The 121,896-nt window shown below is 35.5% G+C and overlaps 8 protein-coding genes across 12 annotated transcripts; 4 read left to right on the plus strand and 4 right to left on the minus strand.

Moving 5' to 3' along the window:
• Positions 1-25,280: 25,280 nt before the first annotated feature.
• Positions 25,281-27,094, minus strand: LOC132623059 (major pollen allergen Lig v 1-like). The gene is made up of 2 exons (XM_060337760.1): positions 26,778-27,094; positions 25,281-25,919 (listed from the first exon to the last, which is right to left on the minus strand). The coding sequence occupies exons 1-2, from the start codon at positions 26,968-26,970 to the stop codon at positions 25,561-25,563; spliced, it is 552 nt and encodes a 183-aa protein (XP_060193743.1). The 5' UTR covers positions 26,971-27,094; the 3' UTR covers positions 25,281-25,560.
• Positions 27,095-33,618: 6,524 nt separating this feature from the next.
• On the minus strand, positions 33,619-35,464 carry LOC132623198 (pollen allergen Sal k 5.0101-like). Its single transcript, XM_060337928.1, has 2 exons — positions 35,179-35,464; positions 33,619-34,309 (listed from the first exon to the last, which is right to left on the minus strand). Exons 1-2 carry the CDS (start codon positions 35,348-35,350, stop codon positions 33,954-33,956), a joined length of 528 nt encoding a protein of 175 aa, XP_060193911.1. The 5' UTR covers positions 35,351-35,464; the 3' UTR covers positions 33,619-33,953.
• A 38,528-nt stretch (positions 35,465-73,992) lies between these two features.
• LOC132621535 (lipid droplet phospholipase 1-like) lies at positions 73,993-83,630 on the plus strand. 2 transcript variants are annotated; one of them, XM_060335850.1, is made up of 12 exons: positions 74,368-74,505; positions 74,706-74,826; positions 77,250-77,394; positions 78,423-78,490; positions 78,646-78,716; positions 80,553-80,816; positions 80,904-81,067; positions 81,164-81,219; positions 81,347-81,399; positions 82,817-82,985; positions 83,077-83,174; positions 83,247-83,630. In XM_060335850.1, the coding sequence occupies exons 3-12, from the start codon at positions 77,294-77,296 to the stop codon at positions 83,364-83,366; spliced, it is 1,164 nt and encodes a 387-aa protein (XP_060191833.1). In that variant the 5' UTR covers positions 74,368-74,505; positions 74,706-74,826; positions 77,250-77,293; the 3' UTR covers positions 83,367-83,630. The 2 variants fall into 2 exon arrangements, with proteins under 2 accessions (XP_060191832.1, XP_060191833.1); XM_060335849.1 differs by lacking the exon at positions 74,706-74,826 and having other exon boundaries at positions 73,993-74,505.
• A 250-nt stretch (positions 83,631-83,880) lies between these two features.
• LOC132621537 (heavy metal-associated isoprenylated plant protein 28-like) lies at positions 83,881-86,484 on the minus strand. The gene is made up of 3 exons (XM_060335851.1): positions 86,318-86,484; positions 84,999-85,074; positions 83,881-84,477 (listed from the first exon to the last, which is right to left on the minus strand). Exons 1-3 carry the CDS (start codon positions 86,321-86,323, stop codon positions 84,128-84,130), a joined length of 432 nt encoding a protein of 143 aa, XP_060191834.1. The 5' UTR covers positions 86,324-86,484; the 3' UTR covers positions 83,881-84,127.
• A 10,783-nt stretch (positions 86,485-97,267) lies between these two features.
• Positions 97,268-101,279, minus strand: LOC132623321 (probable inactive dual specificity protein phosphatase-like At4g18593). Of its 4 annotated transcripts, none has more exons than XM_060338056.1 (4): positions 101,075-101,279; positions 98,801-99,044; positions 98,531-98,714; positions 97,268-98,108 (listed from the first exon to the last, which is right to left on the minus strand). In XM_060338056.1, exons 2-3 carry the CDS (start codon positions 99,024-99,026, stop codon positions 98,560-98,562), a joined length of 381 nt encoding a protein of 126 aa, XP_060194039.1. In that variant the 5' UTR covers positions 99,027-99,044; positions 101,075-101,279; the 3' UTR covers positions 97,268-98,108; positions 98,531-98,559. The 4 variants fall into 4 exon arrangements, with proteins under 4 accessions (XP_060194039.1, XP_060194040.1, XP_060194041.1 ...); XM_060338057.1 differs by having other exon boundaries at positions 97,268-97,598; positions 101,075-101,278; XM_060338058.1 differs by having other exon boundaries at positions 97,268-97,605; positions 101,075-101,278.
• Positions 97,440-97,850, plus strand: LOC132624534 (uncharacterized). Its single transcript, XM_060339299.1, has one exon. It carries the CDS (start codon positions 97,440-97,442, stop codon positions 97,848-97,850), a length of 411 nt encoding a protein of 136 aa, XP_060195282.1.
• Positions 101,280-110,577: 9,298 nt separating the features above from the next.
• Positions 110,578-113,928, plus strand: LOC132624967 (senescence-specific cysteine protease SAG39-like). The gene is made up of 3 exons (XM_060339726.1): positions 110,578-111,149; positions 112,486-112,752; positions 113,421-113,928. Exons 1-3 carry the CDS (start codon positions 110,690-110,692, stop codon positions 113,744-113,746), a joined length of 1,053 nt encoding a protein of 350 aa, XP_060195709.1. The 5' UTR covers positions 110,578-110,689; the 3' UTR covers positions 113,747-113,928.
• Positions 113,929-116,392: 2,464 nt separating this feature from the next.
• On the plus strand, positions 116,393-119,615 carry LOC132622199 (transcription factor bHLH30-like). Its single transcript, XM_060336758.1, has 2 exons — positions 116,393-117,394; positions 118,909-119,615. Exons 1-2 carry the CDS (start codon positions 117,140-117,142, stop codon positions 119,371-119,373), a joined length of 720 nt encoding a protein of 239 aa, XP_060192741.1. The 5' UTR covers positions 116,393-117,139; the 3' UTR covers positions 119,374-119,615.
• Positions 119,616-121,896: the final 2,281 nt, after the last annotated feature.

The following is a 121,896-nucleotide window of genomic DNA, read 5'->3' on the forward strand; positions in this document are numbered from 1 at the left end:
GATTATATTTACTCCAAAATTAGCTAATTAAGACTTAAAAGAGGTCTTTTTTAAGAAATAGCTCAATGAGATCAAATGGCACGAACCTTATAAACAAATTAGTAAAATGTACATTTTTGAAAATACTTGGACAAGAAATGCAAAATTTATATAAAAACAAGCACGGGGAAGTACAATTCACTCTACGGTGGAAATTTTTTCCATTTTTAAGGTACCAAATAATTGTTTCAAAAAAATTGTTGATCACAATTCTTGAAAAGCTTAAGGAATGAGGAACTTGAAACCGGAGAGAATATTTCTTCTTTATTATTCATAAAATTTTGATTAGTGGTGGAGTTATTTTCGATCCAACAGTGACATGAGCCTAGGTATATATTCCCAACTTTCAATATGCATTTAAATTTCTCGGGAGCTAGGGGGTCGGGTAGGCTTAGGCCTAGATCTCTAATTAAGGTCTCAGTTAGACGATGAAATTGCGTTTACTAACCACTTTACGGTCTTATATTTGGAAAATAATTATTGTTACGAAGTTTCAAATTCACAGTGTGAAATTAAGAAATCTCATGAGACTATCCTGAAATTTCACACAAAAAAAAAAAAGGGAGTGGGGGTGGTGGGGGAGTGGGGTGAACAATGACGGTGACTATTTCTTAATTACAAAAGCTATAAATGCCTATTTGTGAATTTTACCGGATGTAGATTCATATTCGTGGAACAGAATTGATATATGTACATGTCTAGGATTCAATCCAACCAAAAAATTATAATTAATGGCAAGGAATTAAGTAAAGCTATGTAAGGTACACAATTGCATTCACATTTAAATTATCATACTTTTTTCAAATTGTCATGGTAATTGTTTTTTCTTTCTCTTTGGTTCTTGGATTTTTTTCCTTGTATAATCCAGCGTTTTAAGAGGCGAGGGCGAGAGGCGAGGCGTTTTAGGCAGCAGGGGGCAAAGCGTAAGCCCCGAGACATGGGATTTAGAGACACGGGACGTAAGTCCCATGGATCTAGGGGGCGTATGTCTCATATATCTTCAATTTTATAATTTTATTACTAAAAAATAAGCAAATGTAAAATTTTCGTTAAAATTCTGCAATAAATTCAAATAAATCACCACTAATATAAAATAATTATTATAATTATTATTTGAGAAAGATGACAACATAAAAAATTATAATAGCCTAGATAATCTTTGAAATGAAATCTTCATTCACTTCATCATCAATCTCCAGATCCATTAGTCCTTTTCACCCTCAATTAATATTTGCACTGACTTTTATTTATATATTCTAAGAAGGAGAAGGACGAAAAGTGTAAGAGCATGCAATGACAAAAAATGGATGAAGTTGTTTCACGAACATAGTGTTATGAAATCTCTATCATATAAATTTCAGACATAATTATCTAAAAACCTATTAATGACAGTGTTATTTTCTAGGAGTTGCTTTCTTTATTTATAATATTAAGAAAAATCACTACAACATGATAACATAAAGTATAAATATCATTACACCGATAATAAAAAACATAATCTAAAATAAACATACTTTTTAAAACAATAAACATTAAATTTAACGCCTGAGACTTACGCCCCCAAATTATAAGGCGTATGCCCTATGAAAATACGCCTTTCATTTACCCCGAAGCGTTTTTGATACGCCCCGCCTCTAGACTTGTTCTGGGACTCGCCTCGAAAACGCTTCTAAAAACACTGGTATAATCTATAGAAATCCTTTGGTCACATCACACAGGTGTAGAGTTAAAGTTCCACGAACACTATTACAGTATTTCTTTCACCTTTCCTCGCTATTCATATATTCATTTCCAACCCCTTCAAGACAATTAAAGATATTCCCTTTATGCATATTATCATACACTCGTTCTATTTCTAATTCCTGTAATAATTTTCCTTTAGTAAGGTCTACTTTGATCAACATCGGTTCAGAGGTCAAAAATAAATTACTACAAAGTTGACTATATATGGGGTAAACTTAATAGATGGTCGCATAACTTTCATTTTTTCCCACTAAAGTTATTTAATTGTTTTCTAATACAAAAATCACAGAATCACACATACTGAAAAATTCAACTTTGGATGGGTAATTCTTTTTTGCTCTTTCTTTTTTAATTTTATTTCAATCTAATAAGTACATACCTGATTTAAAACTACATGTAGATGAGTTTTATATTTAGGAAGAAAACAAAACAACAGCAGTTGAAAACCACAAGTACACTTCTAGAATAAAGAAACATGGAAATTCCAAGCCCCCATATACCTTATTCTTGTTTTTTGCCTAATGCCTGTAATGTTCTATAGCATATTTCGTTATTTCAACCTAAAAGTACTTCTTTTGCGTGTGTATAGAATTAGAATTAGATGCCAAATGATGCCTTGATGAGTTTTATTCACATCAAATACAATTTCCCTGTAAGAAAATAAAGAATTTTAGTGGAAAAGGGACAGGAAAAAATATGGAACCTACCATTTTGAAGGGATACTTTATTTATACTTGTAATTTTGGTAGTGACTTTCATTTGGTTATTGTTTTACTGTTGTGTTTCGTGGTGAGGAACTTTTTATTTTACCTAAATTAGTAAATCCAGTAGTTATTTTTTAAATTCAATGGAAGATGAAAAGAGCTTTAGTTCCTCCTATTTAAACTATTATTCTTTGTGTTTCCCTTCAAAATCGAACTTATGTCTAACGGGACATTAAGTTCTTTAAGGGCGCTCAAATAATTTGTAGATATTATGATGCGTAATTTATGCCCGCGAGACATAAGTTCGATTTTAAGTACAAAAATTAAAAAACCAGCCAATTTAAACGACAAAAATTAAAGAACAGCACAAAATAGGGGGAAAGTGTAAATGACCCGCCTTTAATCGAAGTACACTACTATTGGTCAAAATTCACAAAACGCAAAGAATAAAAACTTCCCTGGTTGAAATTCGGAAACAAATAGGTGAGATGGCTTTTTGGACTGCCGATAAATATTTAGCCACTCTTTAAAATGTGATTGAGAATTGTATATGGGGAATATTTACAAATGACTATAACATAGCTACACTTTTGTTAATTACATTTTGTAGCTACAATAACAAGTATTCAAATTCCGCGGTATTCTAATTCGGCTATATTTCGCTATATTCAATACAATTGTATTCAATTCGGATGTATTCATTCGTAGCTACTTTTACATTGTATTCAACTTATTGTATTTAAATTCGGTTGTATTCAAATAACAAAAGTGCAAACAAATATAGGGATATTCAACTGTATTTAATTGTATACAAAAAAATCTCTTTCGAAATATAGGCGAAAAATACATAAAAGAAACACCGAATTTTACACTAAAAAAAATAACGAATACACTCAAATACATTTAGATATGAGACACAAGAAATAAGACACACTCAGATTTGTGATACAACAAAATAAAATTTGCCAAATTGCTGTCCCGATCAGATGTGGGCCTTACCGTCCAGATCTATGATATATGTATATGATTCATATTTTCTGCATACCGCCTAATCTGTTTCAGCTATTTTTTTTTCTTCTTCATTCTATCAACTGACGACGAGTATAAATCTAACAGTGCAAACCATTCTTTGTCTTCTTAACTGCAACGTCCCTTTTGTATTTCTCTTACCACTTTCTCCTCCTCCTATAGAGGAAAATTAAGAACTCTGTGTGTTGATATTTTTTGCCTCTATTTTCAGATAATAAATTAGGGCAGTGTGTGGCGGCGGCGGTTAGAACTCGCCGGAGAAGATGGAGAGGAAGACAGAAAGGTGGAAAAGAGGAGATGGGCGAGAGAGAAAGTGAGGGAAGAGAGAAGAGAGCGTTAGAGAGCAGAGAGGAGGAGAGAGTTATTGTATTAATTATCTTGTCTAATTGAAATACAACATTTGGCTATCGAATGTAATTAAAGTAAAATATAATTACTAAATGTAAATACCACTTATATGTTCTCTACCCCAAATAAGTTCCCCATTATATATCCACTTCTTAAGGCGAATATAAAATGTAGACAAGATATTTCTAGCTGAAATGTGGAGAAAAATTTAGCATTTGATATATGTCGAAGTTCGAAATTTTGGCAAGAGAAACTCTATTATAATTTGTTGGAGTTCGAACTCAAGAACCGAATCATTCAGACCCAGCTATAAAATTATGAATACAATCAGTCATTCATCTCATCGAACTCAAGGACAATCCTTGCATTCTTAGTTGTATAATCATGAACTTGAGTACTCTTTCTCTGGGTTAGAACTTTGACTAGTGTTGTGCTGAAGTTTTAACACAGGGAGAGTATCCTTGAGTTCTCAATTGTAAAACCATGAATTCAAGAACAAAATTCTTGAGTTCTTAGTTGTTGAACCACGAACTCAAGAAAGAGTCTTTGAGTTCAAATTTCCATGAATGATTTACGGAGTTCAATTTTTTACAAGTTCAAATTAACTCCGGGAATAAATCATCGGGTTCAGGCTTTTCAAAAATTTAAGGTGAAATTTGTTAGAGTTTCAAACCCCATAAGTAATTCATGAATTTCAAACCTTTATAAATTCAAACTTCAAGAGTAATTCATGGAGTTCAAGCAACAGTGTAAGGGAAGAAGCGAAGAAGAAGAAGAAGAGCGATTTTTGTTTTTAGTTTAGGGGTATATATTTTTATCCAACTCATTATAAAGTGGCTAAATATGTAATTACTTTTGAAATGATGGCTAATCCCTCATCACGGATTCGAAAAGTAGCTATTTACCCTTTTTATCATCATGAAATGAGTTTGACTCATCATTTGGTTGAAATCTTCATTAATATTGTCTTTATTATTTTCTTTGAATCTTTGTTTAACTATTATTTCGTGATGTTTTCACATTAGAAAAGCTTTAGTTTCGACATGCTAGCTTAAGGGCATAAAATTCATATCAAAAGGTATTTTTGTCTTTTTAATATGTACTGCAACGTGTCATCAACCCAAAAACTCAACACACCACCGTATCGTTCTTGGATGCTTTCTCGATGAGCTTGAGTCCCAATTTGTGCTATTACCGAGATATTCTTTGCTATGCCTTTATCACATGAAGTTCTGATTTTGTAGAGGATGTTGCGATTCTCCTTATTAAGTCTCCATATTTTGTTTTTTTTTTCTTATTTTTGCCCTTAATTTCTCAATTGTTATTTATAATTTCTCTATTTTGGTTTCAAATTTTTCTTTGGTGTATTGTTTATCTTTATCCTCTTTTATCTCCTTTGTTCAGTTTTATTCGCCCTTTCTGTGTTGAGATAACGAGAGAGTCAAGTACCCAAATAGGCTTTTGCTTCAATTGTAAGTGACATGATATATATGATGGCACCTGAGAACAAAAGTCATATGTTTATCAATATCACGGGCCCACCAACTATCAATCACTTTTTATCATATTATTATAAAAGTAGGAAGATCTTAAGTGAAAATTTAGATTACGAAAATGCCCATAATAAATTGAATGACATTTTTATGCCTTAATAAAAAACTACATCTTTAATATTTGTACAAAATGTAAATTTACACTTCAAAAATTAAACATCAGCTTTAAATATACACTTTAAAGTTGCCATTACAAGACTATATAACGTTCATAGAATCATCGTATGTATTAAATTTAGGCATTTGTTTTTATTAATTACAGACCTTTGATTAACCTTTCTCGAGCTCTCCATTACGAGGTATGTGATCCCTCAGCGTTTCTTCCTCCTACTTTGTTGAACGTTACGCGATTTTTGAATGATCCTTTCCACTTTTTGGAAGGGGAGGCATTCCGCCTGGTGGCCTTTGGGACAACGCCCTGTCAATTCTCCCCTCGAAAATCAAACAGGTCGTACCTAGAGGCGTCAGTTGTTAGCATGAAGTCCCGCTCTTTCTCGCCCAGGTATGCCCTAACCATTCGTTTATGAACTCTTTTAGATGCCCTCTTCGCATCAGGTTTTCCACCTCGTAATGCAGGTGCCTACAATCTTTAGTCAAGTGTCCCAGAATGGCATAATATTTGCACCATAGCTACATGTCGCGCCTATTGGGGTTAGAGCGTGTTGCCATCGGGAATCTTGCTTCTTTCAATTTTCTTATTATCATAACCAGCTGATCCACCTCCATGTTAAATTTGTACGATGCCACGCTCGGTGGGTTCGGGTCGTTCAACGGCGTCCTTGGCGGTGCCATCCTAGCTTTCCTAGGCTGGCTTCGGTCATGTCGTAGCCTATGCACTCCTACGTTACCCCATGAAGAAAGCTCTCGAGGTTTGTTGCCTGTAGTAAGGAGCGTTCCTAGGTTTCTTCCGCAACTTGCTCCTTATTTGCATTCGGGCGCTGGTTCTGAGGTTATCCTTTGCCTTTATTTTGGCAGAATATTTGTTGTTTACGTCTCTCCCAGACTTGGCTGGGAATTCCCTCTGGTTCTCTTTCAAATTTCTTGACACATCCGAACCACTAGTGTTCAACCCATCCGTGAATGATGCTGCGAAAGTGGTTGCATGCTCTTCCAAATCTGTGGTTCCAACATATTTGAGTATGTCCGGCATTTCGATCCTCCTTTGAATAAGTGCATAGGATCATTCCGTATTTCCTTGCTCTTGCCTCTTTCAGAACGGGAGGGACCCCGGGTGCTTTGATAACCTCCGGGTCACTCGGAAGTCGACCGACCGGCGCTTTCCCAATCAAGGAATCCAAAAGCCTCCCCATGCATTTAGTCATTGCGCCATTTGACGCTAGGAACGCAACCAATGTTATTTCCGATAGGGGGTCCTCTACTTTGCACATTTCTTTTACCCTGATGTGAGGGCGTCTTTTCCTCTTCCCAAAGTAACGTTCTCGAGGGAGCACTTCCTCACTTCCCGGCGATTGGTTAGGATGGTCTTCCCTGCTCGGGATCTCGTCGCGGACTTCCACCAAGGGCAGCGCTGCCTTGTTTCCTTCCCCTTGATTATCCAGTCCCGGGCTATTTTAGCCGCCAAGGTTTTGTCAGTCTACGTACCGCGAGAATCGCGGGTTTCTCATTTTGGTGAAAGTGCTGCTCCTGGATATGCTATTAGTTAATTCAGAGCATGGTCACATCTACTCAGAACAACTCCAAATGTGAACGAACTTCAAGAGTTTCATCTATGAATCAGGACGATATCACAGTTGTCTATCCCACAGAGAGTGCCAAACTATTTTATGATGAAATCGAGTTTAACTGAAAAATCAGTTAGAGATTTGTATTTCTAGGGTTTGAAGACAAGTAGGCCGAATCCAATCCCCAGAACTCTTTGTGAGAGCCCGGCCCGGAGTAGTTTAGATCATGGTATAACTTAACACATAACAAAGATAATATGATAAAATTCAAGTAACTAAAATGATAAGAAAGTGATGATTTCGTTAGTATTCCTTAGAGAAAACAATAATAATGGTGTTACAAAATGGTGAGAGCCAGAATATGAATGGGTCCGAGCTCTCTCTTTTGCTTCCATCCTAAGCTTCCTTATATAAGCCAAAGAGAGACTTTTCTAGCCCTAAAGTTCGGGGATGTGACATGACTGTAGCCCCACGTGTGCCTCTGCTATGACATACTGATCTAGGTTGATGGACATGACCCGAGTAGGTGAGAGTGGAAGCTAGCTTTGTAGATACCCCGGACTCTCCGAGCTTTCGATCGTGAGGACTAGCCCAGATGCACTTTTTGCCCGATACACATTTATCTCTCTAAGGATGTATGGTTATATTGCAGGGCTATTTTAAGCCTATGTAACAGTCCAAGAAATTTAGAATGAATCACTGAAATTATTGGAAGATGACAACTGAAACCTGTAATAATCTATTCTCCACAATCATTCTAGATAATGCCTCCACAATAACTATGATAATTACGCAAGAATGCAACGCCGTCAATATTAAACTCAAAATAGCTAGCCTCTCTGAGAAAGGTGCCAACTTAATTACCTGAGGTGTAGTATGTAGTTTTGATGTAGGTTATGGTTATGAGTGAGACATATTCATATATAAGAAGAAAATGATGTTGGGAAGAAACAAGCAAATACCAAATTGCACGACGAGGTAACAACGGGAGAAATACCCAAGTGAAAACATTCCACACTATTTGAACCAAGAGAAGACAATAAACAGTAGCACAAATGGAAATTCGGACTACAACTATGCCAACAACAAAATAGCAAAGCAAGCAAAAGTAAATCGAATGCAAGAGACACCAAATTTACATGGTAAAACCCCTTCAAGGTGAAGAGGAAACATCCACAGGACCTCCGGCCGACAAAATCTCCACTATAATCAACAAGAGTTACAATAATGTTCTCCAAATGGCTACAACAACAAAGCCAAACACGGAACAACAATACATAAAAGATAGCACCAAAACTAGTGAAAAAATGAGAGAAATCACCCCCAAAAATGAGCTATTGTTCATACTAGAAAATTGGAGCTAAAGACCACAAAATCCGATCTCCACCATTGAAATCGAAGAACTAATGTTGGGAACCCCCAGTTCAAATTTGAGAATGATCCAATGGTTGACGAATTGGGAAAATCTGTTTGAAGCGAACTACTGTAGCAGGAAATTTCTGGACGAAAATCTGCTCTTCTCTCTCAATTTTCTCTGTATATGGTTGCTATGAATTCACTCTTGTGTTATGAATAAGACCTAAGTGATCCTATATATTGAGGATTTTTAGGGCAAAAGTGGCCTGGTCCAAATTGAATTGGGTTTTATTAATCCAATTCCACATTGGAAGGGAAAATCCAAAAACCTAACAATTCTCCCCCTCCCGACTATGTGGAGGAAACCGCCATCCCGACGATCAAGAAACACTCTTCAAACTTCCCTCTTAGCAAAGCTTTAGTCAACATATCCGAACAATTATCATCGGTGTGGTTCTTCTCAAGTTCAAGCAACTTAGAATCCAACACATCTCTAATCCAATGGTATCTCGCATCAATACCTAACATGAAATGTAGAGTTCTTGTTGACACGCAATTTTGTCCCACCTTTTCTTCAATTAATTTATCTGCGTTTCTTGATCATTAATAAATTTGGACGAGTTATTTACTTAACAAAACACTATGTTAATACTTTCAAATATTTATTACGCGGTTATTTATTTTAATAGGAAATTGTATTATATATTCGAAAGTGGTTAATCCTAGTCCAAATTATTAAGATGAAGATATCCACATAAATTAATTAAGGGGAGGAAAAGGGCCTAAAATTCGGATAATGGCCAGCCAAATTAATGGCCCAAACACCCATATTTTACACCCACAACAACCCTCTAACAGCCTACCCGACCAGCCCATACCCGGTCCACTAATTCTACCCGACCCGGCCCATCTTCGTTATTCATCTAACACCTAAACGAACCCTAAGCAAAAAAGAAACGCCGCATATCTCTTTCTCTTCAGCCTCCCGATCCTCTCTCTCGTCCTCTCTCCTTGACGCCGCACTCCTCTTCTCTCTCCTTCACTCTTTTTCTCCCTTTCCATTTTCGCATAGCTGCTCCATCCCCTTTCAACCATGGCGGACTTGTTACGCCATTATCGTGCAACACCCTCACCTCTTCCCTCTTCTAAACAAGAACATTTTAGCTTTAGCCATAGTCAGATTTGTTGTTCCATTTTTGGTATAATCCGCGTTGACAGCTCTTATTCCCTTTTCTTTTATTTTCGGTCAACACAACAATCCAAAAACATTCAATGACCTCTGAAAAATCACGAGGGGGGATTCGATTTTGAACGGATCTTTCAGCCTTTGGTTTGGAGCCAAAATCGGGGTTCAAAATAGAAACCCTAGAATTTCTAGGATATAAAAAGGCCTTAAACATTCAGCTGAAGGGAGGAGGTTTGGTCAGCCGTAAAAAGAAAAACCCCCCTTTGAAAGATATACATTTTTCAATCACTAAATTTCGGGATTCCTCTCTAAAAGATATTAACATTTTACACCTTTATACTACTGGGTATTTCTTCGAAGTATCAAGTTGCTCATTCTTTTGCCCTGCTTGTTGCTTTGGATTCGAGTGCAGATCCAAGACCCCGCACCCAGGTTCGCTGCACTCGAAAAAGGTGAACAACTCCTCCCAGTTGGTTTAATTTCAGTCTGGTAATTTGATAAGTGTTTACGTGTTCGTATGTATTTGTTATCTCAGTTGGTTTAATCTCAACTTAATAGCCTAGCAGCATTATGCATGCTCCCGTTTAGTTAATTTAGTTTCGAATTAGTGGTTAAAATATTTAGAGGTTCAGGTCTCATTTTGGCTTAGTTTCCGGTTTGGAAGTTGACAGAATCTATCTCTTTGTGTCTTAATTTTAGTTTAGTTTTGTTAGTGTTTGGATGTTCGTACGAGTTCATGTGTGGATGATTATGATGGTAGTGTGACATAGTCATGTTTGTTTGGGCTTGTTTAGATTAATTTCGTCATCTGCTGGCTCTCGCTTAAGGTGATTTTGGTGTTTAAAATCAGTGTACTCTTCAGTCGAAATCATGTTAATTCAACTCATGTGGCTTGACATCTAGTTGTGGTTCACCTAACTGTGTTTAGATTACTTAGATGAATCTTTTTCTCTAAAAACTGGGACTAGCATCAGTCGATTGTTGAAGTTGCATTAAATTGCTGAAGGTTTAATTTAGTCCTGTTTGTTTGTGTTTAAATATCCGGTGAAGTATTAGTTTGTCATCGTGACCTGAGCATGAGATTAAGGTGTCAGTTTATATGTTGGTTTGGTCTGTATAATAACGCAGGGAATCTGTGTTAGTGCGCATTGTTAGTTTCCGACTCCTCACGGCGTAGCAGCCTCTAAAAATTGATCATGATAGTTCTCTTCCATGTCCGTTAAACTTGTTGAAGGAATCTCGTACATATAACTGCTCCTTATTAGTTTCTAGAATATGAATATCGTGTATATCATTCGTGTTCTGTCTCTTAAGTTGCTTCCGCGAACTTCCTAAACGTGTCATGACATGATAGAATTAGGTTCATCGAAGTTTACATGTCTGTTTTGGCTGAGATGCAAACTGTGTATACTAAGGATACACCAAATAGGCCAGGTGCATACAAAGCCCTGTATACCCGTGGTATATATGAATTTTTATATCCAGCGTATATATGGTGTATCTTTCGATCATAATCAGAATGCTCCTACCCCTGTCTAATTTAGTCATATCGTGTCGTGTTTTATTCTCCTGTTATTAATTTAGTTTTTGTCCTATAATTTATGATATTGGATTTCATGCTCCTTTGGTTGACCGGTTGTCCTCTTTCGGTGAAAACATGTCTTCTTTTAAAACTGCTTCTGTGGCAGCAGGCCCAACTTTAGTTTCCTTGTTTCGCGAAACCTCGGCTTTATGTGAAGCCCGTATGTGATGCGTCTGCTTGGTTGTTTGTCCTGTATGATTTGAATTATTTCGAATGGGAATATAAGAGGCTGAGCGGCTGCACTTATTTAAATCTCTTTTCTTACTGTTAGCTTGGAAAATGCTAATATATCAACTATAAGCAGTTCACTGATTTAAGTGGTTAACAGATTGCTTCTATGTTCCCTATGAATATGTATATATGGAATATACTAGATATACATAGTACGTATATGAGTATTAATTTGTCCTTCTTTTGAGTTTACATTACGTATGTTTAGTTTTATTCATCGATCATGTACTAATCCTTTTCTTTCGTTTTTATGCATGACCTTCGCATATGAGTCCGAGGGACTCATCAATCTTCCGCATTCGGTGTTGGGCTAAAGCCTAACGAAATTTCCCTCTCGAGTCATCCCAATCCGAAGCCTGCAGGAAAAGAAAAAATGCTGTCGGGCCGAGGCCCAAATGGCAGAATATATGGCCGCATAATTAATGGGCCAAACCCATATGTTTCCGTTACTCTTATCTTTATATAACTGTTTGCTTGCCTAACATTGATTTTATGCTGTCTTTCTTAGGTTAGATGAACTCTAATGAATTAATAGGTTTAGTTTAGTGTAATGAATAGTTAATTTAAAAGAGAGCTAACAATGAATTCATAGGTTTCATTCCCTTTTTTTTATGTTAAATTATTTATAGTATCTATACTATTTATTTTTATTAGAATAATTGATTTTTAAAATAGCATGACTACATATTTTGAGAATCAAGATTCACTCTTACTATCTTAGAAATTTAAAACGTTACTAATTTTACACTAACGTTAACTTATTTTCGAGAAATAAAAAGGCAAACTAGTTCCCATGGATAACTGTTCCACTTTAATGCCTTTCCAACATTTGAATCACGTATTTGTTGAAACAACCTTTACATAGTTTATATTGAACTAGTACTTTTTCTATAACATAGTTTATATTGAACTAATACTTTTTCTATAAAACCCTTTAAAAAGTTTATTAATATTAATCTTACAAACGACTGTTCTAATTCATTAATCGACATAATTTATTTTCTCCAAATACATATAAACGTTATACATCCCATTTCTTTTAGTTTATTATAACTAAACTCTTTTATGTATATTGTTATTTCCTACAAGTCCTATTTAAAATAGCATTCTTATACATCTATCCATAACTTTAGCAATACTTATAAAGATATTTTCTTAAATATTATAAAATATTACATCTACATTCTCAGCCTAATTAAATTTGAGTTCGGTCGGTTAACCATTAATGGAATTTAGAGGATGCCTCATACCTTCCCTCTAGGTTATTTGAACCCGTACCTAGAATCATTTGGTTTCGTAGACTTTAAAACAAAATCAACTTTAGATAATTACTTTAATTAACTTTAGGTGCCCTAATTCACCAGAAATAATTAGGTGGCGACTCCTAACTTTAAATAACCCCGGAATTACCGGAATGTTATAAACTATTTTGACTCCGGTTAAAATAGGGTATAACAATTCTTATGTTACACATAAATACAAGAGAGGATGCCCCGGCCAACCTCAAGTTGTACTGGTTTTTTCTATATTACACATAAATACAAAATCAGAAAGGATCAATTAAGTTGAATAAATTCTAAATCAGAAAGTTACCTTTGGTCTTCCCTTTGGCCTTGAGCTTGATGGTGCATTGTTTCTGGCCCTTGTGTTTGAACCTGCCATTGTTGATGACTCAACTCTTTTACCCATTGGGCATCCTCTCTTGTTGTGTCCTCTTGTATGGCAGTTACTACATGTCATTGCCATCCTATTTTTAAGCAGATTTACAGATTTTCTTGTCTCATGTGCCTCTTTCCTTCTTACTTTTGCTGGCCTTCTTGGCATTGTCTTATACTCTGGTAGTGCGACAGTTGGATTACTTGAGATAGGACACATTTCCATATTAGTTAATGGTTCTAAAACAGTGGCATATGTTCTCATGTAAGTCTCTTTATTGTAGCAGCTATGCATGTAATCAAGGGGGTCATCCTGCTTGTGACTTATTGCAGTTAAGGCATGAGCACATGGAATGCCCTTTAGTTGCCAAGCCCTACAACTACAATACCTTCTACCAAGATCCACTGTATGTATGTACCAAAAGTCCTTCTCTCACTTCAAACCCAGCTACACCATTAAAATCTATGTTACACTTCATAGACCTAACAATGTTCTCCTCTAGGACCTTCATTGACATTGGAGAATAATTGCTTCTCCAAGTATTGACAAACTCCCTCAAATTACCAATCCTAGTCATCATCTTAACTCTAATCTCTTCAAGCATAGTAATGATTGTCTTGTGCCTAGCAGCCAAGATAGTAAACATGAGTATGCATACATTTACATTAAACTAAATTAAAAAAAGCACCAAGTACACATACCTAGCAGCCAAGATCCAAGAATTAAAACACTCTGACATGTTGTTGTCCACAGAATCAACTTTAACTTTAGTGTTGAAGTACACCTTACAGCAATACTCTATATTGAAGTACATCAGCTTATCCATCATCTCTTCTGGTCCTAGTTTCTTCATCTAGGCAATATTTTTTCTCAATTGAGACTCATGTGTGCTCTTTGCAATCTTCCAAAATTGTTGCCTTCTTTGAAGTCCTCTCCAATTTTTACAAAAGTTAGCCAATATATGCCTAGCACATTTTCTATGTTCAGCAGCAGGTAACAGGTCCTGAATTGCTACAAACAAGCCCTGAAACAAAGATAAGTTAGTAAGATTAAGAGAAATAAGTGAATATGAATAATAATTGAGAAAATTATAGAGTACACTTACCTTTTGCATATCCGTAATCAATGTTAAATCTGCACCATCTCCAATTGCAAAGTCTTCTCTTAAACACATGATAAACCAAGTTCATGTATGCTTGTTCTCATACTCAACTACTGCCCATGCAAGAGGCAGCATTTGATTATTCCCATCTCTACACACAGCAACCAACAGCTGTCCTTTGCAAACTCCTTTCAAGAAACAACCATGTAAACCTATGCACTTCCTACAGGCCAAAAATGCCTTCTTTAGTGCATCAAAACACATGTAAAAACTCTGGAAAACTGGCTGTCCAGTTGCATCAGGTTCACCCAATTTCACAACACAAGTGCTCCCAGGATTAGTCCTTAACAATTCATCCTTATAGTCAAGTATTCTTCCAAATTCCACAATATGATCACCCATGATCTCTTTCAAATTTTTTGCCCTTGCTCTCCTAACAGTAGTCTTTCCAACATGAACATTAATTTTTTTCCTAATGAGTTCTTGCAACTTGAAAACTCTTATGTTTGGCTGCTCAGTGATTTTCTTTCTATACACCTCAGCTATGCACTTTGCATTACACATGTAATTTCTAGTGCTCTTGTAGCAAGTGTGCTTTGGGTTGTAAGTTTTTATTCAGAAATCATGTGTGGCGTTGTCAAGCTTGGCATATAGCAGCCATGGACAACCATTCTTGCACAAAACCCTAACCCTTTTTGGCTCATTCACCCACTTGTCCACTTGCACCCTCCTTTGAACAACATATCTTGTCACTGCCCTTCTAAACTCATCCACATCCTTAAAGACCATTCCTAACTGCCACACAACCTTTTTTGCAGTGGGATCATGAATGATTTTAGTTTTGTTTCTTGTCCTACTTCTTGATAGCTTTCTTGGAGCATTTACACTACTAGATTCAAAATCTTCTTCCTCATCCCAATACTCATCCTCATCTAATTCAAAACTATCATCATCGAAACTAGGATAATAAGGCTCATCACCTCCTAACCTACCTTCAAGACTTATTTTTCCTATTTCAGTTTCATCAAAACCTAGATCTGTACCAGCTTCACTTGCTCGTACATCATGAGTATCATTTCTTCTGTTTTCCCTTCTTTGTTGTCTCTTAAAAGTCCTTCTTTCAGCCCTCAATTCCCTAACCTCCTCATGTTCATCACTTCCAGGTTCCTCCACATCATCCCCAACTAATCCTTCTAAATATTCCTCACTATCAGCAGTTGAGTAATCAGATCCCTCCTCATCTACAAAATCAGAACTAAGTGGACCTAGATCCTGCTCATCTTCATCTTCAGTAGCAACAGGTTTTTTAGAACAAGATGGTTTGGAAAAAGAGGGAGCATTTTGACCAGCTTGAGTAGAGGTAGGTACTGTATTTTGATGAGATTGAGTAGAGGGATGTGATATATTTTCAGCAGTTTGAGAAGCAAACACAAAAGGGGTATTAGGACCACTTACTGTCTCCTCACCAACCCTATCACCAAGACCTATTTCATCATCCCCTTTATTAAAAGATGAACCAGTTTCCTCTCAATCCTCATGAGAAACAATATCTAATAAAGAGGGGACCACAATTGGTTCATTCACCATGTGGTGCACATAAATATCAATAATATCACCATCTTCCAAATCACTACACATGTCTAAAATCTTCCTATCACTCACAACATCTACGAAAATGCCACTCCTAGGAGGCTTAATACTAAAAGTGCAAGTTGGAGTGTATCCCAATTCTTTTATGTAATCTCTCAACTCGAAATATGACATCATATCCACATCTACATTCAAAAATTCAGTAATTTGACCACCAACATATTTTGGGACCGCACCACTTAAATCTAATTGCCCACCATGATACCATCTTAAAGTGACCAATGTAAATGCCATGTTATACCTAAACGCAAAGACAACAAACAGAAAAAAAAAGACATTTAACATATATTACATAACAAGGGTTAAAAAATGTAAGATATGCACAGTAGAACCCTAATCTAGGCTCAATGATGAAACTTGATGCACAAACGAACCCTAAAATTAGGTTTAAAGACTAACAAGTATACAAAACATACTAGCATACAAGATTTCATCAGTTTTCTTCTACAAAAATCACATTTTTATCGATTCTTCGTAAAAAATCACATCTTAAAAAACCCTAGCCTACATTTTTTCAAAAAAAAAAAAACAATAAATTACCTTCAGCAGTTAGAAGAAGACCACGCACTATGATCCTTCACAGCCGAAGACCTCGAAGAACTAGGTTTACAAGACAACTAGATCGGGATTGGGGTTGAAATCGCCTGAATATTTGGGTTAATTTGATTTTTGACCCTAATAGGAATTAATATCATAACTTTTAAATGGGTATGGGTATGGGTTTGGGTCGGGTGGGTGAAGGATTTAAAAGAAAAATTGACGTGGAATTTAAATTAAAATGGGGCCCAGCGCGTGTAATCAAACACATCGACAAAACTAGTTAAGTTTTCCAGCTCAGCTTTTAGGAGGGTATATATTATGGTTGAAATATGTCCAGGGGGGTGGTAGGACCCCCGCAAAGGTTGAGTGTTCAGTTGGGATTTCGCCCAAACGTTGGGGGCTCATTTGGCTATTTTCTGTATATGGCTGCTATGAATTCGCTCTTGTATTATGAAAATAAGACCTAAGTTGATCTCATATATAGAGGATTTTAGGGCAAAAGTGTCCTGGTCCAAATTGAATTGAGTTTTATTAATCCAATTCCAAATATGAAGGGAAAACCCAAAAACCCAACAAATAATTCATTCCAATCTAATGTATTGTATTTTGTAAGAAACAGAAAAATCAACAAGATAATTGTTATACCCCATTTTAAACGGGTCAAATCGGAGTACAACATATTGGTGATTCCCAAATTATTTAACTTAAGGAGTCGCCACCTAATTATTTAAGGGTGAATTAGGACACTTAATTATTAACTAAGGTAAAGCTAAACTAAACCTCCGTTAATGGTCTGCTTAATTAATGTGATTCTAGGTAAGGATTCTTGGTTATCCTAAAGGGAAGGGGTTAGGCATCCTTTAAGATTCGCTTACTACGATTAGCCGGTCAAACTTAGGTTTAATCAAAGAAAGGGGTCAAAAAAATGTGTTACTAAAAGAGTTTGAAGAAAATAAAATATCTATTATAATTAAGTGCGGATTAGTTTTTCAAATACAATAATGCATAAAATTTGCTTAATTACAAAATCTCAAACGAAGTGGATGTAAAGCCATTGCAGATTAAAAAGAAGTCAAATTAATTTTTAAAACTTGGGTTTTTTAATGTATCAAAAGAGCATGAAGGCATTTATTTCTAGTTGGAGAAGATCATCCAATATTTAACTAAAATATCTCACCACACTAGCTTATCAAAGACATGTTATATCATTTAGAAGATAACGAGTTATTTGGTTTAGGAGTAAATCACGTATTTTTTTTTTATATATGCAATGCTACCCGTGAAGTAAAAATCTACAAATACATACTTAAATTTTCAGAATGTTGAAAAAAAAACATGGTAAATACGAAAAAAAAGGGTCAAATGTACACCTATGCTATTGATTTCCCTTTTTATCGACTACCCTTTCTAAATTAATACTAGCACTGATTCTATTCTTCTATCAAGATAATCAAAGCAAAACAAAAATCAACAAGTTATCAACACAACAGAAAGAGGTCAACGAGAAATAAAGCTAAAAATAGGAATAACCCCCTCGCTCTCATTTCAATATCCGGATAGGAGAGAACGAGAGCAATGACTAATGAGGGATAGAAGCGTTACTCAAATGTATAGCAGAAAGGCGGAATATGCTTGACGGGATGAAATGCAAATTTCCTTGATTCAGTAAAGATATCGAGTCTCGTTTGAGACTCCTCGCAACTCCGGATGTCATGCAAAAGAAGAAAAGAAAAAGAAAAGAATTAGAGAGACAACATAATTTTATAATATGTATAACATTTTATGAAAAGATAACCAACATAACAGAGCATTTTCGATATTCAAGACAAACAAATGACTTGTGTATACTTTATGTATATTTGAGTATACTTCGTATATATACGTTCATAAGGATGCTTAGAGGGTTAATATTGGAAAGATTTTGCCCCCGTCTTCCCGATGTTGCACAAGTTCCAAGGGATTTCCAGGAATCCCAGGCATGGCTAACACCGGGGAGGGTTCAAGCTTAATCCATAATGACCCACTAATCTCCCCATAAATGTATTAGCTAAGGTATATTGGTCGTATACATACATATACATAATCAAACACAATATACTTGCAATGCACAAACATATACGAATTTAAACAAGCACAAGATCATCACATCATTCATACAGATCTAAACCCTTTATCCATTCACTATTTTTTAATACGATTCAAGACACCAGCAGCAGCTAACAAATATACCAGCAGTGAATCAGCAAACTCGACAGCAAAAATAATGGCCTCTTTTTCTTATTTCATGTCACGACCCGACTAGGGCCGCGACGAGCACCCGGCGCTACCCCACCTGGGCACCCCTTTAACCTACTTTCACATAACGTCTAGGTGAGTCATAAATCAAATCATGCATTCTAGTCATCAATCATACTAGTCCCATTTGGGCTACAACATTTCCTATATAACATCATAGGCATCTATGCCACATCAAATGTACATGGGCCGACGTGGCTGACAAAATAATATACAAAATACGGGCCAACAAGTCCAGACATATCTAACCATATACACGTGACTACGAGCCTCTAAGAAGAGTATAACATATCACATGAGCGGGACAGGACCCCGCTATGCCCATAATTATATACACAAAAGAATAAGTACCCAAAAGCTATGACTCCGAAGGAAATGGAGCTCTGCTATGTAATCTCTGAATAAGCGGCTATGGATCAAGTCTGTCTCCCTGTGCACCTGCGGGCATGACGCAGCGTCCACAAACAAAAGGACGTCAGTACGAAGAATGTACTGAGTATGTAAAGCATGATCAACATCGATATAGAAGCATAATGAACAACATGTGAAGTAGCATAGGAGGGGAGACAATAATATCATCATCATGGCACTTACTTGCTTTCCATAGAGACATTCTGTTTCTATTGCGTATCCGCATACATACATCCATATCCGTACTTAATTACCCTCATAATCATTTACATCTCATAGACATAACATATTCGTACTCTTAATGATGTCATATACATAGCATATACACATATATACTGATATACATAGCATGCCCGACCATAAAGGTTCGGTGTTTCATACATACTTGGCCAACCAAGGCTCTAGGTTATATCTACCTGGCCCTACCAAGGCTTCAGGGTTATCCGTACCATCTGCAGATGTGCGCGCGCGTTACGTAATCATATACATACATATACATATATTCTACCCGGCGTTAAAAGCTCGGGGTTTCGTTATAGCCCTTCATAGGCACACATAAGTATAATAGCCCATAGGCACCTTTAGCATCATTATTATTATCATCATCATTTCTATCATCATTATTATCGTTACGTCTGCATTATAGGCTTACTCGTCGTGTGAGGTACGTAGTACATATCAAGGATCGCAGGCTTAGTAGCTTTTGAGAATAGAATCATATGGAGCACATCATGAGCTCATAGAAGGATAAGTGATTGGCCAAAGAACCATGCCTTATGAAAGAAGGGTTAGCCTTACATACCTTTTCGTTGAACTATTCTACACTTGCACGTACTCCTCTGATGCTCACGTTTCTACCTTCATTAAGGTCATGCTATCATTAGAATTGATAACTAGCACACATGGTTAAAGCTAGAGAAAATCGGACAGCATCTCCTTTATTCATACAACGTTTGTCCATATCGTGATTCAACTCCCAAACGTCAGCAATACATTCACAATATCATAACAATGGCCATTAGTCATTCACATTATCCACATTTCTCAGTTTACTTTCATTTGCCCATATCTATGGCTATAACACATGATTTCGTCCATTCACATACAATATCTATTTCATGGTCTTTCAACGTCATTTATAACCCATTCATGTCACAACACAACAACAATCATGATTCAATTCAAACTATTTCTCAAAACGTCACTATTCATCATTCATGACCCATTTTGCTCTAATTTTCTACAATCCATGTATTTCAACTCTCCAATATCTTAAACAACGTATAAATATCATGAATCTTACCTTAAATGTTGTAGGAACGAGCCTTAGTTGATAATACTCCACTTGAGCAAAAACCCTAGTTTTCCTCCATTTGGATTTCTTGACTTGGATGATCTTTAATGGGTTTTTCTTACACTTGATTCACTTGATTAATGTTGTTGATGACTAATAATCATTGAAAACTTGTATAATAACTGTAGAGAGATGTTTTAGAGAGAAGGGGTGTGATGTAGAAGTGAAATGAAATAAGTCTTGGTCCCCTTATTTAATGACTTAAAAATCTGAATTGAAGTGCATAGTGGTCGTAAACTTGGTTTACGGGCATTCCAGTTTACGGACCGTCCTTCGTGGTCGTGTTTAACCATAACAGAATCCGAAACTCAGGCTGCAACATGGTGATTTACGACCATGGTTTACGGGCCGTGAATCATTTTACGGTCCGTATTCCAGGTCGTATTTAACCATTGATCATCTGGCAGAAAGTTGAAGTCTCAAATGTACAAATACGACAGGCCAGTTTACGGACCGTATACCATTTTACGATCCGTATTTCACTTTACGACCGACTGGCCAGATTTCAAACCTGCAACTTTTTCACATTTCTTGACTCTTCATTCTAATCATCCACATCCATTTTCCTACCTTGCTCATCTCATACCTTGCCTTATCTTAGCCAACTTTGTCGTCTTGGATCGGATGCCTTTGAAATCTCGCCTAAGGTCATCGAACGTCATTTCTTACTCATGGAACGTCATACACTCGTACTCATCACTAGGTCATTCACTTGCGTACCAACGGAAGATTTTTCGAGGTGTAACATTTCAGTAGCTTATACACTTAAAGGAACATCATTATCACTGGGGCAAATTCCAGTTTTTAAAGAAAAGCATTAGTTCAAATCAATTTCTAGTTTATTAGAAACCTATACTGAAGATGACAAGACACAGAGTCATAGGCAGCGTACAAATGAGTAGAGTAGCGGACCTTGAAATCCCCTTTTGAACAAATGATACAGACATGCATTACACACAATTGATTTAAGACACTCTCCAGTAAAAGAACATACAGATTCACATAGGTATCGCATGGTATATTTCTATCATATTTCAGCCAAAATAAGACCTCCAACATTACATGTTAATAAACTCTCCTCAGCTAATGAATACATCCAGGACTCAAGTGACAATAGATTACAGTTACTGAGTCCCAATTCTCAAAGCCAAATACACAGACATGATGGTTTATTGCTGAGCTATACCATGTTTCAATACTTCTTGAGTACAACATCAGCTAGGTGTCTTAAGACATTTTTTTAGGATATCATTTGAGTTTTGAGATATTCTCTCAGGTCATGCAAAGAAGAAGGAGGGTGAAGAGTGAAAATTAAGAATTTCATATCTTTTAACAACCTAATCAACTTAAAAAAAAATACTAAGTAGCCAACCACTGGAAATAATTATCAGAGAATCAGAACAACCTCAACACTTTTCAAAATAAAGTAAACCTAAAGGCTGACCATGAACATCAAACTACAGCATCAGACTTGAAAGTCAAAAGAAGATAGCAAAGGGTTCCCATCAATTCCATTTATCATGACAAGGGTGCTTATTTACTACTTCTAACCAACAGCCTCACAATAATCAGTGATACTTAACAGATTCCTTGGATAAAAAGGAAAAAAAATGAAAGAGTCAAGCACACTGACAGTCAGCAGTTTGTTCCAACTTAATTCATGAAAATCTTTTTTTTAGTAATGAAGATGACATTTCACTGGTTTCAATTAGAGATTATCAAGGCACACATAGCAGTCGAAGTTTATGCATATTGAGTGCAGACTTGTAATTTTAAAAGGATATGATGATACTTGAGTTATTTTGACACAATTCAGGCAGAGGACAATTTCAGAGGGTCAGACAGGGAGCAATGTTCGGAGAGCAGCTAAGGATGATTCAAGTTACACTTAATCATATAAAAGAGTAAGTCGATATATAAGTAAAGTTGCAGACTAACAAAGGGGACACCATGACCAAGGAACAAGCACAAACTTATGGTTTCAACCAAAGAGTAAAACAATATTCATATTCATTTCAATGGGCACACACAGTTCTGGAACAGACATATGCTAAACAGACGGAATCAAACCAATCCTCTATTTTTCAAATTAGGCATATGATCATTCATGTTTGAACAAAGGGACAAGACTCAAACTACCTAAACACATAAGCCACATATTTCTGGTGATAACAGAAACTCACGGAACATATATTCTTTACATTAACAATTTGACAATATGACTCCATTCCAACACTTAAGCAGGTTTAAGGCTGATCAAACTATCCATTCATAATCTGGTTTAGTCAAGTAATAGATAAACAAGGGATATATGCAGGCTATTTTAAGCTATGCTAAATTCCTAATAACTTATAACTAACAAAGCAAGATACTGTTTGATCACATAATTAAGAGCATACTTAGTCAGTGTCTACCCTATCAACATTTATCTTAGCCTAGTCATATTTTAGCTAAAACACAGGATCCCTGCTTTTATCTAAGCAGAAATCTAAACAAACAAGAATATAATTTTAAACTACCGCATATTAAACTGAAGCTCCACTAAACAAGCATATAAACACCCAGAAGCATGTAACACACATAAGGAACATTAAATAACTAAATTAAAACACAGAAAAAATTACACATGCAGACAAGGAATCACAAATACCAATCAAAATCAAATCGAAACTAAAATGGGAGGAAGAGAGGGATTGCACCGACCTTTCTCGTGTGCAGTGAACTGGGGCACGGGGTTTAGATCTATGCTCAAACACGACGAACCCAAACTCGAAAAATCTTTCGAATCAAAATCTCGACAGAAACAGTATACTCTCTTTTTTTAAAAATAAATTTGGTTTGATTTCAAATAATTTCAAATGCAAGTGATGGCTCCCAAAAAAGAAAAACCCTCCTTAAAATGGATAAAGAAGCGAGTATTTATAGGAGAATCCCTAGGGTTTGCTGGGGTTCCCAAATTTGGGGCGGGATTTCATCGTCTAGGGTTTTAAAAAACAAGTCAAAATGGACCCGTTTAAATCTGAGTGTTGAAAGTGTTTTCGAACAGATTTCACCTGGTTTGACTTGGATATTATCTGCAAATGGTTCAACCATTTATGGTCTTTGAGGATCAACGCGCGCTTGAAGCAAGAAATGGAAAGTCTTTCCTTGTCAACGACAGAACGCTCAGGTAAAGCAGACGTAGAGACAATTTTTGCGTGGAAATGGAATAGGCAAGACTGTTCACGGTTAAAGAGCATTAGGGTTTTGCCACAAATGGAGAGAGGAGAGGAAGGGGAAAGAAAAAGAAGGGGTGTGGCAGATTACTTCTTTTGTTAGGGTTAAGGATGAATCAACTAAGAGAAAGAATGGGCCGGGTCGGGTAATTTAGACGGGTCGTGGACTGATTGTAAATGGACTGGTCTGAAGATGCTTGGTTGATTGGGCTCGGATTTGGATAGCCAATGGGTTGTATAACTGAAGCCCCCTTGGGATTTATTTAGGAAAAATTTTGGGCTCAATTCCTGGACTGAAAATACCTTCCTTCGTATATTTCTTTAGGCTTCCAAAATTAACGCGTGCTAAAATACTACTTAATATAAAGACATATTTATTAAATAAGATTACACAATATCGTAATAATCGCGTGATAATATTTATGAAGTTTAGAAAATAAGTAACCAGATAAATGTGATGCATTTGCATAAGATGATAAATAAAATGCTAAAGCGATCATGACGATTATGATATTGAATGATGGCAGTATAATAACAACAATAATAGTAGTAGTAGTAATCATAATAATGATGGCGATAATAATAGTGATAATAACCGATGACTATAGTCGGATAACGGAAAACGACGATATTAATAGAAGCTATTTTGTACTAAATTATAAATAATCATTCTTAAATTATCAAAAAATATTAGAAGCGCAGATAACTATTTTGGGAAGAAAAGCGGGACAAAATTGGGTGTAAACAATAATCTACCCAATGATTAGAACCTTGGTTACTAATTAATGTCTACAACAATACAAAGCTTAACCAATAATAACTTCGCATTGCATCATGTCACGAAAATCTGTTCTAGTATTTCAGCAACATCATTACTGTGGAGCAAATATTATCAGGATTAATTCCAATACCATGAAGATAATTTTTGAAGTAGTTTATTATGGTAGCAAAGACAAAGAAATAATTCCCATTCATGATATTGGTTTGACTCATCGTTTGGCTGAGAACTTCATAATTTTTTTATTTTTTTTTTACTCTTTTTTTACTATGATTTCGAGTGTTTGCACATTCCTTCTCAAGTCTGTAATACATATTATCTGAGGACTTAAAGTTGTTTCATGGTTGAATAGTGGGGAAAAAATGAAAGAAAAAGGTATGAACAAATAAAATAAACAAAAGCAGTTTAAGTGAAAAAAGATTGGAAAAAAAGGAAAAATAAGTGAACTTATGAAATAAAATGACAAATGGTGCGACAACTCACGTGGCTGTGTGTAGAACATTGTCTAGCGTAAGATTAGTTTTGTACGCTAAGGAGGTATAAGACTCATTTCAGACAAGTGAAGAGAGTAAAGGGTCGTTTGCAAAGTTTAAGTTTTTATTAACTTTCTGAGACAATTTTAAGAGGCGAAATATGTATTTTCCAAATTTTATTCATAAAATTAGTTGCATTGACCATTAAATTAAGTCATTTCTATATGTTCAAAAAATTACTTGATTTGATACAAAAATTATCCGAGGTCTCCAAACGAACTCATGCAACGCTAAAAAGCAAATACATGAAGAACACTAGACAGTTATTGAGAAAATAAATGTAACATAAAGTAAGGAACCGAAAAAGAGGTAGTATTTTATTACTTGTTCTTTATTTTCTTGTTGGTAAATCAAATTAATACATTTGAGCCTTGAATGAAAATTTCTATTACGTACGTACAAAGCTCTAATGGATAAAGTTTAGAAAGCCCTCAACCTCAAAATCAAGATTTAAACTAACAAAAAACAACATAAAAATTTGACCACATTGTCCTAAAGTATAGATGCGTAATGACATATCAAAATATAGGACTTTTAGTCTAGCTATTATTCAACTAGTCCCAAATTAAATCTTTATGCCTGGTTGATATCTTTAAGTTCAGGGATATATTCCATCTCCTTGAATTCTTGTGCACACTCTGGTGCGACTTTTTTAGCCAAGAAGAAGAGAGGATTTGCATCACGATACTTTCCAGAAATGCCATTGTTGTTAGTGAGAGTAACTCTTGATGATTCTCTGCCATGCCCTCCTTCATTTGGTATTTCATTGCAATCTTCTCTAGGACTTCTTATCAAAAAGGTCTCGCAGATCTCATTCTCGTGGTCTCCTTCTATCAGCATGTTATAATACCCCGTAGAGTTAGTTGAGGCGCTGACAGTTATAGTGACTTGTTCGGTTTCGGGGTGTCGGCATTGCATCCCCACCCTAGCATCTGCATGTGTGCATTTATATGTTTAGTACAAATCTAAACACTATAAACTTGTATAAACTCAATTAGTGTGTTATTGACCGATCAAATTTATTTTCAATTCGAACCACAAATATACAAATGCAATTATTTTTATTATAAAAATAAATACTCTACATTATCATATTATTTGTATTTTAAGATTTTGGTGTAACCCTTTAGAAAGACATTTAATAGCTTTAATCATTGTTAACCTGGGTTATCCCGAATTGTAACTATGATGAACCAGGATTATCTATATTACATATACTATATAGCATCAATAATCCCTTGATTGTGGTATAAATATGTTCCCGATTTTAGGTAATAGCCTTAATTAAACACAAGATAGATTTATACTGGATAACTCAATTAATCCCTCCAACCAGACGGCCCTTAATAGTACTTGCCTAAATTACCTTTTATCTCTCTTAAAAGTCGGCTCACTTAATTGACATTGCACTAAATCTAACAATAATGGTATACTTGTAAAGGAAAATAATAATAATTTAAATAAGTTTTTTCTAACTCCTATATCTGTCACCGCCCCCAAACCCTCACCAAATTAGCAGAAAAACATCACAAGAAGTTTCTATTCATCATAGCGCGACGATCAATGTTTTCCGTTTTTTCTTGAAACTTTTCATTTTACTTTTTTGGGATAATTAACATGACTTTGAAATTCTAGTATTGCATTATAAACGGATAATAAAACACACATTCTCCTTAGAGTTTCACTTTTTAAAAAAAAAATCTTTCAAACTTTTTTATTTTTCCTTTGCTGAATTTGAAAACTAGGAAAGAATAAGATGCAAAATGGAGCATAGAAAATTTCAAACATACCATCTAAGGGCTGACTAAGATTGGTTTTGAATTCTGCACGACAAGGGTCACAATAGACAATTCCTTCAAGAATAAATTGATAGTTATCTGACTCAACAAAAGGTTTTTTATTTGGTATGAACTCATCATAGGCTTGAGTGATCCCGAACAAGAAAATAGCACTAGCAATGAAGATTACGATTGATTTTCCCATTTTTTTCCCTTCTTTTTGTTCTGTTTTTGTTAAATATTTTTGGCCTTTCTTTATTTCTTTTTGCAAGTTGCAAAATCGAAAATAGAAAGCACCTTTTTCTGTCAAAGGAAAGTATGGAACCTGCAATCTGGAAGGGATGCTTTATATATACTTGTATTCTGGCAGTTATATTTATTAGGTTGTTATTTAATTGCAGTCGTTTTGCGGTTACAATTTTTTTTTATTTTACGTAACTAAGTACATTTCTTGCTTATTTTTTTTTTATTTCCAATGGAAGATAAAAAGGCATTCCTCCTATTTTAACTCTTGTTCTTTCATTTGTGTTTCCCTTTCTCTCTCTCGCATACACAGAAAAATTAGTGTTTTATGTTAGTCTGATGATATGCTAAAAGACCGGGAAAGAGTAGCCTTTATTTAGGTTTGTGTACCACTCAAATTCATTTTCACTTCAAACAATCTCAACAGAAATTTTAGAAAAATTAGCTATGGTAATAATTAACCTAAGTATAATAGTTTTCACCAAAATATTCCCATATACGTTTATACATTTACTTATTCACTTGTCACATTTCATTTCCCCATATTCAAATTATAAGTAAACTATAACGGACTAGTATCATAAAGGTATATTTCGGTATGTTATTTGTTATGAGGAAAATCATAACTTGAAATAATATTTTTTTTGTTTAACTGCTGATTATGGGAGCCGGCTCCCCTCCAGTACACGAACTGTCTAGTTCGTCCAGGGCTGATTAGCGTACATTTGTTCAATTAGAGATCCAAGGGTCATTAGTTATTTAACCAAACAAAAAAGCCTCTTAAAACATGGTTAAACCACACACTAATTTATAATTTATTTTTTCCTTATTGGCAACGTTTCTTTAGGTGAGAATTCTCCTCAAATCACTCCTCTGTTTTTCCTTTCTTTATCCGCACCAAATATCGCGGATATCTCATTTTCATGATTTTATTTTTATTTTCATGGTCTTTCTCTAAGTTCTATTATTTTCACAGCCAAGTCTCTAAAAATCATTAAATTTCCAGAGTAATGTACAAGTCTTACAAGTTCATTATCAAATAAAAAACAGAGTGAATTAAACAACCGAACTACATAGCAGCAGTTCTAAGTCACTTTCAAAACAAAGTTAATTTCAGAGGGCATATTACAGTGGTGATTTCCAGCAACTTCAAAGCCACATGTTACTTTTATACTCCATCAACTTCAAGGTGTAATTCTACAGGCACCATTTGTGTGAAATAGTTTGTGAACTTTATTCAATTTATGGTGTGTGCTTTAAGGATTGTAAATACGCACAGTTTTGTTATTCATTTTCACTTAATATTCTCAAAGGTCTGATTGAGACATTTTATCAGACATATTGAAGACGCTTTTTTCCGTTCACAATTGTAACAACAAGTAGTAAAAGATTTTCACATTGACAATTGCAACAAGAAGAAGAGTGTAAGAGCAATGAATAACCTGTTTTTGTGTCGTCACTTCTTCTCAAGAAAAAAATTGTCTTTTTTCTTTTTTCTTTTCCGATCATCTGTTGTTATGCCTTGCAAATGATTTAATTTTCTCTGTTCGTTGAGTCTTGCATCGTCTCTCTTGAACAAATATTTTCCATGAGAAAAATCCATAAATAGTCCCTTAACTATGGCAGTAAGTCTAAAATGGTCCCTTAAATATACACTTACCGATTTTAGTCCTTTAACTATTCAAAAACTTAACAAATTTGATCTCCGTCTATTTTTCATACAAATAGCATACACAACCCATAAGACTCCTTGAGATGAAATCGTTAAACATCCCCAACTTGTTTCTCTCTCCCCGCTACTTTTTTCTCAAAGTTCCTCTTGTGGGGAAAAAAAAACTCCAACCTCAACGATTCAACATGAAATTCTTGAGAGAAAGCAGATACACGCCCTAATTTTATTCAATGGAGGAAAACGTTGATAGATATAGGCCTGAGCCTGATTATAAATTGTTGCACAATCGCGTATCTGATCTTTTCGCGAATTACTTGAAGTTGTATAGGTGAACACTTTCATCCGGTGGCGGACCCAGGATTCAATGGTCCTGAGTGCTCACCTTAAAATCAACAAAAAAATATTTTGCTTTGATAAGGATTCGAACTCAGCTCCTCCATGGCTCAGCCTAAAGACCACAACCTTTAACCAAAGCACTAACATCTTTTATTGTTTCTTGGGTGGTATTTCTTATGTTATACCAAACTTTAATATTTTCGATATGTCTACATAGAGTATCTGCCACGGTTAATAGGTGCTTGAACACCAAAATTTAACACATGGGTCCGCCCCTGCTTTCGTCACAATGGTGTCCAACACTTTCTTGTCAGGCCATTGCAAGGAGAATTTTCCAAAGGAATCGTAATACGACGGAATTGAAGATGCACATGACGCGTACAGAGTAAGGAATCGATTAAGGAAGCAAGTTCTCGTTCCCTTACGCAAAGTTCTCGACCAGAGATTTTATATCAGGCAAAGTAATTAGGATTCAATTCCTTACAGCAGGGTTGCATCAGTTCTATGAAGATGTACGAAGACAAGTTTTGAAATATAAGGAATTGAGGTTTAGAGAATATCTTTAGAAAGTGAAACATGTGAAGGCTAATAGCCTGTTTGGCCAAGCTTTTAAAATTTGCTTATTTTAAAAAGTACTTTTTAAAAAAACACTTTTAGCGAAAAGCAGTTTGTGTTTGGCCAATTAATTAAAAAAAGTACTTTTGAGCATTCATTAGTGTTTGGCCAAGATTTTAAAAAGTGCTTCTATTTGTATTTTTCTCAAAAGTACTTTTCAAAAAAGTGCTTTCGGGCAAAAGCTGTTTTTTTTAGCTTCTGAAAAACTGCTTCTGCTACTCCCCAAAAGCACTTATTTTCTCCCAAAAGCTTGGCCAAACACCTCATTTTTTTCAAATAAGCACTTATTGAAAAAATAAGTACTTTTGGGGGAAAAATAAGCTTGGCCAAACAGGCTATAAGATTTCTGCTGGTGCACTGCTGCCACATCAGACAATGGAAGCATTAAACGACACCGATGACGCGGCCAAGTTGTGGAGTTGCAATGGAAGAAAATGGTGGATGACTTATCCAAGAAGGGGATTCTCTACACTGTTTGCATAAAAATAGACAGAGATCAAACTTGATAAGTTTTTGGATAGTTAAAGGACTAAAACCGATAAATGTATATTTAAGGGACCATTTTAGACCTAGAGCCCGTTTGGATTGGCTTATAAGTTGGCTTATAAGCTGTTTTCAGCTTTTTTGAGTGTTTGGCTGGCCAGCTTAAAGTCATTTTATGCTTAAAATAAGCTCAAAAAAATAATTGGACTCATTTGACTTAGTTTATCTAAAGCAGCTTATAAGCTGAAAACAGCTTATAAGCCAAAAAAAATAAGTTGGACTACCCCAACTTATTTTTTTCAGCTTATAAGCTGCAAACAGCTTTAAGCTGTAAGCCAATCCAAACGGGCTCCTACTGCCATAGCTAAGGGACTATTTATGGCGTTTTCTCTATTTTCCATGGTAAGAAATCTTTTTTCCAACAGAAGGAAATTCGTACAGCAATGTTTTCGGATATATTGCAACCAACCGAAAATTTCGAAGTGGGATTCCCGAAATCTTCTTTTATCTGGGTTTGACCATGGTTTAAGAAGCTTTTTTGGTTAAATAACTAATGACCCTTGGATCTCTAATTGAACAGATGTACGCTAATCAGCCCTGCACTGGACGAACTGGACAATTCGGGTACTGGAGGGGAGCTGCTCCCCTGATTATGTATGGTTAACAGCAAAGGTTAACTAACTGAAGTTTCTAGTGTGCATAAATCAATATTTCAATGCCTTGACAAAAAAATAAAATAGATCATAGCTTGTATTGCAAAGTTTCAAAAGAGTTTTATTTAATTATAAAAACAAATTATTTTAAAAATTTGAGGTGTTTGCCTATTTATTTTTGTCAACGTTAGAGCATCAGTTTGACCCTTGTCGATGTTAGAGCATCAGTTTGACCCATGAAACGTGATGCCTTAAATTGGTGAAAATAGTCAACTACAAATTTAATGAAGTTGTTGCATAAATATAACTAAAAATTAAATTGAATAAGATCATATTTAATTTAATATTAAACTCTATTAAATAACTGTATAGCCATGATTAAACCAAACTATTTACCGAAGGCAAAAGTTATGAAGATTTTTCCAACATTTTTTGTTAGTTTCTGGGCTCAGTGGCGAAATCAAGATTTTCATTAAAGGGTTTCAAAATATGAAAAAGTAACCACACAAAGAAGTCAAATGATTCAGCATCAATTATGTATACATAAAAAATAATTTTAACCATATATAAACAGTATAAACCCCTTGACCCTTCCTCCCTCCGCCCCTGCCTGGGCTTGTTGGTTGTGGTAACAATGACAGAGGTGTCTTCACTTGGCTTGTACCGATTTGCAATACACAGTTATGCACCTTCCAGGAAAAGAAGAAAACAAAAAAATGGAATTAGCCAAACACCTCTTTCCAAAATATATGGAGCAGAAGAAGAAGAAGCTTCTAACTGAACATCATCAATGTATAGCATAGCAGAGAGAGAGAGATTCAAATGAATGAAAAGAGAAATGGCTGATGTTGAGCATAGAGATTTGCAGGGGTCAATCAAGAATTCCAAAAGGGTACTTTCTTTCTTTGTAGACTACTTGTTTGATTTTTCCAATATATAAAAAAAAAAGGACAGCCCGGTGCACTAAGCTCCCGTTATGCGCGGGGTCCGGAGAAGGGCCGGATCACAAGGATCTATATATTTTCCCAATATATATAAGTATATGGCGTCATCAGCTACATTATTGCATCATTATTCACCTCGCCCTTCTTCTTTCTCTTCCAATTCTTGTTTCCTTGTTGTTCTTCCTCCTTTGATCAACGCCGTGCCTTCAATTCGAAATTTCTCAGCTTCTCTGGTAATTCCTTCTCTCTTTCTTTTATTGATTCTTTTTTTGACCTTGCAAATTGATCCATTTTTTATTTTGTTGTCTCTGACTCTGTTGAATTGAATTTTCTGCCAAATTTTGATCTTTAGTGTAGACTTAATTGATGTGTGTTTTTATTAAACCACCTTGCTGTCATGCTGTGTAGCAATAAAACTTGTTTGATTTATCAAGAAAATGAAGTAGGTGGCTAATTCCTCTTCGACAGTTTAAAAAGTGACTATTTATCCATTTTATCATTTTGAAATTGGTTTTTTATTTTTATTTTTTTGGTTGAGAAGATATCTTATATTATACATACTTAGCATCTTTACAAAAAGTAGTGCTGTTAAGAGCCCCAAAATGGTCACCATATTGGTGATCCGAGATATACTGAAAGTCATTACAGAGACTAGCCGATAGGATAACACAATGGTTATTTGGAAGGCTTTGAATGTGTTGGTTAATATACCAATAAATTATTACAGTTGAAAATTATAATAAAATGAACAAAAAATGAATACATAAATATTCAGGCTGAGACGCAGATATCTCGCTCTCTTTAAGGAGATTCAAGTTCACTGCGACATAATCTTCATCGGTCCAGCAGTATAACTCTAACTTGTCCCCTCCAAATACAACAGCCCGTCAACGTCGTATAACTCAACAACTCCGAACTAGTTGAACAGCCCAAAACTCCACCATAAGAACACCTTACTTTAACTAAATAAAACTCTCTTTTAACACATTTTTTCATGCACTCTATATTTTTCTCTACACACCAAAGCTAATGATGACTTCTATTTATAGGTAAAGAAATTCATCCGATGAGAGGTGGGAAGGTGGGGTAATAATATGGGAGAATAAAGAGTTGGAGGTTATAAGAGTTACAATGGATATAATTGCCACATTCTACCACTAACTCATATGGATAATGAGGCATAATTGCCACTTTCTTGATTTAACGTGAGACAATTGCAGCGAAATGAATTGTACCATGATGCACTTTAATATAATATTATTTAATAGTAAAATGCTCAAACTAACCAACAGAATGTAATTACATAATCTATGCGAAATTACTATAGCAAAATATTCTCTCTCTTTTTCTTTTTTTTACTACGAGTTCGTGTGTTTGCACATTCCTTCAAGTCTGTAATACATGTTATTTGAGGACTTTAAGTTGTTTCATGGCTGAATAATAGAATAAAAATGAAAGAAAAAGGTATGAACAAATAAAATAAACTAAAATTGTTTAATTGAAAAAAGATTGGGAAAAAAGGAAAAATAAGCGAACATATGAAATAAAATGACAAATGACGCGACAACTCAAGTGGCTGTGTGTAGAACATTGTTCATCGTTGTAAGATTACTTTTGTATGCTAAGGTGGTATAAGACTCATTTCAGACAAGTAAAGGGAGTAAAGGATCGTCTGCAAAGTTTAAGTTTTTATTCACTTTTTGAGATAAATTTGAGAGGCGAAAAATGTATTTTCCTAAATTTTATTCATAAAAGTAGTTGCATTGACCATTAAATTAAGTCATGCCTCTATGTTCAAAAAATTACTTGATTTAATGCAAAAATTATCCGAGGTCTCCGAACGAACTCATGCAGAGCTAAAAAGCAAATACATGAAGACCACTAGACAATTATTGAGAAAATCAATGTAACATAAACTAAGGAACCCAATAAGAGGTATTTTATTATTTGTTTTTTTATTTTCTTGTTGGTAAATCAAATTAATACATTTGAGCCTTGAATGAAAATTTCTATTATGTACGTACAAAGCTCTAATGGATAAAGTTTAGAAATCCCTCAAGCCTCAAAATCAAGATTTAAACTAACACAAAAAAACATAAAAATTTGACCACATTGTCCAAAATAATTATCAAAATCAAGATTTAAACTAAGACAAAAAAAAAAAAAAAAAAATTGACCACATATTAAAATATATAGGACTTTTAGTCTTGCTATTTATTCAACTAGTCAACAAATTAAATCCTCATGCCTGGTTGATATCTTTAAGTTCAGGAATATATTCCATCTCCTTGAATTCTTGTGCACACTCTGGTGCGACTTTTTTAGCCAAGAAAAAGAGAGGATTGGCATCACGATATTTTCCAGATATGCCATTGTTGTTAGTGAGCGTAACTCTTGATGATTCTCTGCCATGCCCTTGATTTGGTATTTCACTGCAATCTTCTTTAGGACTTCTTATCAAATAGGTCTCACAGAGCTCACTCTCGTGGTCTCCATCTATCAACATGTGGTAATAACCTGTGGAGTTAGTCGAGGCGCTGACGGTTATAGTGATTTGTTCGGTTTCGGGGTGTCGGCATTGCATCCCCACCCTCGCATCTGCATGTGTGCATTTATACGTTTAGTGCAAATCTAAACACTACAAACTTATATAAACAGAATTAGTATGTGATCGACCAATCGAATTTATTAGTTTCGACTCGAACTACGAATATAGAAATGTAATTGTTTTTTATATAAAAATAAATACTCTACACAGTTATATTATGTCTTTAGAAGAAGTTAAGGAGGTTCAATATCTACTATATATACATAAAAAATAATTTTAACCCTGTATATACAATGTAATTTTCCATCAAAGGGGGTTTGATGAACTCCATCGGTCCAACCTAGCTCCGCCCTTGGTTGCACCCATTTAGAAAGATAGCTTTAATCATTTTTTATTAGGTTATTCTACGATTAGAACTAGGATGAATCAGGGTTGTCTATCTTACCTAAGTACTATATAGGATAAATAATTCATGATTGTGGTATAAATTTTTCTTGATTTTAGGTAATAGTCTCAACCAAATACTAAATAGATTTTATCTCAAAATTTACACTGGATAGCTCAATTAATCCCTCAATCCAAACGGCCCTTAAGAGTACTTGCCTTAAACGACCTTTTATCTCTCTTAGAAGTCGGCTCACTTAATTGACATGGCACTAAATTTAACAATATTAATGGTATATGAAAAGGGAATGATAATAACTTAAATAAGTTTTTATTTTCTAACTCCTAAATCTGTCACCGTCCTATCATTGCATTATAAACGGATAATAAAACACAAATTTTCTTCAGGGCTTCACTTTTTTAAAAAATTGTTTTTAAACTTTTTTATTTTTCCTTTGCTGAATTTGAAAAATGGGAAAAGAATAAGATGCAAAATGGAACAACCTTTTTTTTTTTTTAAAAAAAGAAGATATACCTGCTAAAGGCTGGCTAAGATTAGTTTTGAATTCTGAACGACAAGGGTCACAATAGACCATTCCTTCGAGAATGAACTCATACTTATCAGACTCATCATTGGCTTGAGTGATCCCTATCAGGGAGAACAAACAAATAGTACTAGCAATGAAGATTACTGTTGATTTTCCCATTTTTCCTTTTTTTTTTTGTTAAATATTTTTGGCCTTTCTTTATTTCTTTCTGCGGGTTGCAAAATCGAAAATAGAAAGCACCTTTTTTGGTCAAAGGAAAGTATGGAACCTACAATCAGGAAGGGGTGCTTTATAAATAGTTGTGTTCTGGCAGTTATATTTGTTAGACTGTTATTTAATTGTAGTCGTTTTGTGGTGAATAATTTTTTTTATTTAAGGTAACTAAGTAAATTTCTTGTCTACTTTGTTTTTTATTTCCAATGGAAGATAAAAAGGCCTTCCTCCTAGTTTAACTCTTGTTCTTTAATTTGTGTTTCCCTTTCTCTCTCGCATACACAGAAAATTAGTGTTTTATGTTAGTCTGATGATATACTAAAAGACCAGGAAACTGGCCTTTATTGAGGTTTGTGTACCACTCAAATTCATTTTCATTTCAAACAAACTCAACTGAAATTTTAGAAAATTAAGTATAGTTATAATTAACTTAAGAGTAATTAGTAGTTTTCATCAAAATATTCCCATGTACGTTTATATTTTGAGAAATTAAGAAGGTTACGACATTGCTTTCCGTAAGTTTTACTTATTCATTTGTCACATTTCACTTCTCCATATTCAAATTATAAGTAAACTCTAATGGAATAATATCTTAAAGGAAAATCACAACGTGGACTAATATTTTTTGTGTTTTAACTTCTGATAGTGTATGGTTAACAGTACAGGTTAACGAACTGAAGTTTCTAGTGTGCATAAATCAATATTTCAATGCCTTGACAAAAAAATAAAATAGATCATAGCCTGCATTGCAAAGTTTAAAAAGTTTTTGTGTAATTTGTTGACACCCGATTTTGTCCCTCCCTTATTCCAACTCATTCTTTTGAGCTTCTAATAATTATTAATAAACCAAATATATTATTTTCGTCCTTATTTTATTATTAGGAATTGTCGCTTTATTAATACATCGTATATTGCTACTTATTCATTTACATAATAAGCTATAACCTAAATAATATTCTTGCTTCATTATCATGTTATTTATATTTCATTAAATTACACCTTATTAATGCTAATGGCTAAATTATTATATCACATTCCCCACATGAATATGTTAATTCAGCCCATAACTAATCCTAAAACTATTTGGGCTAAAGCCTAATTCATTGAAACCAGCCTACTGATGTGCCGTGAATTTTAGCACATTTTATGCCTTTGTAACTAGACATGTTGCTTGATTTTAAGTGTTTTTACATTGTTTCTTATGTTATTTTTGTGTTTTATAGGGTTGATTAACTAAGGATTGGAAATGAGAAGTAATGCTAAAAAAAGGGACAAATTGGAGCTAAGCGACGCTCCGTAACTCATGTTACGGACCGTAACTCATGTTACGGTCCGTACCTTTGAACCGTAACAGGGCCTGAATTTCCAGAAAGTTTCATTGAAACCATCAGTGTTACGGTGGAGTGTTACGGTCCGTAACTCATGATACGGTCCGTAACATGTCACCGTAACATGAGCTAAATTTCCAGAGAGTTTCAATAAAACCTTCAGTGTTACGGTTTAGTGTTACGGTCCGTAACGCATGTTACGGTCCGTAACGCATGTTACGGTCCGTAACCCTTCACCGTAACATCATCCAAAATTCCAGAGAGTGCCAAGTAATTGTCACCATTTACGCTTCAGAAGGACGGACCGTAACACAGGGTACGGTCCGTCGCATGGTGGCCGTAACGTCAAAGTGGTCAAATGACGAAATGAAGGACGGACCGTAACCTGAGTTACGGTCCGTAACAATGCGGCGTAAGGGCATTTTTGTCCAGAAACTTAGCGCGATTTTTGGCTCTATAAATACATAATGTAGGGTTTTAATTCATCATTCAGATTTTATTTTAGAGGCATAAACCCTAGGTTTTTAATCTTGAAGTGATTGGAGCATTTAAGGCAACAACTTCACTCTCATTCCATCTTGTATTAGTATTGTAAGTGTATTATGTTAATCTTTAAGCTTTTTCTATCAAGAAACATTATGAGTAGCTAATTTCAATTCTAAGGTTGTGAATCCCATGATGGGTATTATGTGAATGGGTTTCTATTATTGATATATGCATAATGGTTGTTGTTATTTATTCTATCTTTGAGTTGTAACGTTGGGTAATGATTGCAAGCATTAGCCGAAGCCATTATATTGACTTTTCTTGGGAAAGAGAGTCAATATTGGTAAGATTGAATAACAATGACTCGAGGCGTTAACCCTCGTTTAATAGATTAACTTACGAATAAGAATAAGTCTAAATTGGCATCATTGGTCGCTCTTCGATTGTAACTCTTTTATATTCGGAAGAATCATAAAGAGGAAATACTGCTTAACTGTTGGGAAACATTAAGAAGTCTTTAAGAGACCAAGTGCATATTCATAGAACAACCATTAGAAGTATATCACTTTGAAACCTGAAGCATAATATCTAATCAAATTGGGGAACACAACCTTAGTCTCTCTCTCTCACATTAATTACATTCTAAGTCAAAGTATTAAATTACATTATTCAACAATCAATTCAAACTATCCGGAATAGGATTAAAGCATCTAAAGACCGGTATCGCATACGATTAGTAATCTTTTCTCTCCATATTCCCTGTGGGATTCGACCCCAACCTTGTTGGGTTACTATATTTGACAACGTCCGCTTTACGCCATTAATAGGTGTAATTTGAGCGTATCACCTACTACCCATTTTAAACAACCCGGCCCATGTCTCCCTATTCACCTTCCCAAACCTAATTTCTTGAACCCAAAACACTCAGCCGCGCCTCTCTTCCTTTCTCCCCTTCCTCCATTTTTGGGCAAAACTTTACCTTGCTTTACCCATGGACAGAGGTCGTCCGTTCCTTTTCAGTGCAAATTTTGGATGGTTCAACAACCAAACGAACCCTAAATCTACAGTTTATCAACGTTGGTGTCCCCTTTCGACCTCTATGCACGCGAAAGCCATTTTCGGCTAAAAATACAGCAAGTTTCTGCATCATCAGCATTTGTTCCTCCATTTTTGGCAAAGCTTTTATGGTTTTTGTTTGTTTCCCTTAAGCCTGAACGGTAATCTCTGACTTTCAATTTTCTTTTGAGGTTTCCCTCTTTTGCCAAGGAAACGATTCGAATCTTTTCAAAAAGATGCGGATTTGAAATTAAATTGAACGAATTTCACTTTGTGAAGAAGTCATATATCACTCTAGGAACCCTAATCTGGAGCTATAAATACGAATTTTTTTGGAACCTTAGGAGGCAGTTTTAGTCGCCTCTATTCCCTGAAAATATTAATCCTTTTTAGTTCCAATACCTCTTGGTATTCACTCGAAGCACTGAGTCATTTCATTCTCTTTTTGCCACTGCCATCGCTTCGAATCTGAGCGTATTCAAGCTCGGAGTTGTTGGCATTACGAGCGTAGATCTAAGACCCCCGCACCTTAGTTCGCTGCACCTGAAAAAGGTCCGTAATTCTCTTCTTCGTCTTAGTTTTATTTTCATTTTCTTAGTTCATGTATATTTCCATTTTTTTTCATTTAAAATAGTCTAAGTTTAATTTTGTTCGGGTTCAATAAGTAATTATGTTCTTTTGTTTCTTTCTACCCTGTCCAAATTCTTTTTTTTAGCTTGCTTGATTTCCAGTTTCGTTGTTGTTCTTGTCTGCTAAACCTGCCATGGATCTAAGCATGATGAACTTAGTTAATATGGATGTTTGATTTACCTTTAGTACTCCAGTATGCTGAACATGAGTTGGCCTCCTCCTTTGTGTGATTTCAATAAGTTTATTAACCCTTTAACATGTCTAACTCAATATCAGTCCCTCCTTTGTCTGGCTTTTGCTTAGCAAATCGAAGTTGGAATTTCAAAGTTCATTACCCAGGTTAAATTGTATTCCAAGACTATGTTTAAGGGTTAAGGCTTCCATTTTTTCTTTACAGTCTGGAATAGGGGAGGTTCTAGTTTAAAAGGAACATGAGGTTGCTTTAAATATAATTAGGAATCATTTTGGTCCCTCTTTGCTGTAGACTGAGTTTAAGGATCCTCACATCATCATAATAATTTGGTAACTCTAGCTACTGTGATTAAGAGCTAGTTATAGCTAGTTTGAGTTGATGTAGAGGTAGTGTACTCTTTTCATTTCCAGTTCATTGTTTTTTAAATCTTGTGAAGGTGTGTATTATTTGTTTTGTTATTAGCTAGATTAGTTGCAAGTAGTTAATTATATTATGTGATTAGTTGTTGTTACCATTAGGCTATTACTAATGTTAATCTGTTGTCACTATGAGTAATATGATTTGTTTAGATAGCAGACTGTTGTTTTTTTTTTTTATGATTAATGTTGGTTAACTAACTATTAGAACTATTTAAGAATGTAAAGCAGAGGGAATACTAAAAATTAAAAACAAATCACCCCTTTTTTGTCATTGTTATGAAATGTGATGAGCTTTCATGTAGTTTTAAACTCAAATGCATCAGTTTGGGTGGTAGAACTAAATGTTCCCTCTCTTATTGTGCTCATGAGCATAAGCTTTGTTTAGAGTTGAATAGAGATCTGTTTGGGTTTAGTTTTGCCTCTCCTTGTTCGATTTTTCTATGTTTACCACCTAGAATTCCATTAGTTCTTGCGGGATAATAGAATATGTGTTTGCCTGAAGTTAGTATGCTAAACTTAATCCTAGTCATGCCTTAATAACCTTTGAAGAAGTCACTAACAGATTGAAGTATGATATGAACTTGCCATTTTGTATAAACTGGTTTGTAGCTACTGCTAAGTCCTTTAAACTGATGATAACTTTAAAGGTCCCAAGTGATTTCCCTCTTAAACTTCGTGTAGAACTTTAGACCAGGCTCTCTGTTTAGCATAGACTTAAAGTGTTGTTTGACTAAATATTGAGTCCTCAGATGTATATTTGAATGCCCTTTTTAGCCATCAGTTAATTTCTATTTCAAGGTTTTCTAACACAAAGTGGCTGCTTCTTTTCCTCCCTTAAGGAAAGTTTGTTTACTTTTTCTCAAAGATTCATTTCTTCACTTTGGTTTTCTTCAAAACTTTAACATTAGGAATCTCCAATTTTACTTACTATTCTGTTTAAGGAATGAGTGATGGTTGAGCATTTTTATTTTAAGGGTTTCTTCCTGAGAATTATGGGTTGATTAACTTTAAGAAAAAGTTGGCTTCTTCTTTACAATACAATTTGAGTGTGTTAAGTTTCACACCAATATTTGGCCTAAACTGAAGTCTATTTCATTCCATTAATATGCTATAGGAAATTGCATGAATGTTGTGGTGATTCTGTGCCTATTTAAATTCTTACATGTTTGTGCATTGCAAGTATATTGTGTTTGATTATGTTTATATGTGTATATATAGAGTATGCTTTAGTTAGTACTTTTATGGGGAGATTAGTTGGTCATTATGGATTAAACTTGAACCCTCCCCGGTGTTAGCCATGCCTGGGATTCATGGAAATCCCTTGGAACTTGTGCAACATCGGGAGACGGGGGCAAAAGCTTTCCAATATTAACCTTCTAAGAGTCCTTATGAATGTGTATACACGAAGTATACTCAAATATACATAATGTATACATAAGTCACTTGCTTGTCTTGAATATTGAAACTGCTCTATTATGTTGGTTGTCGATCGTAAAACCTTGTATATTATAGAATCATATCACCGATCTAATTTTTTTTTTCTTTTCTTCTTTTGCATGACATCCGGAGTTGCGAGGAGTCTCAAATGAGACTCAATTTCGCCGCTAGATCAAAACGATTTCATTGCTCCACTTTGTGTTTCTAGTTCACTAAACTCGGCTGAAACAAATTCCAGTGACGATCGAGATGAAATCTCTCTATTCGGGTCTCTCTTTCTCCCCTCGGAGAACAACCAGGGCAGAAGCAATATAAAGAGGGGAGAAGACGAGAAAGACTGCTACGTTTTAAAGCACATCTTATGTTTTGTTTAATTTATTTGTGTTCGTATGTGATTATTTAGCTACCTTAGAATACCTAATTTAGTGGGGCTGATTGGGACGTTATTTCGCTATAATAACGAAAATATTTTGGTTCATTTTATGGCTCTGAGAGAGTTTATAATCGGATAAGCTAATTGGGACGTTATTTCGATATAATAATGGAAATGTTTTAATTCATTTCACGAAGTATTTTAGTATATCTTTAAAAGAAAAATGGACGTTATTTCAATATAATAATGGAAATATTTTAATTCATTTCACGAAGTATTTTAGTACATCTTTGAAAAAAAAAAAGATTTCAATGTTTCGAAACCTTCATTTCGCCAAGTGCCTAAATTAACCGAGAAAAGAGTCTGCTTATAAAGTTATTTTCAAATTTACATTAGCTATTCATCTTTCTTATCTGGTCACTCAATATATTTCTAAGTCGTTAAAATCAATTGATACCTAACAATTGAGTTATTTCGAATGTTCATAAAAACCTTGCATGATCCCACGTTTTCTTTAGTTTAACTTGTAATTTAAGTCTTTTCTACAAATTACTATCTTATTTAATTTAAATAGCAGTCTTATATTTTCCATTTGTAATCTTGATAATATTTATAAGCTATGTTCCTAAATATTTAAAATGCTATATTTGTATTTTTCTAGTCTTAAGTAATTAACCTAAGTTTAACCGGTTAACCGTATTTAAGCGGATCTTAAAGGATGCCTTACCCCTTCCCTTTAGGATAACTAAGAACCCTTACCTAGAATTATTAAGTTAAGTAGACTATTAATTGGAGTTAACTTTTTAGCATTTACTTAGTTAAAATAGGTGTCTTAATTCACCGTTAAAATAATTAGGTGGCGACTCCGTAAAATAAATAATTGGGAATCACCAATATGTTATACTCCGCTTTGACCCGATTAAAATGGGGTATAACAACTTGGCGACTCCGTTGGGGATCATTAGGTTCTTAACCATAGCAAACTTAGGTTAATTAAGTTATTGTGCTCTTATGTGTTTCTTTTGAGAATTTATGTGATATTTTGTTATTTGCTTTAATTATTTCTTTTCTGTGAATTTTTGTAATTATGTGTTACCGCTTTCCTTAACTGGCATTCCGTTCATATTTTCTCTACTTCTGTAAACTCACACTATCACACGTACATGCGAGGTGTGTTTTGCGCACCCGCAATTTTTTTCAAAAATCCCAAAATTTAGGAGAGTTGGCATATGCGCGGGGTGTCCGTATTTCCGGTGACCGCGTAGCCTTCTCACTCGAGTAGTCCACTCGGGAACCTTGTGTCTAGTAAGCCAAATCTTAGAAAACTTAAGATAGAGCTATGCCACCAATTCTATTTAAGTCATGCATGCATAAACCTTAGGTGGGTCGGTCCTAGGTATCGACTCCACAATTAGGAAACTTACCAAATTGTCGATGGGTTTCATAACCCAACGACCAACAAGCATATTATGTGTAACGTGATAGTGATAGAAGGATCCAAGCCTAACCTTGACATGTCGAGTTTGGAAAATCATTTCTTTTTCTTTTTTGTAGAATGGATTTCGTCCCTCAAATCCCCAAAATTAAGATGGTTAGTGGCATCCCGAGAAAACTGAGGATATGGTGGGAAGATTTGGACTTGGGTAGTAGACTGGCTGTTACGAGGATGTTGAAGTTCCTCCCTTCATTATTCCAGATCACTCCCGACAAATACGTAGTTAGAGCCTTACTCCAATTTTGGGACCCAAATCGAGTTGTCTTCAAATTTAAAGACTTTGAAATCACACCCACATTGGAAGAAATATGTTATTTCACGAACTTAAAATACCAAGGGAGGGGTCATATTATCCCGCACAGTCAATCAGGAAAGAAATTCCTCCGCTACTTGGGTTGAAGAACACTAAGGAACTCCGATGCTTCGAGAATAATTGGGTTTCTTTGGATTATCTGTATGAGAGGTATGATCGTCAGGACGGTTACAAGTTGTTCAAGAAGGAATTCTCATGCACTCCCGCTCATTGGCAAGCTAGACGTCCCATTGTATTTGCGGTTGCCTCATTTGGGACTTTGGTATTCCCACGAGAATACGACAAGATTAGCACTTGCATATGTCCTGTGGCTCGAGCACTCTTTGAAGGATTTGATGGCGCGCAACTCACTTTAGTTCCCATGATTTTGGCAGAAATACTTCGAGCTTTGGGAAAGTGTAAACGGGGTGAAACAAGTTTCTTTGAGGGTTGCAATCTTCTCCTCCAGATATGGGCAATAGACCATTTTTACCAATGCTCGAATATGGCAGACATATGCTTTAGTGAATCGAACAAAATTGGTAGCTTTTATGAAGTAACGAAGCCGTTTGTATCTCCAATTGGCACTCATGATTGGTATGAGTTCTTGGCTTCCCGAACTGGTGATCAAATCCAATGGAAGTACCCCTTGCTATCACGTACCACGACCTACATAAGAGGTAGGAGGATTTACTATATTGAGCTTATTGGGCTGAAAGGCCTCCAACCATATGCTCCGGTACGCGTGCTTCGACAGTTCGGTATAGATCAAGTAATCCCTCTCCAATTTGATATGAGTGGTTCTGAAATCCTTTTTGGGCCAGACTTCAAAGTTCCTAGAGCTGGCCAAATTCTCGATGAATGGGTTAATATTGATCCGATAAGTATTGGGGCTGGTCCGGCAGGAGGTATCCGAGAATATCATGCATGGCTGCAAGAAGACTATGGTAACATAGAGCCTAGCCCAGCAGTTGAATCAAGCTTCGAGGATAAAGTGAAGACAATTTGGATAAGACATTCCCGCTTGGGGGCCATGGTTGTCACTCCCGAGATGTGGGCTCAAATGGCGAATATAATGTAGTATTTGGGGAATGCGGGAGCAGGGCCTAGCAATGATGGAGCATCATCTTCAGTTTAGACACCAGCATGATCAAATGCAAAAAAAATTAGGCCAAGTTTTAGGATTGTCTTTACATTATGCCATTTTTGATGTATTTTGGTTTATTGTCTCATTAATGTACTCGCTTTTATTTATTTCAATAAAACTTGGCCTTTTTATTTCCAAACTCAAGTGTCTCAATTAAATGGCTTGGATCACTCTATCATAATCCCGAATATTTGGCGTTAGGCCTACCTCTGGCACAAAAGAGGTCCCGTGCATAATAGGTCGCATTATGATTATTAGATTTCCCTTTTACTAAATGATTTGTTTGCTATGTAATATGTGCTTCTTTCAACATTATTTATCAAATGTTCGCATTATTTTATTTAAAGCAGCAATCATTCACACTATACTATCGTAGTTTTCTTCATTTTTAAAGGTTTTCTTTTATTTTGATTATTTCCCCCAAAGGTTTATTCGTGTTGACTGCGAACTGGCGGATCACCCATACTTCACAAGATCAAAGGCTCGAACATCCAACAATATGAATTCAGGTATATCTGAACAGACTGACTTGAGACTTATCACCATTCCGAGAGACGAACCTGAGGCTTCGGGAGGAGGGAATGATGAACTCATCGCCCAATTGATGCAGCAAATGGCCAACATGCAAAGTGAAATTGAGCGACTGCGAAATCTCACCAACTTGTCCATTACCCTCAACACTCCTCATTATGAGCAGAGAACAAGCGCGACAATCCCACCATCCTTTTCAACTGTTGACTTGCCTGCTCCTCAGCCCTTTCCCTCCAATCCTTCGCTTCACACAATCAATCCAAGCACTACTAATTCACCCCCCGTCCCATAACAAACTAACCTGCAACAAACCATCTCACAACAATCTAATCCACAACAAGCCATCCCACCACCGATTAATTCCCAATAAGCCATCCCACAACAAACTAACCTACAACAAACCGTCCCACAACAAAATGACCCGCAACAAGCCAACCCACAACAAGTTAACTTTCAACAAGCCAATCCGTTACCTTTCACCACTCCATATATCCTCAGCCTTCAGTTATCCAAACTATCCCACTTACCCAAAGCTACCAAGCAACCCAACACATACCGTTGGCACACACCGCTAACCATAACACGCAGTATGTGACACCAGTATATGTAGCAGAAGCTCAACCTTTCACTACCCAATTGCAGGTCGTGCAGCATCCAGAGGTTGATCCTTATGAGGAGATGGAAAGGGAAGCTAGAGCGAAAGCAGACGAGAATGTGGCAAAGGAGATTCGTAGTCTGAAGAAAGCATTTAGAAGCATCCAAACCCACAAGGGATATGAAGGACTGGAATACGAGGATCTGTGTATTCATCCCGATATCGAGTTGCCTGCTGGATGTAAGGTGCCAAAATTTGATATGTTTGATGGAAAAAGAAATCCTCTGGCTCATTTGAGATCGTATTGTGATAAGCTTGTTGGAGTAGGGAAAGATCAAGCCATTACAATGAAGCTATTTATAAGGAGTTTGATGGGAGAAGCGCTTGATTGGTACACATGCCAAGATCCGCAGAAATGACATAGTTGGGGAGAGATGGCGCAAGAATTCACGGATAGGTTCAGGTTTAACACTGAGACTGTCCCAGATAAATTCTATTTGATGAAGTTGGAAAGGGAGTCAACAAAAACTTTCAGAGAATCTACTATGCATTGGAGAGCAGAAGCCGCGAAAGTCCAGCCCCTAATGGCGGAGAGTGAGATGACGACGCTCTTAGTACAATCTCTAAAAGATGCAACATACTATGAAAGACTGATAGGTGTCATTGGGAAAAAGTTTTCTGAAGTTATTAGGATGGGAGATTTCATAGAATAAGGTATCAAGATGGGAAGAATCACAAATTTGGCAGCTTTGCAAGCAACAAATAAGGCAATCCAATCAGATTCAGCTAAGAAGAAGAGGGAAGGAGTGTTTGCGGTCATGACCATCCAGGAACGTAGACCAAACTAGATGTTAACCTACCAATACCCTTCATCCCATCCTTCATATTACAGCCAATATGCCCAAGCCCCTCAGCCTTATTATCAACCTCCACCCACTCCCCATCCTATTTACCATACCCAGCCAGCATATTACCCACCTTAAGCACCTTCCTATCAAAGCTCATCACAATACCAGCCAACCTACTCGCCTCAACCCCAATCCAACCACAAAATTGTCCACAAAATACACCCAGACCTCGCCCAAACTTTGAAAGAAAGCCAACCAAAACTTACATACCGTTAGCCGAATCCTTAGCCCAATTGTATGAAAGGTTGAGAACCGCAGAGATACTCCAATTAATTCAGGGAAGAGTTCCTAACCCCCTTCCTGGAAGGTATGATGGGACTAAGCATTGTGCGTATCACTCAGGAGTTGCCGGACATGATACTGAAAATTGTCTTACTCTCAAAGATAAAATCGAGGCATTAATCAAAGAGGGAGTCATCCAGCTCAAAAGAGCTCCCCTGAATATAAATAACAACCCTCTACCCAATCATGGTGATAAAAATGTGAACATGATTACCATTAATGAGGATTGTAATTTGGAAGGAACTATTGTATCGGTCAAAAAAGAGGAAAAGGTTGAATCGTCAGACTTTATTGCTCCCGTAATCACAGTACAAATGAGGGCACCAATTGAAGCGGAAGTGCTTATTTCAAGGCCTAGCATCACAGCCTTAGTTGCTCAGGCACCTTCTTTCAACACCAAAGCAGTTCCTTGGAATTATCTGTCTGATGAAAAGAATAAAGAAAAAGGAAAATTGGTTGTAGAAACTGTTGCTGCTGGATTAACAAGATCTGGGCGGTGTTATGCCCCCAAAGAGGTAGCACGAGGGGTACCGAGTAAGGAAAACAGTCAAAAGAAGGCTGTGACCGAGGCTGAAGTCGAAGAATTCTGGAGGAAAATGCCAACTAAGGAATATTTTGTTGTAGAACAACTAAAGAAAACACCAGCCCAAATTTATTTATTGGCATTGTTGATGAATTCTGAAACTCATAGGAACGCTTTAGTGAAGGTACTAAATGAAGCTTATGTTCCAGCTGAAACCTTTAGCGAGAAATTTTCAGCCATGGTTGGAGAAGTCCTCGAAGCCCACAAAGTCTCTTTTCATGATGATGAGTTGCCACCTGAAGGTTTGGGTCACAACAAGGCATTGAACATTACAGTCAGATACAGGGACAAATTCATTTCCAAGGTGTTGATTGATGGGGGTTCAGCTGTTAACATATGTCATGTCACTACTCTCCGAGCTTTAGAAATTGATGTCGGGAAACTTCGCGACAGTCACGTGAGAGTTAAAGGTTTTGATGGAGCTCAAAGAGGTGTCGTAGGGGAAATCGACTTAGCATTGAAAATTGGACCCGTGGAGTACACAGTGGAATTTTAAGTGATGGATATATCTGCCAATTACAACTTGCTGATAGGAAGACCATGGATCCATATATATGGCTGGTGCAGTCCCTTCTACCCTTCATTAAAATTTGAAATTTGTCTGGAATCGTCAGGAAATTGTGATCCATGGAGAAGGCAAAAATCCGATCTACCCCGAAAACTCAATTCCTGTTATTGAAACTGTAGAAAGGCTAGATGGATTTGTCTTCCATATCAAGGAAACCATGTGTACTACTCAAACTGAACGGGTAAAATTGCCACGTGTGCTTATGATTGTGGCATGGGAAATGTTGAAGAATGGTTTCAAGCCTGGTCGAGGTCTCGGGGTGAACTTAGATAGAATAGTGGAACCAGTTCAATTACCCGGGCAGAAGGATACTTTCAGTCTTGGATACGAACCCACTCTTGAAGAAATCTCACTAGCTAGTCTCAAAAGAAAAAGTGATATTACCTTGCCAAAGCCTGTTCCTCTCATGAATCAGTCATTTTTCAAGGCATCTGTCACCCAAGCATCAGAGGAAGCTGCTGAAGACAACCTCGTGGAAGGTCTCAAGAATCTATTCATTGCCGAGGAAGAAGCTGAATGCAACGTGATTCTGGATGATTGCCCTGAAACTCCAACCATCTGGGATGCTGAGCCTGGAGATGCTTTGAACAATTGGACTTGTACCCCACCCCCAGTTCTCCGGGAGTCTTGGTAGATGATTTGTATTAGTATTTGATGAAACAACGCGATTCAAAATTGAGGCCTGAATCGAGTTATGCTTTTGTTGTGTTTTGCCTCCAACTTTTGAAAGCCTAAATGCCATATCCAAACTATGCTTTTCTATTTCTTATTCCGTCTTTATTTAATTAATTTTTCTTCTCTTTTTTCAGCAATCAAACTAGTAAATCTGCTAATACTGTGAATGTAATACGTAATGAAACAAGCGAGCTCATAGTAAATGCCGAACAAGACTCTGAAGATTATGAAGAGGACATGCAACCTGAAGAGTTAACTAAAGATTTTGAACATTTTGAGGATAAGCCAAAACCAAATTTGGATGAAACAGAGGCCTTAAACTTGGGAGATTCAGAAACAGTAAGGGAAACAAGAATTAGCGTCCATTTAACTCCGTGATAAAAGGAAGAATTGATCAACCTTTTGAGATAATATATTGATCTGTTCGCTTGGTCTTATGATGATATGCTGGGTCTGAGCACAGACATTGTTTCGCATAAGTTGCCTATTGATCCATCTTGTCCTCCGGTGAAATAAAAGAAGAGAAATATTAAACTGAATTTGAGTTTAAAAGTCAAGGTAGAAGTCTCCAAGCAATTTAACGCAAAGGTCATTCGAACTACAAGGTATCCCACTTGGCTAGCCAATATCGTGCCTGTACCAAAGAAAGATGGCAAAGTCAGAGTGTGCGTGAACTATCGGGATCTTAACAAGGCTAGCCTGGAAGATGACTTTCCCCTCCCAAATATTCACATACTTATTGATAACTGTGCGAAGCATGAGTTGCAATCATTCGTTGATTGCTTCTCAGGATATCAGCAAATTCTGATAGATGAAGAAGATGCTGAGAAAACGACATTCATTACACCTTGGGGAGTATACTATTATCGAGTGATGCCTTTTGGACTCAAGAACACAGGTTCCACCTATATGAGAGCCATGACTACCATTTTTCATGACATGATCCATAAGGAGATTAAAGTCTATGTGGATGATATCATCATCAAGTCACGAAAGAGTTCAGATCACTTGACGGATTTGAAGAAGTTCTTTGACAGATTGAGGCTATACAATTTGAAATTAAATCCCGTAAAGTGTGTAATTGGTGTTCCTGTTGGGAAGCTGTTGAGTTTTATTGTGAGCAGGAGGGGTATAGAATTGGATCCTTCGAAGATAAAGGCTATTCAAAACTTTCACGCCCCAAAGAATCGAAAGGACGTGATGAGCTTCCTCGATCGTCTCAACTACATTAGTCGGTTCATAGCACAATCGATAGTAATATGTGAGCCAATAATCAAGTTATTGAGGAAGGATGCTGCTACCAAATGGATGGAGGATTGCCAACGAGCCTTTGAGAGAATCAAAGAGTATTTGTCTAATCCGCCTGTTTTGGTGCCTCCAGAAGCCGGAAGACCTTTGTTATTATATTTATCTGTGTCAGCGAATGCATTTGGATGTGTGTTGGGACAACATGATGAAACGGGAAAGAAGGAGCAAGCAATATACTATTTGAGCCAGAAGTTCACGCCTTACGAGGCCCGATATACTTTGTTGGAACGCACTTGTTGTGCCTTGACTTGGGTTGCACAAAAGTTGAGACATTACCTGTCTGCATATACTATTTATCTCATCTCAAGGATGGATCCACTCAAGTACATCTTTCAGAAGCCTATGCCTACTGGGAAGTTAGCCAAATGGAAAATTTTGCTAAGCGAGTTCGATATTGTATATGTTACCTAAAAGGCTGTCAAAGGGCAGGCAATAGCCAATCATCTTGCTGAAAATCCCGTAGATGTAGAATACATGCCCCTTAAGACTTATTTCCCGGATGAAGAGGTATTATTTGTCGGAAAAGATATCTCAGAAGAATATCCAGGGTGGAGGATGTTCTTTGATGGGGCTACAAACTCCAAAGGAGTCGACGTTGGAGCAGTCTTAATTTCGGAGGCAGGCCAGCATTATCCAATTTCAGCAAAGCTCAGGTTTTCGTGCACCAACAATATGGCAGAATATGAGGTTTGTATTCTTGGACTCAGAATGGCCGTCGATATGAACATACAAGAATTATTGGTTATAGGTGATTCCGACTTATTGGTTCACCAGGTACAAGGCGAATGGACCACTAAGAACGTGAAGATACTTCCATACCTGCATTGTGTGAAAGATCTATGTAAGAGATTTATCAAGGTGGAATTCAAACATGTTCCAAGGGCTCAAAATGAGTTCGCTAATGCTTTGGCAATCTTGTCCTCTATGATTCAGCACTCGGACATGAATTACATAGATCCTATCAAGGTGAATGTGCAAGATCAACAAGCTTAGTGTTTCCACGTAGATGAAGAACCTGATGGAGAACCTTGGTACTATGACATTAAGAAGTATCTCAAGGCAGGAGACTACCCAGAAGGCATAACCAGTGTTCAGAAGAGAACACTTCGAAGGTTAGCAAACCACTTTTTCCGAAATGGAGAAATCCTTTATAGGAGGACTCCAGATTTAGGATTGTTAAGGTGTGTTCATGCCAAAGAAGCGGTCAAGTTGATTGAAGAAGCGCATGGCGGTACATGTGGGCCTCATATGAATGATTTGCTCTGGATAAGAAAATTCTATGAGCTGGCTATTTCTGGATGACTATGGAATCAGACTGCATTCGTTTTGTGCAAAAGTGTCATCGATGTCAGATTCATGGCGATTTGATTCGAGTCCCACCAAATGAGTTAAATGTGACGAGTTCTCCGTGGCCATTAGCAGCTCGGGGCATGGATGTCATTGGTCCTATCGAGCCAGCCGCGTCAAATGGACATAGGTTCATTTTGGTAGCCATCGACTACTTCACAAAATGGGTAGAAGCATCTTCGCACAAGTCAGTGACGAAGAAGGTTGTGGTAGACTTTGTTCGCAATAACATCATGTTACACCTCGTAGTCTTGAACGTGAAATCTATTAGGCGTTAGTCGTTGAGTCTGGACGAGGGGAATTTCCTAGGATATGGGAGATTGTATGCATCTACCTCATGGTTACGAGGGTTTAAGTTCATATAATAAGCTATGGAAGACTTTGGGACCAAGCAAATCAAGGAAAATAAGTTTGTCGAAAATTTGAAATTTGGATTTTGAGTCAACTTTGGAGGGATATATCTCCATATATATTAGGAGTTTTAATGTGTTTCAAAATCCTAAAATGAAGTTCGTCGAGTCTAGTTTCCAATGTAACAAACTGCTCGTCGATAGGACTTCGGCGTAGAGAATTATGGACGTTACAAACTGAGCTGACAAAGTAGAAACAAAGCCGCTACAGTACCGCTACAGTACTGCTACAGTGCTGCCGCCTCAGCCACTATAAAAGGAGTTAAAACCCCATTTTTCATTATCAAAATTCTCCAAAACCTTCCAGAAAATTCAGCACACAAAAGGGGCTCTTATATCACATAGAAGTGAGAATTTTGAGCAAATTTCAAGCTACGGAATATTAATCGAGGCGCGGACAACGTGTAGTCACGATTATAATTTCGTTTTGTGTTGGAGTTAGCTTGGGAACAGTGTTTTAAAAGGCAGGGGCGTAAGGGGGGGCGTTTTACATACGCCTCGACGAGGCGTAAGCCTCGAGGCACGGGGCGTAAGCCCCATGGGTATTTAATTTTTAGTATTTCTTAAAATAATATAATTACAATAAATATTTTTAAATAGGTAAAATTACATAAAAAAAACTGTAAATAAATGATATATATATATATATATATATATATATATATATATATATATATATATATATATATATATATATATGTATATGTATATGTATATGTGTGTGTGTGTGTGTGTGTGTGTGTGTGAGCGCGTGCGCGCGCGCGCTTGATCCTCACAAAAAAATGATCAAAGCAATTCATTATACACCGCTTATAACTTGTAATTATATATAACATAATTTTACAAGTATAAACAATACAATGAAATAAAAGCTATTATGAAATGCAAAATAATTCTAACATTTTAACTTTCAAACACGGAAAAAAACACAGTTTCTTAAAACACTATTACTATCATACTATTCGTTTTATCTCCCTTAAGCAAATAATCAATAAAATTTATCAATATTACAATTAAAATATAACTTCTTCATGAACAAAAAATAAAATTATATGATAATTCTGATACATAGGACTTATGACCAATGACAAGTGAAAATGTACAATTCCGCTATGTGTTTTTTTTTAAAAAAATTAAGTGATATTCACCCTCACGACGTTCTCAAATAGTAAATATCCAATACTGCGACTTTTATATGAGTTACACCCAATCTTCTATTTCTATAGATGAAAAACTATTAAGTATCATTATTTTGTTAAACAATTATGAGGGTGAATGATTTTAATTAAGGAATTTAAAATATAATTTGTATAAGAACTGTTAGGCGAGCCCTGGGCGTTGGGTGTTAGGCGTGTTTAGGGCGTACGTGTTACACCTCAGAAATTTCTCCGTGAACGTACAATGAATAGACCAACGAAGGGCATGAGCGTGCGATGTTTTACTAAGTAGGGGATGACTATTTATGAACTTTGGAAATAAGAAAGTTGCAGAATTTCATTTCAGCCCAGTGGTCGTAAAATGGAATACGGCCCGTAAAGTGATTTACGGACCGTAAAGTGCCATCGTCCTTCAACATTCCAAAATTTTAACTTTCTGTCAAATGCTTCAAATGGTTAAAAACGACTTGGAATACGGACCCTAAATTGAAATACGACCCGTAAACTGAGTCGTAAACTGCCATGATCTTCAGCCAACCTTTCTGTTTCTGATATGCTTAAATACAGTTGTGGAGGACAGACCGTAAACCAGTATACGACCCGTAAAGTGGGGTTTACGACCACTGTACACCCCGACTGTTGTTCATTAAAAATCAAATTTTGAGTTATTAAAAAGGGACCCTAAGCACATTTTATTTCATTTCTCATCTACACAACTCAAGAGAACTCTAGAACATTCCAAACATTTCATCCACAAGAAATTAGTGATCAACAACACTAAAACCATGAAATCAAGAGTGTGAAACTCATCAAAGTTCATCTACACCAAGAAATTGCAAAGGAAGTGAAGTAGGATTTTTGGCATAGAAGACTATTGCTACTCAAGGCTTGTTCCTACCACATCTAAGGTAAGTTTTATGACTTTCTCATGATTATTGAAGTATTTATACGTTGAAACACTTGGATTATAGAAGAGTGTAGTAAATGGGTCATAAAATGTGAATAGTGTCATAGTTGAATGATAGTTGAATTGAATTATGAATGTTGATAAGTGGGGAGTATAAATATGTTATAAATGACGTGTAGACCATAAAATAGGTGTGATGTATGAGAAAATGTGATGATGAGATAAAACCCATAAATGTGGAGAAAAAGGGTGGAATGTGGTAAATGTATATAAATGACGATTTTTGATACGATGTTGTGAGTGTTGTTGTGAATGTTTGGTAGTTGAAATGAAACATGGGAAAAGTAGTAGGAACAAATGAAATTCTGCCCAATTTTCCCTAGAAAATAGTCACGCATTCTTACAGTCGATTAACTGACGTTGATGCGAATTCTCTTGAAGGTAAAGACGTGAATATTGAAGAAGAACAATCAAGCGGTAGAATAGCTAAAGGAAAAGGTATGTAAGGCTTATCTTTTCTTTCAAAAGGCATGAATCCTTCAAGTCTTATATAATCCTTCTGCAAAACGAAGCTATGAGTTCTTCAATATATTGAATTACATACGAATATGATGGTGATGATAATGAGCTAGAGTATAGCGATTCAAGAAATTGTGGCATGATGTTCCTATAAGGCTAATGATGTTATCTTTGTTAACACTCGCTTTATGCTCTATTTCCTTCAAGGCGAGGCGCGATACTCATAAACGTTCATAATATAAGCGGGGGCTCTCGACCTTACGTCACCCCGACATTGTTATAGATTATTCATAAGCCTCAATGTATGTCCTATGACCAATATTTCGAGAAACTGCGAGTCTATGTTCATAAAATATTTCATGTGAGATAAAGGTAAGAGATACACTATAGAAATGATAATGGAAATGATGAGCTTAAGCCTAAAGATTATAAAGACTATCATGTGATATTTATAAGAAATTCATGCTACGAATATGATGTGATTTTCATAGATTGTCTTTAAATTTAAATGTGTGCATTAATGAAAGGTTACGATAAGCTTATAAGATGTATGTGACGGCAATGATAATGGTGAGATATATTGATCCTTGTATGATGCATGTGATATGGTCGAACCACTACGTGGCCGAATATGGAAGATATGTATGTGATATTGTCGAGCCACTACGTGGCCGAAAACGGATAATGTTTTATGTGTATGATAAGCTACGGCACTACGATGATGAATTATATGACATGATGATGTATACGCTATGATGGTTCATGTACGACGATTATGTATATGTGGTATATGTATGAAATGTATTCACCCTTAAAGGTCACACAGGTTTTGCCTTCACCTTATGACTTATGATTCCTCTATTATGTTTGTTTCATTCATGCTTTACATACTCAGTACAATATTCCTACGTCCGTTTTTTTTTTACGCTGTGTTCATGCTCACAGGTAGACAGGGAGACGGTGCAGACCTTTAGGAGCTATCAGCAGATTTGCAGAAGCACTCCATTATTCCGGAGGTGCTAATCGGGCTTATACTTTTGTGTATATACATATGTATAAATATTTTGGGCACGACGGGATCTTGTCCCGTCCATATGTCTAGTACTCTAGTAGAGGCTCGTAGATACGTATGTGTGGGTTATATGATCTCACAAGGTCACTATTGTATACACGTAGATATGTGTACATTATCTTTTGATAGCCAAAGGGCTTATGTATATAAAAGTATTTATGTTCTTTAATGAAAATGATTTTCTTATGATTATGAGTTTATAAACGAAAAAGGAGGCTTAATGAGTATGATGAGTAGTAGAACGAGTGGTGCTCGGTGGTCAGCCCTGGGTACCCGTCACAGCCCCTAGCTGGGTCGTGACAGTACGGTTGGGCACTTAGGGCGTAAGCCTCATAGGAACTAAGCCCCGCACGTTAGCCCTAGGGCGTTTTGCCACTGCCCTGCCCCGAGGCGAGTCCTGACACTGCCTTTTAAAACAATGCTTGGGAACAAGTAAATATTGAAGATCTTGCTACTTTAGTAGATATAAGGTATGAATACTTGAATCGTTTTCTTTATCAACATTGATTAAGGAATAATTGCAAGAATAAAAGCTATAGTTTGTTGTGTTGGTGTTGTTGACTTATGGATTGAGGGTTGAAGAGAATTTTGGATGAAAATACATATATTTATCTTGTAGAATGTTGAGGATGTTGTTTTTGATGTTGTTGGTATTGTTTGGGAGTTGTTTTGGTATTTGGAGGAAGTCGATGATATAGGGGAAATGCTGCCTAAATTTTCGTAACCCAAATTAGTCTTCCATAATTAGTACTTATAAGTTGGTGGAAATGCGATGAAAGTATGATTAATGATATATTTCTCGATATATAGGCTCGGGTGAAAGACAAGCTTCGATATAAGGAATTCTTTAAGTGGTGGCTCAACGGATAAGGTATGTAAGGTGTTCGTTTCCCTCTTTCTTTGGCATGAATCCAATTAGAATATAAACACAAGCGTTCAATAACAAATCCACTCTATTCCCATGTTTTGTATTTCAAATCTTAATATCTTGTTACTTTAATGATTCTGAAAGTATTATTTTATTTATCATCATCGAGTACTCCTTCGGACTCGATAAGTAAATTCCATAAGCTATTCGGAGGCTACCGACCTTATGTCACTCCGAAAGGCCAAGATCAGATCATTGACTTCTCATCCAAAATCATCTCCAAGATCAGGCTTTCCTTCCGCATCGCGGAAGGAAAGCGGAAGGCCTCAGAACATTGCGCTTTCCTTCCGCATCGCGGAAGGAAAGTGGAGTCCTGCGCAGGAGGCCTCAGGACATTGCGCTTTCCTTCCGTATCACGGAAGGAAAGCGGATTCCTGCGCAGCCTTCCCAGTTCGGAACCAACAATGGTATATACATATAAATAACTGTAATGCACTACTTTACTACACAGGTCAGATTATTAGCTTCTCATACATTGTATATGTATAAATGTATTGCACTATTTTACTACACCGTACCGCGCTATAGTCGGCCAGGCATGGCGCGTAGATGCGCACACCACTGCAGTGGGCATGTTATGATATTGCCCCGGACGCGAGAGGCCCGGATGCGGGCTAATGATGACAACACCGAGCCTTAATGGCCGGGCATGATTTCACAAATATAACACCGAGCCTTACGGCCGGGCATGGATACTATCTGTTACATATATATAAGCGTACAAATGATTTTATTATGCATTGTATTTTGTGCTACTTCCAGATGTTCGGTTTTATTTTGCCTATATTAATGTCACATTTTATCTTAATATTGTTGTTACCCTCCTGCCTTACATACTCAGTACTTTTATCCGTACTGACATCCCATTGCCTGGGACGCTGCATTTCGTGCTGCAAGCTCTGACAGAATTATCGAGGAGCAACCGCAGTAGGATTTCACAGCTTCAGCGGTGTTAGCAAGAACCACTACTCCGAGCTTGCTATCTTTTGGTACTTTTCTGTTAGTATAATATATGTTCATATGTATACTTTTAGAGGCTCATGGACATTGTGGGATATGTAAATATAATGTATGACCTTGTTTTGGCTTCTTGATATATTTTTTTTGATACCCTTGTTGGCTTTATGATATATTTTATGTGGTCGCGACCTTGCCGATCCTCATATGTACATATGTGTTGAATTATCAAATATTCCTATGTTTCCCCTTTTCCACGAGTAGATGTTCTTTGAGTTATGGTATGTGATGTCCAAGTAACGGTTAAGTCAGGTGACTCTCGACCTACGGGTCAGAGCCTGTCATACTCCTCGTTGGGGGTGTGACACATCATTTGTCGATTCGGAATCCCTAAGTCAATTATAATAGATAATGGAGCTAATCTTAATAGTGGACTGATGCGAGAAATTTGCGAAACATTTAAGATTACTCACCGCAATTCCACTCCTTATCGACCTCAGATGAATAGAGCCGTTGAAGCAGCCAACAAAAACATCAAGAGAATATTGCAGAAGATGATTGATAATTACAGACATTGGCACGAAAAATTGCCATTGGCCCTTGTCGGTTATCTCACCACTGTTAGGACTTTAACTGGGGCAACGCCTTATCTTTTGGTCTATGAAACAGAGGTTGTGTTACCTGCAGAGGTAGAGATACCATCTTTGAGAATTATCCAAGAAGTTGAGTTGAGTGATGCCAAGTGGATACAAAATCGATATGAACAGTTGATGCTCATTGATGAAAAGAGGCTGAATGCAATTTGTCATGGACAACTTTATCAGAACAGAATGGCCAAAGCTTTCAACAAGAAGGTAAGACCGAGACAATTCAAACCGGGGCAATTGGTGTTGAAGCGCATATTCCCACACCAAAATGAAGCTAAGGGAAAATTTGCACCTAACTGGCAAGGGCCTTACATGGTTCATCGAGTGCTGACTGGAGGAGCATTAATTCTAGCAGAAATGAATGGCGAAGTGTGGCCCAAAGCTATCAATGCAGATGTCGTCAAGAGATACTACATTTAGGATCTTTTCATTTATTTTATATGTAATATCCTGTAATGTCTTTCTATGTAATGAAAACTACGTTCCCTCGGCGGGATACGTAAGAAACCTATATTAGGTTTGGTCTTTAAGATAGAAATTTCCAAAAAAATTCCATTTGTTTGTAACATGAACTACGCTTGACCTGATTCCCGTGGTGGGATACGTAGGTGGCCTATATAGGCTTCGGTCATATTATTAGAAAACCTCAATTTTATTTTTCCTTGTATGTTTTGAACTACGCTTGACCTGATTCCCTTAGCGGGATACGTAGGCAGCCTATATCAGGCTCGGTCTCGTCATTTTAAAAGTTCAATATCCTCCTATGCCAGAAACTGGGACAATTTTAAGGGCATCATTGCAAGACGCCATCGAGAGACACGAAAGAGTATATGGTCAACAGATCATCAGACAAAGGAAAGACTTTGGAGAAAGGACGTTCTCTTTGTTTCACAACGTGTCACAGTTTCAAGTTCGGTAGAAATTATTTATCACTATATACATATTTACCATAATTTATGCATATTTCCTTTTGAAATAATTTTTTTTAATCAAATAGTTTTATTAGTTGGCCAAGACTTAGAAATAGGCGGAGGTTACAAGTCCAGACAAAGATAGAAGCACGAAGCATCAAGAACTGGATCTTCAAATCGCATAAATGCTTTCAAACGCACATGCACCACACAAATGTTTTAAAATTCACTGCATAAATGCTTTACACCATGAGTCACATTGGTTTGAAAAACCTCATTTTCATCAATCATTGGGTTTTAAAGAAAACCTCATTATGTCGGCTTGGAAAGCCTCATTTTCATAAATCATCCGGTTCAAATAGCCTCATCTTCATATCTGATTTAAGTCCTCATTTTCATTAATCATCGCCAAAGGCATCATTCTCACGAATCATCGGCCTAAAACCTCATTTGCATTAGCCTTAGCTAAAGCTATTTTACATCGCTTTACTTCCGGTATTTATTTACTAACTGTTTTATCTAGTTTAAGTTTCGCAGGAGCTTTAACGCAACGTGGAACTATTTCTTCGGCAGTGAACTGGGGTAATTTATTGGGAAGGATGATCAGACTTCTTGACAAAGGTCAAGGGTCCACCTCGAACGCTCGACGCAACCCCCCACATATTCCGCTTACGTCCATAACCGATCGTCGAGTTCACACGTATTCATAGTCTAAAATTCTTGAGTTCCATATGTTTCCTCAATCGTAATACCCAATGTCACCATAATTCTACACTGGGACAATATTTTTAAAATATTTGCATTAGTCATAATTGCTCACTCGCAAGTGTCGTAGTTTCCCAGAACTACACACGCCTGATTCTCGTGCAACCCGAGATATGTAGGCAACTCAAAAATCAGAATTCGAGCACAATCCTCTCAAATTTTCCTTATCCTTATCATCTCCCAAATTCCTTTAGTCAGGACAAAATAGGCTATTAAGTCAATGTCTTTGCCCGAAAATTCTTTCATCATTACCGGCCAAAGAGAGACAAGTTGTTGACACCCGATTTTGTCCCTCCCTTATTCCAACTCATTCTTTTGAGCTTCTAATAATTATTAATGTTACACCTCAGAAATTTCCTCGTGAGCGTACAGTGAAAAGTTGCAGAATTGAATTTTGGCCAGTTGGACGTAAAATGAAATACGAACCGTAAAGTGGTATACGGCCCGTATACTGGCATGTTGTATTTCAACTTGAAAATTTTCAACTTTCTGTCAAATGCTTTAAATGGCTAAATACGACTTGGAATAAGTACCGTAAATCGAAATACGGCGCGTAAACTGAGTCGTAAATTGCCATGATCTCCAGCATGCCTTTCTGGTTTTGATATGCTTAAATACGATCACGATATATGGCCCGTAAACTAGAATATGGACCGTAAACTGGGTTTACGACCACTGTGCACTTCAGTCACTGTTCATTCCGGATTAGATTTTAAGTCATTAAAAGGAGACGTAACCTCATCCAATTCATTTCAACTCCACGATGTTTCTTTCAAGAAGCCTCTAGAATACTCTCTACTCTTCATCACAAGAAAACCAAAGGAAATTAGTGATCAACTACATGAAACCCATAAAATCAAGTGTAAGGATCACACTAAAGTTCATCTTTTTCAAGAAAACCCAAAAGAAGTGAAGTACGGTTTTGGTGCTAAAGGAGTAATTCCATTCAAGGCTTGTTCAACAATCATCTAAGGTAAATTTCAAGAATAAAACATGTTGTTTAAGGTATTGGAAAGTTAAGATACTTGAATTGTAGAAAGACATGGAAAATGGGTCATAAAAGGGTGATTAGTGCTATGATTGAATAGGGGTTGGATTGAATCATGAATGTTGATATGTTGTGATTACGAATCCGTCAAAAATGAAATTTAAACCACGAAATAAGCATTATATGTGAGGAAACGCGATAATGAACTATAACCATAAATGTGGAGAAATTGAAGAGAAATGGTGGATTGTGGTCAATGTATATAAACGATGATTGTTGATTACAATATTATGAATGTTGTTGTGAGAGTTTAGGAGTTGATATAGGATATGGGAAAGTAGTATAACCAAAGGAAGTGTTGCCCAATTTTTCCTAGAATAGTAAAGCGTTCTTATAGACGAATATCTAACGTTGGTGCGAATTCTCTCTTGAAGGTAGAGACGTGATATCGAGGGATCACAAGTGAACGATAGATTATTTAAATGACAAAGGTATGTGAGGCTAGTCCTTTCTTTCTAATGGCATGGATCCTATAGTATGAATTCCTTTCCTCTTCATGAGTTCCTATATTCCGGAAAGCTAAAAGCCTATATCCATAAATGTCTATATAAGATAAGAGATATGACATGATAATGCCATAATGATAAGGATGTTATTTATTTCTTACACTCACCTTATGTGCTAATTCCTTCAAGGTGAGGCAGAATGTCACTAATTGCTCCATAATGAAATCGGGGGATCACGACCTTACGTCACCTCGATAAAGTATAGTAGATCTTGAGCCTTATGCATGTATTATGATAAGATAAGCATGTTATGTTGATAATATTACACCGCGCTTATTTGGTCGGGCAGTCACCACCAAGGCGGGTAGCTATACGTATACACCATGGCCAGATGGCATGGGCAGCACCACTAGTGGGCGGCATGAGATGATACCCCGGACGCGGGAGGCCTGGACGCAGGCTAATGTTATGATTATCACACCGATCCGATATGGATGGGCAGTTTACACATTATGCATATATGATATGATGATGAGTATGAGTAAGACAACATGACTTATTTCTTATACTTGACAGTCTGATTCAGATGTTCCATATTGATGTCTTCTTTACATCATTGTCTTATTTCATTGTTTATGCCTCTCATACTCAGTACAATGTTCGTACTGACGTCTGTTTTCTTTGAACGCTGTGTTCATGCCCACAGGTAGACAGGGAGGAGAGCTCGAGCTAGATACGTAGTAACTGTCAGCTGGTCGGAAGCACTCCTTTGTCCGGAGGTGCTTATGGTTATTCTTTTGTGTGTATAGTCATGTATATATATTTTTGGGCATGACGGGGTCTTGTCCCGTCCTCATGTTTAGCACTCCAGTAGAGGCTCGTAGATGCGCAGTGTGGGTTAGATGGTCGCACGAGATGCTATCATGTGTATATACTATTTTGATGGCCAAGAGGCAAATGTATATAAAGCATTTATGTTTCCATATAAAATATGATTTCCCTACAAGTTGAGTATAAAGTTGATAAAAGAGCATTAAGTGAGTAAGATGAGTAGTAGAACGAGTGGTGCTCGGTGGCTAGCTCCGGGTACCCGTCGCGGCCCCAAGTTGGGTCGTGACAAAAAGTGGTATCAGAGCGGTTCAGTCCTAGAAAGTGTCTACGAGCCGTGTCTAGTAGAGTCTTATTTATGGTGTGTTGCGCGCCACATCAATAAACAAGAGGCTACAGGACATTTAGGAAAAATGACCACCTTTCTTCTTATGAGATCGTGCGATAGAGCCATGTATAAGATTTTATCTTCCCTAATAGTGTGTCATGGTTTCAGAAATGCCGCCAAAGGGAAAAACTACAGCCGCCCAGAAGGGCAATACTACGACAAGGAGGCAGGTAGAAAGAGGGCCTTCGATGAATATAGAGGAAGGTGAATCGCATAACGAGGCCTTGTCCAATACTTCCTCTACCCCACCTAATGTGGAAGAGCAAGGAGCAGTTGCAGCTCCAATTCCTCCACCGGTTGCTTCGGGTCAACAGATGACCGAGGCCATCCAGTTACTGACACAATTTGTCGTCGCACAGGCACAACGGCAAAGTATGGTTTCAAGTGATTGGGCAGCAAGTACTAAGGCCCGTGATTTTATGAGTCTAAACCCTCCGGAGCTTTTCGGGTCAAAGCCGGAAGAGGAACCCGCAAGGTTTCATAGATGAGATGTTGAGGACATTGAAGATTATCCATGCCTCTAAAACGGAATCCATGGAGTTTGCATCTTATAGACTCCGGGATGTGGCAGTTTTATGGTATAACAACTGGGTATTATTAAGAGGAGAGAATGCTCCTCCTCCGGTTTGGCAAGAATTCGTAGATGCCTTTATTCGTCACTATTTGCCACCCGAGGTCCACCAAGCTAGAGCAGATAGATTTCTAAATCTGAGACAAGGAAATATGAGTGCCCGGGAATATAGCCTTCAATTTAACTCCTTGGCTAGATATGCTCCGGCTATGGTGGCCGACATTGGAGATCGGGTACATAGATTTGTGAGTGGCCTAGGGCCCATTTATTCAGAGATTGTTTGACGGCTTCCTTGTAAGACGGGATGGATATTTCCCGAATACAGACCGTGATGCCGCAAGAGGGCCAGATCTATGGGAGCCGGCGGTGATTATAGAGGGGGAACAAGACAGACATATTCTGGGTACTCAGTCCAGTCGGTGACTAGCGTACCTCCTCGATTCACAGGTAGGAGATTTGATCGCTTTTTCCGTTCAGGACAGGGCCAGAGTTCGAGGGCCTCAGATTCCCAGTTCAGGGAAGACTATAGCCAGAGGAGACCCCCAGTGCCGCGATGCATCCAGTGCGGTAGATTACATTCCGGAAAGTATCGCCAGAGTTCGGATACTTGCTATACTTGTGGCCAGGTTGGGCATATGATGAGAGATTGCCCGTCGACGAGTGGCAAAGTTGGAGTTCAGCCCACAGGTTCGGCAGCTGGTTCTTCCCCAGCGCGTCCAGTGGGGCAGGCTTCCCAGATGTCAGTAGGCCATGGTAGAGGCAGAGAGGCAGCATCTACTTCAGGTGCCACTCAGCCCCGTGTATATGCTTTAGCCGGACGGCAAGATTTTGAGTCCTCCCCAGATGTGGTTACAGGTACATTGTCTATATTCTCCCATGATGTATATGCACTGATAGATCTGGGTTCTACTCTTTCTTATATTACTCCATATGTTGCTGGTTGTATTGGGGTGAAACCTGAGCTGATCAAACCTTTTGAGGTGTCTACTCCGGTTGGTGATCCCGTGATAGCAAGGCAAGTGTATAAAAATTGTGTAGTTGTGATATGTGACCGCCAGACAAAAGCTAATTTGATTGAGTTGGAAATGGTAGATTTCGATGTAATCATGGGTATGGATTGGTTGGCATCGTGCTATGCTAACGTTGATTGTCGAACGAAAGTGGTTCGATTCCAATTTCCGGGAGAGCCCGTGCTTGAGTGGAAAGGTAAGGCAGCATCACCGAAAGGTAGGTTTATTTCCTTCCTTAAGGCAAGGAAGGTGATAGCCAAGGGCTATATTTATCATCTAGTTCGGGTTCATGACACCGAGGCAAAGCCGCCAACTTTCCAATCGGTTCCAGTAGTGAATGAATTCCCAGATGTGTTTCCAGACGAACTTCCAGGCCTTCCTCCAGAAAGAGAGATTGATTTTACCATTGATGTATTACCGGACACCAAGCCTATTTCTATTCCTCCTTATCGAATGGCTCTGGCAGAATTAAAAGAGCTAAAGGCGCAGTTGAAAGGCTTGCTTGAAAAGGGGTTTATTAGACCCAGCTCATCACCGTGGGGAGCTCCAGTTTTGTTTGTAAGAAAGAAAGACGGATCTCTACGAATGTGCATCGATTATAGGCAATTGAACAAAGTGACAATAAATAACAAATATCCTCTTCCAAGGATTGATGACTTATTCGACCAATTGCAAGGTGCCAAGTGGTTTTCTAAAATAGACTTGAGGTCGGGTTATCATCAAGTTAGGGTTAGAGAAGCGGATATTCCCAAAACAACCTTCAGAACGAGATATGGCGACTATGAATTCCGAATGATGTCGTTTGGGCTGACTAATGCTCCGGCCGTGTTTATGAATTTGATGAACAATGTATTCAGGCCTCTCTTGGACTTATTTGCGATAGTATTTATTGATGATATTATGGTATATTCTCGCACAGAATCAGAACATGTAAATCATTTGAGAATTGTTCTTGGCATTCTCCGAGCCCGGAAACTATACGCAAAATTTTCAAAGTGCGAGTTTTGGTTAAATTCTGTAACACTTTTGGGCCATGTTATTTCAGATGATGGCATTCGAGTTGACACCCAGAAAATTGAAGCGGTGAAAACTTGGCCAAGGCCTACAACGCCTACAGAAGTTCGTAGTTTTCTGGGTTTGGCAGGTTATTATAGAAGATTCATAGAGGGCTTTTCGTCTATTTCAGCCCCATTGACAAAGCTAACCCAGAAGTCAGCCAAATTCCAGTGGAATGATGCTTGTGAGCGTAGTTTCCAAGAGTTGAAAGACAGACTGACCTCAGCTCCGGTTTTAACGCTCCCAGAAGGGTCAGATGGCTATGTTGTGTATTGTGACGCTTCCGGTGTCGGATTAGGATGCGTATTGATGCAACATGGTAAGGTTATTGCATATGCTTCAAGACAATTACGAAAACATGAAAAAAATTATCCAACTCATGATCTCGAATTGGCTGCGGTCATTCATGCCTTAAAAATATGGAGGCATTATTTGTATGGTGTGCACATTGATATTTATACAGATCACGAAAGTCTTCAGTACATTTTCAAGCAAAAGGAGTTGAACCTGCGACAGAGGCGGTGGTTAGAATTGATAAAAGATTATGATGTGAACATTTTGTACCACCCGGGAGAAGCGAATGTAGTAGCCGATGTGCTTAGCCGCCGATAAATGGGCAGTTTATTTGAAGTCCCTCCGGAGAAGAAAGAGATGGTTCATGAGCTCCACTAATTAGCCAATCTTGGGGTACGCGTAATCGATTCAGGTAATGTAGGGATTAGTATCAATGATCCCACAATTTCGTCTTTGGATATGGAAGTGAAGGAACGACAATATGAAGATCCTCAATTATGTCATTATAGAGACACATCCCATGGGAAAGAGAAGGCTTCATTTGAAGTTTCTATGGATGGAATTCTTAAATACCAAGGCAGGCTATGTGTGCCAAATATAGCAGAATTGCGTCGACGAATTCTAGAAGAAGCACATTGCTCTCGGTATTCTATCCACCCAAGTGCAACCAAAATGTATCATGATCTCAAGATGATGTACTGGTGGGATGGCATGAAGAGGGACATAGCAAAACTTGTAGCACAGTGCCCAAATTGCAAACAAGTGAAAGCTGAACATCAGAATCCAGGAGGCTTATTGCAAGCAATGGAGATCCCTATTTGGAAATGGGAGGTGATCAACATGGACTTCATTGTGGGGTTACCTCGTTCCCGTAGCAGGTATGATTCTATATGGGTGATTGTGGATAGGTTGACGAAAGCAGCCTATTTTCTTATAGTGTAGACTACATATTCAGCAGAAGATTACGCTAGGCTGTATCTAAAGGACATTGTAAGACGTCATGGTATTCCATTATCTATTATTACAGATAGGGGAGCCCAATTTACAACCAAGTTTTGGAAGTCCTTTCAAGAAGGTCTAGGCACTAAAGTGAAACTTAGCACAACATTCCACCCGCAGACCGATGGACAAGTCGAGCGTACTATTCAGACCTTGGAAGATATGCTGCGAGCATGCGTGCTGGATTTTGGTGGAAGTTGGGATGATCATTTGCCGCTAATCGAGTTCGCATACAATAATAGCTACAATCCCAGTATTCGAATGGCTCCGTACGAAGCTTTGTATGGAAGGAAATGTAGATCTCCAATTGCATGGTTCGAAATAGGAGAAGCACAATTAGTGGGCCCCGAATTGATTCAGCAGGCAGTGGAAAAAGTTAAGGTGATCCGAGATCGATTGCTGACAGCCCAAAGTCGCCAAAAGTCTTATGCAGACAATCGCCGACGAGACTTGAAATTTCAAGTTGGTGATTGGGTATTTTTGAAAGTATCGCCAATGAAAGGAGTGATGAGATTTAGTAAGAGAGGGAAGCTAAGTCCTAGATACATTGGACCCTATAGAATTACCTGCAAGGTGGGTCATGTAGCCTACGAATTGGACTTGCCTTCGGAGCTTGAATCAGTTCATCCAGTCTTCCACGTTTCGATGCTCCACAAGTGTGTTGGAGATCCCACAAGGATTTTCCCGATAGATGGTGTGCAAGTGACAGAAAGGCTAACTTATGAAGAAGTGCCTATTGCTATTCTGGACAGGCAAGTGCGAAGACTTCGAAAAAAAGAGGTAGCTTCAGTCAAAGTCTTGTGGCGAAACAACAATCGGGAAGAAATGACTTGGGAGGCGGAAGAGAAGATGAAATCTAGGTACCCGCACTTATTCCAAACCTCGAGAGAGTTTCAAGATGAAACGTCAACGATATAAGGTATGTATGTTTTATTTTTATGCTTTTGGTCATGTGTGGCCATAGATATGTCGATATTGTGATGTAGCCCTGTGAGGCGACGATATTATGGGTGTTGTGACAGGTTGGTAGTGCCAAGTTACAGGGGAAACTTTGGCGAAATTTTCGTAGAATCCCGAGTGTTTAACATTCGAGGACGAATGTTCAAAAAGGGGAGAAGAATGTTACACCTCGAAAATTTCCCCGTGAGCGTACAATGAAAAGTTGTAGAATTGCATTTTGGCCAGTTGGACGTAAAATGAAATACGAACCGTAAAGTGGTATACGGCCCGTATACTGGCATGTCGTAATTCAACTTGCAAAATTTCAACTTTCTGTCAAATGCTTTAAATGGCTAAATACGACTTGGAATACGGACCGTAAATCGAGATACGGCCCGTAAACTGAGTCGTAAATTGCCATGATCTCCAGCATGCCTTTCTGGTTTTGATATGCTTAAATACGACCACGATATACGACCCGTAAACTGGAATACGGACCGTAAACTGGGTTTACGACCACTGTGCACTTCAGTCACTGTTCATTCCGGATTAGATTTTAAGTCATTAAAAGGAGACCTAACCTCATTCAATTCATTTCAACTCCACGATGTTTCTTTCAAGAAGCCTCTAGAATACTCTCTACTCTTCATCACAAGAAAACCAAAGGAAATTAGTGATCAACTACATGAAACCCACGAAATCAAGTGTAAGGATCACACTAAAGTTCATCTTTTTCAAGAAAACCCAAAAGAAGTGAAGTACGGTTTTGGTGCTAAAGGAGTAATTCCATTCAAGGCTTGTTCAACCATCATCTAAGGTAAGTTTCATGACTAAAACATGTTGTTTAAGGTATTGGAAAGTTAAGATACTTGAATTGTAGAAAGACATGGAAAATGGGTCATAAAAGGGTGAATAGTGCTATGATTGAATAGGGGTTGGATTGAATCATGAATGTTGATATGTTGTGATTACGAATGCGTCATAAATGAAATTTAAACCACGAAATAAGCATTATACATGAGGAAACGCGATAATGAACTATAACCATAAATGTGGAGAAATTGAAGAGAAATGGTGGATTGTGGTCAATGTATATAAACGATGATTGTTGATTACAATATTATGAATGTTGTTGTGAGAGTTTAGGAGTTGATATAGGATATGGGAAAGTAGTATAACCAAAGGAAGTGTTTCCCAATTTTTCCTAGAATAGTAAAGCGTTCTTATAGACGAATAACTAACGTTGGTGCGAATTCTCTCTTGAAGGTAGAGACGTGATATCGAGGGAGCACAAGTGAACGATAGCTTATTTAAACGACAAAGGTATGTGAGGCTAGTCCTTTCTTTCTAATGGCATGGATCTTATAGTATGAATTCTTTTCCTCTTCATGAGTTCCTATATTCCGGAAAGCTGAAAGCCTATATCCATAAATGTCTGTATAAGATAAGAGATATGACATGATAACGCCATAATGATAAGGATGTTATTTATTGCTTACACTCACCTTATGTGCTAATTCCTTCAAGGTGAGGCAGAATGCCACTAATTGCTCCATAATGAAATCGGGGGATCACGACCTTACGTCACCCCGATAAAGTATAGTAGATCTTGAGCCTTATGCATGTATTATGATAAGATAAGCATGTTATGTTGATGATATTACATCGCGCCTATTTGGCCGGGCAGTCACCTCCAAGGCGGGCAGCTATACGTACACCATGGCCAAATGGCATGGGTAGCACCACTAGTGGGCGGCATGAGATGATACCTCGGACGCGGGAGGCCTGGACACAGGCTAATGTTATGATTATCACACCGATCCGATATGGATGGGCAGTTTACACATTATGCATATATGATATGATGACGAGTATGAGTAAGACAACATGACTTATTTCTTATACTTGACAGTCTGATTCAGATGTTCCATATTGATGTCTTCTTTACATCATTGTCTTATTTCATTGTTTATGCCTCTCATACTCAGTACAATGTTAGTACTGACGTCCGTTTTCTTTGGACGCTGTGCTCATGCCTACAGGTAGACAGGGAGGAGAGCTCGAGCCAGATACGTAGTAGCTGTCAGCTGGTCAGAAGCACTCCTTTGTCCGGAGGTGCTTATGGTTATTATTTTGTGTGTATATTCATGTATATATAGAGTTTTAGGCATGACGAGGTCTTGTCCCGTCCTCATGTTTAGCACTCCAGTAGAGGCTCGTAGATGCGCAGTGTGGGTTAGATGGTCTCACGAGATGCTATCATGTGTATATACTATTTTGATGGCCGAGAGGCAAATGTATATAAAGCATTTATGTTTCCATATAAAACATGATTTCCCTACAAGTTGAGTATAAAGTTGGTAAAAGAGTATTAAGTGAGTAAGATGAGTAGTAGAACGAGTGGTGCTCGGTGGCTAGCTCCGGGTACCCGTCGCGGCCCCTAGTTGGGTCGTGACAATTAGTAAACCAAATATATTATTTTCGTCTTTACTTTATTATTAGGAACTGTCGCTTTATTGATACATCGCATATTGCTACTTATTCATTTACATAATAAGCTATAACCTAAATAATATTCTTGCTTCATTATCATGTTATTTATATTTCATTAAATTACACCTTATTAATGCTAATGGCTAAATTATTATATCACATTCCCCACATGAATATGTTAATTCAGCCCATAACTAATCCTAAAACTATTTGGGCTAAAGCCTAATTCATTGAAACCAGCCTACTACCCATTTTAAACAACCCGGCCCATGTCTCCCTATTCACCTTCCCAAACCTAATTTCTTGAACCCAAAACACTCAGCCGCGCCTCTCTTTCTTTCTCCCCTTCCTCCATTTTTGGGCAAAACTTTACCTTGCTTTACCCATGGACAGAGGTCCTCCGTTCCTTTTCAGTGCAAATTTTGGATGGTTCAACAACCAAACGAACCCTAAATCTACAGTTAATCAACGTTGTTGTCCCCTTTCGACTTCTATGCACGCGAAAGCCCTTTTCGGCTAAAAATACAGCAAGTTTCTGCATCATCAGCATTTGTTCCTCCATTTTTGGCAAAGCTTTTATGGTTTTTGTTTGTTTCCCTTAAGCCTGAACGGTAATCTCTGACTTTCAATTTTCTTTTGAGGTTTCCCTCTTTTTCCAAGGAAACAATTCGAATCTTTTCAAAAAGATGCGGATTTGAAATTAAATTGAACGAATTTCACTTTGTGAAGAAGTCATATATCACTCTAGGAACCCTAATCTGGAGCTATAAATACGATTTTTTTTGGAACCTTAGAAGGCAGTTTTAGTCGCCTCTATTCCTTGAAAATATTAATCCTTTTTAGTTCCAATACCTCTTGGTATTCACTCGAAGCACTGAGTCATTTCATTCTCTTTTTGCCGCTGCCATCGCTTCGAATCTGAGCGTATTCAAGCTCGGAGTTGTTGGAGTTACGAGCGTAGATCTAAGACCCCTGCACCTTAGTTCGCTGCACCCGAAAAAGGTCTGTAATTCTCTTCTTCATCTTAGTTTTATTTTCATTTTCTTAGTTCATGTATATTTCCATTTTTTTTCGTTTAAAATAGTCTAAGTTTAATTTTGTTCGGGTTCAATAAGTAATTATGTTCTTTTGTTTCTTTCTACCCTGTCCAAATTCTTTTTTTTAGCTTGCTTGATTTCCAGTTTCGTTGTTGTTCTTGTCTGCTAAACCTGCCATGGATCTAAGCATGATGAACTTAGTTAATATGGATGTTTGATTTACCTTTAGTACTCTAGAATGTTGAACATGAGTTGGCCTCCTCCTTTGTGTGATTTCAATAAGTTTATTAACCCTTTAACATGTCTAACTCAATATCAGTCCCTCCTTTGTCTGGCTTTTGCTTAGCAAATCGAAGTTGGAATTTCAAAGTTCATTACCCAGGTTAAATTGTATTCCAAGACTATGTTTAAGGGTTAAGGCTTCCATTTTTTCTTTACAGTCTGGAATAGGGGAGGTTCTAGTTTAAAAGGAACATGAGGTTGCTTTAAATATAATTAGGAATCATTTTGGTCCCTCTTTGTTGTAGACTGAGTTTAAGGATCCTCACATCATCATAATAATTTGGTAACTCTAGCTACTGTGATTAAGAGCTAGTTATAGCTAGTTTGAGTTGATGTAGAGGTAGTGTACTCTTTTCATTTCCAGTTCATTGTTTTTTAAATCTTGTGAAGGTGTGTATTATTTGTTTTGTTATTAGCTAGATTAGTTGCAAGTAGTTAATTATATTATGTGATTAGTTGTTGTTACCATTAGGCTATTACTAATGTTAATCTGTTGTCACTATGAGTAATATGATTTGTTTAGATAGCAGACTGTTGTTTTTTTTTTTTTTATGATTAATGTTGGTTAACTAACTATTAGAACTATTTAAGAATGTAAAGCAGAGGGAATACTAAAAATTAAAAACAAATCACCCCTTTTTTGTCATTGTTATGAAATGTGATGAGCTTTCATGTAGTTTTAAACTCAAATGCATCAGTTTGGGTGGTAGAACTAAATGTTCCCTCTCTTATTGTGCTCATGAGCATAAGCTTTGTTTAGAGTTGAATAGAGATTTGTTTGGGTTTAGTTTTGCCTCTCCTTGTTTTCTTTTTCTATGTTTACCACCTAGAATTCCATTAGTTCTTGCGGGATAATAGAATCTGTGTTTGCCTGAAGTTAGTATGCTAAACTTAATCCTAGTCATGCCTTAATAACCTTTGAAGAAGTCACTAACAGATTGAAGTATGATATGAACTTGCCATTTTGTATAAACTGGTTTGTAGCTACTGCTAAGTCCTTTAAACTAATGATAACTTTAAAGGTCCCAAGTGATTTCCCTCTTAAACTTCGTGTAAAACTTCAGACCAGGCTCTCTGTTTAGCATAGACTTAAAGTGTTGTTTGACTAAATATTGAGTACTCAGATGTATATTTGAATGCCCTTTTTAGCCATCAGTTAATTTCTATTTCAAGGTTTTCTAACACAAAAGTAGCTGCTTTTTTTCCTCCCTTAAGGAAAGTTTGTTTACTTTTTCTCAAAGATTCATTTCTTCACTTTGGTTTTCTTCAAAACTTTAGCATTAGGAATCTCCAATTTTACTTACTATTCCGTTTAAGGAAAGAGTGATGGTTTAGCATGTTTCTTTTAAGTTTTTTTCCTGAGAATTATGGGTTGATTAACTTTAAGAAAAAGTTGGCTTCTTCTTTACAATACAATTTGAGTGTGTTAAGTTTCACACCAATATTTGGCCTAAACTGAAGTCTGTTTCATTCCATTAATATGCTATAGGAAATTGCATGAATGTTGTGGCGATTCTGTGCCTATTTAAATTCTTACATGTTTGGGCATTGCAAGTATACTGTGTTTGATTATGTTTATATGTGTATATCTAGAGTATGCTTTAGTTAGTACATTTATGGGGAGATTAGTTGGTCATTATGGATTAAGCTTGAACCCTCCCCGGTGTTAGCCATGCCTGGGATTCATGGAAATCCCTTGGAACTTGTGCAACATCGGGAAGACGGGGGCAAAATCTTTCCAATATTAACCTTCTAAGTATCCTTATGAATGTGTATACACGAAGCATACTCAAATATACATAATGTATACATAAGTCACTTGCTTGTCTTGAATATTGAAACTGCTCTATTATGTTGGTTGTCGATCGTAAAACCTTGTATATTATAGAATCATGTCACCGCTCTAATTCTTTTTTTCCCTTTTCTTCTTTTGCATGACATCTGGAGTTGCGAGGAGTCTCAAATGAGACTCAATTTCGCCGCTAGATCAAAACGATTTCATTGCTCCACTTTGTGTTTCTAGTTCACTAAACTCGGCTGAAACAAATTCCAGATGAAATCTCTCTATTCAGGTCTCTCTTTCTCCCCTCGGAAAACAACCAAGGCAGAAGCAATATAAAGAGGGGAGAAGACGAGAAAGACTGCTATGTTTTAAAGCACATCTTATGTTTTGTTTAATTTATTTGTGTTCGTATGTGATTATTTAGCTACCTTAGAATACCTAATTTAGTGGGGCTGATTGGGACGTTATTTCACTATAATAACGAAAATATTTTGGTTCATTTTATGGCTTTGAGAGAGTTTATAATCGGATAAGCTAATTGGGACGTTATTTCGATATAATAATGGAAATGTTTTAATTCATTTCACGAAGTATTTTAGTATATCTTTGAAAGAAAAACGGACGTTATTCAATATAATAATGGAAATATTTTAATTCATTTCACGAAGTATTTTAGTACATCTTTGAAAAAAAAAATAAGTTTTCAATGTTTCGAAATCTTCATTTTGCCAAGTGCCTAAATTAACCAAGAAAAGAGTCTGCTTATAAAGTTATTTTCAAATTTACATTAGCTATTCATCTATCTTATCTGGTCACTCAATATATTTCTAAGTCGTTAAAATCAATTGATACCTAGCCATTGAGTTATTTCGGATGTTCATAAAAACCTTGCATGATCCCACGTTTTCTTTAGTTTAACTTGTAACTAAAGTCTTTTCTACAAATTACTATCTTATTTAATTTAAATAGCAGTCTTATATTTTCCATTTGTAATCTTGATAATATTTACAAGCTATTTTCCTAAACATTAAATACTATATTTGTATTTTTCTAGTCTTAAGTAATTAACTTAAGTTTAACCGGTTAACCGTATTTAAGCGGATCTTAAAGGATGTCTTATCCCTTCTCTTTAGCATAATTAAAAACCCTTACCTAGAATTATTAAGTTAGGTAGATTATTAATTGGAGTTAACTTTTTAGCATTTACTTAGTTAAAATAGGTGTCTTAATTCACCGTTAAAATAATTAGGTGGCGACTCCTTAAAATAAATAATTAAAAATTACCAATATGTTATACTATGCTTTGATCCGATTAAAATGGGATATAACATAATTATAAAAAAACATTTATTTTAAAGAGTTGATGTGTTTGCCTATTTATTTTTGTGAGCTTCTGGGGTAGTTGGTAGTGGTAACAATCACACAGGCGTCTTCACTTGTCTTGTAGTGAATGTATTGTACAGTTATGCACCTTCCGAGAAAAGAAGAAAACAACAAAAAATGGAATTAGCCAAACTGCCAATTACCCCTTTAATCTCTTTCCAAAAGATATGGAGCAGAAGAAGAAGAAGAAGCAGCAGCTTCTAACTCAAAACATCATCAGTATAGGGGAGTTTATAGTAAATACGAGAAAAAGTTGGGGACTTTGCGTGAGAATATAATAAAGTGGAGATGCGGGATGAAATGGAGCACTTATTATAGCATAGCAGGGAGAGAGAGAGATATAATGAATGAAAAGAGAAATGGCTGATGTTGACATAACATACTGAGTCTGAGCATAGCGAATTGCACGGGTCAAGCAAGAATTCCCCAAATGGTCCTTTCTTTCTCTTTCTAGACTATACTTTTTGGGCTTTCCCAATATAGATAGATACATGGCGTCATCTGCGACGTTACTTCATCATTTTTCACCTCGCCCTTTTTCTTTCTCTTCAAATCCTTGTTCTTCTTCCTCTTCTGATCAACGCCGACCCTTTAGTTCCACATTTCTCACCTTTTCTGGTAATTCTTTCTTTCTTTTTGCTCTTCTAAATTGGGGATTCTTCTTTTTTTTTTTTTTGACCTAGCAAATTGATCCGGGTTTTATTTTTTTGTTTGGAAATGAAATTCACGCCAAAGTGAATTAATCCTTTGTCTATTCAATTGAAATTTGTGCCAACTTTTGATCTGTAGTAGATTAACTGATGGGTGTTTTGATTAAGGCCACCTCTCTGCGTACTGGACCTTCTTCATGTGTAGAAATAATCAAGAAAAACAAGTAGGGGGTGTTTCCCGTGCACATTAACTCCCTGTTTGGATGGTGGATTCCCGTGATTCATTAATGTATGGTTTTCTATAAAATCATGTTTGTTTTCGTTGTTTTTAGAATTATGTGCTATGGTATTGTAAATTTATGGTTCATTCTAACCATGCAAAGTCCCATTTTTTAAAATTACGAATTTGGTAGTTTTTCCTTAGTTACATATTTCATTTCTCCACTATACTCCACCATCCACCATCCAGAAATGCTAATTACAAATTAAACCCTTTATTTCATTGAGCAATTTGATTCTATCTCAAAGTACAGTATAAAAAAGGAGTAGCTAGTTAGATGTGAATGAATTGTCACTGAAACAAATAGTTGTGTAATGGATTTTCTGAGTTGTCTAATGGGAAAGGGGGGCTACCATTATGGAAGTAATAGTGATGGTTGGCTAAACAACAACAACAACAGCATACCCAATGTAGTTCCACAAGTGGGGTCTGGGGAGGTAGGATGTACGAAGACCTTACCTCTATCTTTGCAGGGTAGAGAGGCAGATAGCAGAAACAATTTAAGCCTTTTGTTCCCCCTTGTCATTTGGAACTTTTCCATTTTCTTAAGTGTTTCTTTTTTGGAAACTTCAATTGCTAAAGAAATACAAGGAAAGTGGTATTTTATGCTAGCTTGATTCTAAGGCGAGAGAACCTTGCCCAGGACATTTAATTGGTTACTTGCAACAGAAATCACTTGAGAGATGGCTTTATGTGCATCCGAATTTGTGCTTCTCAATTGGGCCTCTTGGAATAGTTCGGCATTTTTTTTTTTAATTAAGCATTGCATATCATATTCATGCCACTATTAGAATAGTTTGGCATTATAGTGAGTGTAAGTCAACTTTAGCTACGCATGCCATTTCATTACCGTGGTGGTGCTTCGAATATGATGATTCAGAAATACCAGATACCTAATGAAGTGGTTGTCCACTTGGTGTTTGATCCAAGATACCTACTAAAATCCGGGAAGTAGTGTACTTTTGAAGGTACAAGTTCCAGTTAAGTGATGTAGGTAGACAAGAAGTTGGTTGCCTAAGCACGGAAATGCTCCTTTTATGCTAAGTATTGCCTATGCAATGATGTTGGGGAGAATGTGAACCACACTATTACTTTGCTTCGGAGTTGTGGGTGTTAGTATATGCACTATTGAACATTCATTGAATACTCCCTAACACAATAGCGAACATGTCGGAGAGTTGGAGGCTTTTCGGGCTAGAGACAGCGAAGAAGTAACTTTAGATATTGGCGTCTCAGCATTTTTTGGACATTGTGAAGAAAGATGAATAAGAGAACCTTTAAAAGGGATAAAACACCATAGTCTATAGTCAAGAGATCTTTTCGTTCTTTTGTAATTTTTAATGCAAGATGGATCTACCTACTTGTATTGGAAGTTGGTCAGATTTTTTTGGTAGTTTAATGTATCTTTTTTTTTTTTTTTTTTTGAAACTGGTAACTGCAGTTTAATGTATCTTTTTGCAAAGACAATACTTTTTTGGTGCATTATTAACGAAATTTTTTGAAAAACAATACATGATAATTTTCTTAGTCACCAAATTCTTAATTGCAGAACGACATACTATACAAATTATAGTCAACCTTTAAAAGAATTTCAAAATTTTAGCATGTATAGGATGGACAATTCAAGGTGTAAAGCGTGCACAGGGTGAACAACTCGAGGTGTAAAGCGTGCACAGGGTGAACAACTCGAGGTGTAGGGGACGAGTGCCTCACTTGTTGGGATTTTAGCTCCATGAAATTTAAGCCCCCATGGTTGCCTCAAGAAGTTTAGAGGCTGCCTCACCCTTAGTTAGTCTCGTGAGAATATTAACTTCACGCCTTTGATACATTGGTCTGCACATAGGTCATTATGCTATTGTTGAATCAACTGGTAAGTAAGGATGCCATATTGCTTGTGCTTATGCTAATGGGAGCTGTGAAAAACTTGCTTCTCCCCAATCCCTTACTTAAGGTTGCAATTTTAATTGCTTTATACTACACATACTAATAAGGGTTAAACTGCTCCAAAATAAATGGTATTTTCTGTTCTCCCTTGAAGTTATCACTTTTCCGCCAACTCTTATAGTGAAGTCTGCTTTTTAGGCAAATTAATACTGTTTGTTCTGTGCTTATAGTCCAGGCCAGCGCCATAGAACCTGCTCCCCCTTTCTCCTGGTGGATTGTGCAATTGAAAATAATATCAATAGGTGTTAAAACATTTATGCTGTTGTTGTGCCCTTGGTGAACATGGATGTCGGCTTTGCAATGATTGTTGTCAACTGTTTTGTGAATTCTGAATGCCATGTGGTATATGTGAGTTAGGACATAGTTTCTTGTGTTCTTCTGCAGAATTCTAGTCGTTGTCTACACTTCAAATATCTTGGCATGGTTGAACCTTTTTTTTTTTTTTTGCCAAATCGTTTCTCTGAGGATTTCGTCTGCCCCTTCTGCAGGGATAAACAACATCTGGAGAAGCCAAAGCTTTAGAGCCCATGCAATGAGTACAACTGAAGGAAGTGTTATGTCACCGAAAGGGTTGATGGACACGGAGGATGAACCTGATCATCTCCTAGTCCTTGTTCATGGCATCTTAGCAAGGTAGGGAACTTTGTTTACTCACCCTGAAAGGAATGCCTCCGCGTGTCTACAAATTTTATATTCACGTGTGTAGATATTATATGTATGCACATGCGTATGAACATGTATAGGTATTTATATATATATATATATATATATATATATATATATATATATATATATATATATAACCTATCAAAAATGTAATGCAAAGTGAACATGAATTGTTTTAGAGATTTAGAGAACTGTAAGGAGTCTGGGTGTTAGGGTTTGCAGATCAAAAAAGAAAAAAAGAAGAGACTTAGAGGACAGTAGAAAGCATAAGTAGAAGAAAAAGGAATAAAGTCATAAAGTTTGAATGCGAGCATACTAGTTAATAGTTAGCTGCTATTCTCCTTTTCTATACAAAGAAAGATTTGGAATTTAAAAGATATCCATGGTACAAAGCAAAAGGATTAGTTATAAGATGCAATAGTTAGGGTCTTCGACATAATCATGTTCAAGCTGTCACCAGCAATTACCTTAAATCTGTATGGATTGACAAGTGAAGTTGCTCTGGCAGCAAGCGCACTACATTTCCAACCAAGAAGTTGGGAGTTGGATTCACCCAATGGAGTAAGTGGGGAAAGGCCACAGTTGACTAAGCTGAGGTGGTGCTATCCTGAGGTTGGGTTTAAGTGGTCTTACATTCTCACTTTCAACACGCATTACATGGTTGAAACATTTTTTTTCCCGGAGTATGAAACTCGACCTGAGTATTTCCAACATACATATCTATATCTGTTTGTATTTCACTTCTTTATTTCTCTGTTGAACATTCTTTCATGTTCTTGAGGTTGATGATTTACTGCCTAATCCATGATCTGGTTGTCAAGGATGTTGTGTCTGAAATTTGTGTAACGGGCACTGTCTTAAATGCTGATATCACCAATATCAGTCAATTAATTACGCCTCAATCCCAAATAAATGCTGATATCCATAGTCTAAAATATTCGTCCTGAAAATTAGCATGCTGTTGTATGTGTCACTGAGCTTTCCAAAGAATGCAGCCCAAGCGACTGGACGTATGTACAAGCAGAGTTGAGGAGGCGGTTGGGAGGAAACTTTTTGATATATGGTATAGTTTCTAGTGAAACTTGTCCTTGTATTCTCACGTATTTTTATTTTTATTTTCTAGGTCTTCTCTTGCTTCAATTTTGCATGCTACACCAAGAAAGTAATGCTGATATCAAAATCCAAGAAGCTACTGACTTGTCTTTTTGTGGTGTTCAGCAAGTTCATGTAATACGTTCACTAAAACCTTCTCTGGGATTGATGGAGCTGGAAAACGACTAGCAGATGAAGTGAGTATGTAAAAGAGGTCATTGTGCTGTATAGTTGCGAGTCTGGTGATACTGCATTGTCTCATTGTGTAGGTTAGGTGGGGGCTATATTTTTCTTGTTTGCTTGGGGCAGAAATCTGATGCTATTAAGTTTTTTATTTTTTATTCTTTTTTTAGGTTAGCTTGGATTTTTTTTTTAAGGGAAAAGGGTCAAAAATATCCCTCTACTTTGGGAAAAGGGCTAAAAATGTCCTCCGAACTTATTTTGGGTCAAAAATACCCTTCCCGTTATGAAACTTTTCAAACATACCCCTCTGTTAACAGAAAGATTCATTCCCCCCCAAAAACCATTTTTTGACCCGATCCAAACTTAAACCTGACCCAAACCAAAAAATAACTCCTTAGTCCACCAAACAAGACTCAAACGTTCAATTCCTCTTCACCAATATTAGAGAGAGAGAGAGAGAGAGAAAAGGGACGGTTCCCAATTCCTCATCTGATTCTTCACTTTTTCCCGCCAACTTTCTTTTCAATATGGCTTCAAATATTATCTCAACTTCAACAAAATTAAGACGAATAGAGTACACTTAGGGATGGATAGAACTACAAAAGTATGTAATTTCTGCTGGAACTTTCAGTTTTTTTGATAGAAATTTGAGATCTTCTTTCTCAGCAAAGCATATTTTATACACAGCCATTGCCATATTTTCACTGCAACAAAATCAAAGTTCTAGAGACAATACAAACACCAAACAGAAGAACATGAAAACATAAAACAGAAATTGTACCTGATTTAAATAACACTATAGAAATAAATTCTTTCTCACTGCAAAAATCCTATTCAAGCAAGAGATGAAACCCAAACAGCACCTGATAATTCTTTCTCTAACTTCCTCCATGAAATGGAAGCAGCAGTATGCCCACGGCTTGTTTTCCCAGCTCATCTAACAACAAGAAGCACCTAAAATGTTTGTCCTAATCTGTAACATGAGATTTTGAAGCTAGAGTATGAGATTTTGAAGTGTTACCATTCTCAAATTGAACGTTTGAGTCTTGTTTGGTGGACTAAGGAGTTATTATTTTGTTTGGGTCAGGTTAAGTTTGGATCAGGTCAAAAAATGGTTTTTTTGGGGGGAATGCATATTTCTATTAATAGAGGGCTATGTTTGAAAAGTTTCATAATGGGAAGAGTATTTTTGACCCAAAATAAGTTCGGAGAACATTTTTAGCCCTTCCCAAAGTAGAGGGATATTTTTTACCGTTCTCCCTTTTTTTTATTTGTATTGGTTAATGGTTTTTGGTTACGGCTATACTCTATCCAAAGCAATAGAACCCTCATAGGTAGGTATATCCTACACTAGTAGTTGCTGTTTAAGAAGCGTAGGTCAATGTTCTCTGGGTGTTTTGCAGCAAGTGAATAAAATTTCAGCGCAGTACGATATTTGCTGAAAGATGTCCATCAGTGCATCACATATAGATTCTTCTAATTGTCTAAATTTTACAATAGCTGGTCTTTTTCTTTTTACCTGAATTCAACTACAACCGTACTAGTAAAGTTGGCCTCTATATACCTTTTACTTTATATGCATATTGCCGTCATATTTAAATGAAAATTGTCTTCAAAAGCCAGTTGTTTGAGCCAGCATTTTGTATTCGTCTTAGAAATTTCAATTATGTCAATGATGTATATGAATGGTCAAATAGTTTCCAGCCACATGCTTCTGACATGAAAACATAACCCTCTTGAACCCGTGCTGCTTAGGTGGCTACTTTCAAGTTTCCAATAGATAGCTTGTGCTTGCAGAGTGAAACTATGAAGGCCCATCTTCCTTATTTGGCACTTCTGATTATGAACAGGTTAGGCTGGTTGTAAAGAAGAGAGAAAGCCTGAAGAAGATATCCTTTTTAGCTCATTCTCTTGGTGGATTGATTGCAAGATATGCACTTGCCCTACTTTATTCATCAAACAACTGTAATGAGAAGTCCGATGATGCAGTCACTTCAACTAGTGCATACCTCAAACCAGTAGGCTCCTTAAATGTAGGTTTGATTGCTGGCCTGGAGCCAATCAATTTTATCACCTTGGCAACGCCACATCTTGGTGTGAGAGGGAAAAATCAGGTCTGTTCTCATGGTAAAATCTTATCATTTATCCATCAAAGAATCGTATCTCAATGTTTCTGAACAATCGTAGCTTTTATTGTTCAGCTTCCTTTTCTCCTGGGGTTGCCGATCTTGGAGAAACTTGCAGCACCTATAGCTCCTATTTTTATTGGTCAAACTGGTAGTCAGCTCTTCCTTACAGATGGCAAACCTACTAAACCACCTCTTCTGCTAAGGATGGCATCAGACTGTGACGATGGAAAATTTATGTGAGTAGAAATATCTCCACCAGTCCTTGAAGCAGCTGTTTCTCCCACGCCATTCTTTTTTTTTTCCTCCTTATGCCTGGATTTTCCTTCTTGCAGATCAGCGCTTGGTGCTTTTAAATGGCGTGTTCTTTATGCTAATGTCTCTTATGATCGTATCCTTTGCATCTCATTTGTTGTTTCTTCATTTAATTAGCAAAAATAACTCATTGATAAAGTTCATTCGAGTTCGTCTTCTCTCAATTTTTGAATTGATTGCAGTAATTTCTTGACATTATCTAGACATGGTCGGTTGGCGTACATCATCCATAAGAAGGGAGACAGAACTCGTCAAGGTGATTTTTGATTTACTAAGACTTTGTTACGTTAATTGTCCATAAATATAGGGCTGTTAATGTTGGCATTTAGTCAAGATAGAGACGGAAAAGGACATCCAAGTATAACTGGTTTGGGTAAGCAATAGTTACCAAGGGTCTCGATCTAATGTTTATTCTGACAAGCGGGCCAGATCTAATTGAAGTTCCTGGGACGAGGTATTGGGACGATAGGAGAACTGAAGTATTTTGCTTTAAAAAAAAAAAAAAGAAACTAAGATTTAAATTAGCCCAGACCACTAGGAAGTGCAAAGTACAATTTGCCAAGAGAACTGCAAGAATGTCCTGTGTGGGAATTATTAATTTGTTTCATTTTGTACAATAATTAAAACTTAAGGGTATATCAGATTATCATAAACTGCCTTATAGGTGAACCAAAACCAGAACTTTTTCTCTTAGAATTTATCTATCAACTTTTCTTCTACCGGAAGCTTTGATTTTAATGTTTTAGACAACAATGAAAGCTTCCTGCACATGAGTAGGTAATCATCTCTCCATCCATGATAACACGTAACTTACTTTTCTATATAATTTTTCTTTGTAGGGGATTAAACAAGGAAAATTACTTTAACACTTCATTTGCTTCTTCCCTTGAAACAAATTAAAATGACCTTGATTTTATGTTTGGTGTGCTGAAGTTAGAATTTAGCAACTGTTACAAGTTTTAGACCCTTCACTTGCATACAAGCAAAACGAGGGCGGTCATTTACTTGTATGTGAAATTTGATTTCTCAAAGTTACACTATTTTATGTCATCACTTGCTAGTTTTCCAGAGATGAAATGGACTATATGATGGGGAGTTACAGTATGTCCCGTGACCCGCATGAAAGAATGGCTTTACTTCGAATGAAAAGAACAGTTATTTTCATCACTGTGAAAGCCCTGGAAAAAGGTCCAATGTAGTTGCATATTGTCAGGCGAGGGATGAGATGCAGTTGATCTTTACATTGAGGGAGCTGTTCAGTTCTCCTCAACTGACACTGCAGATTTTGATTGTCGGCCTGTTTATTCCATGCCTTCTTAGTCATTTTTTTCTTCATTCCCTAATGAGGAAGTTTATAGTTTATGCAACGGGCACATGATATTCTTTAGTAAATGGAAAAAGAATAGTTCGCGCTGTGCTCATTGCATGGCTGCATATGTCTTTAAATTCGTCGTGTCTAACAATGTACATGCATGCATACTTGGGATTCTCATAGTTGGATGAATGTAATACTCATAAAAGCATGGTATCATGTGAAATCTTATTCGTGAGCAGGATTATAGCTGTAGAACTCTGAAAAGTAACGATCTTCTGGAAACAGAGTTTTTTTCTTAGGAGTTCACGATACGACGATTTTGTTTGTGTAAAATTTTAAAATTTTATTACATTGGCAGCCTCCCTGGCGATCTTTGGATGGCTACAAACATGTAGTAGATGTGGAATTTTGTCCTCCAGCTTCATATGAAGGACCTCATTACCCCCTTGAGGCAGCCAAAGCGAAGGAGGCAGCTCAAAATGCACCAAGCACACAGAGGTCATTAGAATACCATGAAAGGATGGAAGGTAGGAAAGCTATTTCTGTTTGTTGCAAATGAATCTCAATGGCACCATATCCCTATAGCATACTAGAATCTTACTGAATCTTTTCAAACAGAGGAAATGATACGTGGCTTGCAACAGTTGGGGTGGAAGAAAATTGATGTCAGCTTTCACTCGGCGTTCTGGCCCTTTTTCGCTCATAACAATATCCATGTAAGTTCCATTTCTATTTCTTTATGTTCCTCCCCGTTGAGTCCTAATTCGATCACTATTTTCCGCTGACAGGTGAAGAATGAATTTTTTCACAATGCTGGAGCAGGAGTAATTGCTCATGTCGCAGACCACATAAAGCAACAAGAGAAGCAACCCGGATCGTCGTCCTCCTTGATTACCCCTAGCTTGTAACTCATATAGTTGTACAGGAAGCAATTCAGCGAATATAATAATGAAATGACATTAAAGTGCTAAAGGCTTGATTCTTTTTCCATTTACTTTGTTCGGATACTATTATTGATTACAAATGTATATTTGTCCCAAATTGCTGGTTTACTTGGTTATAGTGCTGATTTCAACAGTTGCGAATCTAGGTTTTTCGCTAAGGATATTCAAGATACATGTATTATGTATATCAATACAATTCAATAGGAAGACTGTTGAAGTTGATGTTACCTTGGCACCCTGTATTGGTTGCTATATCTATGTGCTTTAAGAGACAGGAAGAGGAAAAAATTCCAAAATCCATTGTTTGGCTTCCACATGCAAAGAAGAAAGAAAACATTGAGGAGTTTAAGAGCCTTCACTATATAGGTTAAGTAGCTCTATGTTTGAAGGAAAAGGAATTCTTGAGATATTTTGTGATTTGCTCTTTTCCACGTTCGAAAGGAAAATTAAATTGAACAACAAAATTAACAATATGGAATAAAGAAAAACTAAATATATACATTCAAATATGGATTAAGCAAGCAAAAGAACAACACAAGCAGACCTTGATTCCATTGTAAGCTGCATAGTTTTCCCCCCTTTCTCGACCTCAATGGAGCTATAAAAAAAACAAACACCCCAAAACAAGCCTAATTTTGCAAATCAAACATCTACCTAAAAGATAGAACAAAGAAAGCAAATAGAGCATTGCAAACCCCCTAATGAGCATCCTGAATCAGCTCAAATCACATTATAGAACAGCCAGTGGCATTATCATCACTAAACATGTGTCTGGTTCGTTCATCAAAAATAGTATTGTAAGGTAGCTCTGCATAGTAACCGTGAGCATGGCCATTGTAGCCATGCTCGCGGTAGTTGTAGAAAGAAGAAGGTGGGGCGAAGTGCGTGCTTGGCCTGCTGTAGAATGTGTCATAATAATGGTGCATATAGTTATGGTATTCAGGATTGTATGGATATGGCCATAGTTCAGCTTTCCTTCCAGTTTTCCTCACTGTTTTGAGGACTTTTTTCTGCTCTGCCCATCCTGTTACTGTCACCTTTTGCATGTTCATGTCTATGTCAATGTTGTCCACTCCTATTAATACCAAAATGAAACAAAGTCAATCCAAGGGTTTGTAACAAAATATAACCTAGGGATAAAAAAACTGATAAAAACATGCTTATAGCCAGACCAAGCTTTTGGGATAAAATAAGTGTTTTTGAGTAGTAGTAAAAGTTGAAAAACATAGCTTTCCCCACCGAAACACTTTTGAAACCTTGGTCAAGTACAAATTGTTGTTCTAATATTGACAAAAGTGTTTTTAAATTACTTAGTCAAACACAATGGGTTAGGTCCCAAAAATTATTGGATAATGAGAAAAGTCCATTTTATATGCAAGCATGGAGACACAAAAACCTCATCCGCTGTGAATGACGATTTGGTGGATAATAATTTAAACGTGGTCTCCAACTAAAGGTTTAGAAAATTATTTAATACGAAAGAAAATTATATAAAATATGCTTCACATTATAATTCTATTTCAAAGGGTAAGGCTGTCTTGTTAAAAAAAAAACAATTAAAAAAGGAAAGAGTAGGGCTTGGTGAGAGATACCAACCCTTAAGCTTCTTGAGAGCCTTTCTTATTTTACTTTCGCATCCTGGACAGTCCATGTGCACTCTCATTTCCACAATCTAAAATGAATAATGGATAACTTAATTTAAACTTTCAGTCTTATAGATTGACCACATAAAAAATATTTATATAATCAGATCATTTATAAGGTAACCAAGAAAAATCCACATATTGTAAAAAATCTTTACACTACCAGTGTACTTAAATCCATGAATTTATAAAATTTATAGTACTTTCCTTATTTTAAGCTTTATTTATAAATAAAATCTCTCTTACAGACGGCTGTGGCGCAATATGCCAAGATATCATGAAAGCTATCAAGCTATTGTTTTAGCATTCCACCATCTTATTAAAGTAAAAACATTGAAATGGAAGAGCAGCTTGAGGATATTTTCATTCTTTTTGTTGCATTATTCCGAGACACTAACCTTTACTTAACATATGCACTTACTCGTCCAACAAAAATAATCCCAAACGAGAGCAAAATAACTTAAGAAGAGAGAAAGACAAAACAGCAAAAAGAGTTGAGGTGTATTTGGTAGGGAGCAAAAATGTTTTTCAATTTTTCTACATTTGGTTGATCAAAATATTTTGGAACATATTCTTTCTAGTTCTTTAAATGAGAAAAATGAATTCCCTAGAGCGAGTACTGAAAACAAATTCCATAAGTGGCATTTCAAGATCGTTGTACATCCTCCGCTACACCTTGACCGCCCCACCCCCGCCACCCACGATCCCTACACAAACCTCATAGTGTTTTCTTAGATTACATATAAATGCTTTTTGGAGATAATGAATACTCCCTTCTGTTTCAATTTGTTTGAACCTATTTCCTTTTTAGTCTGTGCCAAAATGAATGACCTCTTTCCTAATTTGGAAACAAATTCACTTGATGAATGATTTATAGCCACACAAATTTTCAAGGCTTATTTTGAACCACAAGTTTTAAAAGTCTCCCTCTTTCTTAAATGTCGTGCCCAGTCAAATGGATTCATATAAATTGAAACAGAGGGAGTACTAATTTCCATACTTACCAAGCACCAGATAATACGTAAGAAAATCACTTACGTAGTTTCCTTAAGAAAGTCACTTATCTAGTTTCCTTCGTACCAAACACACCCTTTATCAGAAACCAACTTCTTTATCCATTTTCACACACACTATGTGACATATATGCATGCGTATCTCTCAACATGCAAAATAAACACGCAGAACCTAAACCAATTTGCACACTCATGATATTAAAGATTTTGATTAAAAAAAAAAGACTATATGTAAACAGTCATGAGTTTAGAAGCAGACCGTCATATTTTGCGACTTTGAGAAGAGCTAGCTAGCAACACAAATAATGTAGACTTCCTTTAGATGAAATATCTAAGTTTAATTGGTGTGCCTTTGTGTGTCTGCTGTGTGTGTTTATATATACACAAAACTTGACCTGGACAGGCATGTCTATCTATTATTTGGAGCGTATACATATCAGAAAGAGAAGGAAAAATAACTTAAACTAGTATTTTTAAATGTGGTCCAACCCACAATCATATTACCTTTTCCTATATCACATTTTTATTTGACCCTAGTTGTTAATGTTTGGAGACAAACCTTGTGCTATGAGGGCCACAAAAGTTTCTAAGAAAATAATAAGAAGACGAAGAATTGGGTCATGTAGAAAGCACACTGAAGTTGCTGCTTTTATAGAGTCCACTCATCTAATCAACTCCTTGTTTTGGGGAAAGGTAGTGGCTATATATATATGATAAACAAAGAAATTCACTCTAATCTTGATAATACAATCAACCATGATGTAAGGATGGGCATTATCGTGATAACGATTCTTAAAATAATAGTTCCATTTCATTTTAATTCCATCAATATCATATACATTTACGTGATTTATTATTATAATTATTATCTCACCGCTATTTTTCTTTTCATAAGTTGAATGTTTTGTCGTAGTTTGCGCATACTACGAATAATATAAATCGTTGCTGAAACAAGCAAACCGGAATGGTTATAATTAAGAACGTATAAGAAAAAACATTGAAATTGTAGGGTATTTTTCTAAATTTGTCAGTTTTGTTTAAATGTCACACTAGTGACGTACATAAAACTGCCCAATTGATTGAGTACGAAAAAAGTTCTTAACATTTTGAAGGCTTGTAGTTGCTTCGTAGTTTACATGATAATGACTCCTACCTCTCACTGAATAATTTTGATTCTTTAAATTTTGGTCTCACAATAGGAAACGAAATGAAATAAGAACTTAAAAGATATTTCAAGAATATTAAAGAGAAGTTGTTTAGGAATGTTGCTTGCTGCGTGAGTAATAAAGCACAATGGAAAGGATGGCTTAGCATATACTACCATACAAAAATTGAAGGGCTTCAAAAAGAAGAAAAGGATTGTATTATAAACTTGATAAATATTCCCAAAATATTAATCAACTAGTGCATTTGTCCGTGCGAATATAAAAAATAATTAAATAGTTACGTTATAATTTCTAAATACAAATGTGTTTGCTAATCATACATGTTTTTACATGATATTACCACATTTTCATGTTTCATTTCAAACCTTACATAAATTTTTTGATACTGAAATCTTTCTATGATTCTTTTTAATTAAATTCCATATAAAACTTTTTGATGGAAAGAACTTATAAGAATTATTCAGGTTTATATGAAACAACTCATACAGATCAATATATGTGAAATTGAATTGGTAAAATATAAATTAAAAATAAAAACTAATGAAAAGGAGAAAAAACGATAATGTAAAAATCTTGAAATGTACCCTAACCTGTCGCTTGCTTTCTTTTCTATCTCAAAGGCCTTTTTCTTACTAATATTTTATTTCTTACTATTAATTGTTCACTCATGTGTTACAGAAAGCTGACAGTTTGTCATTTATCTCAAATAAAAATTAAGCAAAAACTAAAAGAGAAGGAAACAAAGAAGGAATAGGGAAAGAGAGAAGAAACTGAAAAGAAGAAGAAAATTAATGGAAGAAAAGTACATAAAAGAATGTACTAAGAATTTCATTTATTATTCAATTAAAATTTTATTTTTAAAGAATATCACCATGCCCGTTCCATTATGTTGAATTTTTTTACCAAAGTAAGCTATTATTTGAGCCAATTCTCCAAAATAATACGTTTTTTTGAAAGTTAACCGAACTAGCATAAACGTATTCCTGAGTAACGAATTAGGTATTATTTTATTCAAAAATTCCAACGGACAAAAAAGTCACCGGTTAACAGCGTTAAAATATAATTCATTACTGTCAATAACGTATTATGGCTAATACGTTACTGACAGTAACGAATTTAGAAATTCTAGGTACAAACAATCTTTCTATGAAATCTGACATTGATTGATCCTAAAGTCGTAACCCGCAATTACGACTTCAGCATAAAACGTAACTGACAGTAACGTTTCTTCTGAAACTAGGCACGCGCAATCTCTTGCAGAGAATCCTCACCACAAGAAAGTAAAGATACGACGACATTTATTTAGTGACATTTGAAATAAATGTCGGGGAAAAAGGAATTTCTCGACATTTATGAAAAAATGTCATAAAAATAATGACATGTGATGTAAAATGTCGTAAATATAGTGACATTTGACGAAAAATGTCACTAAAATAATGACATTTGGCATAAAATATAGCTAAACAACGATTTTTGGCGTAAAATGTCGTTAAAATAACGACATTTGATACAAATATCGAAAATATTATGACATTTATTTCAAATGTCATATTATTAGTCGCTAATTACTGACTTTTACACCTAATGTTGGAAATCTAAATCTTTTTAAATTATGTCATCACTCTTTATATTTAATTCTAGGGAAAGAATTAGTGGATGCATAAAGTAGTAATTATATATATATATAACGAATGAGTTTGGAACTAAAAATATGGCTAAATTACAACAACAACAACACATCCAGTGTAGTCCCACACGTGACTAAATTAATTGTGTAAATTAGTTAAAATTAAATTATACAATTATAACAATAGAGCTATTGAATATTTCTACCAATTAAAGAAAACTATCGCACATATGACTTTTTAAAAAGTATTTAACTAGTAGTATTAGAATAGGTGTCATTGCGGATAATATTTAAAGAATATTAATTATTTTCAGAATATGACTTGGCTTTTTTATCCATTATTGATCTTTTCATTATTGTTATGGCCAGATTCTATTATGAATTTTTACAACATTCTTCATAGGGCACTCTTATTTTTTTCTTGTTCGAACTCTTGTAATGGAGGAAAGAACCGAGAAAAAGGCATCGACGACAATCGATTTTACTACGGGACAATTCGTGTCATATTTATTTTATTTATATGCATTTGAACTTTATTTAAGCTCTTATTAAAGTAATTGATTTTGCAAGGAATACTATTTGCTACTACTAATAAAAAAAAGCTTATGAAATTATAGTAGTTATAGAAATAGGAGCAGTATTTTTTTTTATTTTGGTTCTATGTACTTTAATACTCTTTTTCATTTGGACCCAGACTTTCCCCCCAAAAAATTAAAAAATCCCCAAAGACTAAATCTTGCCCCCAATAATTTTAAACTTAATCAAATACTACTCCCACGAATAAAAGCTGGAACCCTAACCTTTTCCCTTCCCCCAATTCCCTTTACGTCATAGGCTGCACCGGCGGCCTAATTTCTCCATTTCTCTTCTCTCTCTCTCTGCTTGAATTTTATTTGTCATTTACTTTTCTTGATTTATTTTTTCTTTTGTAGGTTTTACGAAGTGGAGTCCCGAAAGAGATTAATTGTATAATATGATTGTTGCATTGGATCATATTTTTGTGGATGTGAAGGTAATCCTCTGTGGTGTGGGCTTTAGGATTGACACTGAATTTTGAGATCTGTATTTTACTTTTTTAACTGTACCGTGAATGTAGCAATACTCTTATTTCACGATCTTTTGTCTTCTATAAAAGTTGCCTGCTATTTTGTTTAAACCATATTTTTCTAACTTCTAATATTTGCCCTTATCTTTGGTTTGCTGTCAGAGATCTCTTTCTCATCTTCATCAGAAGTCGATATGCAAAAATTAGAGTCAAGAAGAGAAGTCTTTTGAAGAGGATGCATGTTGTCATAGAGATTCAAGATGCTGCTTTGTATGAAGGCTCAACAAGTGACAATCAATGAATTGGTGTTTTTGTGGTCACTAGTCAATATTAGATTTTATTTATAGCATTCTCAGCTTAGGAGAAAATTTTGTATTCTTCGGGAACCATATATTTAATGGTGTTCACGAGATTTTTCAAAAGTTTGTCGAAGTGACTCTTTTGTTTAATTCAAAGTTCTATTGTAGTGTATAACTTGTGTACTGGAATTATATGATTCATCGTGGCATTAAATTAGATTTTTTCAGTATATAAAAAAGAAAAATGATGCTATTGACTAGAGATGATTTTCCGACATTTCTATGTATGCGTAGTAAGGATGGTATGATTTGATGACATTTCGTTATATGTCGCAATTAAATTAATTTCAAAATCGGTGACATTTAATAAAAGTTGCAAATAAATGTCGCTAATTATTTTGCCGACATTAATCTAAATGTTGGAAATTTTGTTGTGACGTTTTTAAAAAGTTGTAAATAAATGTCGTAAATTATGTACTGACATTAATATAAATGTCGGAAAATTCCCGACCCTCAAATTTACGACATTTGTACTAAATGTAAAATAAATGTCGCTAAGTGATTTTGCGACACTTATGGCACTTAATATGACATTTATAAAATGTCGTCGTAAGCCTAATTTCTTGTAGTGCCTGTAAATTGGGAATCCTTCTGACTGATTTGACTATAAAACATTATCTGTAGTTACATTTTATTTGTAAAACGTGACACACAATAAGATTGTGCACTTACAATTCTTCTGACTGATTTGACTATAAAACGTTATCTGCTGACACACAATAAAATTGTACACTTACCTTTAATAGTTGTTATCTGTTATGTCAATGTCATTTCCATGCTGACAACATTTTCTTACACAATTTAGTGTGCAAGTTATGTGATTATTTTATTCACATAGAAAGAAAAAAAATTTGGATATTGTTACCCACGTGATTAGATGGCAGAGTCAGAGCCAAGAGTTCAACTTTATGTTTTTAGATTTTAGAACGACGATTTCAGATTTAATACTTATGTTCTAAACTTATTATTTATACATATTTAATAAATTTCTTAACACAAATATATTATTTGAGCAAAAATTATTGAGTTTGGCGAAACCCGTGTCCAGGCTTCTAGTTTCGCTCTTCCAACAAAAAAAAAAGTTACAAAACTACCTTTAGCGCAGTAAAATACTGCGTTGTAGAAACAGTACCAAAAAGCAAAAAAAATTGGCCAAACTTTATTTTTTGCAACACTTAGTGTTTTTTTCCATACTTTGACCAACGATTAGTCGTGTGTCATGACTCCGAAACGTCAATATTTTATATAGAACCTGATTTTTTTTTCTGCGTACAATAATGTAGGCCCAATACATCAAGGATACGTAGACGTTCAGATCGTCATTTTAGGGGCTGAAAAGGTGCCCGAAGTAAGTTTTGTTTGAAAAAACTTAGTGTTTTTTTCATACTTTGACCAACGATTAGCCGTGGGTCAAGACTCCGAAACATCAATATTTTATGTAGAACCTGATATTTTTTCTGCGTACAATAATGTAGGCCTAATACATCAAGGATACGTAGACGTTCGGATCGTCATTTTAGGGGTTGAAAAGGTGCCCGAAGTAAGTTTTGTTTGAAAAAACTTAGTGTTTTTTCCATACTTTGACCAACGATTAGTCGTGGATCAAGACTCCGAAACGTCAATATTTTATATAGAACTTGATATTTTTTTCTGCGTACAATAATGTAGGCCCAATACATCAAGGATACGTAGACGTTCGAATCATCATTTTAGGGGTTGAAAAGGTGTCCGAAGTAAGTTTTGTTTGAAAAAACTTAGTGTATTTAAGTATCACTATCTTTGTAAGGCCTCACAGGCTAAGCAACATGAGATAGCGGGATTCCTACCACTACTACAGGTATACCTAAAAATATTAATAAAAGTATTAACTGTATTTATAAAAAAAAACTTGTTCAATTCCGAGATGAGGCTGACTGGCCATAGCAAATCCATAATTTTGAGCCAACAAATTCATGTGATAACCATGCTGACCACTCATTTGAAATATATTATTTTGATTTGCTGGTTTGGTCTTTACATAAATCTCCAAAATATTTATATCGATCTTATCCGCAAATTTTTGCCGTATGGAGAAAAATTGTAGCAAGGACTGGTCATTCTCAATTTTAAACTCAATGAACCTTGTATTGTTACCTTGAAATGAGCATGTATATTTTCCAGAAATATCAATTTGAATATTTTCACTATTTGTCCCCATCTTCTCATGCAATAGTTCAACCAATTCAGCATAGTTCGTTGAAATAAACATGCTGACAATCATTTTGGCACCTTCAGTGTACCTGAATCCGTTCATTTCAGTAATTATTTCGCCACCCCAATACAAAGCAACCATCACATTATGTTCAAAATTGGTCATCTTTACTCCTACACACGAAAATAAGACACTTATTATTATTAATATAACAGAAAAATAAATTAAAACTATAGTATTATTTTAACATATTACGAAATATTTGACTTAATTAACTTATACCTGTTGAATTTTTTAATGCTGTTCCGACAATAGGCCACACAAGTAGAAGCTTTGATGAAAATTGTTCGAATGTGTTTGAACATTCGTTTCATACACTATATTTTATAATGATATGTGGTTTGTTCAAAAAGTATGAGGAAGAGGGACTTTAGCAGTGTGTCGTTATTGTGTGTCACGTTTTACAATTAAAACGTAACTATTAATCACGTTTTATAGTCAAATCAATCAGAAAGATTCCCAATTTGCAGGATTCTCGGCAAGATTTGCGCATGCCTAGTTTGAGTAGAAACGTAACTGTCAGGTACGTTTTATGCTAAAATCGTAACTCCTAGTTACGGCTTTAAAATCAGTCAATGTCAGATTACATAAAAGGATTGTTCGTATTTGGATTCTCTAAAGTCGTTACTGACAGTAACGTATTAGGAATAATACGTTACTAACAGTCACGAATTAGCTTTTAACACTGTTAACCCGACCTAATTTTTTCCGTTAGAATTTTTGAATAAAATAATGCCTAATACGTTACTCAGGAATACGTTTATGCTAGTTCCGTAAAAAAAATAAAAAACGTATTACTTTGGTAAATTGATTTAAAAAATAGCTTATTTTGGTCAAAGGCTCCAGTTGCTCCTTTCGTCACGGAGTGCAGGCAACAACAGTGAAAATAACATGTTGCATAGAAGCTAAGTCTTGACGATAGACTTAATTTGATCCAAATTTGCATTATCCGATGCCTAAACTTCCAAGGAAAACATAAGAAAGCAAAATTAGTGTTAGCGCGAGATGTTTCCAGAAGTAACACCAAGACAAAATAATAGTTAGATGGTTAATTGAGATAGCAAAAGGTAATTAAAATAAAAATTGAGGTGAAATCCTATGAGAAATTCTAGTACAATTTTTATAACCAAAGTGAAGCTTTAAATAATTTTACTGTTGGTTCTTCCATATATTCACATATTGCTAGTGAGATATTAAAATTAAAATACAGAGAATAAGGTAGGGCACAAAACTGATTTTTATTGGTACTCAATATTGAGAATGAAAACTACTTATCAGTTACCACTGTGCTGCACTAAAATATATTAAGCAACTTAGTATTAAGGCAAGGAAAAAAGAAATGATCGTACCTTCATGAATGAAAAAGGTCACAGAAAATTCTTTAAGATAAGCAAATACTAAATCAGAACCCCAATTAATATTCAGTACAATACAAGTCATTCAAAATAAGTTTAAACTCAAGAAACAGTAAAAAGGGAATAAAGTAAAAGGCAAAAAACACATATTGAAATACATAAAGCAAAAACTTTGAAGACTTACAACTTAAGATTTCTTCTATTTCCAGTCATGGTTGCAAGAACTCAATTTTAGAGTTCTTCTATAAAAAGATTAGCTACTAATTTTGCTATTCAGGGGGCCATGAAACTTCATTGGTAGTAGTAGCTCTGGTAATCTACTTCTTGGAGGACTATCCTGAAGCTGTATTACAATCAAATAAACACAAGCAAATAAACACAACGTAAAGAATTTTAAGGGAAAAGATGAAAATAACCTCCATTTAACCGCCATTATAGGATAATGTTTCTAATCATGTAATGCCAAACAGTCGTCCAGAGCTGCAAGTAATCAATTACATAAACAGGCAACAACCAGATTAAAGTGTAAGCTTATATTGTACATAACAAATATTTAAAGACAACAGAGGAAAGAAAGTAAAGGATTTGGAGGTTATATTTACACTGAGTGGTATTTATCCATTTGCTCACTGGAACAGCCACCACTCTCCAAATTCTTTTATTAAAAAAAAAAAAAAACAATTGTTACGTTAATACAACAGCAATAAACTTCCTTTGCTGCCAGTATTTATTAAGGCATATGAAAAGTTGCAACTCTTTGCCGTTAACATTCTTTTGAGGACGGTTGGGTTTTATGTATTAAGAAAATAAAAGGGAAAAGTAATTGCAATTGAGTAACGTAAATTGAGAATTAATGTAGAAGTGATTTTTGATTTTCTTTTAATGGCACATAGGTGAAGAAAAATAGGAAAAATGTCAAACAATTTGAGAAAAAAGAAAAATACCAATGCTAGCCATAGAGAGATGTCACATCATCTTGTTTATGCCTAATTTTATATTATATATAGATATAGATCGCACGAATGCTATAATGCTAAATTGCTAATACCCCATTTCCATGAAGACGAGAACATCGCAAGTGCGTGATAGAACTCGATCTGACCAACTCTCTTAGGCGAGTAGTTTATGCAATGATGCTTGTATGATCACTAAAACCCACAATAAAAGAATGGCTTAGGATATACAGGTGGCGTTCAAATAAGGGCCTCAAATACAAATATTCTACTACACACCTTGACAAGAATAAGATGTCATTTTAAGGGTAATAGTTATAGAGTCCGGAGCCTAAAGGGTATGAAAATACACGGTATAAATCAAAAGGGAATAGCTAAAAATTTACAGACCAAAACGGGTATAACGTGGATTGGTCCACGTTATACCCCAAAAAAAAATTTCAACTGTCAGACCACTGAAAAATTAAAAAATAAATTAATTAAAAGGTATAACGTGGATCAGTCCACGTTATACCCCAAAAAAAAATTTCAACTGTCAGACCACTGAAAAATTAAAAAATAAATTAATTAAAAGGTATAACGTGGATCAGTCCACGTTATACCTATTTACTTGTTTGATCTCTTGTGTTACTGATTTTCCTTCCTGCTCCAATTTTGTTTCACAATGAATTCCATTATTATCGTGTAGCTCCTTGGCTACTGCCTCAACTTTTCCCTCCATCACTTTCTTTTTTGCAACTATAACCAGCAGAGAAGTATACAGAGGAAAACCCAACTTTCAAAATAATATAATGCTCTACTTTAATTTATGCCTAACATAGAGACGAAATTAAATGGAGCCATATAGAAGGTTAGAAAATTTAAGACTTTGTCTGAATGAGTAAATCAAATGGGACCGCAATGGATGTAGTTGAGTGATGTATTTAAAGGGACCAAATACTATACAACCTTCAAGATGAGTATCTATATACTTGTATTCTAGCTCTTACGAAGTTAGAATATAACATATGGCGGGATGAGAGCCCAAGACTTCTGTAACTCAAAAATAAATTTTTAGAATTAAAATAACCAATTAAAAAATAACGAAATTAAAATAGGTTTTACGCACAGAATATATGCATAAAAGGACCAAAGTGTACATTTACACTTAAGTTCTTTTACGCATAAAAACACTGAAATCCAGCTTTTGTTATTTGAAAATCACTCAAAATTAAGTTTTTTTTTGTACGTTGACTTAAGATTAGTAACGTTTCTAAACTCCAGAATATAAATATTTTATATAGAACTTAATATTTTTTTTAGCGTACAATAATGTCGGCTCATTACATCAGGTATACATATATGTTTGGATCATCATTTTAGGAGTTGTAAAGTGCCTTGAAGTAAGCTTGAAAACTTGTTATCTTTAAGTTTTTTTTTCGTACTTTGACCAAAGATATATAAATATTTTATATAGAACTTAATATTTTTTTTAGCGTACAATAATGTCGGTTCATTACATCAGGTATACATATATGTTTGGATCGTCGTTTTAGGGGTTGTAAAATGCTCTGAAGTAAGTTTGAAAACTTTTTATCTTTAGGTTTTTTTCATACTTTGACCGAAGATTAGTCAGGTTAGTATGGTGGATCAGTCCACGTTATACCTTCAGTCCACGCTTTGAAAGTTGGGTTTTCCTCTGTATACTTCTCTGCTGGTTATAGTTGGAAGAAAGAAAGTGGAGGGAAAAGTTGAGGTAGTAGCCAAGGAGCTACACGATAATAATGGAATTCATTGTGAAACAAAATTGGAGCAGGAAGGAAAATCAGTAACACAAGAGATCAAACAAGTAAATTGCGATGACAAAATCAATGAAAAAGGTATAACGTGGACTGATCCACATTATACAAATAATTTTGTATAACGTGGATCAGTCCACGTTATACCTTTTAATTTTTTTAATTTTTTTTAATTTTTCACTGGTCTGACAGTTGAATTTTTTTTGGGGGGTATAACGTGGACTGGTCCACGTTATACCCATTTTGGTCTGTAAATTTTTTGCTATCCCCTTTTAGTTTATACCGTGTATTTTTATACCTTTTAGGCTCCGGACTCAATAGTTATACTTCTTACAAGTCAGGATGCGTAAAAGGATGCCCGCAAAGAGAATGTGTTCATATTGTAATGCGTGTTTGCGAAGTAAAGTACATTTACTGAGCCATCTTTTATGTATTATCATGTATTAATTCTTATATAGTATTGCTAGACTTTCAAAGTAACATCTAATAGGCGTATAACTCTAAAATTTAGCCTATTTCTTTAATCCAATCCAAGCCCATTGCCTTGGATTAGCCTCTTGATGCAGCAGAATTGTCATCTTATTCTTGGAATAGTGCCGCCTAAATCAAGAAAAGAATGGCAGACAAATTACATTCGACAAAACTTAGGACCAGCAATGAAGTGAAAACCATAGCTTTGGTGACTAATACAATAATCTTCATTGGTTTGTCCATCAAGTATTTTGTCTCTTCATATAGTAGCACACAATAAATTCAGTCCCAATAAGCAGAGAAGCAAAAAAGCCAATCAAGAACAACCGATTCTATAAGAACAAAGTCTTGAGAATAATACTCCGAGCTAGTAGTCATGGCAGAGAAGGAAGGAGCAATTGTTAAGAAGGGGCATGAGGAATGTTTGCAGATGGCGATTTCTCTACTCGAAGAATTCGGACTCCCAATGGGGCTTCTCCCTCTTGCTGATGTGATCGAAGTTGGATTTGTGAAGAACACAGGGTATATGTGGATCCTGCAAACTAAAAAAGTTGAGCACAAGTTCAAGATTATCAGCAAACTGGTTAGTTATGACACTGAAATAAATGGATTCATTGAGAAGAAGAAAATCAAGAAGCTCAAGGGAGTGAAGGCTAAGGAGTTGATGTTATGGCCTCCAGTTAACGAGATCAGTGTGGATGATCCTCCCAGCGGCAAGATTCAATTCAAGAGTCTTGCTGGCATCACCAAAACTTTCCCAGTTGAAGCTTTTGCTGCTGGCCAGTAAGGGAAGTTATGCATATTTTCTGATTCATGTCACTTGATGTTTTTCCATACTGTTTGCCTTTTTTCTGAACTTCTTAGATGATCAGCTCCATTGAGTGCCAAATAAGTATACAATGTTAAGACATATTTGTATCAAAAGAGTGAGGGAAAAGTACAATTCGCGTCTCTTTTTGCTCTGTTTTGTTGTGTTTTTTCCGTCACTTTTGACTAGTGCAAATATAACCCAGTCCTAGTCCCACTTAAAAGTGTAATAACGTAACTGCAATACAGAATTTATTTGATTGATGATCAACATAATTATGATTTGCGAGAGATCAAGATGGTCATTCAATAAGAATTCAGGTTCTATCAGTAGTATACATTAGTTAACATGCCTGAAAGAAAAAGGTCAAAAATGAATATTATGTGCTATGTGAGTCACTAATTGATCTTTAAACATGAAAACATTAAGCAGTTGGCAGATTTATATGGAGCAGTGACCATCTTTGATAGAAAAACATATATAAAGAGGCAAACAAGATCGTTAGCAACTCCATTAAGGTATAATTAGTTCGATTAACTATACATGAATTACTCCATCATGAAACAAAAACTGTCTGCTTTTTTCCAAATATCATATAGCTATGCCCTAATATATGCAGGAAGATGGTAAGTTCTTAACCGACTTAAATAACGACTAACCACGCCTCAAAGAAACCTCAGGCAAATACTTAAAGATGGCACTCATCTAATCGACTCTTGTGAAGCTGAAATGCAGGGTTAATCCATGCTCCACAGTTGCACTGCATGCCTGCCCAATTGAAGTTACCGAGGCGAGCTTTGCAACCCAGGCACTGAATCTTGTCTTGCACAGAACCTTCTTCTACTGTTAGATGAATATAAGCTACATTAGTAATGTGAAAGGACAGAATTTTGCATAAAATTAAAAGAACAATTAGGAATGAGACTAACCAACTTCCATCCACTTCATGGGCTCAACAAAAATAGAGGAGCATTGAGGTGACTCCTTATAGGGATTGTCGCTTCTCTTTTTCCACTTGAAACATTTTTGTCCTTCGCCAGGTTCATGTGGAACAACTTGCTCTGCTGATGCAACAATCCTTCGACATTTCTTGCACCGGTATATGACTTGTGGTTTTGGATCAGTACTAACATCAGAGTTATTAGGTGCTTCCATGGTACTAGGTCACTTTATCTGTTTACAGCCAATGGAAACCACAGTGTAAGAGAAGAATACTGCAGAGCTAACATGCATATTCATCAGAAGGAGAAAACAATCTAATAGTATATTGCAGGTATAAGAATAACCTTGATTTAAAACATCGACTCGTGAAAGTGTTTTAAGACATGTAACCCATTTAATGAAACCCATGACAATGATTGTATAACAAGTTAATAACCAAACATCTTTAAAACCCATGAAAGATATACTTAACCCCATTATCTAGCTTTCACAAATCACTTTTCAGCACAGAAATTGCTATCGGCAGCAACTTCAAAGGACATGAAAGCAATTACAGGTTTGTCTAACATGTGAACATGAAGATATAACCGAAAGCCCTAGTGTCAAATTAATATGAAGTAGGCTGTACAAAATAAACAAGAATTGCACAGGAATAAAAATAGCATCATAAAAAGATCCAATTCCTCAATCAAAACTTGAACAGTTTGTTTATTTGGAATAGTAATTCAGCACAGAGAAACTTTAAGAGTAAAATCATGCCAACAAACAACTCTATGAGCTTACGATTGCAAATAAATATCCATATTACAATCCTACGTATCATTGTAAATCTATAAAAAATGCACTATTTCAACTTGCCGAGACAAAATTATCCATCGAAGTATATCAAGAACTGTTAATTCAATATCATAGATGATGGGAGGGCATAGGTGCAACATAGACCCAATAAACAATTCTCCAATTATTAAATATCAGGTACTGTGGTTGGTTACGAACCTGGCCCCTGATTGCAGAACTATACAACAGAACGAAACTATATAGGACTCGCAATCAATCAATCAATCAATCAACTACCTCAAATCTCAATCCCAAAAGACCTAAAATAGTTAGAGTTAACTATATGAATCTCCTATATATGTTCCTCACTATTCGAGTTTATCCATTCCAATACGCAACAATCCGTAACGTTTATCTAAAACCAGATGTCTCTAAATCTTACACACATCCTTACACTGATATACAAGTCTCACACCTTCAACTATTTCATCAAGGAAAAAAAATACTAACACAGTATTCACACAGACCAAAAGACAAAAACGACCCAACATACTATTAGATGAAGAAGGCTTGCATGTAAAGTAAACCAAGTCTATGCAGTGGCAGAGCTAGGATTTTCACTTAAATTCAAAATATAAAGAAGTAAACATACAACTTAGACAAGAGGACTCCATAACTATTATATATACCTAAAAGATAATTTTGACCTTATATATACAGTTTAATTTTTCGACGACGAACCCCTTCCCAGTACCCTAGCTAGACCCATGAGTGTATGCAGGGGCGAATTTATGTATAAAATTTGGGGCATGTGAACCCATGGTCTCTTCGCAAAGCTAGATATTTTATGAACATATTTTCTAGAATTGATCTGATATTACGTGATGGCACCCATCAGTGGCGGGGCCAAAATTTTAAATAAAGGGGTTCAAAAATATAAAGAAGTAGACAAACGAAGAAGTCAAAGGGGTTCAACATCTACTATATATATACATAAAAAATAATTTTCACCTTGTATATACAGTGTAATTTTTCGCCGAACTGAAGCCCTTACTAGATCCACCATTGGCACCCATACTACAAAAAAAACTTAATGGTGCACTTGGTTAAAAGCTTAGTTATTTACCAAGAGTAACAAAGATCAATTCCCACTTAATGCATTTTTTTTTCTCCTTCTTTAATAGTGCATCCATATTCTCACTAAATTCGCCTGTGAGTTTATGTACACCGATCCTAAAACACGTCCAAGTTGGATATCACAACGTCTAAAACTATACTTCAACGCCTTCCGATTAACTAACACTGCACAATTGTCTATAAATCACAACAAAATTGAATAATGTGCATGGACATATAAACAGATTACAATTTGCCGAATTTAAAGATAGTCATAGAAACGGAGAGATACATTTACTGATTCAGGAAATTCGTTTAAGAGATAGGAGGGTAAAACGTATTAACAGTAAAAAAGAAATAAAACTTACAGTGATAATTATTCGCCTAAGAAAGTGAAAAAAGAACGAGTTTGTAGGCACGAAGGAAGGAGTATAGGGGTATTTGAAGTTGAGGGTTTAATCCGAAATCAATTTGGTTCAGGGTCTCTATTTCGAACGGGTTTGGGCTTTGAACTGCATGTCTAATATTGTAATCCCAATTCCCAACGGAGAAAGTGCACACGTAGCCAATTTTGGGATTCCCATTTAAATCATGACCTAAGTTCATAATTTTCTTCGTAAGTCTAGTCATTTCGAAAATAGGGAGGTTACATATGAACATATGTCTCTCAAATATCCTTGTTCCGCTAGAGTGAAATATCAAAGACATTGATACTATTAGTGGCAGATCCAGAATTTTAAGATTATGAATGCTGACCTTCCTTAAATGTGAAGTTGCTACTAGTCGTAAAATATAAGTGCAAATTTTTCGAACAAACTAGCTAAAAAAGTTAACATAAAAACATTTAGAAACAAATAACTAAACAAAAGACTAAACAAAGAAAGTTTTTTTTTTAAAAAAAAAAAAAGCAGAATAGATATATATATATATATATATATATATATATATATATATATATATATATATATATATATATATATATATGAGAAAAATAAGGAAAAGTCAGTGGGAACAAGACAACTAAGGAACATAAAAACTTCTAAGTTAAAGCCAGTGAAGAAAGTTGTCACGCCCCGAACCATGGCCTGGGCACAACACGCCACTCGGTGCCTAACTGCATGTGATCAAGCGAACCACATGGCTTGCTGAATCAACATGGGACGTGTACCAATGCGAAATATAAGTTAAATCATGAAAATCTACCTATAGCATGAATTAAGTAATCATAATCCTGAAAATACTATTTATATCATGAATGCAGGAATAGTTTGAAAACATAGTAAGGTAGCCAACAAGGCTAACCCAATTGAATATCTGACATGAAAAACTGAACTAGTCTATGAAACCTCTGACATGAGTCTGACTGCTAAACTGTTTATTGGGACAAGGCCCCTGGTACACCTTAACTGCATAAACTGATATAAACATGAAATTAAGCTAACACCTCGAATGAAGTGGGGCTCACCAATAGCTGATACGTGTAAACCTAACGAGCAGATCCGTCGTCCTGTAAATCAATACCTGCATCGTGAAATGCAGGCCCCGGGGCAATAGGGACGTCAGTACACTTGAATTGCACTGGTATGTAGAACAACTGAATGAATAAACATTGTACATGAAATAATAGAACAGAAACTGAAACTATAAGCTGAACATGAACATGAACATGAACATAATCTGACATGAATATAATATAACATAAGTAAAACATTATTAAATGGAAGAGCCTTAGTATAACCAACATGTAACCACCACATGAGCACGTGGCATTTGATCTTTGCCCGATCAGCTAAGCCATATCATACCTTGCTGGGGTACGAGACATGAACATGACATGAATGGATCCATAAATAACCCGCAATAGGTAACATGAAGGAATCATCCTAACTGGGCGGAACGATCCTTATCCTACGTTGGCAACGTAGTTTCAGTATTAAATCTTCTCAGTAATCTATGCAACTCTCAAAACATGAAGATGAATATAGTTGACTTAAAAGCCCATGGATTTCATCAACATGACTTATAAACATGATTGGTAAGTGTAACATAACATGAATTTAGATATATAGTATAACTTGTATGAAACATGGAAACTTGGAGGATTTCATGGAATTAAGTATAATGATTCATAACTTTCATTTAAAAACCCATGAAATTCAAAACATGGGTGTTCATGGATTACAGATAGATTCATGGTAACCGAAATGATATTCATGAATACAAGTAACGGAAACATGGTTGAACATGATGGTGTGTATATATATATATATATATATATATATATATACATGGAATTAAGTATAATGATTCATAACTTGCATTTAAAAACCCATGAAATTCAAAACTTGGGAGTTCATGGATTACAGATAGATTCATGGTAACCGAAATGATATTCATGAATACAAGTAACGGAAACATGGTTGAACATGATGGTATGTATATATATATAATCTTGCACCTAGGATTCATCATAAACTAATACATCATTTCTAACCCAGAGGGAAATCGTACTATCATGGATTACACGTGGCTTGGAGAAGAACAATGGTGTTCCCGTACGTTGATAGAAGCCCTGCATACCTTAATCGCTTCAAAATTTGCAACAACGTTTGTATCTTGAAGAAGAAACCCAAAAGCTTGAACCTTGAACCTTGAGATGGGTTTTCTTGAAAACCCTAGGTTAGAAACAAAGGATTTCTACATAGTATTCATGTGTATGTGTTAGAATTCACTTGAAATACTTAAGAGTGACTTACCTTGATGTAAGAGGATGAGGAGATGAGAGGAGAGAACTTCGTGTTAGGGCTTGAGGAGAATGAAAAATATGGAATAAAAGACTGAAAACGTGAATTTATATTGTTCAGTCGGTAGGACTTTTAGTAAAAATGACCATAAATCAGTTCCAGTGGCTTGGTTTTCTCAGGCTCCTTATACAGTACAAAAGACGGTCAGTAGAATATTTTACGGTACAAAGTACGATCCGTGAAACTTGTACGGACCATAAAACCCACCGTAAATCAATAACAGTGGGCTGGATTTTCTGAGGTCCAATTACGGTACAATTTATGGCCCGTAAATCATTTACGATTCCTAAAACCTAGCGTAAAACGTTGATCACCGTACTGAAACAAATTTTAATCCTAACACTCCCCGTCTTGATTTTCTAACTCCTGAATCATGCATAAGGTTCAATTTAAAGGTACGAAGTGTTACAAAAGTATTGGAGAAAAAGAAGGAAAAGTCGAGCTCATAAAATTTTGTGTCACTAGGGAATCGAACTCACATTTCACCAACAATACACCTTAATTTCAGGCTCTAAACCAAAGCACCCACCCCAATTTTGGTATGATGGGTGCTATTCAGTCAATATATCCGAATTTAACGATATTTCTATATAATGATATATAGTTCACGTTTCGGTCAATGGGTGCTCGAGCACTCGGAACACTATACGTGGGTCAGCCCCTGAATACTATGCAAAATCGAGGGTAATTTATATTGTCAATCGTCATTCATTTCAATGTTTTTAGATTTTTTCAACAACATCGGCTTGATTTAAATTCACTTTTCATATTTGAAATTCAAAACTCAAATCTTCAAGTTTGCAATAATTGTCATTTTTAGATGGTGTTGTATTTTACCTTATGTGATCATGTATATAAGAGTTTTGACGAAAAAAGAAATCAAGTTTTTCCAGCAACAACCACTTAATTTAAGACTTACTTTTCATGGTTGAAATAAAAGACTGATTCTTCAAGTTTCAACAATGATGAGTTATGCTGGAAATCTTTAAGTAGCTATGGATGCAAAAGAGAAATTAAAAATGTAGTTACGCCCTAAATGACATTCTGTAAATAGGTTGCCTCGTACCCAAATTTTCTGATTCATTAAAACAACATAAGTACCGTTGAACTAGTCTAAAATTTATAGTTATATACTTGTATTTTCGAAATGACGAGACTTACAACAATTAACTAATGTGTTTGCTAGCTATTTGATTATTTAATTTACCCCATTTATGTATTTTGATTTGTTATATAAGTAATTATAATAACATAATTTAAGAAAGAAAAGAAAATATAATAATATTCAAATTTATAAAGAGGTAGATATTGATAATTAAGAGGGTGAAATAGATAATTGAAATGGGAAGAGGATGATATTTAAAATTTAAAGTTGGAGAAGAAGTTTGATGCTTTACAGAAAAGTCAGAGGGAGAAAATAATTTTCACCCTTAAAAAGATAGTAGATTAAGAAATCATAATTTAGTCATATAATACAATTGTTATGCATATTACATAATTGAATAAAGTATGTCTAGCAACCTAACATGTCGAGATCGACGTTGCCCTATAACCTCAAAGCTCAGTTGTAGCCTTCCTTCGAATTTGGAGTCTTTCGAGGAAATTTTGGAGAGCCCTAATAACTTAGTAGTAAAAACGTTATAACGTTAACCTCTTTATCAGGTCAGAGAGATAACTAGAACAAAAGTTGATTATATTGTTGGCTCGTAATGACATTTTCTTGAAATTTAATCATCTTTAAAAAAGAATTAGATTCCAATTTTTCGTTCCGCTTCTTCCTTGAAAACAGAAAAGTAGACAAATATTATAAGTGATGTTCATGCCCATAGACATAATGCTGCCTCTCAAATTTTGCACATTAATACTATAAAAAATATTTACTCAATCAGTTTATTTATAAATTTATGCTACAAATAAGTTCATACGATGAACATATTTCAAACCGGATAGATTAGTTAATAGCCTATCAACCAAAGGCTAAAATACTGATAGTGCAATTAATCTTTGCATTATCAAATATATCAATTAAATTCAATTCTAAGTTTATCATCCAATTTCTTCTTCTCCTCCTCCTCTCTTTTTTCCGTCTTTCCTACCCTTTCTAGTATATGGATACTGACACATGCTTTTGTTAATCAATTGCTTATAGTTAAGAAAGTCCTTAGATGCTAACTGACAGGTGAAATAACATTTAAAGCATTTATAGCCATCTATTTACAATAAGTATTATGATGAGGTATTACAAGTAAGTCACTATGAGTACAAATTAGCTTAGATTAGTCTTGCCTTTATTATGCATCATATGAAAACGAATTGGCCGCCTTTTTTCTGATGACATTAGACTTGAGAGTCACACATCAATTGTAAATATTTCTTCTAGTCGATATTGCACGTCATCATGTCTCCTGATCAAGACATTATTCTTTATTATCTTTTTTATTTAAAGGAAGATTCTAGTTTCCTTAATATTTCGTCCGTTTTAATTCATTTGTTTTACTTTTCTTTTCTAATTTATTTAAAGAAAATGCCATATTTCATATTTAACAAGTTCTTAATTCAATATTGAGTTCACCATAATGATTGATATGTGTACAAAATTCAAAAGATATTTTTAATTCTCCTATGTTTTATGCACCTTTTTTAAGTTCATAAAATTCAAAACTCTCTTTTATATTTTTTTTTTTAAACTTTGTACATAAGCAAACTAAGACTTGTAATGGAACGAAGGAGTATAATTTAAAACTTGGTCGTAGAAACAGATAAAATTTAAAAGATTCCATTCAAATCACTCATATATCATTATCACTATCTTTTTCTGTTAACGGATGACTAGGGGTAAATTTTAGCTTGTGGCTAATCGCGCAATAGAGTAAGACGTTATAATGCTTTGCATTTAGAGGAGACATAAATAAAATAGCCACCATATATAACAAAACAAGTGATCTCACAACCCCTAACAAATGAAATGAAGTTACCGAAACTTTCTTTCATAAATTAGAGCCGATAGCTTCCAAATATTCCAAACTTTTGGGGTCTACTTTTCGTAGATATGTTTGCTTCTATCAATAGATTTCTTTTACTTCTAAGGAGGAACTTTTGGGGTCTACTTTTCGTAGATATGTTTGCTTCTATCAATAGATTTCTTTTACTTCTAAAGAGGACCACCCTTAGTCTTACACGGATTCCATGATAACGAGTGTTTTGTATTTGGCCTTTGTAAAGTTATCCGATTTTGCTGACCAAGAGATTCTGATAAGAACTATTTGATTCCATATAAAGAAGCATGGATATTTTGTATTTGTCGTTTGTGTGAATGGCTATATTCAGTTCACAGTTCTCACTCAAAACTCAATCAAAAGATCATCTATTATGTGAAAGAAATTGTGTACGTACTACTCCCTCCATTCCAAAATAAGTGTCTCTTTTAGCTCATGCACACCCCTTAAGAAATTGCTCACTTCTAGAAAATTAGGAGTGTTTTTACTAACTTATTTCTAATTAATGCTTAGAAAAGGAAAAATTATTTAATTATTCTTGGTAATAAATAAGGGTAAGTTTGGAAGAATATAATTAATTTCTTCTTGAAATCCTAAAGTGTCACTTATTTTAGAATAAAATAAAAAGGCTAAAAGGACACTTATTTTGGAATGGAGGGAGTAATTTGTTTACCAAAAGATTCTTAGAACTATTTGATTCATGGGGAAGCATGAATATTTAATATTTGTATATATTGTGTGTGTTCATGGATATATACAATTAACTACCGTCACTCAAAAGTCAGAGATCCTCATGTGAAAGGAAATTGTAACGTATGAAAATCCTCTCTGAATAGGGAGACTCCAATTTAGAGTTATAAGCCAAGATTCAAGAGAGCAGGATCATTTTAGTTTTCGTGGATAAAGCTAAAATACCGGGAACTCATTTTTTCTTTTGACCCAAATTAAATAATTGGGTAATAATTTATGACGTGACCTAAGCTAATTGAAAAAATTAGGTCGAATGGCTATTTTTTGAGCCCGCAATCAAAGCCACTGTCTCAAATGTAATTAACAAGTATAGACTTTTTAATGCAAAAATAACACCTAGAACTCTAGCACAATGATGAAGTTTGAACTTACAAATGTCCAAACTCTAGGTAGGGATTTTTCATTGAGTTTGAAACAAAGATCACGATAAAGTTTTAAAATAGGTACCATGAGTGATTTTAAAATAGATGCCATGAGTGAAATAGATACCTTAAATAATATGAAAATAATTATTTCATCCATGATATCTCTTTCGAACTCAAAAGACAATGTCATGGAAGATTGAAATTCCATATATAGCTAATGAGACCGAAAGAAACTAAGAAGTGCTTCATGCTTTAAAGTTCTCATTGCCAAATTATTCTCAGCATGAAGTTAGCTTTCCGTGTCAAACATCCCTACCTAGTCAACATTTTCCAAGCTACATATGCATGAAATGTGATATACACGATAATTTAAGTTGCTTGTTTAACCGTTAGGCATGTCTCTAGCTAGCAATTTAATCAATCATTGATCAAGTCAAAACTCTTCTACTAATGAGTTTCATGGCGATGGTTTCCTATAATATATATAGTCCAACATGTCCACTAATAGGATGAGATCATCAGCAGCTGGTAACTGTATACTGGGTTCCACTTGGATAGAAATTAGAATCATTAGCATTTTCCATCTTAGTACATTCCTCAATAACCCAAATTCATTTTTTCTTCTAATTAGCACTAGTGTGATGGAAATAGAGAACGTGACTGCTGAAAAGAAGAAGATAAAGATTGTTTTTTTTACCGCTCTGTCCTCCTTTACTAATCTATTTATATAATAAAGTTAGGCATAAACAATATAATGTGACACTTTTCTATGGCCTCCAATGGCATTTATCTTTTATTTCCTTTTTTAACATTTTCATTTCTTAACATAATCTACTAATTAATTGGATTAATAAGAAACTCATAAAGTAAATAGTCTAAGTAAATATCCCTTTCCAAAGAATCAGCCCACGTAGAACTATGCAAATAAAGTCTAATTAACTCTCTCATTCAACCCACGTAAAGCAATAGGCAGTGAGACATTAAATTTGTCTGTAATATAACCTAAAACCGTTTCTTTCCCCAACGCAACTCATTGCTCACTTTCGTTGTACAATTCTGGGGTTAAAAAGAAACTGTAGCGTTCTTTTTGGCACCATTCACATGAAGCTTTTTAAATTATAATGATTTTAATGTGTATTAATTCTTGATAATAATTACTCTAACAATTCATTCCTCTACCTCTTTCTACTCTATTTTTTTGCACTATATATAGATTGGAAGTGAATTTCTTGCATGATGTAATTTGCCTACTCTGACTTTTTTTTTCATTGAATTTTAATACCATATTTTTCTTTCAGAGTATAATATTAATAGGAATTATTTGTTTATTTTGATTACTATTTGTTGGTTGTGGGATGCTATTAAAACCAAGAAAATTGGAGAGTCAATAAGTTTGGATATGATCTTTATTGACGAAAAAGGTACTTTAGTACATGCTTCTTATTATTTTATATAATATTTTCTTCTGTTACTTTTTGATTTATAATTTATATGCTTTTAGATTATTTTTTTCGAGTGCAAAGCACATAGTTGTTTGTAACAAAAAATAGTTGGATGTTCAGTCAAATTAGATACCCCGAAAAAATTATTAGTCATGGACACCATATAATAAGGGATGGTAGAACTACTTCTCATCTTTCTGATAGTTTCGAAGATTGACTTTTTAGTGAATACTCTGTTCTTTAGGAAAAGACAAGGATAAACCACAGAGGAAGAGACATGGGAGCAGCTGGTACCAGTATCACCATCCATTACCATTAGCGTATTTCATTTCGATGAACACTCTTTACAAGGCTTACATAGGATGATAGCAATAATTAATTGAGCTGGCTTTCATAATTATTATCCCCTTTTTTCAAACTTTAGTTAATTCCATGAGCTTATCATATTAAGATTAGGTAAGTCAAGAAAGATTTGTAGGCTTTCGATGTTTAATTTCTTTGAGATATGGAATAGTATTATCTTTCTCTACATGTTTTGCTCCAAAGAAATATCACGTTTTTTTTATTGTTTATAGAAGTCTATTTCATTTTAAAAAGTTGTACATTTTGTAAGGATTTAACCAGATCTCAGATCTCGCAAGAGTACTATCATATTGTTGATATATATATATATATATATATATATATATATATATATATATATATATATATATAATCAAAATGAAAATGAATTACAAAGTTATTTTCTCATTGTGTTTGTGTGGGGTGGGGGGGGGGGGGGGGGAGGGGGGAGGAGAGGGGAGGAGATTAACAATATTTTTGTGAAGACTTAGGAGGAAGGAGGGCATCAGTGTAATCTAAAAGCAACAATTTCATTTAAGGGATGTATGTATTACTACAACCATTCCATTGTGTTAGGCCTTTTCGATATGTTATCGATTAGATGATTATAGTTTTTAAGATCTTAACAAAAGTAGTTGAGATTCGATTTATTAAAGTCTCATTTGTTAAGTAATCTCAAATTTTTTATGTTCTATTCAGATGTGAGTAAGTGTGCGAATAAATCTTGAAATTAGTATTAACATTGTGAGTTGCTAACATGAGAAATTATCTATATTTGCATATCAATCAATAAATACAATGTGGAGTTTACTATACTACCCCTATTTATTAAATATTTTTTTAGAATTGAGCAATATTAAAGAGGACTACTTATTTATTGCTAAGGGCATAATTGGAAATACTTGCCACTTTTTGTTTTGAATTTCTAAGATGACACTTAATTTGGGACAATTTTCTTTTACTAGACTCTTATTTTGGGACGGAGGGAGTAATTAATAAGCGCTACTAAAAAAATTCAGCAATCGAAGTAGTAATATGCAACAATTTCATGCTAAGCACGATAACTGATTTAACTGATCTTGTTCCATCCAAAAGTGTCTGAATCAGAAAATTGTGCAAGAAACCTAAATTGCATGTCTTTATCTATGCAACACCAACAGGAGATTCAACTTGTATGGATTGATCTTGCCTATAAATACCTCTGCCATGCATGCTTTAATATTCATCCAAGAAAATCTTTCATACTATTTGTTTCTTCATAATAATAACTAGTAGTATTTCATAATGGCTTTTGCGAACCTTAGCCAATACCTTTTCTTAGCTTTGTTCTTCATAGTTTTGGGACTGTGGAACTCTCAAGTAGCTTCATCACGTCCTATTAACTATGAGGCAAACATGCGAGCTAGGCATGAGCAATGGATTGCTCGTCATGACAAAGTTTACAAAGATTTGCTTGAGAAAGAAATGCGTTTTAAAATATTCAAAGAAAACGTGGAACGTATAGAAACTTTTAATGCAGATGAAGATAAAGGATACAAACTTGGCGTTAATAAATTTACTGATCTCACAAATGAGGAATTCCGTGTGTTACATACCGGTTACAAGAGGTCATCACATCCTAAGGTGGTGTCTTCCTCAAAGCCAAGAACACATTTTAGGTACGCTAATGTGACAGACATACCGCCAACATTGGATTGGAGAAAGAAAGGTGCCGTTACCCCTATCAAGGACCAAAAAAATTGTGGTAAGTACATGAATTTGCTAATATTATCTCTATTTAATAGACTCGCCACGTTCCTTAAGAAAGCAACTAATTAAGTGCTCCATAAACGTATAGAGTTGAACTTTTTCCTATTGGACAAAATCCTAGTTTTGACTCGGATTTTGTTCCTTGAATTAGTTGATAACAAAATGTAAGCCACTATATGTTAGTCAAGATTTTTCCTGCACTCTTTTTACATTCTAGCACCACCCCACCTTCCAAAATAACTATTCTGTTCGTCCCAATTTACGTGACACAATTCAAATTTCGATAGTTAAACTAGTTTCTTTTTAACACTATATTTCAAATATTTTTTGGGTTAAAAAACAAAGTTGAGTAACTTTTTGAGTAAATTATCCTTTGTTCAGTGGCCATCTGAAATACTATCTTCTATATTTTCATATGTATTTTAAATACTTTGAATTGTTAATTATTGTGACTTATGATATTTTTTACGTAGTTTTCAAATATGTAAATTTTATTTTAAAATTCTTGGTCCGAATTTACCCTGAAAACTAAGAAGCTTGACTATCGTAAATCCGAATGGTGGTGCGACATAAACGGGGAGAGAGGGAGTATCCAGTAGGGGTGGGCGTTCGGTTCTTCGGTTCGGTTTTTTTAAACTTCGGTTCGGCTATTTCGGTTTCGGTGTTTTGAAGGTGGACACCGAACACCGAACCGAACTAGTTCGGTTCGGTTCTTTCAGTTTCAGTTTTTTGAAGTTTGGTTCGGTTTGGTTTCGATTTTTTCAATTCGGTTTTTTTGATATGCATGAACATGCAAAAACACCAATCGTATGTTTTGCCCTTTCCTATGAACATTGAATCATAAACAAAAATTCAATGGTAAACCAGTAGCCATTTTTATGTTTGGTAGCACCAAACCAGTAGCCAAAAATTACATAAACCAGTAGCCATTTAATATTTTTTGGCTAATATATAAAATTTCGGTTTAAACCGAAAACACGAAAAACCGAACTCTAAAACCCGAACATCGAACCGAACACCAAAATTTCTGAAAACCGAAACCGAAACCGAACCGAAAACCCGAAAAACCGAACACCAACCAAATTAATTCGGTTCGGTTCAGTCCGGTTTTTGGGTTTTCAGTATTTATGCCCAGCCTAGTATCCAGTACAACTGTATGTGTTTCAGAGTGTCAAAAACAGGGGAGGAATTTCCATTTCTTTGTGACAGTGTCAAAACATCATTTTATTGAAATTTCCGAAAAGGGCAGCTTGCTTCTTTTAAAAAAAACTCACTTGTCCTTTCAATTTGTAGCAATATATAAATTTGTTGCTACTATGCAAAACACACAGGTTGCTGTTGGGCGTTTTCTGCAGTAGGTGCAATGGAAGGGCTACACCAACTGAAAACAGGAAAGTTAGTCCCTTTATCAGAGCAAGAGCTTGTAGACTGTGATGTTGAAGGTGAGGATGAAGGTTGCAGTGGTGGACTATTGGACACTGCATTTAAATTCATTATGAAAAACAAGGGCCTCACTACAGAAGCTAACTATCCATACAAGGCAGCAGATGGTGTCTGTAACAAGAAAAGGTCAACTGTTTCAGCTGCCAAGATTACAGGTATATATATGGGTGTTATATCTAGCCCATGATAATATGAAAAATGGCTTCAATTTGGGTGAGTTAGGTTCTGGCCCATTGTTTAATCCAATTGACCTGCCAATTTTGAAACATGCAAATTAGAAAATTTGCACAACATTATTTAATGCACAACCACTTTTTTAAAAAATTCTGCATCTATACTTTATAGCCAGTTAAGGATTTTTAGCATTTAAATCACCATTATTACAAGCCTTGAAAAAGGATCTTGAATTTCGAATATGAAAATTGAGTTTAAATCAAGTGGTGTTATTGGAAAAGCTTGAAAACATCGACAGGAATAAGTATTGTAGTTCAAGTGTCAGAAAAAACTACTTTCAATTTAGATTTGGAACATATATGTGTGAAAATTCAGGAAAAACTGCTGAAAGTTTGCTACCAAACTTCAGACGCAAATTTTTGCAACTTCAGTTGCGTATGCCTGAAGTTGGCTCAAAGTGGTTAAATTTGCAAAATTTTATACATCAAGGCTTGGGCTTAAATGATGGTTCCAAAATCGACTACTATGCACTTGCCCCAGCAAATTAACATTGGATGGTTTATGACCCAACCTATTTATCAACTTAACATGTTTAAACCCGTCCAGATATAGTTCAATCCGCCCATTTAACACTAATGGCTAATTACAGGATACGAAGATGTGCCAGCCAACAGCGAGAAGGCCCTTTTGCAGGCTGTAGCTAATCAACCAGTATCAGTGGCAATCGATGGGAGCAGCTTCGATTTCCAGTTCTATTCAAGTGGAGTTTTCAGCGGATCATGTAGCACTTGGCTTAACCATGCTGTTACAGCAGTGGGATATGGTGCTACAAGTAATGGTACAAAATATTGGATTATAAAGAATTCTTGGGGCAGTAAATGGGGCGAAAATGGATATGCACACATGAAAAGGGATATTCATGATAAAGAAGGCCTTTGTGGACTTGCCATGGACGCTTCTTATCCCACTGCCTAGAGGAAATTAACTATCCTTAGTTTTTTAAAGTACTTTTCAACCATGTTTACATGTGAATACGTTGTGGGTTTGAAGTAGACTATGATTAAACTGTCCATAGTTATAGCACTTAAAAGGTGCCAGCTTCTAAATTGTACATTTTAATGTTCATCATGTGAAATATATGATTGTTATTGCCTAAATTTGAGTTGAGTTATCACGGCTTTCGATCCCTTGCAAGTTGCAACAACAATATGTGTGTATGAAATTAAATTAATGGGCCATCATTTGAAAGGAGATGGGCATCAACTACTCAACTATATAGATCTATGGGCTGCACTTTGCTGCTTAATTGTCTATTGCTGAAACTTGAATTACATCCACTCTATGAACTAAAATTGGGAATGAACTTACTAGAACTATCTCTTTTGTTAGTACCTATAAAGGTTCTGCTCATCTTTTAGTGCTATTACGTACATATTTCATAGTATTTGAAGGAGGGAAAGAAGGCCAAATGCACAACTCGCAAAAAATTTATAGTATAGACTATAAGTCTATAGCGAGATATTCAATTCAACATCTAGTCTTGATTTTAAAGCAGTTCTGAATATACAGTGGGAGAAAATGAGGCATTTGCCTTTATAGCTTAAAAGTGATCAGAATAATTCGATATTATACTTGTACTGATATATAACTAACTCGAACTCTAATAATTAACTAACTAAATAATATTGCTAACCCTCAACTCTCTGTTCCATGCACCATGATAATTAACTAGCTATAAACGGTAATAATTTTCTAATGAGTATTTAACAGTGGCGGAGCCGGGATTTTTCCTTAAGGGGTTCAAAATATGAAGAATTAAACACACGAAGAAGCTAAAGGAGGTTCAACATCTACTATATATACATAAAAAATAATTTTTATCATGTACAAATAGTATAATCTTTCGCCGAAGGAGGTTCGGATGAACCCCTAAACCCTACCTGGCTCCGCCCCTTATTGAGTGGGTACTAACTTTAACGCTGACTTGGTTTAGTCCAATCTTTTTTATCTCTTTATTGTTACTTTCTAAGTATCAAAGGCTATGTCATGGATAATGATATGTGAACAGCTTCAAAGCCTACCTGAAAAGGAAGTCTACCAATTAGAAGTAACGAAAACGTTTACGCCAGCCATTTTCAGCAGCTAAATATTTTAATACAATTATTTTAACTATCTCATCACTTCATGGTTAGCACTTAGAAGTTGCAATCCAGATTAATGGACTGTAACATGAACTTCAAAATGAACTAAAGCAATTAACTGTCGATCGAAAGGGTAATCAGAGATTTGAGAGTTGATTAATTGTGGGGCATATATTTAGGGGTTGCGTTCACTATAATTACATAGCTCTATTAGTTTTATGGATGTCTCAACTTTTATGGTTAATTGTTTAAGAGTCAATCAATCAATCGAGAATTGAGATTCTAAAACCAGAATACTTAAAATTTGACTCTTTATTGGTGAACAAGAAGAGATTTTGACTTTTAATAAAAAATAAAAACCTAACTTAAGTTTGACATTTTTGTATTTAGTTCTTTTTAAAAAAAAAAAGATTTTAAAGGTACACACGTTAATAGCTAAAAGGGTTCACAACTTCAAATACTTGTAAATGCATGAATGTTATGTTTTTAGACTTTTTTATGATGACCTACCGTTTCTTGTGGTTTTCGGTTTCGGACATATTCTGAATAATTTTAAATACTAGCCACTAGGGAAAGGCAATAAAGTAATACTCTATTGCAATATTCAACCTCTATTATTGCAATCTTCAACTACTCTAATGGCCGCTCGATTACAAGCTAATCGTATTCTAATCATAATTCGCACAGCTACGTTTTATTATATGAAACTGAAATGCTAAACCCTAATGACTTAGTGAGGTTCTAGACTGATCATTTGGAGATGACGTCTGAGAATTGAGAGTGTGAAAGAGACTAAGGATGGATGCAGGAGTTTTATTTTAGTACTCTTATTATCACCTAATTTTTTATTTATTTTAATTTTGTGCATTCTTTTTTTCCTCTTCATTAAATATTTGGAGATAAAGGTATGCAAATCTTTCAAATTACCATTGTCTCCATGAGTTATTCGGTAGTTAATTTTAATTATAACATAAATAATATCAATCAATTTTAATTATAACATAAATAATATAATTTGTAGCAATTATCGAACACATATGAATAGTCATCCTGCAGGGGTTCGTTGGATCAAGCTTGGACCAATTTTGAAGCTTGTCACTTTGGCTCACCAGATACAATTTGTCAAACTTCTATAGCAAAATCAGGTAGCGTATAATATATTATTTTTACAATTTCTAAGTTTTTTCATGTACAAAATGACGAAGAATTCATTTAAAAATATTTAATAAAGAGCCGCACATTTGATTCTCGAAAACAATAAATAACACCCTTTTTGGACCATAGGGGTTACATTAGAATTAATCAATGCACGTTATAATTAACCTTTCATTACATAGAAACACTGCACAATATTTCTTTAATAAGTACTTTTGTTCTACTTTTAAAGGTAAATGACAAGGGCTACATTTAAAATCATAAATACGTTCAACATTCATACCTTCATCCAATATCTTATATAGTTCATTTTACGGTCAACTTATTTGCATTTCTCCACATACGGATTCAAATTTATAATCCAATATACATTGTCTTTTATTTACAAAACATATTTTATTTATCTTTTTTTGCTCGAATTGGCAAATTTTCAATTCTCTATTTATATCATCAACTCCTATACTAAACACCATAAGCCATAGCAAGAGAAGTCAAAATTTTACTTGTGTCCTCTGTATCTAAAAACCAAGAAGATCAAAAAGTCTTGTGTCCACTTTGTCCTTTTCAACAACACACAAAATCTTTGTTTCTTTATCTGTATATTCATCGATTTCCTCAACAAGGTCAACCTCATATTCATCGAGATGCTGAAATTCAAGACCATTAGAAAGAAAATGTGGATGTTTTCTTGCTAATTTTGTCTTCCCAATAATTTGCTTAAAAGTTCACATTTAAATCTTCTAGTTTACCTCTTCTATGGCAGTTATGTCCAAAACTATCACAACTACCACTCTCTCTGCTGCCAACATTTGCTCATGTTTCACATTTTTCAAGATTGCCCCTCGAATGATCTCTTTCTGGTTTGCTCCTACAGGTCGTCCTCCTGGAGCTTGACCCTTTATTGTTTTTTCAATTTCCTCATAGTACTGTCAATTTGTTCTTGAATCCTAGTAACTAAATATCTTTGCTTTAATAACTTATGGTTTGTTTTGAGTCTTGTTTAATTGTGATATACCAACAATATACAAGAAAGACGTAAAGGTATTATATTTGTGTGCATAAGTTTGTTAGAATGAACTGTCAGATTTCTGGGAATTTAGGTGAGTTTTGTGAGAATGAGGCAAAAGGGGTTCCACAAAGTTTGGTGTTGGATAGTAAGAAAGGTGAATTGGTGAAGGCTAGTGGAAGAGTGGAAAAAAAAGTTGGAAAATCAGAGGGGAAAACTATTGCTGCATTGAAGAGCCATAGCGAGGCAGAAAGACGAAGAAGGCAGAGGATCAATGCTCATTTGACCACACTTCGCAATCTTGTGCCATCCTCTAACAAAGTAAGTTCTCCCTTTTGTTGACAATGGAGCTTTAAGGATGTTAGGAAATGACTTTTTAGATTACATGTCTGGTGCTTTTTATTGTCTATTTTTAGGTGAAAATTGGTTCTTATGTTGTTCCTATTATGATCATGCTACTGAGTCAGAATAAAGTTGTAAAAATATACTCTGTAATACTGCAACTTGAAATATGTGTCAGATAACGTGAGAATCAAAATTGTTGATAGGTCAGTTTTGTTTCATTTACTAACTCAAATAAAATCAAGCTTCTATAACATCCATGGTTGTGTTCCCAAACTCTCACATACCGAGGAAAGCAAGAAACAAATTTCATTTTTGGGTGCTTAAATCTTGAAGGATGAAACCATATTACTCTGTTTTGGCTGCTAGATCGATGAAGAATCTCTCCAAAATTTTGTCTTTGGTCAGTGATTCACTGGCCACTAAATCGAGGTTGACAAGATGTTTATAGCTATGTTGCTAGGAGTCTTCAAAAATGTTATTGCACTTATGTCGGATCCTCAAAAATGCACTATTTTAGGAGGATTCAACATGCATCCGCCAGCATTTTGAAAAGCTCAAGCAACATAAGTTTCCTTCGGCTTCTAGTAATTAAAAAATTCATTTATGTGCCTATCTGTGACTACCATTTCTAAGATTTATTATAGATATCCAGTTATTATTCATTTTCTTCTTTCTGTTTACTTTGTTTGTTCTAAGAGAAGAAGGTTTAGGAGGGTTACTTCTATGTAAAATTCAACATGTTTTAATTTGATTTGGTCCTCTCATAAAGTAGCTAGTTTCTGGAATAAAGGTCAAAGTTTTATTGAGAGCTTGCATATTGATGGAAACATAAAAGATTTTAAATTTCTGCTAGAATTTCATCACCAAAGTAAAGTCTTTGGCGGTTTGTCGGCTGTTTAAATTTTCATTTGATTAAGGTAATCAAACTGTAGAGTGCAAAGTCCGCTGGTGACTTCTATCTCTTGATCTATGCCAACACGTTTTCGATTGGTTCAATTATTAGTTATATTATTGTAAAGTAGTAGTTAGGACTGTTCTCTTTGTTACTTTTTGACTTGGTTCACCATTTAATTAGTTATATTATTGTTTTTTTAGTTATGTTATTGTAGTTAGTACTTTGGTGCAAAAACTGACAAGACCTTAACAACTACTTATGACTTAACCATTTGACTTAAACACAAATTTTCTATTAAGATAGTCATTTTCATGTTATCTACCATGGCCTAACTATTTCTATGAAGAAAGTTAGTCAATGAGTTTCTTGCATTGAGCTTCTACAGAAGGCATGGGGAGAGCTCGGGGTTCATCCGAACCTTCTTTATCTAAAAATTACACTGTATATATAAGGTTAAAATTATTTTTTATTTATATAGTAGATGCATCCCTTGGCTTCTTTGTAAGTTTATATTTTGGATTTTTTTTATATTTTGGATCCCCTTCGTGAAAATTCTGGCTCCACCACTGACCGAAGGTTAGAACTTTTACTTCAGATGGACAAAGCAGCATTGCTAGCTGAAGTAGTATGCCAAGTGAAACAATTGAAGGAAAGTGCAAGTCATGTTAGTGAAAGTTTCTTCATTCCATTGGACTCTGATGACATAAGAGTTGAAACAATTGCTGAAAATGCACATGGAACATGTTGTTATAGGGCATCCATTTGTTGTGAATACAGGCCTGATCTGTTGTCAGATTTAAGACAAGTTATCAATTCCCTTCATTTGAATTTGGTTAAGTCAGAAATATCAACGTTAGGAAGTCGAGTTAAGAACGAATTTGTCTTCACGAATATGATCGAAGGAGGACATGGTAATAGTGAAGATGGGGAAATTCTCTTATCCTCTGTTCGACAGGCATTTAGTTCTGTCCTGGATAAAGTTTCTGCATTTCCGGAATACTCAACCTATCCAAACAAGAGGCAACGTATTTCCTGCTTCGATTCTTCAAGCTTATTCTGATCACAGTTATCGCCACTTTAATAGCATTCAACAGCTTGTATATTATCTAGTATGACGTTTTTCATATTCTGTGTTATCAAATGACGGTTCATATGCGTTGGAACTTAATGTTACGAGCTACATCAGTGGCCTGACTATATATGTAAATAGATTGTTGTTACTTTGTCTTTGTACTTGCATGAAATGTGGATTTCTTATAAGGATGGCTATTGTGAATGATGAATGAGGTGATGTAGTATAAATTGCTTTGTGAAAATATTACTCCCTCCGTTTCAAAAAGATTATCCTCTTTTGACTTAGCACAAAGTTTAAGAAATAAAGGAAGGCTTTTGAAATGTGTGGTCCAAAACAAGTCTTAGATATTTGTGTGGCTATAAATCATCTCATTAAGTTAAATTGTTTCTAAATATAGAAAGGGGACAATCTTTTTAGGACAGACTAAAAAGGAAAGGAGGATAATCTTTCTGGGACAGAGGAAATAATTTTTTATGGATAACGATCATTTTAGCAGATAATAAGAAAGTTTATGAGATGCTGAACGAACTGAATGAAAGTAGGGGTGTTCATGGTCCGGTTTGACTCGATTTTTGGTTAAAACCAAACCAAACCAATTAAGTCGGATTTTTCTAATATTCAAACCAAACCAAACCATTATATTATAAATTCTATCGGTTTCGGTTTTTACGGTTTGGTTCGGTTTTTGCGATTTTTTTCGGATTTTAAGAACGTATTAATACAAAGAGCCTTTGAATCAAATGGTAACTAAATACGGCTTCGACCGTGATCCATTCAAATCTAAGAATCTTCTTAATTAATTCATTAACTTTATTCAGGTATAGGCCTATGACTATGAGTATAGGAATTACATAAACATAACATTTACCTTTCATGATTCTAGTTACCTCCCTACATATAGCCTTTTAATATTACGCAGCCCCTCCGAAATTTTCGTTATCTAGACCGATCGTGTTTATGAAGCATTGAGAAGAAAACACAGAAGTTAAAACAGAAAATGATAAACAGAAAGATAAGGTCATCTACCCAAACTTTTTAAATTCCAATTGCCATTTTCTTCCCTTTAATTTGTTACGGATAAAATGCTAGCTAATTAGTAGTAATTTGGCAAATTTTTTTTTTAATTTTACCTTAAACTTAAATGGCCTACACTTTTCTTTCTAATTATTTGAATTTGTATCGGACTTGGAATGAGCCAAAATTTTGAAGATATATATATATATATATATATATATAATATTTTAAATATGTATGTATCTATCATTTGGTTCGGCTTTTTTTGGTTTAACACCAAACCAAACCAAATCAAATGTTATCGGTTTTTTAAAATTTAAAACCAAATAATCAAGTCAAACCAAGCTTGTTTTCTGTTTCTTAAGTCGGTTTACCGGTTCGGATCGATTTTTTGGTCTCATTTGAACACCCCTAAATGAAACGCCTATTTAGGAATTTTGTTAGTTGGGTCCTCAGGGGTCTTGGCCATTGAAAGAAGTTTATTCAAAATTTGCAGGATTGGCCTTCGATGGGGTGGTTTTTAATTTTTGACCCTCAAATTGGTGGTCTTTGACTTTTGTCTTTAAGGGAGTTTTGAAAATCATGCCTTGCTATTTTTTTTTTAATTGAGCTGGAATTCAAACCCGTAACCTTGGAGTATTAGGCGAAGCAAAAAACTTAAAAACCGTCAATTTGAAGGACTAAAATTAAAGTCCATCCCAAATGAAGGCCAATCCGCGGAAAAAAAAAAAGAATTGAAACAATTATATGGGCCTTTTTCTTATAATCATAATTGTAAGGGCCAGCCGCTTTTCAGACCATTATTTGAAAAATAACCAGTATTTGAAAATTAGTTGAAAAGTAGCCACTTTAATGTGCAAATACCCTGATGATGTCATATGTCATAGATTTCAAACTTAAGCAAGTGAAAAATCCAAGATACTATTTTTGTAATCCGTGAAACTATAAATTAAAAAATAGGTGAAAATTCATGACGAGAGTGTCCTGGATTTTGTCCAGAATACTGCGATGGAGTTTTACTTTTTAAGTTCGAAATCTATTACAATGTTGTGAATAAAAATTGGCTATTTTAATGGTTATTTTCCAATTATAACTCTGGGAAATAACATTGTTTAGATTTTACCCGGTTAGCTACTCTCTTTTTTATTTTTTGAGAAAATTACACTTGTCACAGTTTTAGTTTTATGCACATAAATAGCATAACTTTTAAAATTCTTCAAAACGAGCAGATTTATTACATTTATCACATATTCATAAAGTATGCTTATAATTAATAATCCTACTAAAATAGGAATTCAATCTTATTCTCTCTCTTTATTATGATTTATGTATCTTCCTTAACTGGGAGAATGACGTATATATACGTAAGAATAGGTATATTTACGAAATATGACAATACTTTTTAGTTTACAAAACATAACGATAAATTTTTTACAAAACATATACGAAAATTTTCGCTCAAAAATGTGTATGAAAACTGTATGAAATGTGTAT

This window comes from Lycium barbarum, chromosome 12, assembly GCF_019175385.1.
Source record: "Lycium barbarum isolate Lr01 chromosome 12, ASM1917538v2, whole genome shotgun sequence".
NCBI lineage: Eukaryota > Viridiplantae > Streptophyta > Magnoliopsida > Solanales > Solanaceae > Lycium > Lycium barbarum.

What these genes read in the sequence shown, in the direction of transcription:
- LOC132623198 (XM_060337928.1), bottom strand. Translation starts at nt 35,350, where the DNA reads ATGGGAAAATCAACAGTAATCTTCATTGCTAGTACTATTTGTTTGTTC. An exon ending in TCTTAGCCAGCCTTTAGCAG is followed by an intron (nt 34,310 to 35,178) that starts GTATATCTTCTT and finishes GCACACATGCAG; the next exon opens with ATGCGAGGGTGGGGATGCAA.
- LOC132624534 (XM_060339299.1), top strand. Translation starts at nt 97,440, where the DNA reads ATGGCAGAGAAGGAAGGAGCAATTGTTAAGAAGGGGCATGAGGAATGT.
- LOC132623059 (XM_060337760.1), bottom strand. Translation starts at nt 26,970, where the DNA reads ATGGGAAAATCAATCGTAATCTTCATTGCTAGTGCTATTTTCTTGTTC. An exon ending in TCTTAGTCAGCCCTTAGATG is followed by an intron (nt 25,920 to 26,777) that starts GTATGTTTGAAA and finishes GCACACATGCAG; the next exon opens with ATGCTAGGGTGGGGATGCAA.
- LOC132624967 (XM_060339726.1), top strand. Translation starts at nt 110,690, where the DNA reads ATGGCTTTTGCGAACCTTAGCCAATACCTTTTCTTAGCTTTGTTCTTC. An exon ending in CAAGGACCAAAAAAATTGTG is followed by an intron (nt 111,150 to 112,485) that starts GTAAGTACATGA and finishes CAAAACACACAG; the next exon opens with GTTGCTGTTGGGCGTTTTCT. An exon ending in TTCAGCTGCCAAGATTACAG is followed by an intron (nt 112,753 to 113,420) that starts GTATATATATGG and finishes GGCTAATTACAG; the next exon opens with GATACGAAGATGTGCCAGCC.
- LOC132621535 (XM_060335849.1), top strand. Translation starts at nt 74,379, where the DNA reads ATGGCGTCATCTGCGACGTTACTTCATCATTTTTCACCTCGCCCTTTT. An exon ending in CACATTTCTCACCTTTTCTG is followed by an intron (nt 74,506 to 77,249) that starts GTAATTCTTTCT and finishes CCCCTTCTGCAG; the next exon opens with GGATAAACAACATCTGGAGA. An exon ending in GGGAGACAGAACTCGTCAAG is followed by an intron (nt 81,400 to 82,816) that starts GTGATTTTTGAT and finishes TTACATTGGCAG; the next exon opens with CCTCCCTGGCGATCTTTGGA.
- LOC132623321 (XM_060338056.1), bottom strand. Translation starts at nt 99,026, where the DNA reads ATGGAAGCACCTAATAACTCTGATGTTAGTACTGATCCAAAACCACAA. An exon ending in CATGAAGTGGATGGAAGTTG is followed by an intron (nt 98,715 to 98,800) that starts GTTAGTCTCATT and finishes TTCATCTAACAG; the next exon opens with TAGAAGAAGGTTCTGTGCAA.
- LOC132621537 (XM_060335851.1), bottom strand. An exon ending in GGCTCTCAAGAAGCTTAAGG is followed by an intron (nt 84,478 to 84,998) that starts GTTGGTATCTCT and finishes TGGTATTAATAG; the next exon opens with GAGTGGACAACATTGACATA.
- LOC132622199 (XM_060336758.1), top strand. Translation starts at nt 117,140, where the DNA reads ATGAACTGTCAGATTTCTGGGAATTTAGGTGAGTTTTGTGAGAATGAG. An exon ending in TTGTGCCATCCTCTAACAAA is followed by an intron (nt 117,395 to 118,908) that starts GTAAGTTCTCCC and finishes CTTTTACTTCAG; the next exon opens with ATGGACAAAGCAGCATTGCT.